Source organism: Pinus tabuliformis, chromosome 2_1 (genome assembly GCF_031772625.1).
Source record: "Pinus tabuliformis cultivar Carrire ecotype Pingquan chromosome 2_1, CPIR1, whole genome shotgun sequence".
NCBI classification, from domain to species: Eukaryota; Viridiplantae; Streptophyta; class Pinopsida; order Pinales; family Pinaceae; genus Pinus; species Pinus tabuliformis.
The window spans coordinates 541,703,757-541,847,935 of NC_142299.1; the positions used below are offsets into that span (position 1 = coordinate 541,703,757).

Consider the following 144,179-nt stretch of genomic DNA (forward strand, 5'->3'; position numbering starts at 1 on the left):
ATGTGCCAATGTTAGTAGTGTTACTTCATAAATTGGTGAGGTTGACATTCATTAATTTGTGATTGTTTTGAATGTGACAAAGGAGTTGACAGAGATATTGGCTCTTGACTTATTATGTACAAGCCCCAAATTTTTTAGACATTATAGGGGTTGGTGATCTTTAACTTTGTTTTTTGCACTTGTGCATTTTTTGTAGAAACATGTTAACGTAGAGTTCCATCTTGTCAACCCATGAGAAAAATTTATTAGTAGGAGACTAGTAATTTACAATTCTATTTACTTTATTTGAGGTAAGAAAGAAGATTCTATCTTGAAAGCTTGCAATTCTAATTGGAATTTCATAGAATACTGGTGTTTACTTGTGGCAAGAGTCAATCTCTAGGGAGTGGAGACAAGGAACAGATTAACATAGAAGTAAACTTGTGGAAAGAGTGGATCTCCGTGGAGTGGGGACAAGGGTAAGATGAACATACAAGAAGCCCTACCATGCTCAATGGAACTCTATAGAGAATTATTCTTTACATAGGGAAAGAGTCAATATCTAGGGGGTGTGGGAAAAGGAAAGAAAAATATAGAAAGGAGAAACCCATTATGTCTCTAATTTGGAAAGGAAAAAGAAAAAAGAGTTGTTTAAGGGATTTGGGCCCTTTCTAGAAGGGACACTTAATGTGGGATACCTAAGTCGAGAAGGGGTTAATTGAAAACTAAGCTCAAAGAAAATAAAGTTTTCTTGGGCCCAATTAAAAAGGCATGCCTTGATATATCTATATTGGAGGAGTCATAGCTGATATTTAGTTGAGAAACTAAGATATACCTTCTAGAAAGTTATCGATAGTCATTGAAAAACTTAAATATATGGAAGGCCTTAAAGTCTTTCTATTTCCAGTTTATCCACTATTTTTCTAGTGCTTTGACACTTGGTTTAAATGAAAAAAGTATCTAAACGAATTCCTTGACATTGTACAATATCACTATCTTAGCGTTATTGATCATGCATCCAATTCTTAAATCAATCTACGGTACCTCATTCGTAAAGTTAGCATTAAATACATTTAAAATTATCTTAATGCATTTTATGAACAATCTCAAAGCCAAGAACTAAAAAATTTAAGCTAGAGGGTATCCATTATTCAATAACTCTACAGCCAACCACCAAACAGATTGTTGGTCAAAAGATATGCGTCCTTGAAAGCATTAAACATTCAATTTCTAAAAAGGCTTAATGGATTCAAATGCCTACCAAATCATTCAAAAAAAGAAATTTCTTTCATTTTTAGTGGCACAAGAATGACAATAAAGCCCCACAAAATCAAGACCAACTAATAGATTTTGTTATAGGGTATTCTTTGTTCATAAATATTCTTAGCATTTAAGAGAATATATTGAACAGGGGCCTTGTGCTTTAAGTAATGATAATATTAGTAATTCCCAAATCATTTGATGTGAAACTAAGGTTTCAATTATTTCTATGAAATTATTTTGACTTTCAAAGTTTTCCCATAGAAAACATCATATAGATTTCTCCAACATTCTAAGAGCATTGAGGGATGGAGTCCAACTTGATGAGTAATAAAATGTCATCTTTGCCTTATATATTTTACATTTATCTTCACCCTATATTTTATACAATGTGAATAGTAACAATAATGCTAAGCTGCTAGGAATAGATGCAAATATGTTAGATTTTTGAAAAAATGGATTTCATATATGATATAGAAACACTATGTATAAAAAATATATTCAAAGAATAAAAAACATTCATGAACCAAAACATGAAAACTAAATTGATGAATTGATTATTTGTAAATATGAATATAAAATCATGGCCCATCATGTTTTGTATAAAAACCATTCCGGAATCATAACGTGAGAACCAAAGTGATTAGATAATTTATAAATATAAACACTAATATAATGATGCATTATGCCTCATACAAAAAAAAGGATAATTGTAAATACAATATTGAGTGTTTGATTAATGATCACTCTATAAGCCTAAATACATATTTTAAAATAGATTAGATAATTTATAAACATAAACACTAATATCATGATAGATTACGACTCATACTAAAAAATAAAAATTACAAAATTGAGTGTAATAATCATTCTATAACTGTCACACTTATTGATAGTATATTTAAATCTTTCAGTGACTGAGCATTGCACATGAATACCAAATCATTTCAACTAAACAAGCTAAAAAACACATTCACAAAAATCATCTATACAAAAAAAAAAACACTAACATGCCACACATCTTTAACCTATCATAACCGTCACTATTTTATGATTATGATTGACCTAGAATACTAACATTATAGCACATTAACAACCCAAATTCCTATCATTGTAAATATGTTTATCCCGACCCATATAACTACCAAACAGAGTTTTCACATTGAAAACTTGATCACTGCATTGCCAATGAAGGATATTTATACAAAGAGGTTAAGGTTATGAATTCTCAGTGACTGACTTCGTCAATAAGCTCGAAGAATTATCTAGAAGTCACGAGACACCCTACCTAATGCATTCAATGTGGTTGGTAAAGTTTGGTTGGAATCACTGTCTTCCAACACTCCCCCTTAATTCCAACCATATCATAAACACACAAAATAAACTATAGCACAATACACACTGACTCTTGCTTGCCATGCATGTTGGTCTAAGTCTTAGCTAGGTCTATAACATGATTTTGATTTTTCAAAACACATAACTTGTTTCTACAAATACCAATTTTAGCCTTTCCAAGAGACTTAGTGAATATGTCAGCCACATTTTCATCTATATTACAATATATTAAGTCAAATTCCTTCGATTGGACTTTTTCTCTGACTAAATGATGTTATGTATCTATATGATTTGATCTTGCATGATATATATGATTGTTTTCCAATTTGATGGTGCTTTTATTATCACATCTGATCACTGTAGGTTCTTTTTAAGCTTCTCCAACATCTTTAAGTATCCTTTTGAGCGATATAGCTTCACATGTGTCACTACATAATGATTTATACTTTGCTTCAGTTGATGACAAGGAAACAATTGGTTGTTTCTTACTGCTCCATGATATCACCCTTGATCCTATATTGATTACATATCTAGTGGTAGATAACCTACCATCTAGATTTTCAGCCGAGTCAGAATTAGAATGACCTATTAACTCAAAATTACAATCATTAGTATATTTAATACCAAAATTGATAGTTCCCTTTAAATATAAAAGGACCATTTTTTCAGCTATCCAATGGATTTCATGAGGCTTAGCCATGAATTGACTAAGTATGCTAACTACATAAGCAATTTCTGGTCTATTGGTAGTGAGATAATTCAAGCTTCCAACTAATTGTTGATACAATGTTCCATTTACCTCTTTTGTTCCATCATCATTTCTGAATTTTATATTTTGTTCCAAGGAAGTACTCACTTGTTTACATCCACTCATATGAAATATTTTTAGTACCTTGTTTGTATATTTACTTTGTGTGATTAAAGTCCATCCATTATCTCTCCATACTCGAAGACCTAGACAATAGTGCATTTGTCCAATATCCTTCATCTCAAATTCCTCAGATAATTGTCTTTTTGTATCTTCAATTTATTCAGTAGAACTTCCTATTATTATTAGATCATCATCATATATAGAAATTGATGTTATATTTCCATTTCTATCTGACTTGATATACAAAAGATGAATTTATTTATTTTCTCATACCAATATCTAGGTGCCTATTTTAGTTTTTATAAGGCTTCTTTAGCTTGCAGACAAGATGTTCTTTTCCCTTATCTATAAATCCTTCTGGTTGAAGAAGATAAACATCATCTTTTAATTACCCATTTAGAAAGTTTGATTTCACATCTAATTGATGGAAATTCAAATCATATTTAGTAGCTAATGTTATCATTATTCTAATTTTATTCATTTTTGTGGTTGGTGCAAAAGTTTCATCATAATCTATACCTTGTTTTCTATAATACCCTTTTGAAACAAATATTGATTTATATTTGTCCATGCTACCATCTGCACTAAATTGTCTTGTACAACAATTTTGATCCTATAGGGACTTTATTTTCAAGTAATTATGTTAACTCCCAAGTTTCATTTTTCATTATAGAGTCATATTTTTCTTCATATCGTCCATCCATTCTTTATGATTTTTAGCTTGTTCAAAATTTAAAGGCTAAAAAATAGTCATCATTTGAGACATTAAAGGATAATCTTTATACCTGATATGGGTTTCAATTTGTCATGTTAACCTTCTTAGAGGTTCATTGCACTGTGAAGTCCCTTCTCCTCTTCTTCTTTTCTGTGTAGTGCCTTCATCAATTCCGTGTGGACTTTGACTTCTTGAAATGTCTTCTAGTCTATGTCCATGCTTTCTTGATCTTGAGATGATTGCACAAATTCTTCTTCTTCTTTAAAGTTGTCATAAGAAGGATGTCATACACTACATTCATTCTCTTTTATTGTCTCATTTTCATGCTCATGAAATATAACATCTCTACTTGAAAAAGCTTTGTGAGTAAATAGATCATACATCTTGTATGTTTTTTGTTTTGTACGATATCCAATAAAAATGCATTTGATAGCTTTGACATCTAATTTCTCCTATCCTCTTTAGGAACATGAGCAAAGGCCTTACATCCGAATATCCTTAAATGAATAACTTTAAGTTAAAAACCATGAAATGCTTCAAATGGTGTTTTATGTTCAATATATTTTGTAGGAATTCTATTTTTGAGGTATACAACTATATTAATGGCTTTTGCCCAAAAACTATTAGAAAATAATTTAATTTTTATCATACTATGATCACATTCAACTAATGTTCTATTATTTCTATCAACTACTCCATTTTGTTGAGGTGTATGTGGTACTGTAAATTATTGCACAATTCCATTTTGCTTGTAGTATTTGATGAAAGCTTTTGCGGTGTACTCATCACCTTTATTTTATCAAAGCATTTTAATGGTCCTTTTTGTTTGTCTTTCAACCATATTCTAAAATTCTTTCAAGTATTCAAATACATCACTTTTATTTCTTATAAAGTTCACCCAGGTATATCTAGTACTATCTTAAACTAAACAAAAGGAAGTAATATGCTCCACCAAGTGACTTTGTATGCATGGGACCACATACATTAGTATGCACTAGTTCAAGGATTTCACATTTTCTTTTATTTTCATACATGGGAAATGGTTCCCTATGTTGTTTTCCTAGTGCACATCCTTCACATTCAAAGTTTTCATCCTTAATATTTGGAAGGCCTTCTACCAACAATTTATTTTGTAGTAACATTAGGTCATTATGATTTAAGCGTCCACACCGTTGATGCCAAAGTTCTATATTTGACATGCTTATCGATGACAATGCTTGATGTCGATTCTTCGTTACATCCAACTTGTATAATCCTCCAACTCTCATTCCTTTTGAAACAACCTTGTATTTGTCCTGAATACCAAACAATGTGATTTCAGAAATTCAACTTTTAAATGTTGATGTGTAATAGTAAACACTGAAATTAAGTTATTCTTTAATCTTGGAACATACACCACATTTTGAACTTGTTTTTATTGTCCATTAGGCATAGTAACACTTATATCACCATATCCTTTAATTTCATGTGATTTATTATCTCCTAAATAGATATGTGCACCATTATTGACTTCATGATAGGTATCAAACCAATTTGTTTTGTATGACATGCAACTTTATGCACTAGAATCTATGAACCAAGCATTATCATCATCAATTTCTGTTGATAAGGAAACAATGGACTCAAACAGTTTAAGATTGCTAAAATAATCACTGATTTCCTCATCTCTATCGACATAATTTCTTATATTCCTTGTTTAAATTGATCAGGCCTTCTTTTCATGCAATTTGTAGCAAAATGGCCAAGTTTTCTATAGTAATAACACATAATGTCTACTTGAATTTGATTTCAGTGATGAAGTACTTTGAAATGATTTTATGTATGGACTTTTGCCTTTATTTTTCTCCCATTTTTTTCCTTTCAAAGATTGCTTCCCTTTAGCCATCAATGTTAAATTTGAATTGGGGGATTTCTGATTAAGACTTCTTCTATGCTCTCCTTCCTGCATAAGTATACCTTCTAACTCATTAAACATAGGATCCTTCTCTCAAGCTGCAAGACTGGTGATAATCTAATATTCATCAAGCATTCCATTTAATGTGATAGTAACCAAATATGTACTAGATATTGTTTCACCAATGCCAGTCAATTTGTCTTTTGGATCCTTAATTCTAGAAATAAAAAGTTGATCTCCATCTTGATCGAAATAAGCTTACTCTTTAAATACAATATTTGATTTGTAATCTTCGTCTCATACTAACCTTTGAGAGTGTCACACATCTCCTTGGATGTTTTGCACTCTTTGATGTATGGAATAATGTTTTCCTTAATGGACATCCGCAAAATCACCTTTGCTTTATTTTTCCATCACTCCCAATCTTGAATTGTGGAAGTTGTGGTTTGAGGGGGCTTTGGTTTGGTTTCAGCTCCAAACACGATCATCCATATATTATAGCCTTCCATCAAAGTTTTAAGCTTAAACTTCCAATTTGCATCATTTTCTCCATCTAACTTATTAGAATAAGATAGATAAGACTCCACTAATACATTTCCAATAACTCTTAAACTTATAAAATAACACATGCATAAACCCTTATGCACAAATCATAAAAGTTTTATTAAGCTTCGCGACTTGAAAACCTAAACTGTGATTTCCCTATTCCACTAACATCATCGATTCATAATTCATCAATATTTAAATTCTTAAAAAAAACAAAAATGGAAATTTCAATAAACTTATAAACCCAATCTCACTGGCTTCACAATTCATCAATATTTAAATTCTTAAAAAAAAAATGGGAATTTCCTTAAACTTACAAACCCAATCTCAAAACAACTATCAGAAACTTATTTTCACTTAATTTGAACTTAGGATTTTGCATTAATAATAAAGATGCTTAAATTCATAAAATTATTTTCATAGTAACCCCAATATGTAAAATATCCCACTTTTAGAATATTGAATCTTCAACTTCATTCCGAATAAAATCAAATAAAAAGTTTTTTTTTGTCTTCTCCAATAAAAGATTTGTTAATTTGTTACCAAGTATGGTATAAGTTTTAGAGGATATGGATTAACTATTGTGCAATCGGTTTATAAAAGCATTCAAAGAGTATAGTTTTACCATTAAAGTATTACCCATAGCCTGTACCATGGAAGGATCCTTTGAGCTCAAAACCGAAATGGTTGGTGGTTTGGTCAAGATGCAACGACTCTGTCTCACAGTGACTACAACTGAGATCTACAATGACTCTCTCCTCCTCTCATGGCTAGAACACCTCAATATCACTCGGAAATCTCTACACATTAGAGAAACTCTTCATAATCAGCGGTCTCTACATAGCAGCGAAAATCTCATATACAACAATGTAACAGTCTCAACCTTCGGTCAGGGCCATTCATTAGAACCTTTATGCACTCTATACAGACTTCTCTGTGACACACCCTCAGTGATCTCTCACAAAAAAAACCTCACACTCTCAAAGATTAATTTGTCTTTGATACCAAAACAAAGTTTGCACACTGAAAACTTGTTCATTTCATTTCCAATGAAAGATGTTTATACAAAGAGGTGAAGGTTATGGATTGTCGGTGACTGGCTTCTTCAAGAAGCTCAGAGAATTATTGAGAAGCCACTGGACACCCTACATAATGCATTTAATGTAATTGGTAAGGTTTAGCAATAACTCTGTGTGTATTGGGAAAAGTAAGAATATATTTAAACAGTATGGTCATAGTCTAACCCGACTTTTTTTTGCCTTAAATTATGAAATTTTTTGCAATATTTTTATGATGTTCCCAGTAATTGTAAATATTTAATTACTACAGTAAACAAACTGGATATTACTGTTTAACTATATATATATATATTTATTACTTTGATTAAATTTTGTGTGAGGCAAATGCCTTGATGATGACAATCATATAATTCTCACATGTCAAGTAGTTAGGATAGGAAGAAGATCAAGAGGGTATTGGTATGTTAGATGAAGAAAGGAGAAAGAAAGGAGAGGATCTTGTGGTGATATGTCACGCTGATCCAAAAGCTAAGTTTGGTTAAGACTAGATAGTTGTGACATACACGACTGATAGTCTTACAAGAATCATCCTACATGTGAGTAATAGCTGGGGGGCAGACTTAGGCCTGAAAGCGAGTCTCATTGTTGGAAGGAAATTTGGCATCTTTGGTTGACTTTGATTTCAAACAGTGGACAGTAATTACTACTGTATCCAGATAAGTACTTATAACTTCCTGTAGGTTAATTATGTTGTTGAATTGAATATATGTATACTCTTTGGAGGAGGTTGATGTACTAGTTCAGTTAAGGCATGATAGCTTGTAAAAGAAATTTATAAGTTGTACTCTAGTCATCTATAGAAATTAGTAAACCTTAGGGGAAACTCTGCAAATATATTGAAATGAATAACAAAGTTCTTTTAGAAGGAAAAATCTTTTAGAGTTACAATGCAAATACTCTTAAGTGAAATATAAAGGTCTCAAACACGAATTTTTAGATTAATCTTAAAACTTATTAAAATAGAAGTTAGTTCTGTTAAGAAATGTATAATACTACAAATAGATAAATATTATGGAATAACCAGAGTAAACTCTTAACACTTTAAATCTTTGTTGCAAGGAAATACCAGTAAAGAACAAGAAACTGAGTTCTAAGGCCAAACCATAATTTTACACATATTATGAACAAAGAAAAATGATTTTTAGCCTAAGAGAAAGGAAAGGAAAACAAGAACTATCATTTGATGCAAATAAGTGATATGTCAAACAGAAATTAGGAAATTCGAACCCAGAACTGAAACCCCAATTAAGTAAGATTCATTCGGGTGAGAATCCTTCAAGTCTAGTTGCAAAACATATGTTAAAGATTCATATATAATAAGTATGGTTATGATGGGATGCATGTTGAAAACCTAAGTATTTTCAGAGATAAGAAAAAAAAACGAATAACAAGAATAGAACATATAAACTTCCTTGAAGCAAAAATAATGGAAAACGACTAATGCTTTCTCTCAAGAAAAGAATGATGGAGAAAGAGCCAAATTGGCTGGAATAATCATATCTATAAAGAAAATATGGAGTCCGAGCAAGGGTATAAACGACCCTCTTCATTTTCACGAATCAAGTAGCTATATATTTATAAATACACCATAAAGTACATAAATTCTTCATAATAAAACTCTCCATCCGGAAAGAAACTTTTAGACATCACATTTACAATTAATATCGAAACAAGTTCAGATTAAGGTTACTCTCAAAACCAAGTCTAGCCACATACCTAGAATACCAAGTTATTGGGAACAATGGCTCTATGTCTTGACATAAAAATATAGCCACAGAGGCCTTTTTATACGGAGTCCCGATAAGTATACAAACCCTTACAAGAAATAAACAAAGTAAGAACCAGGAGCAGCATAGCCAAATGGTTTATGAACCAATCTCTCAAAGCCTTGAAGCATTCAAAGAACCTAGAGCAAGTTTTCACATACCTGAAGGCCAGAAGAAGAATAGGTCTGCAACCCTCGGCAGGATTCCAAGAGGTAAGCCTCAAATAACCCTTCTCCAGTGGTAAGGAACCTTCGGAAAAACTTGAAAGCCAAGAGATCAATCTACTTATACACAGTAAGAGAATTAAAAATCAGTTAAAATGACATTCCAAACAAAAACACCCAAAAAAACCAGTACCTGGCCAGCGCTGTGGCTATAAAGAATCTCTTTTGAAACTGTGGTACGCCTAGTCAATTCGCTGCAAAAATAAGACCCAACCACATGATCAGGGCAAGAATGTAACAATGTGGGAAAAACAATTATAAACATTACAAAATGGTAAAAATGAACCATGTGAACAGTGAAGTTTTGGCTGGAACTAGGTTACTCTGCAAAATGGAAAAACATAACACAAAAATACCTTATAGTCTAGTTGACAGTAGTGAGAAGAGTTTTCTTGCTACCATCAGATGAATGCATATCGTGGAGGATAGTTGCTGAGGTGATACTTTTGAGGAGAAGCCTACAGCTGGAGAGCAAAAGGAAGACTCCATAGTCCTGCTCCCACCAATGCTCAGAAGGCCAAATACATTGAATTAGAGTTAAGCCTAATGCACATTGTAATTATCATAAAGATAATCCGTGTGTATAGCAGGGCATTGAATATTGTCATTAAATGAATATTCCTTTTGATATTACATATCCTTATGGTGTAAAAGACATTAAATCATATATGTTAAACGCACTACATTTCAGTATTAATACAATGTAGTTATATATATGTAAAAACATAAATTTAAATTTTACTGTTTTACTAATTATTTATTATGTTAATGTCTGGTGACATGAAAAGTGGCATCTTGGGCATGGAATCTGCCCAAAAAATGTTTTGGATCTCAAAGCCCAAGTTTTGAGTTGATATTATTGTAAAGACTCCATGAATTGCGGGCACAGAGCGCGAAATGTATGTTAGAGTCATAGGGTTGTCTGCCATAAGTTTTGAATGTAATGTTGACCTACCCATGGTCTGTAGACCATGGGATTGTATAAATAGAGTGAGGCACTGAGTTGTAAAGACATCATAGAATCTAATGGACAGAATGAGATAGCGAAGCATAGAAGAAGAGTCTAAGTGTGTCTTGAGTCATAGTAATAGGAAGAGGTTCTGCAGCTGAGTGAGCAGAGGTCTAGTAGAGTCCACAACTGAGTGCGCAGACCCCTGGAGCTGAGTGCGCAGGGTAGAGTTGAGTCTGTAACCGGAGAAGATATTAATAAAGAAAGGTTTTGTTACCAATTCTGTGTATCTGTTCTAAGTAATTACATGTTTGATATCATTTGAAATTATACTATTTATTTACTTTGTGCACTTGTATGAATGATTTATATTGCTAACTATACTTTACACAAACAAGTAAGCTAAGGTAATCAACTAATATCGGGTTACTAGTAAAGTCTTGGGAAATAACATTGTTCAGCCCCCGAGTAGGGCTACGCAAAGGGAGAATCACATGCTACGAGGTACGAGTAAGTGCGCGCAGCGACGTGTGCGTAGGGTTGAACTGCAGACCACTTGGAACTCATCAGACATCTCCAGGGTGCGGAAGCCTGGTTCTAGAACCCTCCCATACTACTTCGGGTGAGACCTCAGTCCGCGCTCCGTAGCTGTTGCTGAAAGGGCCAGTAGTACCAGGGTTTGTTTGGCTAAAATCACGTCTGAACCTGGGCCAGGCCCCAACAAGCCAACAAATGGTTTCATTTCCGGGACCAGGATCTGCATAAGGGATGTCTGATGTCATATCACTGGAATCTAACGAAGAAAGAAATTGAAGGGTGGTTGGACAGAAAGATTCACGAGTTCGCAGCACAGGAAAACAAGAATCCACGAGTATTAAAGGAACAGTGGTTAGAGCGCTAATTATATACGGAAATCCATGAAATTTTCTTTACATCCTTCCCCTCTGAGTTGTATGAGTGGATTGCGAAGTTAGCAGACAGTCAGGGAAGGTGTAGGCTCGACAAATCGATTATGTGGACTCCAGAATTGGTGCGCGGACTAGAAGCATTAGAAGATAAGATCGCGCACGTTGTGGACCATTGGATCGATAAAATTATAGGAGAGTTTATCAATGAATTTGCGGTAGATACTTCAGTTAGCTATAGCGAGGCAGAACAACACTTCCTCAAGGGACCGCGAGGTAAGTACGTCAAATCTTTGAACACTTGGATTACAATTATATTGTGTGAAAGTGGGTTATGCGAATAAATTGATGTTTGAGGCTACTCGAAGTGGGAGGATCTATAGAAATGTAGGTAGTGCGGAGATAGAAAATAGCCCCTTGATTTTGCCTGGGCAGGAAAGTGAGGAAGAGCTCACGAAAGTTTCTCTGAGAAGCGTGATCAGTTTGATAAGGCATCGAATTTTGCGCATACCACCCCCACCTACACCACCACCGATTGCACCATCACCACCTCCATCTTTGCCCACACCACCTTCGCCACCACCACAGATCAAAATGGCAAGTGCAATAAAATTGCCGGTGTTCAAAGGAGTAGGGAACGAAGACCCTGACCAATTTTGGTTCATGGTAAAAGTTGTATGGGAAGCACAAGGAGCCATGGATGACAATATAAAGAAGGAAATACTGGTAAGCGCGTTGTAGGATCATGTACTAACATGTATTATTAAGCATTCTAATGACCATCCAAATGCGGGGATCCCCGATATCTAGGCTGCGCTGAACAAGGAATTTAGCAGGCCAAAGTCGGAGACACAATCGATTATCGGGTTTAAGGAAATTGTGATGCTTCTAGGCGAGACCCCATGGGATTTAGATTAGAGACTGAAGAGTATGATTCACGAAGCCAACATGACCTTGACAGATGGACAACACCACGCATGGTTTGTAGCGTCACTAACGCCGCATTTAAGGATTGCGTTGTCGCAACAGAAGTTATCCACCTAGTCCGAAGCTTTGGAGATTGCAATGAGACTGCACGAGACCCCAATACAAGATTCTGGCCTAGGAGTCCAACAAATCCATGCGCAACTACAAAATTTGTGTCTGGAAATGCAGAGTTTGAAACAAGACAAGAGAACTCGCCCATGAGCATGACAAGGACCATTGTCCAATCTTCACGAACTACTTGGTGGGAGGAGGGCCGATGCCATTAAGACTAGAGGCACAAGTAGGGTCGAGCGTGGCGCCTACATTATGGTGCACAATTTTATCAGATAGGAAGAAAGCATGCTACGGATAATTGTCATCTATTACAAAAGTATACGTAGATGTCCTAGTAGTTGTTTTGTAATTTCTGCAGGTCGGTAGGCCATGATGAGCGCACCTACAAAAGTTATGAACTGATGATGGATTGGACTCCTACCTACAAAGTGCAGACCGAAACACGAGCCCTCAATCCAAATGTAGGGATGGCGCGTGCTAGATTTCAGGGGCGTGGATGAGGTCGAGGTGGAATGGGACCAGGAAGGGGTCACAGACAACTGATTTGTTACAATTGCGGAGGACTAGGGCATTATGCCCGCAATTGTACAAATACGACGAGAGCATCATGTTTATATTGTATTGAGTTTGATCATGAGATGGAGGAATTCCCTACACTTATAGCGAGGTTACGCGATAAAGGAATACTCTAGCCTCCCCCGACTCAGAACCTACAAATGATGAGGTCTGAGCTGCACGAAGAGGACCCAAATGTAAACATCGTGCTCTGAAGCGGTATCACAACAGGAGATGACAAAGTTAAGTAGCCTGAAGAAAGTGCGTGGGTTTGCAAGGCTCCTACAAAGGAACCAGAATTTGATTTGGAGCATGTGAAAGAGACATTCATGGAAGCTAAGAAGAGCTTCATGGAGGTCTTCACTTCAGGTAGTAAGGATCAAATAGAGCCAAAGATGGATCCTTCAATGATCACTACCTTTCTGGAGACATGTATGAAGCTGTTGCACGATAGCAAGGTGGTGAAAGGACTGCAGAAGCTTATCACTAGGTGCGTTGGGTAGGGAGAACCATGCATAGTTCGGAAGCTCAGAAAGCACACATCGCGAATAGGAGGGGAAATGAGATTGATTTTGCAAATCAGGGAGTATGAAATGGATCAAGTAATTCTGGATCTAGGGTCGGATGCGAATGTACTGCCAAAACAGACATGGAAGCACATGGGTAGGCCCATTTTGCAATGGTCCCCTATTCAATTACGCATGGTGAACCAACAGAAAATCCTACTAATGGGAAGATTGCAGGGAATAACGGTAGACATCGAAGGTGCGAGCGCGCTTGTAGATTTCGAAGTGATAGAGATTTTCGATGAAAACAGTCCCTATCCTATGCTACTGGGAATAAATTGGGCCATTGATATCAATGGAGTGATAAACCTGAAGAAGAACAAAATGATTTTTGAGAAAAAGTCACTGCGTAGTGGTACCTTTAGACCCTGCGAAAGGATCGCGCTACGCAGAGCCAATGCATTACGAGGGGAACAATGATGAGCTAGACTGTATCTACAAGATAACCACTCGGGAACAGGATTGGGTTAATCCCACAGTGCATGACGGGATTTCTTGGGAGCACGAAATCTCCTGCACATCAGATTCATATGAGGAAACAAAACGATGGTAGAACCAGTTACACGAGGTAACCACGCTCAATTGCAACATCATGGTAAGATCACTAAGCTGCGTGACAACAGAGGTAAGGGATATACCTATGTATGATGGGTTGACAGTGGATAAATTCTTGAAAAAATTTGAAATCGAAGTGCCAGAACAACAGCGGTTCCATGCTCTGAAATGGGCACTATGTGCTACGCCTGCAAGGTGGTGGGGTACACATTAGAGAAGTATTGAGAGTTGGCGTTATTACAGAAAGATGATGCGTTTACAATTTGGGAAGCCTCAGATGTGGATGGAAGCCGGGCATGATTAGACAAAACAGCCTGTGCACCTACCTTTCCAAATGGGTTCAAGCGTATGGTACGCAGCTCGCATGAACGCACATCGCTCTCATGATAGGAAACATGAACAACAAGTAGAAGAAGGCAATGCAAGTGAATGAAAGACAAAGTATATAAGACCTAGCACACCAAAAATCATACACGGGGAAGCCTTTGACAAGGTGTGCGAAGTGCTGAACATGGTCCACCATGTGAGATGCACCGACTCGGACCTGCACGTACCAGCAGTTGTATGGGCTTATAGGACCATGTGTAAAACTCTGACTGCACAAGCACTTCCAAAGTAGAAGTATGAAGCAACAACTGTAATCCCTGTGGAGCATGCAAAGCCAAGTCTCTGTGTAACAACACTCATAGATATGATGGTCTGTGCAAACAGGAACAAAGAAATCAAATAGCTGCAAGAAACATAACATATAGGACTTGAGGAAGAAATCAAATAAGGAAACCTTAGACTCCGTGAACTTGAAAAAGATCAGGTACGACTAAAAGAGAAAAGCGCTTTGATGGACACGGAGGTCAAGAAGCTAGAAAATGAAATAAAGGAAGCACTTCTCGTTGAAAAACTGGGAATGGTAAGGCAAGGTGTGTAAGATCGTACTAACAATTTGGAGGACTATCGCCGTGAATTGGTTAGTCTGCTACTATGGCTTGGACCGCATATCACTGAACGAAGTGACTAGGGTAGCACCTTGCAAGTAGTAAAGTGCGTAGTCCCAATCACCACAATGGAAGGTGGGGATTATCCGTGAACCATGGTGGAGGACGGGATGGAGCCCTACACGGGTGGTGCGACCACTTGACTAACCGTAGGAAGAACAATCTTAGCACTCCAGGCAGTTGAAAGGGAGCGCGGGACTATAAAATATTCTGCCTGGGAGATGCACGATATTGGAGATGCACACAGAATCAGAACGTCACAGGGTCTGCAACCGTACACAGAGCGTTGCGCTACCATGTGGGTTGGCTGGGAAGTGACCGTTGAGGTCACTATTGATGATGGCATGTGCGATTTAAGGCCAAGTGGAGTGGGCGGCGGGCATTTAAGATGCACATTATGGGCAAGATTTGGGAAAATTTACCACCAAGAAAGCATTAATGGCTTGAACTTGGGGGGAATGGTCGAATTCAAATTAAAAAGGCACTATAAAACTCAAAGGGCTAGCCAACGAACAACACTTGGTCACTTGATAAGTGAGTGCTTGAGCAGAGCACAGAGCATTAAGAACTGAGCGATAACTGAACCTTAAGTTCCTGAGAGACAAAATACGGCCTAGATATGATGACGGCCACTAAGGATGGTTTGGGAATTGAAGAGGTAACAGCCGGTGAGGCCGCGCAGACCCAAATGGTGGAGGATGTTCTAGAAGGCACTAGGATTGTGACAGAAATCCCCAAATCACTACGAACACTGAGGCCCAAGAAGGATAAACAGCCAATGGGTCTAGTATGCATGTCCCCGAGGAATCTACGGCACAACAAACTAACCATGGAAAAGAAGCGGAAAGAAGTTACAATAGAAATGGATGAGTCAGAAGAAGACTTGCAGGCCCTGATCATCGTTGAATAAGAAGACGAAGACATGGACGAGGATATCCAACCATTGCACTCTGCAACAAAACTGCCCGCATATGTCCCTCCGTGGAAAGGGAAAACCAAAGTGCTGAAGGACCTAGACGAAATGAAGAGTTCACTCCAGACCTCGCTCCTCCTAGATGGCATTGTATTTGAGGGCACGCACCTAGGCCGCGTGCCAACCATGAAGTTTGAAGACTGGGACCTCGCTGACCATGAGAAGTTCCCTCATCTAGAGACCGTGAATCTGATGAAGCAGAATACTGAGGGGGCGGTGATAACATTAGAGCTGCGGAAATGGTTGCGCAGTGTGGAAAAGGCCAGGTTGCTGCACTTATTATGGATACCACATTTCCACTACGCGCCCATCACCATTTTCATCATCAGGCAGCTGCTCTGCCTAGTGCATGATGGGTATCTATGGTTGGAGGAGCCTATTCCCATCATGGCAAACCTCATTCACCATATTTCTCAGCTTTCCTGTAAAGGAAAGGACCCCACAACTATAGCCAGAAAAGGTAATGATTTGGCTCTCACAGAAGCCATGAAGGCAAAATACAAGCTAGAGAAAAAGAAGAGGAGCTACGCCATCTCCAGCAACAAGGACAAGGGGGTGCGCATAGCAACCCAATTCCTGGCTGGCAAAGTTATGAGGAAGTACCGCGTCGACAAGGTACCGGTGCTGGTGCTCGCATTGGATGAGCAGTGCGCATAGGGGGTCCAATTCAACTAGTCTGAATTCCTCTATGAAGAAATTTTTACAAATTGTCGTGAAGCCTAGGGGCAAGGAAAAACCTTTAACTACCCGTGGTTGCTATTATCCATATTGCTAGCAGCGGAAAAACTGCCAGAGGACAGTCAATTCCCCAACATTCACAGAGAGTTACCAGAGGCCGTGAAGTATGCTTCGCTCTGGGCCACAAAAGACGTCAAATGGATTCGCAACACCAAAATTTTCTGGGTGCTCATGCAGGCGAGCATCTAGATGTGGATCAATCGGAGGTCGCGTCTGTCACCTACAGTGTATAATAGTCTGCAGAGTTTTGCAGACTGCAAGGCTAATATGCACAACATTTGTATTAGGGCATGAAAGGATCCGATGAAGCAGTGGATGAAGCTACTATTTGTAGCCATTGACGACGTGATTTTTACTGTCTTGGAGACATGGCCTCTTGAATGGTGCACCCTAGATCTGGCAGAAGTAGAGAAGGCGGAAGCACAGAAGAAAAAGGACGATGCTAAGCTACACGTCACCCAATTGGAAAAGGAAAGGCGAAAGGAAAAAGCAGCAGCTGAGGTAGGGGCAACGCGAGAAGCGGCACAGAAAGCCACAAAGCAGAAGGAGGTTGTAGAAGCAGTAGCAGTAGTGCAAGCAGTAGGAAACAATAGCACAGGTAGATGAGTGCCAAGCAACGTCCTCAGGATAGGAGGCAGAGGAAACAAAAATAGCAGAAGGGAGCACGGACCCAGGGGTCGCGTCCACATAGTTAAAGTGCCTGCGCATCGCAGAGAGATCAGGCCCAAGGAAGAAGGTCAAGGCCTCAAAGTTGGACATTGACATGATCACCTTAACCAAAGGTGATCTCCATGACATCAGGGAGATGGTCCGTGATGTCAAAAGTGAAGCACTTCAGGAGTTCATGCAAGAGCATCAGATTGTGTTGCGGGCCCTCAGGGCACAACTTCAGGAGTTACAGGTGCGACCCCCTCAGGAAGGTAACCTGTCAACACACGTCGTAGTAGGAACTTTAGCAGTAGATCATATGTTGCACGCAAGTATGGAAAACATAATAGTGTTCCCAGAAGGAGCTCCAGTTTCGTCCAATGCGATGGATTGGTTGTCGATTAGCATGATGAAAGGCCTTGGCCTTAATTTGGCTGCCCTTCCCGGGAAATGTTGTATCAGTTATAGGATGGGATAACGACAGAGCTATGGGCTAGGGAAAGCTGCGCGATCCAAGTTCTTAGCAAGCAAAAAATAAACATAGAACAACTCAGCTTGCAGCGCAATGAATTGGTGTCGCAGAATCAACAATTGGTGCAAACGGTAGATGATGCTTGCTAACACGTCCCAGAGCTGGCCATTGCAGCAGATCTATCGGTAGAAGTGTGGATCCACAGTTTGGCAACTAGAGTCCGCGAGGCCAGAGAAGAGACGACAAAGGTTTAGCTGGAGTTGAATCTTCAGATCACTGAGCTGCGGTTGAAGGCGCAGCCTTCCACTCCCCTGGAAGTCCGAGAATAGTGCGCTAGCGCTATCACAACAGGGTTGGAAGAAATTGGAGGTGCAGTGCACGACTGTACCAACATGTTGGAATAGGAACTTGAGGTCCTCACGACTTTGCAGGAGGACCCCAACATCCAGTGGCTAGAGACAGAGGCGCGCAAAATCTAGCAACAGTATGACAATATCAAAGGAACTTCGCAAACAATAGTCCTCACTCAGCAGCTTGCGAGGATGTAGCAAGCCAAGGCATTAAAGGAGCAGGTGGATGTGACGCGCCATAAGGAAGCAGTTCTCAAAGTGCGTTCAGCCATGGATTGACGAGGCCTTCACAATCACGGTGAATATTGAAGGGAAGCTCGTGCACATTCAAGGGATGCATGCACAGATGTAGGGTAGCACGCCGGACACAGAGGTCTCAGAAGAATGGATGCAGCAGGTTCAACAAGAAATAGCTCAGTGCGTTGCAGATATTAGGACCGTTAGAGACCAGTTGGAGGGACCCCGTGCTAAGATCTCCCCGCCGACAAAATGACTCGAGGGCGAGTCACGGTGTTTGTGGTGGGGGCCTGTTGGGCATGGAATCCCCCCACAACATGTTTTGGATTTGAGTTGATATTGTTGTAAAGACTCCATGAATTGCAGGCTCGGAGTACGTTTTGAATGTAATGTCGGCCTACCCATGGTATGCAGACTAAGGGATTGTATAAATAGAGCGAGGCACTGAGTTGTAAAGACATCATAGAATCTAATGGATAGAATGAGATAGCGAAGCATAGAAGAAGAGTCTAAGTGTGTATTGGGTCATAGTAGTAGGAAGAGGTTCTGCAGCTGAGTCTGCACGGGCCTAGTAGAGTCCGCAACTGAGTGCGCAGACCCCTGCAGCTAAGTGTGTAGGGTATAGTTGAGTCTGTAACCAGAGAAGAGATTAATAAATAAACGTTTTGTTACCAATTCTGTGTATCTGTTATGAGTAATTACATGTTTGATATCATTTCCAATTATAATGTTTATTTACTGCGCGCACTTGTATGAATGATTTATATTGCTACATGTACTTTACACAAATAAGTAAGCTAAGGTAATCAACTAATATTGGGTTACCAGTAGATTCTTGGGAAATAACATTCTTCAACCCTCGAGTAGGTCTGTGAGGTACAGGTAAGTGCGTGTAGCGACGTGCGTTTAGGGTTGAACTGCGGACCACTTGGAACTCATCAGACATCTCCAGAGTGCAGAAGCCTAGTTCTAGCACCTTCCCATACTGCTTCGGTTGAGACCTCAGTCTGCACTCCATAGACTGTTGCTGAAAGGGCCATTAGTACCAGAATTTGTTTGGCTAAAATCACCTTTGAACCTGGGTCAAGTCCCAACAAGCCAACATGGTACCAGAGCACTCAAGTTGAAAAACTGAGACCTCTCGAACAAATGAATAACGGTGTTTGTGATATGCACAGAGAGAGAGAGAGAGAGAGAGAGAGAAGAGGTGGAAAAAGTGAAAGGTAACCAGCATGAGGAGAGCTGGACTTACACCACATAGACTGATGACAAGAGCGGAACCAACATCCATTCCAAAAGCCAATCCTAAGGTATGGGCACAATTGGGAGAGGAGACACGCAATACCAACACTACCATTTTTGAAACAATACAAGAATGAAAGGACAAAATGGCTAGGTAGGGGCAGATAATGAAAGATTGATACAAGAACAGGAGAAAATTATGAAGAGCTTGTTTGATAGACAGAATTAGCGGCAACTGATTCCCAGTGTCGAACATGGAAACATGATTGGAGAGCAGTAGTTCAGAAATGAAAACTCAAAAAAGGAAGGGGGAGAAGAGAATCGAGAGGAGGAATATGATAATGTATTAGTTCAGAAAAAGAAAAAACAACAAAAAATTGAGTTGCAAGGTGAGTTTCGAAATATCAAACCTTCCCTCTTTGATGGTGAAAAGGAGGAAGTTGTTGAAGATTGGATTATCAGCATGAATAAGTATTTCCACCTGTATGAATATGATCATAATCTAAAGTTTTGCTTAGCCATTTATCCGTTGCAAGGAAATGCCACCTTGTGGTAGGAGGAGTTGAAGACAGTGCGTGGAGTTAATGACTAGAACATAACTTGGAAAAAATTTCAAAGGTATTTTAAGGAAAAATACTTAACTAAAAGATTTTATAATGAGAAGGTGAAATAGTTTCATTACCTTCGATTGGGTTAGCTTTCCATAGACGAATTCATAACAAAATTCACACCCTTGTTGCGATATGTTCCCTACAAATGGGAAGAGAAAGAAAAGGTGCATAGATTTATCAGTAGTTTGTCATTATTCATGAAGGAACATCTCAAATTGAAAATCATAAGACCATGGATGAGATTATACGAAAGGGTCATATATGATATTAGCAGAGCATACTGAAGGGTGATGAAGGAAAGAGGTGGTTTGATAAAAATGGAATAAAGTTTTTCTCTAGCAGTAAGGGAAATAATACTGTTGTCAACAAAGGACCCCATAAAGGTCAACTGAACAGAAATATGAACAGAAACTAGCCCAGATTCAAATTTCCAAGTGAGTTCAAAACAAATGAACAATAGGGAAAAATATAAGTGGAGATAGCAGCTAGACCTCCAGTACAGTGTTGGGGATGTGCAGGACCACATTATGTTAAACATTGTCCATACTGGAAGGGAATAGATCAAGTGGCACAACTTCAGGAAGCATCAACTATGGGAGAGTAGCGAGGATTATTCCTAAGGTCAATGTAACCCTCGAATATCATCAGGTGGAGTACCAACCAAAAATGGTAGAATTCGAAAGTAATATATTTGACCAAACTACATCTATTTTGATTGATCCGAGAGCTACTTTGAGTTATATAAGCCTGAGAATAGTTGAGAAATGTCATTTTCAATCTGTTAAATTAAAAAACCCTTTGCTAGTACAACTCGTCATAGGGGAAAAGAGAAGGGTGCTAGCTTAAGTCAACAATTGCCCTTTAAGACTAGCAAGTCAGCCTATTATGGCAGATATGAATGTCTTACCGTTAGGATCATATGATGTCCTAATAGGTATGGACTGGTTAGAGAAACATTGGTCCCTCATTAATTGTAAAGAAGAAACTACTAATTATAGGGATGAAGAGGGTATGAGACAGTAAATTCAAGGGATATGAAGACCACTGAAAATAGGACCTGTAACAACTTCTCAATTAGTGAAATGTATTCGAAAGGGATGTCAGATTTATGCCATACAGGTGGAGTATATCAATTCAACAAAAAAATTGGTACTCTAGAAGGTATACCTGTGGTACAAAATTTTCCAAATGTATTTCCTGAGGAGATTCTGGGACTGCCTCCTAAGAGGAATATAGATTTTACTATTGAGATGATTCATGGAGCTGCCTCAGTATCCTGAGCCCCTTATTGTATGAGTGTACCAGAACTGACAAAATTGAAAATGCAGTTACAAGAACTAGTTGATAAAAGTATATATGCCCAAGTGTCTCACCCTGGGGATCCCTTGTACTCTTCCTTAAGAATAAAGATGAAACCTTACAAATGTGCATGGATTATCAACAACTAAACAAGCTGACAGTTAAAAATAAATACCCTTTGCCTCGTATTGATGAATTGTTTGACCAAGTAAAGGGGGCGACAATATTTTCAAAGATTGATCTTCGCTCAGGATACCATCAAATTAGGATTAAGGAAGAGGATATAGCCAAAAAAACCTTTAGAACTCGCTATGGGCATTACAAGTTCATTTTGTTATCGTTCAGATTAACTAACACTCCCACAACTTTCATGTGTCTAATGAACAACATTTTTCATCAATATTTGGATAAGTTTGTACTGATCTTTATTGATGATATATTAATCTATTCTCAGAACATAGAGGAGCATAAGGAACACCTACATATTTTCCTACAAACCTTGAGGGAGCATCAACTCGACGCCAAGTGCAGCAAATGTGATTTATTTAAGGAACAAATTCAATATTTGGGACACATTGTTACCAAAGATGGGATTGTTGTGGACCCAGAGAAAGCAAATACCATAATGTAATGTCTGATACCAAAGAATGTAGCTGATACAAGATCGTTTATGGGTCTGGTTGGATATTATAGAATATTTGTTGAAGGATTTTCCACAGTGGCATACCCCATTACCTCTTTACAAAAGAAAGGGAAAACCTTCATTTGGACCCTAGAATGTCAAAGAAGTTTTGACCAGTTGAAGCATTTTCTTACTACCACAATTATTTAAGTATTGTAGACCCAAATAAAGAATACATCATTTTCACAGATGCCAACAAGGAAGGTGTTGGTGCCATTCTAATGCAGGAGGGTAGAGTGATTGCTTATGAGTCTCAGAAACTTAAAGAGCATGAACAAAATTATTCGGATTACGATATGGAGCTGACAACAATAATCCACGCATTAAAAATGTGGTGACTTTATTTTCTGGGTAAGAAGTTTTTATTAATGACAGATCATCATAGTTTAACTAAACATTTCAAACAACCTACTATGAATGTTAGACAAACCTGTTGGATCAATTTTCTGAGTGAATTTGACTTTGACATCAAACACATAAAAGGAAAAGAAAATCATGTGGCAGATGCCTTAAGCAGGAAGGTAAACTATATTTATGAAGTCTCTTTTAGTAAGGTGCATACCACTTTCAAAGAGTAGATCAAAGAAGCAGCAATACATGATCCTGAATATAAAGCTTTATGGCAGCAAGCTAAAAGTTCGGACAACAACTGGGATATGACGTAAATCAAGAAGGTATGTTGATTTATAGAGGGAGAATGTATGTTCCAAATCATAAAAATATTAAACAAATAATTTTAGATGACTACCACAAAATTCCTTGTGTAGGCCATCCCAGATATTAGAAATTAATCACTACACTCAGAAAGGAATATTTCTGGCCTGGTATGAAAAAAGAGGTGGCTAAATACTTGGCTCATTGTTTGGAGTGTCAACAAGTGAAAGTGGAACACTAACACTCAGCCGGATTACTCCACATATTGCCTATTCTGGAATGGAAATGGGAAACTATTTCAATTGATTTTATTACAGGGCTACCTAAGTCTAAAAGGCATAATGATTCAATAATGGTGGCAATAGACAAGCTGAGCAAGTCTGCTCATTTTGTACCTGTACAATCTTCTTTTAAGGCCGTTCAAATTGCTAACATATTTATGCAAAATATCTTTAGATTACATGGAATACCAAGGGTCATAATTTCCGACTGTGATGTAAAATTTACATCTTCTTTTTCGAAAGCCTTATTTGGAGGTTTAGGCACCCAATTACACTTTAGTATTACATATCACCCTCAAACGGATGGAAAGACTGAGAGAGTGAATCAAATAGTGGAAGACATGTTTTTGACTTATGTAATGCAGTAACCTTCCAAATGGGAAGATTATATACTCTTGGTGGAGTTTTCTTACAACAACAGTTACCATACATCCTTGAAAATAATTCCCTTTGAAGTATTATATGGACACTGGTACAAAACACCCTAGAGTTGGGGTGGTCCAGAGGATAAGTTAATGATGGGTCCTAACATGTTAAAATAAATGGAATATATGGTCAAAAGGGTGTGCTCCAATTTAAAGACCACCCAGGACCAACAAAAAAAAATTTTGCTGACTGGAAGAGAAGTTTCCAGGAGTTTCAAGTTGGAGATCATGTTTACGTTCGTGTACGAGCCAAGAAGAGTACTCTACATTGGGGTGGGTGTGCTAAATTAGCACCTCGATTTTGCAGTCCCTTCCAAATTCTGGCCCGAATTGGACCTGTGGCCTATCAGCTTGCTTTTCCCAGCCACATATGTGTGCATAATTTTTTTCATGTTTATATATAGATATATATATATATATATATATATGATCCCAACCATATAATCAATTGGTAGGATATATAGGTAATTAGATTCTTTATAAAAATATAGTGTATTAAGAATAATTACCAAGAGAGACTGCCAAAGGAAAAGCTTACTAATTTATTCTACTATGTGTAGGTCAAACCAGAAGGTGAGTTCTTGGTTGAACCCCAGGTTATACTCGATCGAAGAGAAATAATGTTGTAGAGATGAGTTATCACCCAAGTTAAAGTGAAATGGCAGCACTTTGGGCCAAAGGGGGCCACTTGGGAGGACAAATAGTTTATGAGGAAGACTTGTCCAGATCAATTTGCAACAAAGAAACATCGGGACGATGTTTAATCTTAGGGGCAGAAGATGTGATGTCCCTAGTGATTTTAAATATTTAATTACTACAGTAAACAAACTGGATATTACTATTTAAGTTTATATATATTTATTAATTTGATTAAATTTTGTGTGAGGAAAATGTCTTGATGATGAAAATCATATAATTCTCACATGTCAAGTAGTTAAGATAGGCAATTACCTATCCGTAACTACTTCCTTGAAGATTTATTATCCAGGAAGAAGATCAAGAGGGTATTGGTACCTGAGATGAAGAAAGGAGAAATAAAGGAGAGGTTTCCATGCTGATATGTCAGGCGGATCCAAAAACTAAGTCTAGTTAAGACCAGATAGTTGTGACATACAAGACTGATAGTCTTACAGGAAACATCCTACATGTGAGTAACAGCTCGGGGGGAGACTTTGGCCTGAAAGCGAGTCTCATGGTTGGGAGGAAATTTGGCATCTTTAGTTGATTTTGATTTCAAACAGTCGACAGTAATTACTACTGGATCCAGATAAGTACTTATAACTTCCTGTAGGTTAATTATGCTATTGAATTGAATATATGTATACTATTTGGAGAAGGTTAATGTACTAGTTCAGTTAAGGCATGATGGCTTCTAATAGAAATTTATAAGTTGTACTCTAGTCATCTACAGAAACTAGTAAACCTTAAGGGAAACTATGCAAATCTATTGAAATGAATAGTAGAGTTCTTTTAGAAGGAAAAATATTTTAGACTTACAATGCAAATACCCTTAAGTGAAATATAAAAATCTGAAACAAGAATTTTTAGATTAATCTTAAAAATTATTAAAACATAAGTATTAACAATTCTAGTAAGTAATGTATAATACTACAAACAAATAAATATTACGGAATAACCAGAGTAAACTTTTAACACTTTAAATATTTGTTGGAAGGAAACAACAGTAAAGAATAAGAAACTAAGTTCTAAGGCCGGGCCATACTTTTACACATATTCTGAACACAAAATTTTTATCCTAAGAGAAAGGAAAGGAAAACTAGAACTATCATTCGATGCAAATAACTGATTCGTGAAACAGAAATTAGGAATTCTGAAGAAAAATCCAAATCCAGAACTGAAACAACAGTTAAGTAAGGGTCATTCGTGCAAGAATCCTTCAATTCTAGTTGCAAAATGTATGTTAAAGATTCATATATAATAAGTATGGCTACGACAGGACGCGGGTCGAAACCCCAAATATTTTCAGAGATAAAAAAAAAATCAAATAACAAGAACAAAACATATAAACTGCCTTGAAGTAAAAATATTGGAAAATGACTAATTCTTTCTCTCAATAAAAGAATGATGGAGATGTTATCACTCCTCCACATCTCCAAGGCTAAGGAAGGGTCTAGCTGAGGTAACCACAGACTAATCTTTTGATTTGGTAGTCAACCCTACCAGGCCGGAGAGGGCTCTCTCCAAAGGATCACGACCAAGAGGGGTGGATAGATTAGGGTTTTAGGCTAGATGTGAAGTGCAGAGGGTTGTTTGATTTGATTTTGGTTGGGTAGTCACAAGGATGAGTGAATTAGGTCAAAGAATGAACTAGGTCAAGGCAAAGTGAATCTGAATTGCAGACATATGATGGGGAAATGTAGGAAAGGTACTTTAAACTCAATAGTATAGTGATGTGATGGTTTAGACTAGTGAGATGCTAAAAAGAGCATGAGGATCATGAATTCTTTTTAAACTGAAGAAAAGTAACAATCTATGATTATTTTCCCAAAACATAGCATACAAGATAAATTCTTCTTATCACACCTTGAAAATCAACATATCATAGAGTGAAATGGATCATGAGAGGTACAAAACATTCATACATATGAAACAGAAGAAGAAACAAGATCAAATTACCATGCCATAGGAATCCCACCAAAATAGTTGCAACTTCATCCAATATATTCCATGCCAAAGTCTGAAAGCTATTACAACATCTAAGAGAGTCCAACTTATAAAATGACTAAGAAAACATAATATATGCCTCAAACCAACTCATCCTAGCTTCAGGGGTCGAATCCATGAGAGGAGGAGTAGTTTCAAGAAAGACTAAACTGATAGCTAGAGTATAGGGCACTCAAAGTGACTCATACCTAACTTAAGAAAACTGATTCATTACAAGTCATGTAGTCATTTGACTAATGAATTTACCCTAAATAATAGTATAAAACATAGCAATTACATCATCTTCATCAATTACATCATTAAAACATCAATTTCCCATAGGTGAAAGTCAATTTGGATAGAAACAGTGAAAATTGGAGAAGACTATCAAATGTGCCCTCCCTTTGTCAAACACACCCTCTCAGTGTCCAACATGCCCTCCAACTTTAGGGCTGCTTTTGGGTGCCTTTCCGGTGTCAAAATTTTCTCCAAGATAGCTCGTTGAAAAGCCCTTCGAGTCTACTTTCCGGATGTGCCTTTCATTTTCAATTTGGAGATCATTTTCCCTGCCAAAATATCAATCTCACAAGACTGGTAAATACGCAGTTCCCAGGCCAAAAAAGAGGTAGAAATGTGGTGTTTTTATGGTTTTTGACCCTTTTGGCTAACTAGTTTTCCTCCAAATGCTTAGAAAATGCACAGGGTGCATGTCCTCATCACTCTAATTTCAAAAATGCTAGCCTTTTGTCCTTCAAATGCCTCAAAAAAGAGCACAACACTATCTAGCCTTATTTTCTCTTCTTGCTTAATTAAGGCTTCAATTTTTGCATGAGCTCTTTTGAGCTTGGCTCTTGCAATTTTGTTTCTCATGGCATAGTACTTAACCATCCTTCTCTGAATATCAATATCCCTTTTGGCCTTATCTAATAGGCCCTCAAGATGAGTGTTCACCCTCTCGAGCCAATGTTCCCAGATCTCATTTACCATTTTGGCAAATTTCACATTTAGGGTAATCTCATTGGCTAGTTCTGCCTCCCTTTTCCTTTCTAGCTCCAAAGCTCTCTTTAGGCCTCTAGTCCTTGGCCTTCTTCTTGGCACTTGTTCATCAAGTTTTTCACCATATTTTCCATATGCCTCATCAAGTACGGCCTTAGCCTTTTCAGCCTCTCTCTTTGCTTTGATGAGTTGAATCTCCATGAGCTCATTTTTAACCTTAGATTGTCTGTTCTCCTACTCATAGTATGAGATAATGTATTTGGCACTTTATAAGTTGACCTGGAGCTCTCCTATGAGTTAATTCTTCTCCTTTATGATAATGGTTGTGATTTCAATGTCATCATGTTCATTTGGGTCAACTAACTGAAAATCATGCTCTGTCTCATGGATGTCTTCCTCCTGTTGTTGGATCTTTGTCTCTATAACCTTCAGCTTACCCTTCTGTACCTGCTTTGCCGATGAAGAAGGCAAGGACCCTCCCACAATCTGTGGGGCAAACACTTGCCTATGCCCTCTCTGATAGGTATGTTTCAAGGTACCTAGACTAGCCCCTTTAGGCTTGCTACTCTCACCATGGTCAATGTGTTCTTGGTCACTACCTTCATCTCTACCAGGTGAATGAATAGGCTCATGAGATGGTGATGATGAAGGTGATGGTGTGGCTGACTCATCAGATGAAGATGGATGATGTATGGGTTGATGTGGAGGAATGGAGGTGGATGGATGAGAAGATGAAGGTGCTTCTTAGCCATGTTGAATGGGTGGGATTATGAAAATATCATTGGATATGAAAATGTCCCATGCGATGTTACGCTGATCAAGGTGGCGTAGGACTATCGTATTGATGAGGGAGTGGTGAAAGATGCTTTGCATTTGATGATCATAATCTTCCTTTGGGCAATGAACGACATCTTGTCAATATCCCGGTAAAGATAGTAGGGCAGATTGAGCATTTTGACTCTTGTAAAATGCACGAGTAGCCAAATATGATAGGAATAGAGCCTGGAAAACCTACCCTCACATGTGAAGTACTTCATGATAATTTTCATCATGGGAATATATCTGTCTAGGAGGTAAAAGAAAGGAAAAATCCTCTTTCTCTCATTCTTGTATCTTGGTTTAAGATATGGCTCATAATAAAAATGATGCAATTCTCCTTGTTTAAACCATTTTCCCTAATATTTGGGATCCCAGAGGCTTCTGATATGGTAGCAGGAGATATAGTGAAGGTGACACCAACAAGGGTTACCTAGCTATCATGGATGTTGGTGATGAATAATCTAGTCAACATAGGATGATGTTGGATCCTTTCCACTTTCTCACAAATCTCAAAACAACCCACATACTTATAACTTGTCATAGTGATGGGAGATGCCATGAGTTCTCTGGTATTGGTTGGCTCATGTCTAATGATTCTCCCTCCTTTCTTAGATAGCCTCCTCTCCAGTCTTTCTTCCTCATTCTCACTTATGTTCTCTTCTTCAGCAATGGGTTATTGGATTGAAACCTTAGGGAGATGATAAAATGGAATGTAGGTGTAGGGAGTATGGAATGATGTGAGGAAATTGAGGAGATGGAAATGGGGAGCTGACAGGGGTAGTTATGAAATGTAGGAATGGTAGTGGGATGCTAGGAAATGAGTTTTAGGAGTGGAATTAGGTCAATAGTGTTTTAAACTTAGTATAACTCCAAAACAAATGAAACACCATATAAAACAATTGTGAAGGAGAGGAACAATGTAATTTTAACCTACCTACTTGCTAGAGCACCTTGGTGGCAAATTTTGATGTTTGGAGCAATGTAGTGCGTTTTGGGAAATTTTTGGTTGTTCTCAGGCAAAGGCGCAACACAATAGTCAAACACACCCTCTCCTTACAGGCGTGCAATGCCCTTAGAAAATACACTAAATTTCCTAGCAAACGTGCATCACTAGTTCTGAATGCGCCCTCCAGTTTCTAAACGCACCCTCTAGTTTCAAAATGTGCCCTCTGCCCCTGTTTTGCCCAATTTCGCCTAAAATTTGAAAATTATCTTTTGTTGAGGAGGCTTTGAGAGTGTAGGAGTGCAAATGAATGTTGCATAGATGTCTTTGAGGGCTTTTATACTTGAATGGGTTTTGATTTATGATTTGAAAACCCCTTTTCTAATCTTTCATGTCACTTTTCAAACTTTCATACTAATGATCTTTGACTATTTGACCCTTTTTTCCTTTGACAGGTGGATGATGCTTTGGCAATCTTTATTTTGACTTTTGTTTGGATCCTTTTGAGAATGGAATTGAGTAGACAGCTAAAATGGTGACTTATTACATATAATAAACATAAAATTACATAAATGAAATAAAAATTATTACATCTATTTTAAGTAAAAATTTACAAACTAGAATAAATTCGTTTCTTGAAATAAAATTTGGAACTTTAGTAACCATGGTTACATGCTTGTAAACCCTTAGAAAACTGAAAAAGGGATATTATTGGCTTCACTCTCATACTTTTTTGACCATATGCAGTGAGATGGTGATTTATTGAACCTTGGGAAAATGAAACCTAGGTGATGTAATGGAACCTTGAATGACAGAACTTCAGGTGGACGTGATTGATATAAAACATGATGAAATGAGCCTTTATAGTCAATGGATGCTCAACAAGACAAATGAAGGTGGTCCAGCAAATACAAATTTTTGAGAGAGGAGTGTGATTTTTTATTTTTGGGCTACCATCAGTGAGTAGATTTTTGCATGATGACCTAGGTGGAATGATAAAAATCTCAAATGGAACATTAATATGATATAAAAGAGGAATCTTGATCACTAATGACAGTATGAAAATACTGACTCTAATAGAAGAAAGAGCCAGATTGGCTGGAATAATCATATCTTTGAAGAAAATATGGAGTCCATATCTTTGAAGAAAATATGGAGTCCGAGCAAGGGCATAAAAGACCCTCTTCATTTTCACGAATCAAGTAGCTATATATTTATAAATACACCATAAAGTACAAAAATTCTTCATAATAAAACTCTCCATCCGAAAAGGAACTTTCAGACATCACATTTACCTATAATATCAAAACAAGTTCAGATTAAGGTTACTCTCAAAACCAGGTCTAGCCACATACCCAAATACCAAGTTATTGGGAACAACGGCTCTATGTACTGACTTAAGAATATAGCCACAGAGGCCAGAGGCCTTTTTATACAGAGTCCCGAGAAATATACAAACCCTTACAAGAAACAAACTAAGTAAGAACCAAGAGCAACATAGTCGAATGGTTTGTTAACCAATTTCTCAAAGAGCTAAGCCTTCAAAGAACCCATAGCGAGTTTTCACATACCCGGAGGCCGGAAGAAGAATAGGTCTGAAACACTCAGCAGGTTTCTGGGAGGTAAGCCTTGAATAACCCTTCTCGAGTGGTAAGGAACCTCCGGCGAAAGCTGACAGCCAAGAGACGAGTTTACTTATACACAGTAATAGAATTAAAAAGCAGTTAAAATGACGTTCCAAATAACCAGTACTGGCGAGAGCTACCGCTATAAGGCATGTCTTTCGAAATAGTGGAATGCTTAGTGGATTCCCTGCAAAACTAAGAACCAACCACATGATCGGGGCAAGAATGTAACATTGTAGGAAAAACAATTATAAACATTACAGAATGGTAAAAACGGACCATGTGAACAGTGAAGTTTTGGCTGGAACCAGGTTACTCTGCAAGACGGAAAAACATAATACCAAAATACCTTACAGTCTAGCTGACAGTAGTGATAAGGGTTTTCTTACTGCGTCGGATGAACTCATATTGTGGAGGACCGTCGATAAGGTGATACTTTCGAGGAGAAGCCGACAGTTGGAGAGAAGACAGAAGACTCCATAGTCCTGCTCCCACCAATGCTGAGAAGTCCAAATACACCGAATTAGAGTTAAGCCTAATCCACATTGTAATTATCATAAAGATAATCCTTGTGTATAGCGGGGCATTGAATATGGTCATGAAATAAATATTTATTTTGATATTACATATCCTTTTGGCGTTAAAGACATAAATTATATATGCTAAACGCACTAAATTTCAGTATTAATATAAACTAGCAATTGTCCCAAAAGGTACAAAGAGAGGCCGATAGGATTATTAAATTGGAATTATTGAATTGTTTTAGAAGAGTTAAATGGTTTGTGGAAAACCTTGTTTTCTTGCACTGGATCATTGTGAAATTACTTTTCTTTAGATGTTTTGTTTATATCTATATTACAAGGAACACATTGAATGTCTTATTTCATTTTAGAGTAAGTTAATTACCCAAAATCAAGAAACCTCTATAGATGGGAATACATCTCATTCATATGCAATACCAAATACATTTTTTCTTTTCTCTGAGTAAAATTTCAAAAGCATGAACACATGCCATTTCATATGCACAATAAACCCAACTTCTGAAATTTCAATGCTTGGATGCATCCCATTCATATGCTATAGTAAACCCATATTTTCCTTAAATTTCAATCCATAAACACATTCATTCATGAGCCATAACAGAACCACAAATAACTCTGAGGCCAAGAGTGACATAAAAGAATGGGAAAAAGCAGTAAAAATATCTTCAAGATTGACGTAAAAGAATGGGAAAAAGCAATAAAAATATCTTTCCATCCCACAGAGCACGTACAATAGAACTTGGAGGTGAAAAGAAAGCAACTCAACTGATATTTAGAAAAACTAGTCACACTTCAAATCAACGGTTGAAAGTGTCTCACCTGATCCAACGCAGTAGGGTAAAAGTGTTGACGATTAACTCTGAGGCCAAGTGTGGTTCATCGTCAGGACGAGTTGCAGCCATGGTCTGATTCTTCAACTCGTCCTCATGATGAACCACACTTGCTGGTTCAAAAAGCATCCACAAATATATCATAATGTGATTTGGGCCAAAAAATTTTCTCATAACTAAATATAAACAATCTATATATTATATACCAATTAATTATAAAATATTACAAATTAATTAATGAAATATTAATTATCATTTAAATTCATTGATGGAAGAAGTGTGATTCAAGTTCAACGCAATACCAATTCATCAATATAAACATACTGAAATGTAAAGGGAGTTTCCCATAAATACATATTTCAATTCATCAATATAAACATACTGAAATGTAAAGGGAGTTTCCCATAAATACATATTTCAGAAATAAAATAATATAAATAAATATTAATTAATTGAAAACATTAATAACCAAAACTCAACTTAATATCATTTTTCATTCCTAATCTTTAATTAAGATAAGACTTTTCGTTCCTAATCTTAAAGACTAAGTCTAAGTTAGCTACTAACCCATCCCACCACCACTTCAAACGGATCTTAACTAGTCTTAGACGATTTCCCATCTCTGCAACATGACTAGTCTTAGACGATTTCCCAATCAGAAATTCAATAGTAACAGCTTAAATCAATCAATCTAAATCTTCTAATAAGTACTAAAAGAGCCTTAGAATTAGTTCTAATCAATCAATCCATGGAATTAGTTATATCCATGGCTTATACTCGGCACATTCATGAATCCTCCAAAATAAAGAAGCACAAAATCAAAGATCTCTGTCAAATCCGAGCTGTTTTACAATGAGAAATCCCGTTTATAATCACAGCAGACAGAGATATTCAATCCTGAGACAAATTCTACAAAAGCAAGAAGAAATTAAAGGCAAAAAGGGCCAAAAAGCCATTGACAGAGTTATGAAGGACACCATTGCGAGCTTCTTGTAAGCAGCCCTAAGTTCTGAAGAAGTACAGTCGGATTTAACCCCCATTACTGAGTAAAAATCTTTAATTTCTCCATCAACCCCGGACATTATGTCTGGTTCAATTCGCAGAGAAATACAAAACTGCTATCCTCCACAAATATCCACCGCAATCACATTTGTTATGTCGACAAATTAATGGAATTAGGTCAAAAGAACATAACCAGTAACAAACTAACATTTCTGTGTTTTAGAATGCTTAATACTAATCAGTGCTTGCCAAAAGCCAGGGAAGAAGAAGAACAACAACAACTGGCAGACCAAAAAAACGATTAACGCTGAGGCCAAGAGTGACATAAAAGAATGGGAAAAAGCAGTAAAAATATCTTCAAGAGTGACATAAAAGAATGGGAAAAAGCAGCCAAAATATCTTGCCATGCTATGGGGCCCAAAGCAAAACTCGGATGTGAAAAGAAAGCAACTCAACTGATATTTGGAAAAAGCAGTCACACTTCAAATCAACGGTTGAAAGTGTCTCCCCTAATCGAACGGAGCAGGGTAAAAGTGTTGACAATTGTTGATGCATAGGAAGGCCTATCGGCCTAAATATATATGTGTGTAAAAACAGAAATTTAAATTTTACTGATTATTTATTATGTTCATGACAATTTTGATAAATTTTGGCTAGGATTTTTGTAAATCCAAGTTAAAGTTGTTAAACTTCAAGAATTTGGGTGCCTCGAAAGTTTTTGATGGCGCTGAATTCATTGATGCCTTAAAAAATATGATTTAAATACTAGTTCTGCAAGATTTGTTAATTTTTTAACCCAAATTCCAATAAAAAATAATAGTCCGAACAATTCCTCGACCTTGGTAGACTTGTCCAATATTATGCTTTATTCATTACTCAACATCTAAGTCACCGGATTCGTCCTAAACCCCCTATGAATCCCGAATCTAGCGAATCCGACACGATTCAGTCCGGATTCGTGTCCAAATCATATGACACGTCGTGTCCGTTTCCGACACGTTGTGTCCGAGGTTGTGTCATGATTTTCAAAAGTGTGTCATAATTTTGGGACACGTGTCCTGTTTCCAGGACTCGCTAAGCTTAGTGCAGGAAAGAAAAGGGTGTGTTTGCTCATTAATATTTTCATTTGGCAAGTGATTTGCGCTGTTGGCAAGTGATTTGTGCTGTTGCAGCAAGGATTAGAGCATTTTGGCAGCTTCATGATCAAGTCTAGGCCCTAGTATTGATATGCTATTCATGGTAATGTTAAATTCTTAAAGTAAAAGTGACATTCTCCTTAATCTTCATTTTCATCCTTTTACTTAAATTTTTAACATTACCATGAAATGACTCAGGATGTTTGAGAGTGGTTCCAGCCTCATTGGATTTCATATGAAGAAAGTAGAATTTTAGATTTCATTCAAAATCCAGCAGACTTATCAGTTTTTCAGGATTTTAGGATTGGGAGATTGCAATGTTTCCATTGAATTTTGTCATGTATTAGGGTATGGAACTCGTATTTAATCAAGAGCACCAAACCAAGAGCTTCTGAATATGTTGCTCCCGCTCCCGTTTTCGCTCCCGCTCCCCGCTTTCGCTCCCGCTCCCAAGTAACACTGTTCCTGATGATATGAGTCTGGACACCACTGTTGAGTTGGCATTGGCCAACATGGATCTCAATGATCCAGTGCTAGAGCCTGTTAGATTTGATGACTTAAAGGGGTCAACCTCCATACCAGCAGATGCAGAGGCGACTATGGATACAGGGGAGGAGGAGGATGCAGAGGAGAGCAGGGGGGACCATGATGATGGGGACAGTGATGTTGATTCTGATGCTGATTGATGCCTTGAGGCTTGTATACCTGTAGTTGTTTTATATTTTCTATTTCTATTTGCCATTGGCATTGCACCAACTCTACTTATGTAATACATTTTGATTTGATGACTTAATGAGAAAACTACAATTGTCAGTGTGTTTATCTTACTATCTTGTAGTTGTAAGTTGTCTTTCAGTTATGAATCCAACACCACGAATCGCGAATCCTACGTGTCCGAATCCCCATGTCAGGTGACTTAGCTCAGCATTGTTCTACTGTCTACATGTAACATTACCTCATCCACAACTTATCATGATTGCAGACGCTCTTCTTGATTTTTATTATTCCATTTAATTCGAGTTTTATAAGGGGTTGTGCCCTGAATTTTTCGTTGTGAATACAGTATCCTCTAGTGTCCAGAAGCGGATTCATGGAAAAAAAGTTGTTGGAATCACTAGAAGTCTGTCTTCCATATTCATTTCCTGGGGAGTGGAGATCTTGAAATTATTGTGAAGTTTTTTTTTTATGGCACGTCTATTCATATAGACCGATCAAACGGTTCGGTCTTAGGTTGTGCAACAGAAGGAATCAAAGTGAAAGAAGTGATATGTATCTTACTCAGGTTGTGTTGTAGAGCTAGGAAGACACACTAATTGTGCTTCAAAAATGCCAGTGTTTGCTACCTTTGGCAGAAGATCTGATAATTGTGAGTAGATGTATTGAATATCCGGCTTTCGTGGTTTGCATGGAAGTGTTTGATCCAGGGCTCGGAAAAACCTGGAACACTATTAGTGAGTAATTTATGTTGAAGTTTGAGGAACGCTACAACCAAGGATTGGTGGGTTAGAGACTTATTGGTTCTTCTTTTCAATCTCTTTGAGTGGATTATAGCTTCGATCGGAAAGAAAGGAATGAAGGAAAAGTTTGTCAGTCCGATCCTCAGCTGGATCTGGCCACAATTGAAGACTTTGTCTTACTTTTGCCAGTCAAAAACAGGAATGACATTGATGCAGTGAGCCCTGAAGTGGAAACCAGGGAGAGCATTGTTTCATTGTTCATATCACAGGGATCTGTCAATACTAGAAGCGATGATTCTGAACTCAATATCGGGTTCGAGGAACCTAAAGAGCAAAGCACAGCTAGTACTAGTTGTGTCTTAAACAAAAACAAAGTGTCAGTTGTTACCATCTCTGGGATGAATATCTTTCTCAGATATCATTGGATGTGAAGTTAAGTCCCAGCAAATTTTCAGATGTTATAGAGATATTCCACATTCTGCTTGGTGTATCTATAACGTTTTTGATAAAGTAGTTGATACATATTTGATGGTGTTAATTCTAACCATTTAACAAGTCTAAAGTAGTTGATACATATTTGATGGTGTTAATTCTAACGATTTAACAAGTCAAAACCGTTCATGTTAGTGTCTCAGTTAGTCCAGTTTAATTCAGTGTCACTGCAGTTCTTTAATATTGATATTTCCAATATAATATTATTTTACTGATTAAGAAGAAGAGTAATACTCTGGTCCACATAGTTTTGGATATTTGTTGTTGTATCAGAACTAGTTTGTGTAAGACTTCTTGAAATAGAAACAACATGAGTGAGGTGAGAGCAGCAGAGAAAATAAGACAGTCGTGCGAAGTCTCCACTGTTGGAAGAAAGTTGTCGTTGTAAAGAAGGCGATGCAGAGAAGTTTTAAGTTTAAAATAAAAATAAATTGAATCGTCGTGAACGACGCTGCCCGGGTTAGAAAAAGTCATGGAAAACTCACGGCAGAGGGCTCCACGAAGTCGTCCTCAACATTATTTAAAGGTGGAAGGTTTACTACATGACAAAACTCAATCCCTTTTAATTTTTGACTTTGAAAGGTGGAAAGTAAACTACACGACAAAACTCAATTCCTTTTATTTCATGAAATTCGATTTTTATTGTGTGCCTTTGCTGAAAGGTTTTGTTTATGAATTTTTTTTGGGTATTAAAAAGGGTTTTATATTATATTTGGAAGTGTGGTGGTGTTATTAAAAGGAGCAGTCTAACTATGCGGAGGAATTGCCCGGTTTCGGGGGCCATCTGGAAAAACTTCCGGCTTTGGTAATCGGTAATTTCTTCCGCCACCCTCCACCACCTTTCGCCAACCCTCTTCCGCCACCCTCCACCACCTTTCGCCAACCCTCTGTCACCCTTCCACCCTTCCACATTAACTAATCCTAGTATCTATTTGACGGATCCTCCCATCCGGACGATTCAAGGTCACGTTGCGCCGCGGGCGATGGAGTGTCTGCAGTTGGTGGTCGGATTTCAAACGGAGGCCAAAACTGCACGCGGCTCCCCCCATCGCTCGCCTTCAGAACATCGATCGCCTTCAGAACTCTCAAACAAGTAGAGCGCAACTCTCACACCAGGCTAAACCACTCCCCATTTCCCATAGCTCGGACACAGTCTCGCGATCAGAACTGCAAAACCAGGCAAGTAAACCTAACTTCACTTGGACTGTGGGTCGCCTTGATTTTTTAAAGCCTGGGTTTTGCATTTGAAGCGGTCGAGTTGTTTATTTAAAAAAATTCGTGCAGAGATATAATCTCTGATGTTTGTAAAGCCGATAGAGAGAGCCCCTCCTGCTAGTTCAGGCCTCCCAATCTGCCCAGACAGAGAACAGATACCATTGCTCTCCCGTAAACAACACAATATCAGCAAGAATTAGCACATCAACAAAATAATAACACCAAGAATTAGCATATCAGCAAATATTTGAGATGAGCCCATGTGACCACAAGAATTCATCGTTGCTTACGCTGATATCTATGTCTAACAAAGGATTGCCCATATGCAAGCAATTTAAGGCTATTACCCTTGGTGATTTTACCCTTGGTACAAACCTTACAAGACTAACATGGAATGGAGTTACATTTCAAGCTGGACCTTGAGCCTATCAAGCTTAAAATAGAAAGAGCGCCTCTGATCGCGAGACTGTGTTCTAATCGCGATAGGCTAAACTTGCCATAAAAGTCTTCCTTTTTCTGTCCATATATGTCGGCTTATGTTTGGAATGGGATCAACGAGTTTTTGGAATCTCCCAATTGACTCAAAACAGATTGCCCAATAGCATGATTAGAAATGAAAGCCCTTAACCTTTTCATTAGCTACATTCATTATGAAGGTTGTCCTGGTTGACCCTCCCTTTGTAATTAATGAATGCCATAATCACATGAGCTTTATGTAAACAAAATCTACATCATTGGAAGAATCCTAAAATGATTCTGCAAGAAGATAAACATACAACAATTCCTTTGAGGTTAATGGGCTTGATGCTGGGCTTATTGTTGTGCTCCATCAGAAGAGTTGCTAATTGAGGCACATAGTGTCCTGCAAGATTACATCAACCAACATAGTTAATGTTAAACAAGATACACAACAACTAACATGAACAATTTTAAAGAGCTTAAAAGAACAAGTGAGCATAATGTACATATATGTTAAAAGATAACGCTAGGTCATACCTCCATAACTCTCCCCTGTTATGTAAAAATCTACACCTCTGTATTCTGGAAATTTCTCAAACCAATTCGAAAGGAAAGACAAGTTGTCCTCAGCTGCATTATTTGACACTTGTTGTTCAATTATAATCTTATTCAATATTGCCCAAAAACTATAGTCGCCATGATCATCAATCTAAGAACATATTTCATTGCAGCAATCAAAAGGAAAGAAATATGGATAACAAATAGCATACCAGTCATTGCATCGTTATAATACTGGTAGTTTGAACTAGTGTTGGAATAAGAAAACCCCACACCAATTGCGCTCTCTAGATATAGCATGTTTGTTTCTGTCATCAATAAAATTGCACATGGTAAATTTCATGGTATATAGTTAGCTTCTATTTATGTTTGAGCCTTCAAGTCATCCAAACTATTGATAATCAATCCAAGGAAAAACATAGTTGTTACTTGTATTCCAAGAGTACTTATTGCTCCACAAACGTTCGCCATTGTGTCCCTCAGGTTTAAAAGGACCATGCTCCATGAATGTTCCATACCCAAGTGATGAGCATCCAGGCCCTACATTGTACTCCATGTCCATAGTCAATTCAAATTTTTTCAATTTCTTAAACTTTTTTCAATAAGGAAAAACTTACATAATAAAAAATAGTAGTTACATTTGCATGATTTTATCTCATCCCCTTGCATCATGATCCCCATATTCTACCCCTCCAAATAAAAAATGTTGTCATCTGTCACTCTAATTCCTTGTAAATACAGGTCCTGAATTCGATAGTAAATAGGTTAGTTATGATATCGCTTTGTCACCAACCATCTCCCTATATTCTTCATTTCTTGTACATAACATCATCTTGTCACTGACCTTATCTTTGTCACATGGGCAGTTTACCCTTGTGAGTTGCTCCACAAGGACTAATACACTTTGAAGGGTGTCTTCCATATACTTTGGCAATGTGTGCCTCCTTATGGATCTTTTGTTGTTGACAGTAGGTAATTGCATTAGTATACTTAGATTCCCAAGCTAGGGTTTGCTCTTGGAATAGGCTTTGAACTTTTAGGCTTGTAATCATGAAATAACCATACATAGAATTTGTTGCAGGTTTATGTTTACTATAGTAACTTCTCGGCTACTAGTAATTGAATTCAATAGAATAACTCATTTCTGTACTAGTGGACTGTGGACGTAGCCCTGGATATAGATATTTTTAGTTAGCTTTGGAAGAATAATACATAATGCTTCATGAAAAGTGCATTTTTCTGATGATTACCAGCTGAAAATATCGTTCACTAGATGGTTATATTATTGTTGTCTACTCGACCAATTCACAATTCATGATTGTGAAAGTGCCTATCCAAGCTGGGGTGGAAATCTGACAATGGGGTGATGGGTCAAAGTATTTGGACCATCTCTCAAATCTCTACTTTGGAGGTCATATTTTCTCATTTAAGAGTTTGGGCAGTGTGGGTCACAACAATGTTTAGATGGTTAATTTCTACTTAAATAAAATCACCGCTAGACCTAGTGGCTTTTAATGGCTTTTTTATTGAGTGATTGATATTTCAGACCTCAAAAAAAGCATAAAAGAGGTTTTATATTTATATATATGTTGGATAACTTGCTAAGATTGAAAGTTCAGTTCTGATGTCCTTGCATATTGTTTGACCATATCAATTCAAAATGGGCAAGTGAAGCAAATGGCAATATGTCATGGATCTTGAGGTGTAAGACCTCAAAGACAAAATGACGTTCTCTATTAAATACTTGGTTTGGATAGAAAAAATAGAAAAAGTAATAGTATTGATCGAGTTGTCGTAATCCCATTACGACGAATTGTTCACTTTATCAAAGAAGAGGAAGAAAATCCTATTGCTCCATGTAAATTCATACGAAAAACAAAAAAAGAACCAAGACAAAGAGTCACCGTTGCATTGCAATATGAGATGTGAGCATTTACAAAATATATTTTTTAGATCTTTTGAAAGCATGTTTACCTTTCTTTGTATGTACTAACATTTTAAATTTTTGGTGTAGTTACCATTGTTCGTTTGGCCCAGAGGACAAAAGAGGAAATCCTCCAGCTAAACGAAGGACCTCATTTGTGCAGAAGAGGGGTTACCAATGCCACTTTATTGTGAAAGTTATGCATGAAATTCATGACAGAGAAATGCTGACTTTCAATATGAACATGAAGATGGGGAAGGTTGGGCTTCGCATTGTCAACGTGACACTTCAGGTGAGACCAGGACCTTGCATAGGCCAAAGTTTTCAAAGGACATTGTTGCATATGTAGAGAGTTGTTTCTTTTTGGTGTGCTTGTTGATGTAATGTATAGAACCCACATTAAGAGACATATTGGCATCGATGTGGCAAATCGAGATAGAAATTTCTTCTTATGCAGGAAATATATTATAAACAGCTATAATATGTTAGAGAAGGGAAATTATGAACTTCACAAAAAGGATGAAATGAGTGTAAACCTTTGGTATCAAAAGCATTGGAAATATTTTTTCTTTTACCAAAATCCCAATGGTGTGGAGGTCTCTTTTATAATAGGGATTCAAACAAAGTGGATGTTGGAGACAATGGTCAAGCTACCACACAATAGCTTAATAGCCATGGATTCAACATTTAACACAAATAACTAAGGGGTAAGTCAGATGCCAATGATTGATTGAATATATTTATTTAAGTTGTATACATTACGAATGATTAATAACTTGTATTTGACTTTATGTAATGTTAAATATGACAATATCAGATTTATACACTCGTGGTATTTGATGAACAACAAAGCCACGTGCTAGTTGCATGGGTCGTGGCATCACGAAACACATCAGATGATATTGCAATATGGCTAGAGAAGCTCATGCGCAAGTGTTTCCAAACCCGTCTTGATTGCAAAGTCAATGCTTTCATGGTTGATGATGCACTGGCTGAAATTAGTGTCTTGAGGTAACTTTAACATTGTCATGATATAACCAAACTTTCATTTTTTCTAAAAATAACACACTAAAATGCATTGAATACGGCAGGAGGATCACAGGTTGTGATGTGATCTTGTGCGTTTGGCATGTACGGAGGGCTTGGTTAAAAAATGTTAATCGGTTGGACACTAGTTCCATAAAAGCCAATGAGATGTTCAGTGAGTTAGGTTTCATCATGAAACACACTCTCAATTATGAAGTGGAATATGCAATCAATCAATTTTTTATCAAAATTGCAGATGAAGAGAAGTTCTTAGACTATTTCAACAAGAATTAGGTGACTAGAGATAAGATTCGTAAGTAAACATTTTTTTCGTATTATATGAAATTTTTTCTTCTATAAAGGTGATATAGTGAGACTGACATGGTTCTATTTGCAATTAATTATGTGGGTGAAAAGTTGTCGAGAGTTTCTTCATGTAAATCAGGAGACCAATAATGTTGTTGAATCATACCATTGTTATCTAAAAACAACATTTCTATCTGATAGAAGGAAAAAATGTTCCCAGAGGATGGATTGGTTATTGCATATGCTACTAACAACAGTTGAACCTTGTCATCGGTTCAAGGAAATGTTAAAAGAAGAAGGATTTCTAAACAACTACAAGAGAGAAAAACAACTAGAATCATTAGCGCAACGAGCAAGAAAAATTTTAGATATTGATTGTTGTCCTCATGAGAGCACAACCCGTGCTTATTGGGTGAGAAGTCAGCCAGATCGAGGTAAAAAATACCTTGTCACCTGGTATCATACGGATTTTATAACGTGTGAATGTACATGGTCTATCCATGGAAACATTTGCAAGCTACTATAAAGGTTAATTGGTTGTATTTCCACTTGGATAATTCAAATCCATTGCTTCATCACCATGTAGAGGATAACATATGCAATGACCCACCTGAGATCAATATAGAGTCTCAAAACCATGATGTAGATGTCGATGCTACTCTTATGGCCACAAATATTGTTGATGCAGATGCCATGGCACTTCATTTGGCAAGGGAGGAGTTGTTTAGCTATACACATCTCATTTTAAATAACTCTCCTGCTACTTTGACGAAGACAAACCAGTTGATTGGTATGCTTAAAAAAATGTTGGATGAAGCTAATAATTTTCACATTACTGATTTTGATTTCACACATGGGTTGGGTTCTCTTGATCCATATTTGAAGAGGAAGAAGAGTTTCCTTAGCCCCACAAAGAAAAGAAGAAGTAGCAAAAAAAACAATGGTTTGGAAATTGAAATGTTGATCCATCAGAATATGAACCATTTGAGTTTCAATACCTCAATAAGCGAGGACGTCATTGATCAAATAATGCCATGTCTATGGTTCTAGGTTAGTTTCATGCTTTTTCTTTTGGAAAATTATGTTTGAGTGGTGAAGTATTTGAATGGTTTATTTATGTGATAAAAGTGAATTTATTTGGGATTCTTGAATTTTTTTTCAAGTAAAAGATAATCTATTTGGGATTTTTGAGCCCCTATCATGTTCTCACTGTGAGCAATAACAACAACCATTATTGTTAGATCTAGAAGCTAAGCATCAAAGAAGTCATCACAATTTTTATTTTTATTTTTTATTACAGACAATCCCTATGTTTAACGTTTGATTTGCTTGTTGCGCTGCATTGTGTCAGCGCCCAACAAATAGGAAAAGCCAAGAGGGTAAGAAAGTCGAAGCGACAACTAGTCATGTATGAAGCTTTTCTTGAAAGAATTAGAAGTGAAGAGTAAAAATGACGCCTTCGCATCAAAATTCATAAAAAAAATCTGTAAATGACAACATTCTTCCCCTCATTTCAGATGTAAAGACAACCAATGAAGCCTAGGATACCCTTAAGAGGATTTTTCATGTAAGGGGTTATCCTTAAGAGGAGTTTTCATGTAAGGGGAAGTAGTTCAGTTGAAGATGAAGAATTTGGTGAATCTCGCAATGCTAAACCACAAGTGGATGATGAGTGAATAATTTGCAAAGGAATCAGAGAAAAGCACATGGATGTTCATGAACCCCACTATGCACAGCAACAAGTGGACGAAATTTGGTGATCCCAGCAACAAAGCTTGTTTATGACAATTTGACGAATCCAACAAAAGAGCTTGCTAATGAAGATTTGGTGAATCCAGCTATAGAGCTTGTTGATGAAAGTGAAGCTGTCATTGGAGCTGTCAATGTTATGGTGAATCCAACAATTAATATTGTTGATTTTAAAATTTGATAAAAAATTGTTGGTGGTTGCAGGTGATGCAACAAAAGCATCATATTGACATGATGTTGTTTGGTGAGATAATCCCACTTAATGAAAACCAAGTGGAAAAAAATATGTTTGCAGCAACACAAGTTTGTACATAAGTGGAAGAGACAAAGATAAAGACAGAGATAGAGGAAAAGGCAAAGAAGGAAGCTCACAAAAAAAAAAAACAGAGGTAGAGGTAGAGAAGGAAGTGCAATAGGAGAGAGGTCCCATTGCAGTGCACAAGGAACGAAACCAATGTGGTTATGCATATATTTTTAAACTTACCATTGATTTCTAATGTGTAGGTAAACAAGACAATTATGAAAAGAGTTAAATTTCCTTGAGGCATGACTTACAACACCATGTCTAGATGAGGTCCACATATAAGCTACATAAATGAATGTTGAAGATGACATGTATGATGAACACATCAACAAATTTTTCAGGTATTGGAGTTTTGAAGAGATAAAATTTTATTCTCATCTTATGTTGTAGCATATTGATGATGAAAAATGCACTACAAAAGATAATATGTGGCAAAAACCCACGTACAAGCTGTTTTTTGAAGAAGTCTAGGACATGCTTGGACAACCTGGAACAATGGAAGACCTACACCAGCAAATGAAAAATTTAAATTTGACGCCTACAACAAAAAAAAAAACTGAAACAATTTAGAGGCTACTGGAAGAAGAGTAGAAGAAAAGTAAATGTAGTTGAAGTTAATTTTTTAAAACTATAAATCTAGCTGAGACATACACCAACATGCATCTTAACTGAATTTTTAAGTGGTTGGAATTAAGGGGGAGTGAACTTGTAGAATCTAATTCCAACCACGTGTTAGGTGTCAAAACCGTCCATCCAAATGTCTTAGTTCAGTTTCAGTTAGTATAATTTAGTTCAGTCTTAGTGCAATCATTTAATGTTGATGTGTCCATTGTAATCTTATTTAATTGATTCGTAATATTGAGAAGAATAATCCTTTGCTCCACATAGTGTTCAATATTTGTCGGACAATAAAATTTTTACATAATTTTTTTTTTTTTTAGAAAAACTCAAAGCTAGAATGTGCAAGTCCTTATTTGGATTTCATTTCTTTTCTTATTTACATATTTCACAAATTTCCTAATGAATGACCAATTTTAGAATATTTTAGCATTATTCTCGTTCAAAGGAGAAGGGAAAGTATTTTTGGAGAAATATCATTATGGTGAATGTCTACATTCACCAATTATGGTTTTATTTCCTTTATGGTTTGAAAATCACTAAAGTATGCTTATGCATGCACCAATCAGGATTTTATTGCCTTTCTTGTTTGTAATTCACAAAAATATGTTTATGAATGAGCAATTTTAGACTTGTTCAAAGGAAAAATACATAGTGATATTTGAAACAATTTCTCCATGGATTTGAGATGACAAAGTTTGAAGACATAAGTTTATTAATAGTTGTTAGCTATACTTGTAACCTAATAAGTGAGATTCTTAATTAATCTCAGACTCACTAGATCTGGTATGGATCAATGCTATGCTATGTAACTATATATTCATGCCATGAAAATGCATGCTTCAATTCTCCATAAGATAATGCATTTTAAACTATATTTGCTTGGTTGGTTGAGGTTGGCATTTGATAATGAGCATTTGTGACATAGGGCAACCTGAAACAGGGCTACCCACGTGTATCTAGTCTTCACACCTCAAAGGTTAAGGCCCTTTTCTTAATCTCTTTATCGTAATCACAATCTTCTGTGGTCCATCAACATTCCTTTATCGCAACTGATATGCGATAACTTTCTAGACTTCAAACGCTAAACAACTGTGCTCCTATAACCCTATCGGGTCCGCTCCAATATCGCAAATTTCCATTTCAAATCGCACTTGTTAAAGGGCTATACATATCCGATATGCGATTAACACTCCAGACTTCAAATGACATGAACTTGCGTTCATTATCTTGTCGAGTCCGCTCCCATATCGCATGTTACAATTCCAAAGGCCCAAAGGTTAATTCATTAATGGGACACTGCGAAGCAATATTTGTTTAAATTCCTCCACCGTTGATCTAAGCCTTGATCCAATGGTCAGCGATGTCATCATGCATCGCTATCACAAAAGGCTTGAATCTTTCCTCTGATGCAATACCACTGGTTCCCCTTGCTGCAACTTAATCCCGACCGTTGATCACAAAGATCCAATGGCTACTTAGCGTCGATATTTCACTTCTCCGTTATCCTCTTCAATTGGGTTTTACATTGTTCCTATGTTTTCTCTGCAGTTTTTGGTATTTCAATGGTTCTGGTCTTCATCCTCCACTATTCCGCTGCGACTCCCTTCTGAGCTTAACCTTTGTGATTTCTTTATCACAATCATTCAAGAGTATTATTTGGGTTCTTTGTGTTGGTTCTAGAGACCTTTACAATCCTCTATCCTGATTTCCTCTCTGTGTATTCGTCGAATGCCTGCATACATATAGATTATGCAAATCTCTGATACATTAAATTTATCAGTCAATACATCGAAACAAACACTAACATAGTCTTGAATTAAATCTCTGTATATTTATAAATATGAACCGCTGGTACAAAATGAGATCTCTGTCTCTCTCTGCCCTGATTTTTTCTAATTAGTGGCCGTTGTTCTGCATTCTGCCATAGGATTATAATTGCACTCTAATCTAACTAACCTCCCCTACCTTACTCATTTTTTTCTTTTCGATACATTATTCGCAGTTTCTTTTATAGTTGAGGAACCGTTCCTTATTTATTTTTCAGTTTCTCAATAGTTTCTTCAAACAAGTTCTTAACTAATCCTAATTTGATCTGTTTACCTAATTTAAGAACTAACAATGGCTAAGTCAACCTTAATTTTAAATGAAACAAATTAAAATAGAACAAAAATATTTCCTAGTTGTCACCTCTTCATTTGGATGCTCCTGCATCAGGCTCTCGGGGTAAATTAAATTCATGGCTCCTGTCCATGAGCTCTTGAATAGAGTACTCGACACTCTCAATTTGGCCAGCATCTAACCAAGAAATATCTTCAATAGGATGACCCTTCCACTTGACTAGGTACTGCAAATATTCCTTCCTTCGAGTCCGTTTGGCCACCTGGGTATCTAGGATCTGTTCGATCTCTAGAGGCTTTGCTGGGGGCATTTGTTTAATCCATGAATCATTCTCTTTCTAGGTGTCCCATGTTCGTCTTTCCAAACTGTCTTCATCATCCATCGCATTGTAGGGGTACATATCTGCTACATTGAAAATGGGTGAAATTCCAATACCTGGGGGTAACTGCAGTTCATAAGCATTCGCAGAAAACTTCCGAAGAATCCTGCAAGGTCCAATTTTTTTCATTTCAACTTGTTGTATTTTCCCATAGGAAACCTCTCCTTGCGTAAGTGTGCTAATACCACCTCTCCTATGTTGAATTTTACCTCCCGCCTTTTCAAATTTGCCTTCTACTTGTATCTTTGGCTTTTGTTCTGTAATTTTAATTTCACATGTTCATGAAGATCACTGATTGCCTTTGCGAAATCTTCACCATTAGCACTCTTGTGTTCCAACTGTCCCAAATCTCGTAACTCATGTACTCCTTATGGGTGCATTCTGTATAGGATCTCGAAAGGACTACTACCTGTACTTCGGTTGGGCGAATCGTTATAAGAAAATTCCGCTTGTGCAAGCACATGATCCCACTGTTGAGAATTTTCTCCAACCAAACTCCTCAATAAATTTCCCAAACTTCGGTTCACCACTTCGGTTTGACCATCGGTCTGCGGATGATAAGCTGAGCTAAAGTTTAGTTTGGTGTCTAATTTTTTCCATAAGGTTCACCAAAAATGTCCTGTAAACTTAATGTCTTGATCTGAAACAATAGAAATTGGCAAGACATGTAATCTGACTATCTCGGTAAAGAACAAATGTGCTATATGTGTGGCATCACTGGTTTTCCTACATGGAATGAAATGTACCATTTTAGTGAAATGATCCACCACCACCATGATGGAGTCGAATCCCCATTTTGTCTTTGGCAGACCTAAGACAAAGTCTAAACTGCCTAAGTCCCATGGTCTATTCAAAATGGGTAAGGTTGTATACAACCCTGTGTTTTGGTTGTGTCCCTTTGCAAGCTGACACACTTTGCATCTAGTCACAAACCTTTGTACATCTCTGCGCATCTTCGGCCAGTAATAAAAGTGGCTCAACTAATCTAAGGTCTTGTCTATTCCAAAATTCCTGGCTAAACCTCCATTATGCCTTTCCTATATTAAGTTCTCTCTCATAGAACATTCCGGAATACATAACTGCCCTCGTTTGAACAACAATCCTTCCTGCATATTATAGTCCAACCATGAACTATTATCTTTCAACAATGGATTTTGGCAAGCTTCATAGGCTTCCTTAAAATTTGCATCTGCCTCTTATAAGTCCTTAAGATGTTCAAATCCTAGTACTTGTATTGTACTCTCCTGTAGGATCAAATTCCTCTTGCTTAACGCATCTGCCACTTTGTTGGCTTGATCGCTGATGTGTTTCAACACAAACATAAAACTCTGCAAGTACTCCACCCACTTGGCATGTTTATGGTTTAGCTTATGCTGCTACATAATATACTGCAATGCAGAATTGTCTGAAAATAAGGCAAATTCATTGGCCGACAGATGATGTCTCCAATTCTTTATTACTTGAACCACCGCATAAAATTCCTTGTCATAGGACATGTATTTTTGCCTACTTTCATTTAGTTTCTCACTGAAATAGGCTACTGGCTTGTCCTCTTGACTGAGTACTGCACCAATGGTTGTCCCACTGGCATCACAACAAACTTGGAAAAGTTTGTTAAAGTCTGGTAACCTCAAAATCAGTTTTTCGGTAATTTTCCTTTTGAGCAGCTGAAAACTCTTCTCTGCCATTTCTGTCCAATGGAAAGGCTGATTTGTTTTCTTAATGGTGTCTAGCATGGGTGCACAAATCCCACTGAAATTTTTAATAAATTTCCAATAAAAACTCGCTAATCCATGGAAACTCTGTACCTCAAACAAACTTTTGGGGGATGGCCAGCTAACTATGGTTGCAACCTTTTCCATCTCCATTTTTAGTTCATTCTTAGAAATCACAAATCCCAAATAAATTAATTCTTTCTTGAAAAAATAACATCTCTCCAAATTTATCAGTAATTTATTCTACTATAATTTTTTCAATACATACCTCACATGTCGAAAATGTTCTTCCTTCGTCTTGCTAAATATAAGTATATCATCTAGATACATAATTACAAATTTCCCAACGAATTCTTTCAGCATCTTGTTCATCAACTGCATGAACATGCTAGGGGCATTGCTCAATCTAAACAACATAACTAGCCATTCGTACAAGCCTTCATTAGTCTTGAAAGCTGTCTTCCACTCATCACCTTCTCGAATTCTAATTTGGTGGTAGTCACTTTTCAGGTCTATCTTTGAAAAGTACATTGCTCCACTCAAACAATCCATCATATCATCCATCCGAGGTAAAGGGAATTTGTACCTGATGGTGATCTTGTTAATGGCCTAGGAATCCATGCACATTCTCCACTCACCTCCTTTCTTGGGAGCTAAAACAGTCGAAACTGCACAAGGGCCTAAACTCTCCTGAATTAGTCCTTTGTCCAACAATTCCTGCACCTCCTTCCAAATTTATTCATTATCCTTTAGACTCATCCGGTAGGTATCCTTGTTTGGCAAACTCGCTCCTGGAATAAAATCAATATGGTGACTAATGCTCCGCTTCGGTGGTAATTTGTCCGGTAGATCGTCTACCACAATATCACTAAATTCTTGCAGCATGTTCTATATCTCTTTTGGTAAGTCAGTGACTTTAGTATCGATCAATACTGGTTTTGGCCTTCGCACAACTGCATACTTCACTTCATCATCCTCCATTTGTCGCAGAAACTCTTTTTTGCCTAGCAGTAGTGCCTTTGTTCCATTGGTTTCTACAACATCCTCTTCTTTCATGGGCACTAGGGTATGCTTAATCCCATCTTTAACAAACTTCTAACAATTTATTTCCCCATCATGGACGACCTTCTTGTCATACTGCCATGATTTGCCAAGCAGAATATGGCACACGTCCATCGGCATTATGTCGCAAGTCACCTTATCCTTGTACTTGCCTATCTGAAAATCTACCTCACATTCTTCATCAACTAATGATTGGTGTCCCTTTTGTAACCACGACACCTTGTATGGAGTTGGGTGTTTTTCTCTCTTCAAACCCAGTTTCTCCACCATCTCCGTAGCTACCAAATTATCAGTGCTCCCGCTGTCAATAATCAATTTACAACATTTTCCATGTGACTTACATACAGTCTAGAACAATTCTTTCCTCTGTGTCTGGTCAGCTACTTCCTTAGGTGGTTTTAACAATACCTTGTTCAACACCAAGGCTTCCCTAGTTTCTAGCATATTTTCCACCTCCTGTGGCAGTGCCTCCGCTTCATCAGGTTGAGCGACATACGCTCCCCTCTGCCCAGTTTGTTCGTTTTTAGGGCATTCAAAGGACCTGTGTCCCCACTTGTGACACTTGTAACACTGATAGGCATTTCCTCTACCTCTGCCATTACCTCTTCCTCACTGGTATGACCTTCCTCCTTTGGTGTTACCTTCCCTTTCACTATGTCCCAAAGTCTTCAAACTACTACCCTCTTCTTTGTTGTTGATAGTCCTACCTCTGCCAAAGGTTTGTCCTCGCCCTCTATTAGAACCACGTCCTCTTCTGACATTTTGTTTCCTAGCAATCTTTTCCTCCACCTTCAAAGCACTCTGATAAGCTTCCTCCATGGTCTTAGGGGAAAGAATGCTAATCTCGTCTAGGATCTCCATCTGTAGACCATTTACAAACCTCGCTATTTTCTTAGGAGTATCTTCTATATAACAAGCTCTCAGGTTAATTTTATTAAATTCTTCAGTATCTTCCTTCACAGTCATCATTATCTGCTTCAGGTTTTGTACTTGTCTATAAAGGGCAATTTGATAATCCTTAGGTAGAAACTTGCTCTTCATTCTAGCAACCATCTTGTCCCATTTTTTAAACAATGGTTTGTTTAATCTCCTCATTTCTGCCTGTACACTGTCCCTCCATAATGCTGCATGTAACTTTAATTTGGTGACAGCAAATCTGACCCTCTTGTGTTCACTAATTTCTTCATACTCAAAATATTTATCTAATTCACTTATCCAGTCTAACAATGTCCCTGTGGACAAACTACCATCATAATTAGAGAGCTACAGTTTTGGCTTGCTTCTAGCTAACAAAAATGACCTCAATAGCTTAATTTCTAGTCCTTCGTCATCTGACCCATCTGTCGTGGCTACGTTTTCCTCCTCACTGTCACCCCCACCTTCCGGATCTCCACGCCTCCCTTCTTCCATCGTTGCCAAATGTGTAGTTAAATTTATAATCACTTCTCGTAACCCTTCATTTGTTGCTCTTCTGACGGCTCTTCCTCGACCCCTTCTTCCTACCTCCATATTTACTGAGAGAAAGGAAAAACTCCCTCTGATACCAAAACGACGCAGGGCAACCTGAAACAAGGCTACCCACATGTATCCAGTCTTCACACCTTAAAGGTTAAGGCCCTTTTCTTAATCTCTTTATTGCAATTACAATCTTCCGCGGTCCATCAACATTCCTTTATCGCAACCAATATGCAATAACTTTCTGGACTTCAAATGCTGAACAATTGCGCTCCTATAACCCTATCAGGTCCACTCCAATATCGCAAATCGCCATTTCAAATCGCACTTGTTAAAGGGCCGATACATATTCGATATGCGATTAACACTCCGGACTTCAAATGACATGAACTCGTGTTCATTCTCTTGTCGGGTCCGCTCCCATATCACATATCACAATTCTAAAGGCTCAAAGGTCAATTCATCAATGGGACACTGCGATGCGATATTTATTTAAATTCCTCCACTGTTGATCTGAGCCTTGATCCAACTATCAGCAATGTTAATGCACATCACTATCGCAAAAGGCTTGAAGTTTTCCTCCAATGCGATACCACTAGTTCCCCTCGCTGAGACTTAATCCTGGCCATTGATCGTAAAGATCCAATGGCTACTAAGCGTCAATCTTTCACTTCTCCACTATCCTTTTCAATTGGGTTTTACGTTGTTCCTATGTTTTCTTTGCGGTTTTTGGTATTTCAATGTTTCCGGTCTTCATCCTCCACTATTTCGCTGCGACTCCACTCTGAACTTAACCTCTGTGATTTCTTTATCACAATCGTTCAAGGGTATTATTTGGGTTCTTTGTGTTGGTTCTACGGACCTTTACAATCCTCTGTTCTCCTTTCCTCTCTGTGTATTCGTCGAACGCTGCATACATATAGATTATACAAATCTCTGATACATTCAATTTATCAGTCAATACATTGAAACACACACTAACACAGTCTTTAATTAAATCTCTGTATATTTATAAATATGAACCGTTAGTACAAAATGAGATCTTTGTCTCTCTCTGGCATGATTTTTTCTAATTAGTGGTTGTTGTTCCACATTCTGCCATAAGCTTACAATTGCACTCTAATCTGGCTAACCCTCCCTACCTTACTCTTTTTTTTCTTTTCTATACATTATTAGCAATTTCTTTTACAGTTGAGGAACTGTTCTTAGTTATTTTTCAGTCCCTCAACAGATTCTTCAAACAAGTTTTTAGCTAATCCTAATTTGATATGTTTACCTAATTTAAGAATTAACAATGGCTGAGTCAACCTTAATTTTAAATGAAACAAATTAAAACAGAACAAAAATATCTCCAGGTTTGTGTTGTAGAGGCACATCCTCAAATATCTCAGCAAGAGCCCCTATCCCTGTGCAATAGTCCAACCCATGTTCGTTCAACAGCTGCATACACGTCAGTTCTTTCGATCCAGTAACAACACTAGTAGCAGATTCGATTGCACATTCGGCAACCCTTCAATTCGCCATGATTTTCTGTCTGAGGTGCTGAAGCCGAGAGCAGAATATTACGACGAGAAGTTGCCTCTGGGACATCTCCTAAAGAGAGACGCAACATTCTGTCAAGCCGCAGCCAACAGAGTTTGAAGGCACGAGCTTCATATTGAAGAATCTAGAGCAAGAACTCAGTTATGTAGTGAAATTTGAAGTTGTAAATTCGAAACCGTTTGTAATCTACAAGATTCAAGATTCTAAATTTTAAGAGATTAAATATGAAACATGCTTTCTTAGATTGTCTGCTTTATACTAATGTTGGAATTAATTTTTAAAATATTTTATAACAGTGTCCATCTGTGTGACTTTATTAACTTGGCAAGACTATGATGACTAGCTTGTTTTGAAAACGTTTTGATTAAATTTATATTTTTTTTTTGAAGGTTTAGGAAACCATATCTTAGTTTTTTTGAAATGTTAAAAGTTTTCAAATTTTTATCATACTTTTAAAAATGATATTTTTAGACCACATAAATTTATTTATTTTAAATTTATATAAAATAGATGAAATTTAATGTCTAATAACTTTAAAATTAATTAATTAATTTAAAAATTAAAATATTTATTAATTTATCATTTTGATAAATTTGAATTTAAGTACGTGAGATGTAAAACAATTATGATAAAAATGTATGGTCAAGATATTCCATTGTGTAAAAATAAAAATATTTCAAAATTATGAAAATTAGAATATTTATCAATTTATCATTTTGATAAATTTAAATTTAAGTACGTACTTGAGATGTAAAACAATTATGATAAAAATGTATTGTCAAGATATTCCCGGTGTAAAAATAAAAATATTTCAAAATTAAAATGAAATAAAATATTTAATACTATTACCTTATTATATATTAAGATTTAAGATTTTATAATTAATTTTTAAATGATAACTTAAAAGATTTAAAATATATATATTTTTAAATAATTTTCTTTTAAAGTTAGAAATACATTTTAGATAAATTAATTCATTTTTATTTTTACAATATTTTTTTCATTATTTAAAAAAATAATAAATAGGGTTCCCTAGAGGGGAGCTAGAGGGATAATATCTAGAAGGAAAATTAATCACCAAGTACTTGTAAAGGGATTATATTCTATCTCGAATGAAAATTAATCACGAGTACTTTTAGAGCTCGGTAAGAAAACCAACAACCAAGAGAAAATGTATGGCCTATTACTAAGCACAATACTTGTTCAAGATTTAGGAATCTCCCACATAGTAATCTTGGGAGACTGTCTCATTACTATACAGCATTTGTGCAAAGTAACATTTCTCAAGCTCTTTCTACAAATGATTGAACATGCTATGGGACACCTCTTCTTGAAGTCTTTTTTCCACATTCTCAGAAGTCAAAACTTAGAAGCACATCACCAAGTCAATCTAGTCTGCTTCTTTAATGTGAGCTAGACATAAATAAATGGCTCCAAGCATGGGAGAAACATACCTTAGGTTTTAGTTTGATGCATATTAACCTCATGCCAATGTCAGCTAGACATAAATAAATGGCTCCAAGCATGGGAGAACCATACCTTAGGTTTTAATTTGATGCATATTAACTTCATGCCAACCACGTCACATCTGAATCACAAAGGTAATATAAAGGGAAATATAATGTTTAAGGATCACATGCAATGATTTTTGAATGATGTCATGGCTGCAAATGAGAAAGAGGACCATGTAGAGATGCATAACCCATTTAATCCACATGCTTATTATTTCGTGTTAGGACAAAGTCACTTGCTTTGGATTGAATAGGAACCTTGATTTGTGATGAACTCTAAGACATCGGGCATCATGAAAATTAATGGTGATTTGACGGCCTCTTCATCTGAGGATAATGACCCTTACTTTAAATTCACACCTTGTGTATGGATTCCTTCACTATTACACCAAGGTGCAATTTCTATGGGGGCATCCTCTCTACTGCCCTCGAGCATCATTTTTATTAATTTTCTCTGTAAATACTATTTGGTCTGCCATCCTTGGTGATAGTAGGTTCTGCAATCAGCTCTGTGTGAATGCATGCTTTATTAACATCATCGTGAAATGTAATTGACTCTCTCATTCCGAGTGGGGAAACCTCTTCACAAGTGTTTGAGAAACTTCCCAATCCATGTATATAAGTGGTAGTTGTTGAGCTTGTGGTTGCCTTAGACATCTGAACTTCAATGTTAGAGGGCGCAATTCACAAGTTGGTCTATTTCTAAATTATGTTACTTCTTGGTTTCCTTTGTTCCCGAAGGAGAAACCATTTGTTCCTCTAGCACTTTTCAACCCTTGGTTGATAGTTTCCCTTTTCTCAAATCTCCCTCTATTTTAGGTTCACTCAGTTTGTTCAATCCTTGTGAATCCTTGTGAAATGTTGGTATTCTTTGTCAATGCCCCTCCTATGCATGTAACTTCCACTGGCTCTATGTCAGCTGGAATTTTCTACACGACATTTGATTGTTATAACACCTCATATGCCCCGTGCCCCCCCTCCCCCCCTATTTCAACATCAGTCATGCTTACTGGGAAAGGAATCTCTGCTTCTGTTTGAGGCACCAGTGCCTATGATGTCTATAACCATCAAATTGAGGCCCTTTAGACGGAGAACATGGAAATTAAATGGAAGCTAAATCAACAAACTATCTCTCTCATTTTCCTCACTAAGGAAATTCACACACTAAAAGACAAGCTCTCTCATCATGAAGATGAACTTGATGCTTTGTTGATGTAGAGAGAAGACTCGAAGCAAATGCCTCATGCTCCTGAAAGCCAGGATATTGCCAATGCCAATACTGCTTCAAGCCATCCCACAAAAAAATGGCATTTAGATCTTAAGAGGCCTCCAAAAAAGACTTTCTTTGTCCTTTTTGAATGTACACACTCTATTATAGCTTGCTTCCTTCATAACTTTTTTGGTACATCACACAGTGCCCCCTCAAAAGATTTTATGATCAAAGAAGATATAATACTTTATATCTCCTATACATTTATTATAACATAAAATAAGTTTTAATCTAATCTCTACCCATTTGTATTATATATATATATATATATATATATATATATATATCTTAAAATATTTATCATAATAAATATTTTATTAATTTAAAATTTTCTTTATAGTAAAACTTTTATCTACATGAATTTTGGAGAGAGCACGCTGCTCTGGGGGAGATTTACATCAGAGGAGAGGAAAATGCGCAGGGTTTCTGAGAGCTACAAAGTTTGGCCCTAACGGAGGATCGCAGAGGAGGGAGCAACACTCCCTCCTACAAAGATGCTATGGCCAGCAGAGGCAAGTCACATTTGGGTAATGTCAAAGGCTCAGAGGAGGAAGAAAGCAGAAATAATGAAAAGGAGACAAAGGGAGCAAAGTCCAAGGAGAATGGCAGCACAAAGGACAAAGAGGAAGAAGACAAAAACGAGGAAACAAGGGATAAAAAACAAAGGGGACCATGTAGACCCAAAATGAAAATCACACCAAGAGTAGTATTAAATAATCCTGCTCTGCAGGAGCACAGTGAACATATGGAGACTTACGCCATAATATGCAAATTTATGGGATTATGACCCACTGAAAAGGTTCTGCAGACATGGATCAAGTATCACTGGAAACCCAAAGGCAGTATCGATCTACATCTTGGGTCAAAAGGATTCTTCACTGTGGTGTTTACAAACATTGAAGACAAGGATAGAATATTCGAAGGAGGACCCTATTTTTTTGCAGCAGCTGGTCTCTACATGCGGCCTTGGATGATGAACTTTGTTCCTGAGTGGGAGACTTTTACTTCAGTTCCTATCTGGGTAAGGCTCTATTCCCTACCTCTAGGTTATTGGCAAAATGAATCATTTGTGGCCATAGGCAACAAACTAGGTCGTTTTGTCAAAGGCTCGGAAGCCACCAGAAGGGGTAAATATACTTCCTATGCAAGGATTTGTGTGGAGATGGATATTTCAGGGGCTCTTTCAGATGAAGTCATCTTGGAAGTTTTAGATGAGGACTGGGTGCAAACGGTGGACTATGAACATATTCCGTTTAGATGTCGTAAATGCCACGAACATGGACACTTGATCAGAGACTGCCCTCTTAGTAAAGTAGAAGACAAAAGCAAACTAAACACAAAGAAGGATACTGAAAGCTTTCAGAAAGTGGCAAGCAGAGGAAAAGGAGGTAAAAAAGAACCCAAGCAGCAACATAATGAGGGGCAAAAGGCGAGTCAGAATAAGTTCCAAACTCTGGTTGAGAATGAAGAGATGCGCAATAAAGACCAAGACATGGAGGAAGGCTCTAATGAAAAGGAGAAAGAGGAAAACTCCAATCCAACACAGAACACTAAGAATAAGGAAGAAACCATGAGGAATGAAACAGAGCTAGAGATGGATTAGGATATGACCCAGAGCGAAACAGATCTGGAAGGATTCCTGAAGCAGGGAACCACAGTGGGGATAGAATCATTACCCCAAGATGAATGAAATAGAATATAGCGGTTGTTTTTGTGGAAAACTCAAGAAAGGGGGTCAGAAAAAGGAAAAATCATCGACACACGGGAGGGCAAAGGTGTGAAAACAATGAAATCAACTCTGGGATTAGCTACTAGAAATGCAGGAAAAAGCAGAAGGAGCTGTTGATGGAGTGTGGAAAATTGATGATAGACTTAGGTAAGATGAAAGACCTAACCAGTTACTCCTTTACAAATATTTAATTATGAAGTTTACATATTGAAACATAAGAGGGCTAGGTAGTAAAAGAAAGCAATGAATGCTCAGTTTTAGAATGAAAAAAGATATGCCAGATATGATCTTCATCCAGGAAACGAAGTGTTCCATCTAGAAAATTAAATCAATACATAGCAAATGGCTCAATAAATTTGAGTTTTTAGAAGTTAAAGCAGAGAAAGCAGTTGGGGGCATTCTCACCCTTTGGAACCCCCAAAAAATTAGCATAATAGATGCAGAGGTATTCAGAAATTACTTATCAGTATTCATTCAACCAGTAGGGGTTTCTGAAACCTTCCTAGTTACTAATATTTTTGGACCTCAAAGAATAGATGATAAACTCATATTGCTAGAACCCCTCATTGACCTCAGGAACGGACAGGATAGTATTCCTTGGATCATGAGAGGGGATTTTAATATGATCAAATCTCTTTTGGCAAAGAAAGGGGGAACGAGAGCACTAAACAAAGACTCATTAGCTTTCCAATCATTCACTGATAATATGAAATTGGTTGACTCAGACTTGGGCAATGGCCTTTTCACTTGGAACAACAAGAGAGGAGGGGAAGCACAGGTAGCCTCTAGGTTAGATAGGTTCATGATATCAGAGGAGCTTATGGTTATAGACAATGAAATTACAGCTAGAATTCTTCCCTTTGGAGGTTTAGATAACTAGCGTATCCAATTGGAAATCAAGGGTTTGGTTTCTCCCAGTAACAAACCCTTCATATTCGAGAATATTTGGCTCTCCCACTCGGATTTCTTGAACAATATCAGAGAATGGTGGGATGAGGACTTGTTGTTCCAGGGATCTAAAATGTTCCTCCTCCATAAAAGACTAAAGCACATTAAGGCTAGACTCAAAGAATAGAATAAGAAGGATTTCGAGAACATTTTTGTGGACAAAAAATCAGTGGAAACCAAAATTCAGGAACTCAACCAGGCACTGATCAAAGATGGCTTTTACAAAGACAAAAAATGAACAGGCTGATAAACTTCACCATGAATGGGAAAACTTATGTAAACAAGAGGAAATATTTTGGAGGCAAAAGTCCAGAGTACAATTGATCAAAGAAGGAGAGTGTAATACAAGGTTTTTCCATAGGTCCACTATGGCCAATAGAGCTTTGGGTTCGATCATAATTGGGTCAGATGGGTTATGGCTCTGGTGACTACTTCTAGCCTTTCAATTTTGGTCAATGGTTCTCCCTCAGAGCTCTTCATTCCTTCTAGAGGCCTTAGGTAGGGAGACCCACTCTCTCCCTTTCTCTTCATCCTCATGATGGAAGGACTTGGGAGGTCTATCAAGCAGGCCAAGGCCATGGGCAAAATTAAGGGTCTTCAAGTATCTAAGAATTGGCAGACACTAATGCACCAACAATTTGTAGATGACACCATGCTGCAAGGAATCCCCACAGTCAAAGAAGCGTCCGCCTACAAACAGATTCTAAAAGAATTTGCAATGGCAACAGGTATGGAAGTCAATCTATCAAAATCAATTTTTTTCTTAAACACTAACATTGCTATTTAGAGAAATATCTCAAGAATCCTTGGCTTTTAAAGGGACTCCCTCCCCTCAAAGTATTTGGGAGTTCCTCTCATGGTCAGACCAATGCTCAAAGGTATCTGGGAACCTGTGCTAAACAAGTTGCAGGATAAAGTTAAGAAATGGACCTTCAGAGCCTTGAACCTGGCTGGTAGGCTGGTGTTGACAAAGGCTATTCTGCAATCCATTCTGGTTTTCATGTTATCATCCCTTCTAGCTCCCAAAGGTGTGTTGGAGCAATTTAGGAATATTCAAAGAGACTTCCGAAGGGGAAAGTAGGAAACAAAGAAGAAATGGGCCCTAGTTTCCTGGGACAAAATCCGCAAACCCAAGAGCAATGGGGGTCTTGGCTTAGATGATCAGGAGATACTTAGTAAAGTATTAGGAGCCAAGCTTTGGTGGCGATGGGTGCAAGAGACAAAAGCCCATTGGGCAAGGATTTGGAAAGATAAATATGCCAGCTCTTGGCATACTAAAGATATCACAAGAATGTCAGGAAACATAAACGGCTCTCATATCTGGAATAGGGGCTGGGATAATAGAAGCATAGTACAACAAAACAGTTTCTGGGAAATCAGAGCAGGAGATCTAGCAGTCTTTTGGGAAGACAAATGGCAACAAGAACCAGTGCTATTAAAAGAGGACTTTTTAAATCTCAAACAGGAAACAAATTCCCAAGGGTTAAGCAAAGTAAAGGATTTCTGTGGGATTTCTCATGTTCATGGAAAGTGGAGAAGCTGGAGAAGATTTGACTGCAGAGATGACAACACCACAGAAAGAGAAGTTGAGGCACTGAGAAGTGAACTAAAACAAAGGATGATCTTGGTTACAAAGGGGCAAGATCAATTGAGATGGGGTAACAACAAAAAAGCTACCCTCAATCTAAAGGAGGCAAAAGGTATACTCCTTGGGCTGGATTCTAGTGTTCCAAGAAAAACCTGGTAGGACCTCTGGAATTACCAAGGGTGGATGAAGATCAAGCTTTTCGTGTGGCTGGTTCATCATAAGAAAATCTTGACTTGGGACAATATTAAAAAAGGGGTGTTTTGGGTCCTTCCAGATGCCAACTTTGTGAAAAGCAGGAGGAGATGATGGAACACATTCTCAACTGCTGCCCATTCACCACCTGGCTATGGGATTCTTTTGCCAACATTTTCGAAAATACTGACAGGAATAGGTATCACTAATACCTTAAATAAGTGAAGAAGGATCTTTTCGGAGAATGAATCACTTAATTTGGCCTGGGCCTTCACACCAGGATTCATTATCTGGAATGTGTGGAAAGAAAGGAATAAAAGAATTTTCAAGAATGAAAAGTCCAACCCGTAGAGGGCACATGATTTGATTTTGAAACATATGAGGGAGTGAGTCAGTACCATAGTTCGTAACTTACCAAAGAATCCTCCCTCAAAGATGGAGTTGAGAACTCTAAGACTTTTGGGCTTGCAAGAGATTATTCCCCAAGGACTAGAAAAAAAGGACATAGCTAGGAATACAAAGAAGGATTTTTGGCAACCACCTCCGAAAAGATTTCTGAAATTCAATATTTATGGTGCCTCAAAAGGCAATCCAAGGACAACTGGTTTTGGAGGAGTTTTAAGAGATGACGAAGGCAATATCATCTTAATCTTCCACAACCATTTAGGTAAAGCCACCAATAATGTGGTAGAATTAATGGATCTGGAGCAATGTCTGGAGATTTTGATTCAAAATCATAGCTCTATTATCATCATAGAAGCAGACTCAGAAATAACCATCAAGTCTTTAAAAAGAATTAGTTGTGGCACTAAACCAGAAAAAGTTTCTAATCACTGGAGAGTAATTCAGGTCTATCAAAGAATTCAAGTACACCTTCAGGGTCTTCGAACTGTCAGTTTCAATCATGTGTGTCGAAATGCCAATAAACTAGTGAACATTCTGGCTAACCAGGGGTGAATAATGTTGATTGTGGAGTGGAGAAGAAGTGGCAGGATATGCCCCAGAACCATTTAAAGGTTCTCTGTGAGGAACAAGCTACAGAGGACAGAGAAGTGGGATGACACTGAGGGAGGGGGTCGAGCTAGAATGGATTTTTCCTAGACAATGCATCCTCGACCACTTAGGTAGGCAACTATTCCCTCGAAGAATCTCATCAGGACTCAAAATGGAGCAGTTTCTTTATCAGGGCAGTCTTGGATTCAGGGCTCATAGCAAGTTCAAGATGGGCGGGAAGTTTGTTTCCCCTGCCAACAGAATAGTTACCCTTATCGTTTTTGGGTGGAAAACCACACCACGGCTGGTTTTCTGGTGATCACGAGCAGTTGGCATGGTAAATGGTTTTACCTTTTTGGTAGAGATTCCACTAAGGCGTTAACACGTGGCAAAGGGCCATTTTGAATACCACCCTTCATCATGTACTAACGAGCGGTCATGTCACGCCCCCAGGCCAGCAGTAGTCTTTCAATCGCTCTTGGCGAGGCGTGGCACCACCGAACACTTTCTTTTCACCAATACTTATGTTCATGGACTATGCCTAACCATTAGTCTACTTAGTTTGTTTTTCACAACCAAGTAATTATTATGTTTCCTTTATACCAATGAACACCCATACACATTCATTATCATCAGCAATTATACAAGAGAACACAATTGCACAGTATAAAGGGAAGGGCAACTCCCTGAACAATGAGTCTGCCCGAATACAATATATTACATAATATTTCAATGTTACAAAGCTTTACAAGTATACTTGGAAACACCAAGTTTCATACTTAGCCAATTTTACATCAAGGCCACACCTTTGTGTGCCAACCAAGTTCCTTGCCCGAGTTGGGTGGGCGCGTCCTCACACGGGCCACCAAAAACACTCCTCAACTGAACGCGTTGACCTTGCACGACGGGCAGGCGACCTCACCTGAGTCACCCTTCATCTCAGTCAGCGGTGACCTCACCCAAGTCTCCATCGCATACGTTTGCATGACGGGTGGACGACTTACCTAAGTCACCCACGATATCCTTTGTTTCTTCTTGCACGATGGGCGACAACCTCACCCGAGTCACCACCGATGCTCCTTCACCGAACGTCGGGCACCTGCCTTACCTGCACTTTCACCCTAACGGTGGGTGCCTTCACCCGCGCCCTCACCCGATACAACCTCCATTCGAGTTCACCGTGCAGCCTCGCCCAAGAACGGGCGCATAAGAGCTGCGCCTCTTGTGACTTGTTGCAGCTCGCGCTTCTCCTTGTATCCACGAATGAGTGATGTTCGAATGAATGCCTTCAAGCCTCATCGTTTGCCTTTACTTATATTGTGCGTTGGGTAAGTCGCACTGCGCAAGCTGACTTGCCAACGCCCCCACACATGTTTGTTTGCCCTTGGTTATTGCTAGTCGGCCAACAACCTTTGCTCAAGTCGCTCCACATGTTGGTCGGCCTGTGGGTGTGTGCATACGCTCCCCACGCTATTTATAAACCATCGCTTAACATCCTCGTGCACATTATTTACTTGTCCTCCGCACATTTCTATCCAAGCTTGTACTTTGTTCATGACTCCAGCTCGCTCGTTCACCCAAACGAGTCGCATGTCCGAGCAGTGATGCCTTTGGACCACAGGTCCTTACATCCTCCCCCACTTGAAATCATTGTCGTCCTCGACAATACCTCATCCCAGCAACCATATGTCACCAAGATCACCATACCAAGGTATACACTTCATCGATATGTCATACATCAGAAGATCATCTCAATCCATGACCATCAACTAGCTTGTTGCAATCTCCACACGCTGCTCTCCATCGTGGAAGGTTAGCCCCTCCATCTCAAGCTACATGCTTCTTGCAACATATCGTGTCGACCTTATCATGTGTCATCCTCGTGTGAATTGTTGCCATGATACTCCAACATAATCTAACACATCTCTGTACATGCCGACCCCCATGTTTGAACTAGTCAGGTGATCAGTCCAACTGTCATGCTCAAACCATGAGAATGCACATCCTCATGCCATCATTAGTCGTTTCTCAGAACATCCTGTCACATCATCAACTCGATCAAGAATCCATCTCCATATAAGTGTAAGCCATGCTCAGGTCCATGAAGTAGTCCTCATCTCATCTGCAACATGTTGTCCATGATGTTTGGTGTCAATGTGCTACATGAAATCAGTTGCATTTATCCCAACATCATCATCCATCTGCAAAACATCCATCTCCTCAAAGTGAAGAGATCATCTCATCAAACTCCGACTCTTGATGTGCCACACCCACGTCCATGAAGCAACCTCCATCATTTCTGTATGTGCCATCCCTCAAGTTTGCCATAGAAACAAGTATACACCTGTCTCACCTATCCATGTGCTACCTGTGATCATAGATAAATCAGCTCCCATGTGTCAAAGTGGTTAAGTCTCGGCTCAACCCATACCCAAGTGTTGCCAACAAGGCATCATCATCATCGTAACTCCATCACTCCAAAGTGTCTCATATCGATCCTCCACATCAAGTCACTCTTCCAAGCCACTCCCATACGTACTCGAAAGTATGCATCCCATTTTGCATCAAAGTCTCGAACCTCAGCTCCTCAATGCATCAGATCCTCCAAGTACACTATATATGAAGTCTCCCTGGAAGTCACAACCTCATGTCATCATGATCTCCATGATTCATCTCCAACCAACATCTAGCAAGCATACAAGTCTCGGCCTAAAGGTCTTTGCAAGATGCCTCAACTCTCCCTGTAGTAGGAACGCTCCATGGTCTGCTCGCAGCTCCATCCAAATCCATGGCCTTGTTGTACAAGAGTGCACAACCTCTCCATCGACTCATAAGTAAAACATCTCCATGTCACACCAACAAATATACTTGCACAACATCGCTACCTTGGCACTCCGCATTGGATGCCCATAAGTGACACCTCTATAAGTGCTCCTGCATAATGTCCCTGCATAAGACTGCCACACTCCATGTCTCCAACCTGATGTCCATGACTAAGTTTCCCACGCAGTCCAACTAAGTAGACCAATCACAACAATCGGTCATCCTCATCCAAGTCTACAATCTTTGGTCTAGTGAGCTTGGTCACCCATCCATATCATCATCACATGAGTCTCTCCATCATAGCTCCCCCACTAAAGGTTCCACCAAGACTTGCTCTTGGTCTCAGCCATGAGAAGTCCATCCAAGTATCATCAACTCAAGTGTGTGCCCTCCAATACTTATGTTCATGGACTACGCTTAACCATTAGTCTACTTAGTTTGTTTTTCGCAACCAAGTAATTATTATGTTTCCTTTATACCAATGAACACCCATACCAATTCATTATAATCAACAATTATACAAGAGAACACAATTGCACAGTATAAAGGGAGGGGCAACTCCCTGAACAATGAGTCTACCCGAATACAATATATTATATAATCTTTCATTGTTACAAAGCTTTATAGGTATACTTGGAAACACCAAGTTTCATACTTAGCCAATTTTACATCAAGGCCACACCTTCGTGTGCCAACCAAGTTCCTTGCCCGAGTTGGGCGAGTGCGTCCTCACATGGACCGCCAACTGCACTCCTCAACTGAACTCGTTCACCTTGCACGACGGACGGGTGACCTCACCTGAGTCACCCTTCGTTTCACTCGGTGGCGACCTCACCCAAGTCTCCACCACATTCGTTTGCACGACGGGCGGACGACTTACCCAAGTCACCCGAGATACCCTTCATTTCTTCTTGCACGATGGGCAGGCGACCTCACCTGAGTCGCCACCCACACTTCTTCACCGAACGCCGGGCACCTGCCTTACGTGCACCTTCACCCGAACGACGGGTACCTTCACCTGATACAACCTCCGTGCGAGTTCACCATGCAGCCTCGCCCAAGAACGGGCGCATAAGCACTGTGCCTCTTGCGACTTGCTGTAGCTCACTCTTCTCCTTGTATCCACGAGTGAGTGATGTTCGAATGAATGCCTTCAAGCCTCATCGTTTGCCTTTACTTATATTGTGCATTGGGCAAGTCGCGCTGCCCAAGCCGACTTGCCAACGCCCCCACACATGTCTGTTCGCCCTTGGTTATTGTTGGTCGGCCAACAACCTTTGTTCAAGTTGCGCCACATGTTGGTCGGCCCGTGGGTGTGTCCATACGCTCCCCATGCCGTATATAAACCATCGCTTAACTTCCTCATGCGCATTATTAACTTGTCCTTCGCACATTTCTGTCCAAGCTCGTACTTTGTTCATGACTCCACCTCTCTCGTTCACCCAAATGGGTCGCATGTCCCGGTGGTGATGCCTTTGGACCGCAGGTCCTTGTAGGTCGGGTTGGAGGGAGCGATATGGATCCTGGCCGTTGGATCTAGGTGCCGGGATCGACGGATGGGATGGAGCGGGTTGTTTGGTGGGGCTAGGAGGGTTTAATCACCCTTTGGCACAGTTTTTAAGGCTGGGGATAACACTTGTAAACATATGAGTTCGTTTCCTGTGGGTTGGGTTTTGCCTAGGGGATGGGTGTGGGGTTGTTGATTTCGTTAAGGAACTGTTAGTTCGAAGTCTTTGTAAACTGATTGTAAACTGAAGGCTGGATGTACATAATGTAACATTATTTTGAATTAATGAAATGGAAGGTTAGGCTCTTGCTACAGCAAAAAAAAAAAAAAAAACTTTTATCTACATTATTCTATGAATTTTAAAACATATTCCAAAATTATATATATATATATATATATATAAATAAAAATAAAAAGGAGAATAAAAAATTATTTATTTCAAATTTGATTTACATCTTACATTATTAAAATATTAAATATGTTAATATATTAAAAAAATTAAATTAAGTGATATTTTTATTTTATTTTATTATTTGATTCCAAAGTCATTTTAAAATTTAGAAACATTATCAAAAATATAAATATTAATTATTAAAATTATATAATTTGAATACTTAATAAGTTAGAAATCAGATATTTAATTTATTTATGTATTATAAATCATTTATTTATATATTAAAAATACAATTTAACGAATGGAAAAATACATTTTATCAATGATTATAATATAATTTCAATCATAATTTAAAAAAAAATCTAAAAATTCGTGTATATATATATATATATATATATATATATATATATATCACCCATGGTAAATATTATAATATTTTTGTGTTTTAAAGTGATGGAAGAGAATATAAAATTTAGTTGCGAGCGAATAAACCAATTTTGAAACAGTGATATAAATGAATTGACATCTCGAATTAGAAATTTTATTTTACTAATTTATATAAATTATTAATTTTATATTTTTAATTAATTTATGTAAATTATTAAATTTATATAATTTTTTATAATTATTGGTGGTGTAAAATGAATTTTTGGAAAAGAAAATTATGTTTGTTAATTTAGTTTGTTCCATATTTCAAGTAGATACTTTATCGAATAATGAAAACATAAAAGGTTGATCAAATATTCACTTAAAATATTGGACAAATTAATTTTTCTATACATTTATATTACATGAATTATTGTCAAAACAAAATTCACTGGACCAATAAATAAAACATGAAACGTTTAAACTATGCTTGTAAATCCATTTGTTGTGGGTTTTTTTAAATTTAAATAGACGCGTTTGCGCAAATTTTCATGTTTCTTCCGTACTAGATAGAAATTTCTGAGTGTGGTGCCAGGAAACAGTTTCATTGAAAATGATTCGATGATATTTATTTAGTTGCTCAAGTCTTTCTCGTTTTATAAGTTTTTCCTTCACATTTCACGATACCGCTAGCAATGAATCTGGATATTTATTTAATTGCTCAAGTCTTTCTGGTTTTATAAGTTTTTCCTCCACATTTCAAGATACCGCTAACAATGAATCTGCAAGTACTGTCGAGAATCGATGTGAGATCCGGGTGGCAGGAACGGAGCCCGCAAAATTTTAGTCCTTCCAGAGATATCGTATATTATAATCGACTTTAACCATTCAAAACTAGTCAAACCGTGATATCAGCTATCGTATCTTGTAATCGACTTTAACTATCCAAAACTAGTCAAACTGTGATGGGAATTCCGGGTGACAGGAACGAAGCCCGCAAAACTTTATTCCTCCCACAACTATTTTAAATTATAGTCGATTATTCCTCCCAGAACTATTGTAAATTATAGTCGAGTTTAAGCATCCAAAGGTAGTAGAACTGCGATGGGAGATCCCGGTGGCAGGAACGAAGCTCGCAAATTTTTATTCCTCCCAAAGCTATCTTATATTATGTTGAAGTTGAATAGAACATGCGTTCTCTATTTCCAATACCATTTACAACATACCATGATCTATCTCTGTGGCAGTGCACAGTTATCTATTTCTGATGGCTTTCCTTATCAGGGATGCCCTTTCTTGTCATTGGCTAAAGTTCAAAGGCTAAAGTTCAAAGGGCATATTTCAGGTTATATTTTAATTTAGAGATTGTTGTTGTTGTGTTTGGAAAATTACAAATTTTAGCCAAAAAAATATATCGGATTACCCTCACATATTGGATGGATAGAGAATCGTAGGATGGGCCCATGTGCAAAATAAAAAAACAAAATCTCCCTTCCTATCTTCCATAGCAAAATTTTTCCCAGCCAGGGCATTTCGGAAGGAGTGCTCTCGGCTTTCAAACTCATACTTGAGTCGGATAACTGTGTGAAGATGCATGTTAGAGGAAAGAGATTTCCGTAATCTATTCATGAATATGTTAGAGATCCAATGTCGATCAATGTCGATCTTCACAGAGTGCAACTTTCAATAACTAGCAATTGTATCATATGTTGCAAAGGAAACGTGATAATACCTTAGCCTAGAAAAGAATGACATTAAGGATATGATTGACCTGTAAACACAATCCATAAGCTAAATTAAAAATAAAAATGAATAGAATTTGTACAATATAGGATCATACACAAATTGCACAAATTGTGTATGGGTGAACAATTCCCAAAAATAACGTTAATTCGGGCTTACTCGATAGATCAAGGAACATCAATCATACCTATGAATTTTTGGGTATAAATAATATGACTTTTTTGGGTATAAATAATATATGCACTTGCATATGTAAGATTAACATGAACACCATTATGCAAATGCAACTGTCTCTGCCCCAACTTTTCAAATCAAGAATGGAAGTATATTTTCCATCCTAATAAAAGATCTTTGAAGCCTCTTTTGTTTTTTAAAGACCATGCAAACTATCAGGCTACGCAGAATTATGGACCAATGTAACCATTAGTTGCAGAAGAGTAGGCCTCTTAATTGTGGTCTAGTTATACCCAAAGCCATGTAATTACTACCCATTAAATTGCACATAGTGATGAACGGAAGACTTGAACATGCCAAAGCCTATGTTGTGGCATTTAATAATTCACATTAGATTGAACCTAATCTGTATTACATTTATATTGAGAAAGGAGGCCGAACAAGCATCTTAATAATAATAAAAAATAGGAAGTTACAAGAGCTCCCTACAATGCACAAATGTGATAATTTAAATTAAAAATAACAAGGTAGATAGTGCATAACATAAAGCCAGAAAATGTACATTTGCTTTATTCATACTTTATAGAAATAAATGTTCACAATGTGAAATGCAGGTCACTCGTCTATGGGCTGAGTTAATCCGATTTCCACCAGAATTGCAACCAACTTTTCCTCATTATTAGACTTCAATCCCCAAAATAAAACACTACATCTATAAATTAAAATGTTCATAACGACCCAAGATATATGATTGAAAGGGGAATCCAGTATCATCAATCCGGATGATAAAAACCACTAGTTCAACAAAGATATACTACTACTCCAGGTTCCACAACCCTACTGACGATCACCTTTCTCGATGGCAGGAACTTCTGCTTCATCTGACTTAATGTCCCGTACTGCCATATATTCAAACTACCTTGCTTGGATTTTTGTTTGTGCTCTTCTAAATTATCAAGGGTAGATTGTCTTTCCTTGGTGTCAATTTTTTTTCTTCCTTTCCAATCGTGCAAGACCTTCATGTAAGAAGAAAAACAAGGTAATCAATAACTGTTCAAGAAATACTTGGGAAGGAGACAAATATAATGTCATAATATCATCATGCCAAAGTTTGGAAACTCAATTCTGAATGACTCGGTGAAACTCAAAAAAAAATACTCAACAACATATTACATTTCTCAAATTGAATATCATTTTTATAAAGCACAGAGTTTTTTTCCCAGTTACAACACATGGGTAACAACATTGAATACTTTCTTTCAATAAAATATCTAAATTTTTTTATGAGAGTTCAAACAAGAGAAATTTCCTTTGAAAATCTAGATTTCAAGATTGCCTCTAGGACATAGAAGTAATTCTAATGTAAAAGATGAAAGGGACCAGAAATCATAGTATTATAAGCCTTGTGTAATGGAAAAGGATCCTAACTATGACTTAAAATAAAAATCAACAACATGTGGGAGCAACACTTCTGCCAAAATGGAAATCAACCACGAATTTTGTCAAAAAATTGACAAAGTGGCAAGCTATTTTTATAATAGAAGTTGTAAGGCACAGTAAATTTAATAACCATGAGAAAGTGTTCAAACATTTCTATCCCTTCACCGTGAGAGAGAAATTAGATAATTGGTAGAAAAATGAAAATTCCATAACAGAGGCAGAAGGTGCAAATCATAGTGATAGGCCCTCATGGATATTTCCTAAGGAATCGTGAGACACAATGACACTCTAAAATATCTTTACAACTACCATTGATCTGCAATTCATCATAGGCGATTTGTTTAAGAAAAATGAATCACTCAAAGGAATTGGACTTTGCAAGAGGGAACTAAGGATTTTTCTGCTTCAAAGAGTTTATCTAGTGGAAACTGATATCCATGGAAGAATATGCAACCCAAATGTCCATAAAAATGGAGAACCTCTTCTGGAAGGCGAGGATAAAGTGCCTGAATGTTTTCAGTAGCGATGACCCAGTCAAGAAGGGAGTCCCCCAATTATCTCCAAATAAACGCCATAAATGAGAATGTTTTGTAAATTATGTTCCAATGCAATTTTGAAAATATTTATATTTATCATAAGATTGCATATTCATATTACAAATTAAAATGAAAATGGAAAAATTACACATAGATATATGAATCATATGTTTATGCGTTTCTGTTCATAATGGCTATTTCAACAGTTAATAGTTTTTTGTAATCTGAAAATTCTGGAAATGAACTGACATGTGAAACAAAGCTTCTATATTAAGAAAAGCTATCGAAAATGTACCCGATTCATTGAATTTAAGGTAGTGGGTGAATACTTAAAGATTTTCTTTGTGCACCAGCTTTGAATTTGTATAAACTTAATGATAAAATAATTGTTTGTGTAGAAATTGCAACAACACTGTGAGACACATGAAGTGGATATTATCACTGCACAACATAGCCTTGAAAATTCCTCTACACAAGAACCTCAAAGTATGTATTACTAATATGTTTGATCATCTTGTTCATGGTGTAGGGAAAACTCAAATGATGTATTTATCTTATTCAAAATTCTCCCCCTTGGTTTTTGATTATTGTTGTCAGATTAAAGATTTTGTGGTAGGTAGAAGAGGTTATGGATTAGTGAATTCTTTTTGGGAAACAAATTTGGCATTCTGACTACTATATGGAACCAACGATATAAGAGTTAGTAGTGAAAGAGAGTGAAAACCTTTATAACAATCCTCTACCATCAAAATCTGTTCATAAGTTTACCTCAGAATCTTTTACAGGGCATAATGTTTCTATGGAAGAAATTTACCCTAAAGGGTCTGGATATGTGTTAATATCCAAAAATAGAAATGGTGAAGCTGCCATAACTTATATGCATGCTACAAAAATTGAAGCTCTTATGCCAAATATTTGGCATTCTGACTACTGTATGGAAACAACAATACAAGAATTAACTGTGTTGACGGTCCTGGACCAGCCAACATGTCAGTGGATCTCCTCGGTAAGAAGTCCCAACTAGACCTCAAAACATTTGGTGTAGAAGTCCCAGCAGAAGACCTCAAAATGTTTGGTGTAGAAGACCTAAAAACGTTTGGTGTGACCCTTGGCATTCCCCTTTGTGATTTTTCACCTACCCTCATGACTCTTCAACTACTCTATGACTATTATGTTCAGCTATTGACACTTGAACTTCCACTTTACAAGATGTTACATACAATCTGCACATGTACCCATGTGAAACAAAATAGGCTTGAGAAAACCATGCAAGACATCACTATGACTCGGACAACCGTGGGAAGAGAAACTCTTCGACATCCTCACGATGGTTGAAGGTGGCAAACTGATGCAAACTGGTGACATATTTTTGGAAACGAACTCTTGCCTTTGTTGCATCTAGGTACACTTCTTTGGCTCCTATGTCCAACTCGTCTGATAACATGTGCATAATTTTATTGAGTGTGGCCAGACCAACGACACACTAATGCATAGTGTCTGCACTGATTTCCAGGTTTGCATTGGTGGCTATGCGCATCAAGTCATCAAAGTATGAGTCCAAATCCTGTTGGATTTGATCCATTTTCTTTGCTTTGGTGAGTGTACCAATAGATGGGATTTCATGTGTGCACACAACAACATCCATGCTTCTGAACACCCGTGCATGGGAAGCCTACAAACTAGTGATGAGCTCCCGAAGTTCCTCATAGTTCTGGATCTAACTCTGGATGCGTGCCTTCAACTCAACTGCCATGGGCTTCATCATCTTAGTTTAGTGTAATGGGGATCCCTTGTATCTCATTGTCCATGTTTGTAAGCAATCGACAATAGTATGCAAGTTTGAAAAGATACGTGCTCTCCTAGCACAATGTTGCTACCAACCGTTGAGATGGACAACTTCCTTATGCACGGTACCAAATCTGGAATACAATGCCCGCATGAATATCTCAAGGGATGATACTTCATCTAGTATCACCTTCTTCAACTCTGCTCGGGCAGATGTTGTAACCAATTCTCCTCCCTACTTGGTCGTTTATAACTCCTTAGCCATTCGCTCATTCTCTGCTATCAAGAAGTGAACACTCGAGCTAGTGGCTTCGGCATATGCTCTAGTAGCATCAGCCAATGCTGCTAGATGCTTGCGCACATCAGATACAATCACTCGTTCCTCAAACTGTGCAGGAGATGTGTGGACATCCGGAGTAGACACTCTGCGCGATTGCACAACTCTATGCTATGACTCGTCGAATGATATGTTGTTCATCTCCTCTTCTGTATTGTCTCCAAGGATATTAGTAGCTCCTTCGTTGCTCAGGACTTTCTCTGCTTCTGGATCTGGTGAAGCCAGTGGGTCGACCTCTTGGTGGTAAGGCATGAGGTCGATGTCTTGCTCTAACTCTGGCTGCTCCATCTCCATATCCATCTGCTCAAGTACTCATTCAATCTCTTGACCGAGTTGCTTCTCCTACGACTGCTCACCCTGTCTGCTTTGTGCCAGTTGCTCAGATGAGTCTACCACCTGTATGGGCACAATTTCATCAATATGTGCATGTTTCTCCCCTTCCTGTGTCTATCCTTGCTACGCATCCTTCTCTTGTTTACGCAGCTCCTGTTCTTTCCAGAGTTTCTCCTTCAACCCTTGCAACTCCTTTACTGTTTCCTCCATCCTTTGTTTATCTCTCTGCCTTTGTGCGTTCCACTTGTCATGTTCTCGCCTCTTTGCCTCTTTTTCTAAAACTAATTTCTACACAAGTGGGTCTGCTCTGAACTTGCAGCTTTGTTCTTCCTCTGTGTTGTCAACAATCTTTCTCTTGCCTTTGTCGCATGCAAGTATGTTACACTTTGCTGTTGCTGGTATTGGTGCTCTCCTAGATGCTACTTCCACTAATTCTCTAACCATTCCACAACGATGCAGACCAGTTCATTGGGCCTAAAGAAGATGTGACAATATCTCCATGGGTCTTCCTCATCCCAATGACATGCCCAGTGGATCCAAAGAAAATTCACTCTCACACAGTGATCCTTTACAAAGCAATGCGAGTCGTACGTATTGAAGCTTATGGTGTTGAAAGTAAATATTTTGAACTCTTTTTTCTCGGCATAAACATGCTTGAGATTTTGTATCTCTTACAGCTGGATCCAAAATAGAAGAATGGGCCAAGGTGCCTTCTTCTTCCAATGCAGTCTAGCTGACAGTCCTACCGAGATGTGGTACGACACTTCTTGCATGATGAGCTTGTCCATGGAAAACTTCGTCCAAACATGTGGAGGCTTCTCCGCACTGTAAATCCATATGAAGGTGCCAAAAGGTGAGGGATACCAATCTTCTATGTTAATCAGTGCCTCCATTGTTGCATTCGAAATGCAAGATGGATCCTGCTCAAATATCATCTTGTACAGCAGGGTGACAAAATGGTATGACAACTATGTCATGACTCCGCAGAAGCTGTATTTGGAAAACAGTTTGCAATAAGTGTTTATAGAGGTTTCCACAGATGTCCATGCCCACTTCAAGCCTGGGAATTCCTAACGAGCATAGATTACATCCAAGATGTATGTGGACATGTAGATTTCTGCTTACTAACCTTTGGGCAGCTATCAAGCTCTTGTTATCTGTTGCTTCAGCCCATGAGCCAACATGTCGGACCATTTTCATGCTTTGCCTTCACTGGCTAGTTGGTCCAACGCCATCACCCAACTCTACGGGAATGTCCCCGTGCTCTCTTCGCCGTAGAAGTAGCATGCAAAGATGACCAAGTACTGATATGCCTTCTGCAGTATCTTTGTCTTGGAAATCTAGTTGGGTGTCATCCTGAACTTGGCTGACTCCTTCACCCAGTTCTTCAAGATATCCCCAGAGTTTGCATTGTTGTTGGGTATGCTGAAGGTTATCTCCATGGTGATCACTAGCTTCGGTTAGTGGTACATTTGTTGATAGTCATATTCCCTTAAGGTAGAAATCTATGTCCCACTAACACTTCTTAACGCAATCGTCTTGAGATCAGTGTGCGAGATGATCCAATGTATCATGTCCATGCATGGAAATGCGCTATACCTACATGCAATCTGGTACAAGTCAAACTTGTGAATGTTCACATAGACTTTGCGGTCTTCAAGATCTTCCCCAAATGTGCCTGAGAATGCATCATTGATCTCCTTCCATTTCAACTTGATTTCTTTGTCTATGATCAGCTTGGTGTATTCGTAAATCGACAAACTCTTAGGTACTCACTCAATTGCATCTCTAGTTGCACTTCCGTCGGTGTCCTTTGACCCTGCTCTCTTGGAGGCCATGGATCCTGAACTGTTGAGGGACGAACGAACACCTACTATACCTGGGGACATGGCAACATGCATGTAAATCAATCTATCAGTTAAAAACAAAGAAAACTTGAGGACTAACATGCAACATAACCGGGAGACTGATGGCAAGGATTGCGCAATTTTCACTGGAAGGCCAGGAGACTAACTATCAGAATTGTGCAAAATAGAGTCCAGACTATCGAGAGGATGGTTGATTGCTAGAATTGCATAGTGTTCAATCCATACTGACCTATTGGGTGTGGAGATTGTGCAATGTGCAATTTTAGTTGGCAAGTCATGCAAGCCTAGGGACTTCATTGCATAATTTTATGGGCCAGTAGACACTTCCTCTCAGAATTGTGCAAAGCAAGTCTTGAGGACACTTCCTGGATAGATTTGTGCATTTTCTGGGAGGAAGGCAGAGCCTTCCCTCACAGAAATGCGCAATGTTATCCGGGCAATGTAGAGTTCGAGCCAACGTTGCCCAGACCTGCCGATGGGCGACTCAAAACATATGGAGATCTGAATGCATGGAAAAATTATGTGTAGGCAAGAGTAAATGATCATGCATGCAAACAACGAATTCAAGATTCAATAAATGGAAAAACATGCATGTGTGTGAAATGAGTTGCCGAATTGGGGACTGTTCATGCAAAACAATGTCATTCATGCGACAACAGTGAGATGCAAATGAAAACTGAAAAGGTTCTTGTACAGGCTAACATGCATGCAAATGAAAAAAAGCATTCAAATAAATCAAGCAAACAACACTCGGACAAGCCAAAACACAAAAATCAACAAAAATGTTGCAAAAGACAAGTAAAGCGGACTTACCCAGAAATAACTAAGCTGGATGTGACGAATACTCCTAGATGTGTTGTGGGATGTCAGAGCTCCAAGATCGATGTGGAGAATGAGCTTTAACGTGTTGAATAAATAAGTTTGAGTCTTATGACGTGCATGCCACAAATCTAGGAAAAAGCGACACTTGGAGGAAAGTTTCTAACATGATCTTTGCATGTAACCTCCAACTGCTAAAAATAGATCCCTAAAATTTAGGGATGCTTTTTGCATGTTTCCTTTTTCTATTTAGGGAAAATCATCCCATGCATGCAAATCAAGTTTGCTGGGTCTCGGGTGGAACCGATTAACCTGAAGGCACATGCAACAGCCTACAAGACTGAGAGAGGGTTTTGTGTAATTTCTGGGAGGAGATGGGTTGGCTGTCCTAAAGGAATTTCACAATTTATGGGTGGAGCAGGTGACTGCTACTCATAACTGCACAATTTTTGGGCTAAGCTATAGTGCTAGGCCAGATTGCACAATTTTCTCAAGGAAGCCTTTCTGACTACATTACGTAATTTCTGATCCCAACAGGCTACCCAGTAGACTTGCATAATTTCTGGAGGGTAGGTTGGTTCCCCTCCATAATTGTGCAATTTTCCGAGGGAGCTCCTCGGCCAGCAACTAGCTTAAGTCTGGAATGGCAGCCTGTGAAAGAATTGAAGCAAAAAGACATGCACAGGCTGGAAAGCCACTAAAAAACCGATGAAGCCTATGTACTTGACAGTGCAAGACAAGCTGGTAGGATGGTTAGTAAGGAGGCTCCAAAACGAAGCTAAGGTAAACTTTTGGAGGGTGGTTGTAGCTGCTACAACACTTGGCGACACACTGGTAGAACTCCATCTCTCTCAATGGACCTTATTCATGAAAAACACCTCTAAAAGTATTGTTCAGTTCTCTGTTCATCTTGGTTTCCACGCTTGCTTGTTTATGAGATGTAGCATCTGCCAAGATCTTGGTCGGTTGGCACACATTCCAAGCCAAGCTAGCACATTTGTTTTGATTGGGATGATGGGTATTTTGGTGCAAAAGTCATATGGTCGTCAGAGTTTTAGTTTCATCTCTGGTGTTGCTCCGCTATCAATAGACCTGGAAAGTACCCCAGTGGAGTCAAGTAGGAACACAAGCATCGCTCTGCTGCCATTGAGCTTGGTTAGTACCCCGACAAATTTACTTACATCACCTCTCTGTGCAAGAATCTTTTCTCTTCTTTCGCCTTATTCATTTTTTCATTTTTCAATTTCGTAAGTGTGCATAACACTTATTCATTTCAGAGGTGGAAGAGGGATCCCAACTTATTGAGAGCAGAAGAGGTTGTTCCTTCAGAGAAGTAGTTTATATATACCTCTGTCATGATTGTTAAGGTTTTCCCCCTCACCTTACTTTACTTGACTGATCTGACAAGGATTAACCCAAAAACAACTGACTAGAGTAGGTGACACTAGTTAGCGCGTAAGCATTGTGTTTTCACCAAGGTTCACATTGAACAATACGTATTTTTCATTGATGTATGATGGACTGAAAACAACAAGTTCTTCATGCAAAGGTAGGATGAGAGATAACCAAGTATTGATAACTGTACAAGTCCTCTTGTAGTTTACCCAGCTTTCTTCAAAAGTCACGCACGGTTTCATGCAAAACTAACCTATAGACGTAAACATGCAAACAAACACAAAACAAAGAAAATGTGTAAGTAAATGCGTAAACAAATTGAGTAAGAAAAAAAGAAGGAAAGAAAGAGAATGAAAAAAGTAAGAAGCAAACAAGCATGCAAGCAAAAAAACCAAAAGGAAACGTTATTCCTACTCCTAACCTAACGATGCATGGATCTGCTCACGTGAAGTGATACTTCCAATGTAGCCACTGATGCGTTGGTCGACCCATGTTGGTGAAGGTATGGTTTGTGAATAGCACAATTGTGCGAACCAACAAACAAGAAAGATATAGCAATGAATATAGACACACTCTGAGTTTATATGCGTCCACAAAACATAAGTGAGTGCAAGCCCATGATATGCGATCAGTGGACTTACCATGGTGTTGTGCGACACTGAATGTAGCTGTTAGGCATATACATACTCTTGACTGTGACATGCAAGCAAATGAAAAAAACAAAGATAACTTGTGTCATGCACGTGTGCTTACTATGTGAGATTCCTCCAATTCATGAGTGATGGGATCATGTCATTCAAGTGGAGGAAGCATAATCTGTGTGTGAGACTGATATTCAATGCATATAGTTGAGTGATGATAAGCCTAGGGTGTTTCAAAAATTTCCTGATTTGAAGTGAAACCAACATCAGGACTGTGAGGGCCTGACATAACCATCAGCGCAGCTAAAGTGCTTTGATAGTCTGCAGAGTTTTGACTTCGTCGACAGGTAGATCATCATAAACAAATGGCTTCAAAAAATCATCTGCAATAGAATCATCATCGTGATCGAATATAGGGGTAAATAGACAATGACAACTACGACAAAATGATTTCATCGACATCCTCATGATATTGTGAATCAAACAGAGGGGTAGATGAGAAGCGGAAAAATTAACCCTCTTTGTTTCCAGAAAAGGTAGATGAAAAATCAAGTGAATTTTCAAAGAATGATTTGTCCTCTCCATTGTCGGATGACGGATTGACATCCGGTGTGTTCTGTGGATGATCAACAATGGGAGCATCCGTAGATGGAGATGCACATGCAAAATCATGAATGGAAGAATCACCAAATATTTCAGTAAAAAATAGAGGAGGCACAGACGGAAGGGAATCATCCTTTGCCATGGGATGATGCTCAGGCTTGCAATCATACTCTCCATGAATAACAACACAGGTTGGTTGTGCAACAACAACTCCATCGATGTCTTGATCCTTGTTCAAAACAAGTGTAGAGTCTGGAATGGAAGAACACAAGACAGTGAAATCCAGAGGATGAACAGAAAACGAATACAGGGGTTGAGGTAAAGCATGCAAGTGACAACCCATGGGCTTCACAAGCAACTCTGCACAAAAATTGAGAGAAGTGATGTTGGGAGGATGTGATAGTTGAAAAAAAGCGTGTGCATGTTATCTCGCATCACTCTGTGGTGGTGGATCTGTTTGATGAGGGGACGGTGGATAGTCACTTGTGACAACGGCTGTGTCATTAAGTGATCATGCAGCTCCATCACCAAAGTATGCTGAGTGAGGCTTGAGATTGAAATTCTTTTTAGGATTGACAGATTTGGTAAGGAAATATTCAAATCTGTCCATGAGATACTGGAATTTCATCTGACTTTTTGGAGCTTGAAACTACAACACACGAAAGCTATCCCAAAATTCCATAGGTGATTCTTGCGGGCTCTTCTGTTGTTCTAACAGTTTTTGGTCAAAATGTTTTGGATCAAAATGATGGAAAGTAGATTCAATGAGATCACATAACTGCTCAAGTGAGTGCATGTTGTTGGGAAGCAGACTCCAGCACCACTGTTGTGGGGATTCATGAAGTTTGTATGCAAGAAACAAGTTGGCCTTTTCATCAGAGCATTCATCTGTATTATCAAGAATTGCAAAGAACTCTTGTAAGTACGCAGGCCAGACCACTTCACCTTCACCATCATACGTGAATTCAGACAAGAGATCATAAAACTCCTTCGTCATGTCGAGAGGTTCAGAATGCGAAAAACATTGTGGAGGGATGAGTGTGACAATATCGATGATATATGTACGAAGATTCAAAACAGGATGAGAGGACACCACTTGTCATTTTTCCCTCCTTCTAGCACCAGAAATGTTGACGGTGTTGGACCCACAAACATGTCAGGGAATCTCCCCAGTAAGAAGTCCCAACTAGACCTCAGACCATTTGGTGTAGGAGTCCCAACAGTGGGTCGTACGGTATTGCCTTAACCACGGCTGCACGTAGCAGTAAGTAAGATATCCTTCTTGGTAGTAAGGTTGTGACATGCACAACGAGCCAAGGAAGATCCATGGATGGTTCTAACACATAGAAGGTGGAATGAGTGCGCCCCTTAGAAACCTGTGTAAACACGCAACTTGGAAGGGAACACACGAGCAAAGATGCATCACAAACTGGAAGGAAGGTGAACCAACAATCCAAAGTGATGGTTAAACCAACAACACATCTCAGTAAGATTCATACATACATATATAGAAAGAGTCTATACATACATGCGTAAGAAAACAGATACATATATCATTAGAGTAACCAAGTTAACTGAAATACAATAACAACATATGCATGAAACGTGTTGGCTCTGTTATATTGATAAGTGAAAGTTCCTATCATACAAAACAACCATGACCAACCACTAGTCCCGATAACAGAACATTACAGTCACTGCCACTTGCTCCTCCAAAGAGATGTACTAGCTCAACACTGTGGAGAAGCCAAGGCTCATTATAATACTCTACAAGCTTTGTCTAAGATACTCCTATCAGAAGCTTGGATGACCAAAAGACTGTACAATGAGTTATGAGGTACTATAAATAGCAAAGGGTGGGGTGAACCTTGACATTGCCCTTTATGATTGTTCACCTACCCTCACGACTCTTCAACTACTATATGACTATTACATTCAACTATCGACACTTGAACTTCCACTTTACAAGATGTTACACACAATCTGCACATGTACCCATGTGAGATAAAAAATGCTTGAGCAAGCCATGCAAAACATCACTATGATTCGGACAACTGTGGGAATACCAACTCTTCGACATCCTCACGATGGTTGAGGGTGGCGAACTGATGCCAACTTGGTAGTCTATGATGGTGTCCATGTACTTTGTGGTGACATCTTTCTAGAAATGAACTCTTGCCTCTGTTGCATCCTAGTACACTACTTTGGCTCCTCTGTCCAACTCATCTAATAACGTGCGCATCATTGTCTTCAGTGTGGCGGACTAGCGACATACTGATGCATAGTGTCTGCACTGATCGCCAAGTCTGCGCTGGTGGGTATGCGCATTAACTTGTCAATGTATGAGTCCAGCTCTTGTCGGAATTGACCCTTTATCTTTGCCTTGGTGAGTGTCCCAATAGATGGGATTGCATGTTTTTACACAACAACATCCATGCTTCTGAACACCCGTGCATGGGAAGCCTGCAAACTAGTGATGAGCTACGGGAGTTCCTCATAGTTCCGAATCCGACTCCAAATGCATGCCTTCAACTTAACCACCATGGGCTTTGTCATCTTGGGCAGGTGTAATGGGGCTCCCTTGTATCTCATTGTCCATGTTTGTATGCGATCAACAATAGTATGAGAGTTTGAAAAGATACATGCTCTCCTAGCACAACGCTACTGCCAACTGTTGAGATGGAGAACTGCCTTATGCATGGTACCAAATCTAGAATACAATACCTGCATGACTGTCTCAAGGGATGATACTTCATCCAGTATCGCCTTCTTTAACTCCACTCGGGCAGATGCTGTAACCAGCTCTCTTCCCTGCTTGGTTACTATAGCTCCTTATCCATTCGCTCATTCTCTGCTATTAAGAAGCGAACACTCGAGCTAGTGGCTTCGACATATTCTCTAGTAGCATCAACCAATGTTGTTGGATGCTTGCACACATCAAACATGATCACTCGTTCCTCAAACTGCGTAGGAGATGTGTGGACATCCGGAGTAGACACTCTGCGCGATTGCACAACTCTATGTTGTGACTCGTCGAATGATATGTTGTGTATCTCCTCTTCCGGATTGTCTCCAAGGATCCTAGTAGCTCCTTGGTCACTCAAGACTTGCTTTTCTTCCGGATTCAGTGAAGCTGGTGAGCCAAACACTTGGTGGTAAGGCATGAGGTCGATGTCTTGTTCTAACTCTGGCTACTCCATCTTCGTATTCATTTTCTCATGTACTCGTTCAATCTCTTGAAGGAAGTCCCAATCCTGCAACTTCTCATGATGTCTGCTTTGTGCCAGCTGCTTAGATGATTCTACCACTTGTGGGGGCACAGTTTCGTCAATCTCTGCATGTTGCGCCCCCTTTTGTGTACGTCCCTGTTGTGCTTCCTTCTCCTATTTGCGCAACTCCTATTCTTTCCAGAGTTGCTCCTTCAACTCTTGCAACTCCTTCACTGTTTCCTCCATCCTCTGTTTATCTCTCTACTTTTGTGCATTCCTCTTATCGCGATGTTGCATCTTCACCTCTATTTCCAAAACTTCTTTCTCCAAAAGTGGGTCTGCTCTAAACTTGCATCCTTATTCTACTTATGTGCTGTTGATAATATTTCTCTTGCCTTTGTCGCACGCAAGTATGTTACCCTCTCCTGCTGGTGCTCTCCTAGATGTTGCTTCGTTAACCATTCCACAACGATGCTGACCGGTTCATTGAGCCTAGATAAGTTGTGACAATATCTCCATGGGTCTTCTTCAGCCCAATAACACAACTCGTGGATCCAAGGAAATTTCACTCTCACACAATGATCATTTACAAAGTAATGCGGGTCGTACGGATTGAAGATTTTGGCGCCGAAAGTAAATCTTTTGAACTCTTCTGTCTTAGCATCAGCATGCTTGAGGTTCTATATCTTGTAGAATCCTATCCACAACGGAAGAGTGGGCCAGGGTGCCTTCTTCTTCCGATGCAGTCGAGCTGACAGTCCTACCGAGATTTGGTACGACACTTCTTGCATGATGAGCTTGTCCATGGAAAACTTTGACAAAAGATGCAGAGGCTTCTCCACGTTGTTGATGACAACGGAGCTTTCATTAGAGTTGTCAATGCTATGGTGAATCCAACAATTAATATTGTTGATTTTAAAATTTGATAAATAATTGTTGGTTATGATGAATGGTTGCAGGCGATGCAACAAAAACATCATATTGACATGATGTTGTTTGGTTAGATAATCCCACTTAAATTTGAAAACCAAGTGGAAAAAAATATGTCTGCAACAACACAAGTTAGTACATAAGTGGAAGAGACACAGACAAAGACAAAGATAAAGGCAAAGGCAAAGAAGGAAGCCCACAAAAAGAAAATAGAGACAGTGGTAGAGGTAGAGAAGGAAACGCAACAAGAGAAAGCTCCCATTGCAGAGCACAAGGAACAGAACCAATGTGGTTATGCAGATATTTTTAAATTTACCATTGATTTCCAATGTGTAGGTAAACAAGACAATTATGAAAAGATAAATTTCCTTGAGGCATGACATAGAACACCATGTCTAGGTGAGGTCCACATAGAAGCTGCATAAATGAATGTTGAAGGCAACATGCATGATGAACACATCAATGAGATTATCAGCTATAGGAGTTTTGAAGAGATAAATTTTTATTCTCATCTTATGTTGTAGCATATTGATGATGAAAACCACACTATAGAAGATAATATGTGGCAGCAACCCACATACAAGCGATTTTTTGAAGAAGTATAGGACATGCTTGGACAACCTGGAACAATGGAAGACCTGCACCTGCAAATCAAAAAATTGAAATTTGAAGCCTTAAACAAAAAGAAAAAGCTGAAAAAATTTAGAGGCTACAGGCTTTGGAAGAAAAGAAGAACAAAAGTAAATGTAGTTGAAGTCAATTTTTTAAAATTGTACGCCTAGCTAAGACATACACTAACATGCATCTTAACTGAAATTTTAACTGGTTGTAATTAAGGGGGAGTGTTGAAGAAACTAATTTCAACCACATGTTAGGTGTCAAAACCACCCATCCAAGTGTCCTAGTTCAGTTTCAGTTAATCCAATTTAGTTCAGTCCCACTACAATCATTTAGTGTTGATGCGTCCAATGTAATCTGATTTAACTAATTCATAATATTGATAAGAGTAATCCTCTGCTCTACACAATATACAATATTTGCAAGACACTGAAATTTGTCCATAATTAAAAACTCTATGATATTAATAGAAAACTCAACCGCTAGAATATGCATGTCCTTATTTGGATTTTATTTCTTTTCTGATTTATATATGACAGAAATGTCCTAATGAATGACCAATTTTACAATATTTTAGCATTACTCTCGTTCAAAGGAGAAGGAAAAGTATTTTTGGAGCAATATCATTATGGTGAACGTCTACATTCACCCATTAGGGTTTTATTTCCTTTCTGTTTTGTAAATCACTAAAGTATGCTTATGCATGCACCAATTAGGGTTTTATTGCCTTTCTGGTTTGTAATTCACAAAATTGTGCTTATGAATGACCAATTTTAGATTTGTTCAAAGGAAAAAGGCATAGTGATATTTGAAGCAATTTCTCCATGGATTTGAGATGACAAAGTTTGAAGACATAAGTTGCTTAATAGTTGTTAGCTATGCTTGTAACCTAATAAGTGAGATGCTTAATTAATCTCAGACTCACTAGATCTGGTATGGATCAATGCTATGCTAATATTCATGCCATGAAAATGCATGCTTCAATTCTCCATAAGATAATGCATTTTTAACTGTATTTGCTTGGTTGGTTGAGGTTGGCATTTGATAATGAGCATTTGGTTTGTATTGTATAGGCGCATCCTCAAATATCTCAGCAAGAGCCCCTATCCCTGTGCAAACCTCTGAGCTGCCAAAAACTCTCAGGGAACTTGCATTCATGCTGTTCAGAACGAACTAATGCCATTACGATTGATAGTCCAAGCCATGTTCGTTCAACAGCTGCATACACGTCAGGTCTTTCGATCCAACAACAGCACTAGTAGCAGATTCGATTGCACATTCGGCGACCCTTCAATTCGCCATGATTTTCTGTCTGAGGTGCTGAAGCCGAGAGCACAATATTACGACGACGGGTTGCCTCTGGGACATCCTAAAGAGAGACGCAGCATCCTGTCAAGCGGCAGCCAACAGAGTTTGAAGCCACAAGCTTCATATTGAAGAATCCGAGCTTCATATTGAACAATCCAGAGCAAGAGCTTTGAAGCCACAAGCTTCATATTGAAGAATCCGAGCTTCATATTGAACAATCCAGAGCAAGAGCTCAGTTATGTAGTGAAATTTGAAGTTGTAAATTCGAAACCGTTTGTAACCTACAAGATTCAAGATTCTAAATTTTAAGAGATTAAATATGAAACATGCTTTCTTAGATTGTCTGTTTTATATTCATGTTGGAATTAATTATAAAAATATTTTATAACAGTGTCAATCTGTGTGACTTTATTAACTTGGCAAGACTAGGATGACTTGCTTGTTTTTGAAAATGTTTTGATTAAATTTATATTTTTTAAGGTTTAGTAAACCATAGCTTAGCTTTTTTAGAAATGTTAAAAGTTTTCAAATTTTTATCATACTTTAAAAAAATGGTATTTTTAGACCACATAAATATATTTATTTTAAAATTATATAAAATAGATGAAATTTAATGTGTAATTTTAAAATAAATAAATTAATTAATTTAAAAATTATAATATTTATTAATTTATCATTTTGATAAATTTAAATTTAAGTAAGTATGTGAGATGTAAAACAATTATGATAAAAATGTATTGTCAAGATATTCTATGGTGTAAAAATAAAAGTATTTGAAAATTAAAATGAAATAAAATATTTCTGAGTTTAGACTTCTCTGATCCATAATGTTTAGAGTAGATTCTTTTGGAATGATCACATCTAATAATTTCTTGGAGTCAACATTTCGAACCCTCTAAGATTTAAGATTTTTATGATTTTAAAATTAATTTTTAAATGATAACTTAAAAGATTTTAAGAAATCTAATTTTTTAAATAATTTACTTTTAAAGATAGAAATACATTTTAGATAAATTAATTCACTTTTAGTTTTACAATATTTTTTTCATTATCTAAAAAAATAATAAATAGGGTTGTAGGAGGGGGAGTAGGAGGAATAATATTTGGAAGGAAAATTAATCACCAAGTACTTCTAGAGAGATAATATTTTATCTCGAATGAAAATGAATTACAAGTGCTTTTAGAGCTCGGTAAGAAGACCAACAACCAAGAGAAAATGTATCGCCTATTACTAAGTACAATACTTGTTCAAGATTTAGGAATCTCCCACATAGTAATCTTGGAAGGCTATCTCATTACTATACACCATTTGTGCAAGGTAACATTTCTCAAGCTCTTTCTACAAATGATTGAACATACTATGGAACAACTCTTCTTGAAGTCTTTCTTCCACATTCTCAGAAGTCAAAACTTAGAAGCACATCACCAAGTCAATCTAGTCTGCTTCCTCAATGTGAGCTAGACATAAAGAAATGGCTCCAAGCATGGGAGAACCATACCTGAGGTTTTAGTTTGATGCATATTAACCTCATGCCAACTGCATCACATCTGAATCACAAAGGTAATATAAAGGGAAATGTAATGTTTAAGGATCACATGTAATGGTTTTTGAATGATGTCATGGCTGCAAATGAGAAAGAGGACCATGTAGAGATGCATAACCCATTTAATCCACATGCTTATTCCTTCGTGTTTGGAAAAAGTCGCTTGCTTTGAATTGAATAGGAACCTTGATTTCTGATGAACTCTAAGATGTTGGGCATCATGAAAATTAATGGTGATTTGATGGCCTCTTCATGCAAGGATAATGTTCCTTAATTTAAATCCACAACCTATGTATGGATTCCTTCACTATTACACCAAGGTGCAATTTATATGGGGTCATCCTCTCTACTGCTATTAAGCGTCCTTTTTATTAATTTTCTTTGTAAATACTGTTTGGTCTGCCATCCTTGGTGACAATAGGTTTTGCAATCAGCTCTGCATGAATGCATGCTTTATTAACATCAACATGAAATGTAATTAGCTCTCACATTCCAAGTGGGGAAACCTCTTCAAAAGTGTTTGAGAAACTTCCCAATGCATGTATATAAGTGGCATTTGTCGAGCTCGTGGTTTCCTTAGATGTCTGGACTTCGATGATAGAGGGTGAAATTCACAAGTTGGTCTATTCCTAAATTATGTTACTTCTTGGTTTCCTCTATTCCTGAAGGAGAAACCATTTGTTCGTCTAGCACTTTTCAACCCTTGGTTGATAGTTTCCCTTTTCTCGAATCTCCCTCTATTCTAGGTTCACTAAATTTGTTCAATCCTTGTGAAATGTTGGTATTCTTTGTTGATGCCCCTCCTATGCATGTAACTTCCATTGGCTCTATGTCCACTGGAATTTTCTAAATGACATTTGATTGTTATAACACTTCATATTCTAATATCTTGAGTCCTTCCTTCTCTGTCACCTGCCCGTGCCCACCCCTTCCCCCCTATTTGAACATCAGTCATGCTTACTATGAAGGTAATCTCTACTTCTGTTGGAGGCACCAGTGCCTATAATGTCTACAACCATCAAATTGAGGACCTTTAGACGGAGAACATGGAAATTAAATGGACGCTAAATCAACAAACTATCTCTCTCATTTTCCTCACTAAGTAAATTCACACACTAAAGGACAAGCTCTCTCGTCATGATGATGAACTTGATGCTTTATTGATGTAGAGAGAAGACTGAAGCAAACGCCTCATGCTCAAGTCATGATATTGCCAATACTGCTTCAAGCCATCTCACAAAAAATTGGCATTTAGATCTTAAGAGGCCTCCAAAAAAGGCTTTCTTTTTCTTTTTTGAATGTACACAATCTATTTTATATTCCATGGCCATCTTGGAAAAGACACCAAAAATATGGCAGAAATTATGGCTATGGAACATTGTTTATAATATTTTCTTCTAGATAATCGACACAATGTGATTGTGGAAGTGGATTCTGAGTTAATCATTAACTCAGTCAAGAAGATCAGCTGGGGTACTGCTCCGGAAAAGGTCTCTAAGAACTGGAGGCTCAATCAGATCTTTCAAAGGATCCACAACCACCTTCAAGACCTCTGTACCAGCAATTTCAAACATGTTCAAAGGACGGCCAACAAGCTGGCGGACCTCCTGTCCAATCAAGGAGTGAATTGCGCAGAGGAAATGTTTGCAACAAATTGGCAAGAGCTAACTGGACTGGATCTTAAGGCGAAATGCCATGATCAAGCAGAAGAAGATAGGTTGTTGTTCAGAAACAGGAACCTGGAAGGTAATACTGACAACCCAGAAGCGGCATGAGCAGAGGAGTGGACTCTTTAAGTTTTACAGGGTTTAGTAAGCTTTGGCAGTCTATTGGTCGCAGAAGCAGGCTCACTCAAAGCCTCTGTGACTGCAAAGAGGGTGGCTCTCCTCTTAGGGTTTCAGACAGACCTGTCAAGGCCTCGTCGCACATTATCTCCGGCAATCTGGTTTGTCGTGTGGATGGGAACAGGGCACTCTTGACGGCCCCGACTTTCCAGTTTCTAGTTTCCCGGGCGGTTTTCGCAAGCCCTGCGAGTGGGAAGCGGTATCTTCTTTTTCGCAGCGATCACAATCATTGATGGACGTGTGGCAGTAGGACAGTTTGAAAAACCGTCGTGATCGCACGTTAAATGGCGGCATTTAGGGTGCAACGATATTCCTATCCATCGTTGGATCTGCCGTTTAAGATTGATGGTCGCTTTTCATCGGGCTTGTTTGTGGGGCCAGGGTGTTTAGGTCGGACCGTCGGGTTTTTATAAAGTTTTGCTTTATAGTATTCTGTTATGAGCACCGGTTCGGTTAACTTTTAACTGTGCACTTTAGGTGGCTCTTTTCCCGAGATTGTAATCCTTTGATTTTGGTTGTTTTTTCCATACCTTGGTTGACTTCACCATGGTTTGGTGCCCACTTTGTTTGTGGGGGTGTGTAAAATATGTAAATCAATTTTGAATTAATGAAAGGATCGTCTCTTGCACTAGCAAAAAAAAGAATGCACACAATCTATTATAGATTGCTTCCTTCATAAGTGTTTTGGTACATCACACAGTACACCCTCAAAAGATTTTGTGATAAAAAACATACAATACTTTGTATCTCCTATACATTTATTATAACATAAAATAAATTTTAATCTAATCTCTACCTTTGTATTAAAAAAATTATATATATAGATATATTATTTATTAATTAAGAATTTTCTTTATAGTAAAACCTTTATTTACATTATTCTATTAATTTTAAAACATATTCCAAAATTAATTATATATATATATGAGAGTAAAAAAAATATTTATTTCAAATTTGATTTACATCCTATCTATATATATATATATAAAAGAGAGTAAAAAAAATATTTATTTCAAATTTGATTTACATCCTACATTATTAAAATATTAAATTTGTTAATATATTAAAAAATTCAATTAAATGACCTTTTCTTTTAATTTTATTATTTGATTCCAAAGTCATTTTAAATTTAGAAAAATTATCCAAAATATAAATATTAAAATCAATTCAAAACTTAGAAATCAGAAATTTAATCCATTTATGTATTATAAATTATTTATTTACATATAAAAAATACAATTTAACTAATGAAAAAATACATTTTAACTAATGAAAAAATACATTTTGTCAATGATTATAATTTTTTCAATCATACTTTATAAAAAAAAATTAAAAATTCATATATATATATATATATATAACCCATTGTAAATATTATAATATTTTTATATTTTAATGCTCTGGAAGAGAATATAAAATTTAGTTGCGTGTGAATAAACCAATTTTGAAACAGTGATATAATTAGTTATAATTTAAAATATATTTTTAAAAGTATAAATGAATTAACATCTCGAATTAGAACTTTTATTTAATTAATTTAATTAATTTATATAAATTATTAATTTTATATATTTAATTAATTTATGTAAATAATTAATTTTATATAAATTTTTATAATTATTGGTAGTGTAAAATGAATTTTTGGAAAAGAAAATTATGTTTGTTAATAAAGTTTGTTCCATATTTCAAGTAGATACTTTATCGAATATTGAAAAATAAAAGTTGGATCGAATATTCACCTAAAATATTGGACAAATTAAATTTTCTATACATTTATATTACATGAATTATGTTCAAAACGAAAATTCACCTGGACCAATAAATAAAACACGAAACGTTTAAACTATGCTTGTAAATCCATTTGTTGTGGGTTTATTTGAATTTAAATAGACGCGTTTGCGCAAATTTTCATGTTTCTTCCGTACTAGATGGAAATTTCTGAGTGTGGTGCAAGGAAACAGTTTCATTGAAAGTGATTCGACAATATTTATTTAATTGCAAAAGGCTTTCTGGTTTTATAAGTTTTTCCTTCACATTTCACGATACCGCTAACAATGAATCCAGATATTTATTTAATTGCTCAAGTCTTTCTGGTCTTGTAAGTTTTTCCTTCACATTTCACGATACTGCTAACAATGAATCTGCAAGTACTGTCGAGAATCGATGTGAGATAAGGGTGGCAGGAACGGAGCCCGCAAAATTTTAGTCCTCCCAGAGCTATCGTATATTACAATCGACTTTAACCATTCCAAAACTAGTGAAACCGTGAAACTAGTCAAACTGTGATGGGAATTCCGGGTGACAGAAACGAAGCCCGCAAAACTTTATTCCTCCCACAACTATTTTAAATTATAGTCGATTATTTCTCCCAGAACTATTGTAAATTACAGTGGAGTTTAAGCATCCAAAGGTAGTCGAACTGTGATGGGAGATCCCGGTGGCGGGAACGAAGCTCGCAAATTTTTATTCCTCCCAAAGCTATCTTATATTATGTTGAAGTTGATTAGAACGTGCGTTCTCTATTTCCAATACCAATATACATCATACCATGATGTATATTTGTGGCAGTGCACACTTGTTTATTTCCGATGGCTTTCCTTATCAGGGATGCCCTTGTTTACAACCTCTTTCTTGTCATTGGCTAAAGTTCAAAGGGTATATTTCAGGTTATATTTTAATTTAGAGATTGTTGCTGTTGTGTTTGGAAAATTACAAATTTTAGCCACAAAAAAAAAATAAAATTAAAAATTAATTGGATTACCCTCACATATTGGATGGATAGATAATCGTAGGATGGGCCCGGATGCATAGAGAATCGTAGGATGGGTCCATGTGCAAAATAAAAAAACAAAGTCTCCCTTCCTATCAAGATTTTTCCCAGCCAGGGCATTTCGGAAGGAGGAGTTCTCTCGGCTTTCAAACTCATACCTGAGTCGGATAACTGTGTGAAGATGCATGTTAGAGGAAGGAGATTTTCCGTAACCTTAATCTATTCACGAATATGTTAAAGATCCAATGTCGATCTTCGTAGAGAGCAAGGTTCAATCCATATAATGATAACTATCAATTGCACCATATGTTACAAAAGAAATGCAGTAAAGCATTAGTTTAGGAAAGAATGCCATTAAAAATATAATTGACATGTAAACACAATCCATAAGCTCAGTGTATTGAAAATAAAAATGAATAAAATTTGTACACTATAGGATCATACACAAATGGGCGAACAGTTCCCAGAAATAAAGTTAACAATAATGGCTTCCTCGTCGACTTATTCGGGCTTACTCCATAGATCAAGGAACATCAATCATACCTTTGAATTTTTGGGTATAAATAATACATGCATTTGCATATGCAAAGTTAATATGAACACCTTTATGCAAAGGCAACTGGTTCTGCCATAACTTTGCAAATCCAGAATGGAAGTATATTTTCCATCCTAGTAAAAGAGCTTTGAAGCCTTTTTTGTTTTTTTTAAAGGCCATGCAGACTATCAGGCTACACAGAATTATGGATAAATGTAACCATTAGTTTCAGAAGAGTAGGGCCTCTTAATTGTGATCTAGTTATACCCAAAGCCATGTAATTACTACCCATTAAAATGCACATAGTGATGAAGGGAAGACTTGAACCTGCCAAAGCCTATGTTGTGCCATTTAATAATTCACAATTAGATTGAACCTAATCTGTATTACATTTCTATTGAGAAAGGAGGCCAAACAAGCATCTCAATAATAATAAAAAATAGGAAGTTACAAGAGCTCCCTACAATGCACAAATGTGATAATTTAAATTAAAAATGACAAGGTAGACCGTGCATAATTTAAAGCCAAATGTGATAATTTAAATTAAAAATGACAAGGTAGACCGTGCATAATTTAAAGCCATAAAATGTACATTTAATTTATTCACACTTTATAAAAATACATGTTCACAATGTGAAATGTAGGTGACTCGTCTAAGGGATGAGTTAGTTCGATTTCCACCAGAATCGCAACCAGCTTTTCCCCATAATTAGAGAAGATTATTAGACTACAATCCCAAAAATAACACACTACATCTATAAATTAAAATGTTCAAAACTGCCCAAGCTATATGATTGAAAGGGGAAGCCAGTACCATCAATCCGGATGATAAAAACCACTAGTTCTACAAAGCTATACTACTACTCCAGGTTCCACAACCCTACCGACGATCACCTTTCTGGGTGGCAGGAACTTCCTCTTCATATGACTCAATATCCCCGTACTGCCATATATTCAAACTACCTTGCCTGGCTTTTTGTTGGTGCTCTTCTAAATTATCAAGGGTAGATTGTCTTTCCTTGGTGTCAAATTTTTTCTTCCTTTCCGATCGTGCCAAACCTTCATGTAAGAAGAAAAACAATGTAATCAATAATTGTTCAAGAAATACTCAGGGAAGGAGACAAATATAATGTCATAAAATCATCATGCCAAAGTTTGGAAACTCAACTCTGAATGACTCGCTGAAACTCAGAAAAATACTCAAAACATATTATATTTCTCAAATTGAATATAATTTCTGTAAAGCACATAAAACAATTTTCCAATTACAACACATGGGTAACAACATTGAATACTTTCTTTCAATAAAATATCTAAAAAGTTTTATGAGAGTTCAAACAAAGGAAATTTCCTTTGAAAATATGGATTTCAAGATTGCCTCTAGGACGTAGAAGCAATTGTATTGTAAAAGATGAAAGGGGTCAGAAATCACAGTATGATAAGCCTTGTGTAATGGAAAAGGATCCTAACTCTGACTTAGAATAAAAATCAACAACATGTGGGAGCAACACTTATGAATGCCAAAATGGAAATCAACCATGAATTTTGTGAAAATTTGACAAAGTGGCTAGGGATTTTGATAATAAAAGTTGTAAGGCACAATAAATCCAATAGCCATGAGAATGTGTTCAAACATTTCCATCCCTTCCCTGTGAGAGAGAAATTAGATAATTGGTAGAAAAATTAAAAAGCCATAACAGAGGAAGAAGGTGTAGATCATAGTGAGAGGCCCTCATGGATATTTCCTAAGGAACCCTCAGACACAACGACACTCTGAAATATCTTTAGAGCTACAATTGACCCACAATTCCTAGTGATGGAACTTCTTGCAGGAATCATAGGAGATATGTTTGAGAAAAATGAATCACTCAAATGAATTGGGCTTTGTAGGAGGGAACTAAGGATTTTTCTTCTTCAAAGAGTCTATCAAGTGGAAAATGATATCCATGGAAGAAGATGCAACCCAAAGGTCCATAACAATGGAGAACCTCTTTCAGAAGGCGAGGATAAAGTGCTTGAAGGTTTTCAGTAGCAATGATCGAGTCAAGAAGGGAGTTCCCCAATTATGTCCAAATAAACACCATAAATGAGAAGGTTTTGTAAATTATGTTCCAAGGCAATTTTGAAAATATTTATATTCGTCATAAGGTTGCATATTCATATGACAAATTAAAATGAAAATGGAAAAATTACAGGTCGATATGTGAATCATATGTTTATGCATTTCAGTTCACAAGGGCTACTTCAACCGTTAATATCTTTTTGTAATCTACAAATTCTGGAAAATGAATTGACATGCGAAACAAATCTTCTATATTATGAAAAGCTATCCAAAATTGACTCGTTTTTGTAATCTACAAATTCTGGAAAATGAATTGACATGCGAAACAAATCTTCTATATTATGAAAAGCTATCCAAAATTTACCCGAGTCATTGAATTTAATGTAGTGGGTGAATCTTTTAATATTTTCTTTCTGTGCTAGCATTGAATTTCTATAAACTTAATGATAAAGTAATTGTTTGTGTAGAAATTGAAACAACATTGTCGGACACAGAAGGTGGATATTATAACTGGACAACATAGCCTTGAAACTTCCTTTGCACAAGAACCTCAAATTATGTATTACTAATCTGCTTCATCATCTTGTTCATGATGTAGGGAAAAATAAAATGATGTATTTATCTTATTCAGAATTCTCCCCCTTGATTTATGATTATTGTTCTCAGATTAAAGATTTTGTGGTAGGTAGAAGAGGTTATGGATAAGTGAATTTTTTTTGGGAAACAATTTTGGCATTCTAACTACTATATGGAACCAACAATATAAGAGTTAGAAGTGAAAGAGAGTGAAAACCTTTATAACAGTCCTCTACCATCAAAATCTGTTGATAAGTTTACCTCAGAATCTTTTACAAGACATAATGTTTCTCTGGAAGAACTTTACCCTAAAGGGTCTGGATATGTGTCAATATCCAAAAATAGAAATGGTGAAGCTGCCATAACTTATATGCATGCTACAAAAATTGAAGCTCTTATGCCAAAGCTTTGGCATTCTGACTACTATATGGAACCATCGATACAAGAATTAACTGTGAAAGAGAGTGTGGAACCTGATTATTGTTTTCAGGTTAAAGATTTTGCCGTAGGTAGAAGAGGTTACATATTAGTGAAGTTTTCAAATTCTCCTTGGGAACTCCTGCACAGTTGCTGATCATGGACACATCCAATGAGTACCTGCAATATGTTCATGGGTTATAATAAAGATAAACACATTGAATGGTTGCACAAATCAAGATTTAGTTGACAGTTAAAGGAGTGGTATTTAACAGTGGAAGAAATTTTAATCATCTAACATTGGGTCGAGTGCAAAGTTGCAGCTGAGAGAGTTCTTCGGGAATGCCTTACAACGTAATTAAAAATATCATAAGAGTTAACTAAACTATAACATTATTTAAAATAATAATAATAATTGATAAAAATATTAATATATAAGTTAAACATATATACATTTAAAAAAAACATGTAACAAGATTGTTAACTATGGAGGTTCACTTGGAATAATTCTTACAATAGTATACAGGTAAGATTAGTTTGTTGGTTGTTGAGTTTTGTTGAGACATTTTCTTAACAAGCAATTTCTTGGTTTAGAAATTGTTGGATCTCATAATGCACTATTTATGTGGCATGTTTCTGGGTTTTGAAATTGAATATACAAATAGTTTTGTGAGTAATTTGTGTTTGCGATTGAATATACAAATAGTTTTGTGAGTAATTTGTGCACCGTGTCTTGTCCTCTAATTTCTTATTTGGTATTAGAGCAGGTTCGGCCCTGACTCTCTCATGAGAGGAGCTGTGATCATGGAATTTTGAAAAATAATACTCCTTTTTACATAGATTAGATTATTGTTTGTGTGTGTCACGGTGTGAGTCTTTTGTGTGAACCGTGATTCATTTGATTGTTGGTGTGTTAAGAAATGTCAGGGATCTGGTGCATGGATTGGAAAAAGGAGGTACAAATCAAAGTTGTGCTTGCGGTATTGTGTGGGTTGAGAACCTACATCTGCTATAGACATCAACACACCCAACGTTGCAGATTGAAACTTCATTCTTAGGCGTAGTGAACACGGGTCACTACTATACTTATTGATAGATTAGTAGTGCTTGTTTCTCTGCAAAGACATCATTCATAAAATGTATCAATGTTTGGGAGTGACGGCGGAGAACTTTGCTTCCCATACGGTTCCAAAGGAAAGTAAGAAGGCGAGAGTAGCGCCACATGTAATGGAGAATGAAAATCTTGCGAATGCTAGCATACTAATTTCATTTCCCACTGGTTCAATTTCCAGATTTGAGAAAGCTACTGTAAGGGAGTCCACCAAGAAGTTCAAGTTTGCTGGTCGCAGAGCAGTGATGATGGAGTCAATGCTTGCAAAGGAGCAAACAACTATCTTAGATAACTATCAGATACAACAAGCTATGTCATATGATAGATGAGAGCTTGTCCATAAAATGGTTGAGCTCTGTCATTTGATAAATGGGAGTTTGTCCATGTTTTTTTGATTAGATATATATTTTTGACAATTACAATGAGCAATATAATTTGGTAAAATAAAATATGTCATAAAAGATATCAACATTATTGATCATGTAAATTCATCATTTTTCATCATAATACAATTTACACTAAAATAAAATTAATAAAAAAACATATTTTCCATAATAATAAGATTTACAATAAAAATAAAAACTAATTTGTGATATAATCATAATTATAATGGAAATACTAACCTAAATCAACCTTTGAAAAAATCTGCGTTAAAACTCTCAAATTTGTTCTCGGTTAAAACTTTGAAATTTGTTTTTTAAACTATTTAGTGTTGGAAAAAAAAGATAACAAAAAGTTGGCCCTCTGTAAAAATCAGTGTTAAAACATTGAAATTTGTTTTTTTTAAACTGTTCAATGTTGGGAAGGATCTTTGAAAAATTAAAGATTATTAGATTTTTTCTACATGAAAATAAAAATTTGTTAATGTGGAAACGGAAGGTTCGTCACTTTGCTTAAGCAAGTTGATGGACAATATTCCTTAAGATTAAGATTGTCCATTTTATTGACCTTAGTATCCGGAGAAGAGAAATGAAGAGAAACTATATATATTTGTGAATACATTTATGATACTATATTTTTTTAATGGATTTGTTTTTTCCACACAGCCCTCTATAAAAATCAGTGTTAAAATATTGGTTTTTTAAATATATAAACTGTTCAACGTTGGGAAGGATCTTTGAAAAATTAAAGATAAATGGATTTTTTCCGGATGAGAACAATATTGCTTAAGGCTATTCATTTTATTGGGAAAGAGCTAACCAGCCATATATTGGGTATTTAATGCCTTCAGAGCAGCACGCGACTTAACGCGATAACACGGGAGCGGGCAAATTCGGCATTAAATAATATTTGCCCGCTCCCGTGTTATGGAGCTAAGTGGCGTGCTGCTCTGAGGACATTAAATACCCAATATATGGCTGGTTAGCTCCAGCCATTTTATTGAGCTTGGTACTATTTTATTATACACCTAAGGAGAAATAAAGAAGTTATATAGATTTTTATGATGCGCCTTCCGAGAAGATAAATAAAGAGAAAGTATACATATTTGTGAATGGATTTATGATATTATATTGTTTAAGATAAATGAAGAGAAAGTATACATATTTGTGAATGGATTTATGATATTATATTGTTTAATTGATTTAGGATGTTTTTTTTCATATATATATTTTTTTAAAGTTATTTTGATTAGGTATAAATTTGATTTAGTTTATTTTTTAATGTCAAATTAGCCAAGGGTTTAGTGCAATTATGTGTAGTCATTTTTTTTTTGCTAATGCAAGAGTCGTGCCTTCTATTCCAAATAATCAAAAGGAGAAATTTACATATAATACAAAGAACCAAAGGCTAAACCATTTAGCCTAGGGTTTTTCTTCCTAACCCAAAGGTCGAAGTACCTAGGGACCCATACAATCAGAGTAGAAGTATCTCGGATCCGAAAAGGAAATGCCCCCCTGCTAAACAGAATTTTAGTTCCATGGAGAGAAAAAATCAAAGCGTGAGTGGCCCGCCCAGTCACCCTTCAAGACTCAGACCCACCAACCTGCACGTCGTATCATGGTCGTTGATTAACCTCACCAGATCCAATGGTGGAGGATCATATTGCATGAATAAGAAGCTCCGAGAATAACTACTCGATGAGGGCGATATTCTTACACTTCCCTTGGCCACGTGTAGAGTGGTGAATGGAATCGCACTCATATCATAGAAACCGCTCCCGGCTTTCAGGGCGCGCGATAAACCATAAACCACCCCACGGCTAGTATTGACACTACAAGTAGTAATACAAAGGGTTTCCTATTGGCTGAGAAAGCCGAGGCACTGGTCCTTCACATCAGCCCCAATTCCAAGGAAGGAGGAAATCTTCATACCACCCTCGATAGTTACCGTTTGAGCATCCAAGAATCGTTGTCTGCCAAACAACTTCCAATTGAGACCCCTGTGATTGCACTTTCCTGGGCTAAGAAAGTTGAAAGAGACCTGTATCCCCATTGAAAAATCATCTTTGAAACACCTCTTCATATTGGACCCAGTTTCTGCAGTTGATGACCAACTCTTCTTTGGTATAGCGCTCTGTCCTCATTTGCCCGATTGAGATAGTTCTCCCTTAAACTACCATGTGGCATCTCTTGCCATCTAAACTTGACACTACTTTTGGTGCAAAGAGCCCCTTTATTAGCAAGAATATCCACCAATTTATTGGCTGTTCTTCGCACATGAGTGAAACTTACGGTCAGGGAAAATTTTAAGAACCCCCCCTAAATTTATAAATATAATAAATGGGCGAATCTCCATGGTATATAGGAAAAATGGAAGCCGATTTTATCAATAATATAATATGTATATATAATTTTTTGGCGAATCTCTCACCAGGCATGGCGAATATTTTACTCAATTATAAAATCTTGTAAGATCTTGGCGAGTCTTTCACTAAATAATAAAACTTTGTAAAGTCCTAGTGAATCTTAGCATAGGCTACATGCTGGTTTAATTCCCCCATTTAAATAGGCTATATTCCAGGTGAATACCATGGGTCAATACCATGTGTCATTTTGGTGAATACCAGGGCCAATACCATGTGCCATTTTTATTTTTATTAATTCTAATATTAGGGTTAATAATGGTTTTTTGCATGGTATCAATAACAATCTAGTCCATGGTATTTGTCCCATAGTATTTTGGCCATAGGTTTCACCTAAATATAACCCATTTTTTGAGTGTTCGTAAATATAAGGTGACTTATGGAGTAAATATAAAAAAATGTTTTATTTGTTTACCATACCTCTAGTTTATTTATATTTTTATTAATTTACCATATCTCTTTTACAAATATGGTATTTGGCCCATAGGATTCACTTAAATAAAACCTCTTTCTTGAGCAACCTCTTTCTTGAGCCTTCATAAATTGAACGAGGGTTATGGACTAAATATAAAAAGAGGTTTTATTTATTTACGATATGTCTAGTTTATTTATATTTTTATTTATTTACCATACTTTTTGAGTAAGTATAAAAAGACGTTTTATTTATTTACCATACCTCCACTTTACTTATATTTTTATTTGTTTACACCCTTACATTTATATAAGGTGACTTATGGAGTAAATATAAAAAATGTTTTATTTATTTACCATACCTCTCATTTATTTATATTTTTTTTAATTTACCATACCTCTTTTATAAATATGGTATTTGGCCCATAGGATTCACTTAAATAAAACCTATTCTTGAAAATGGGCGAATGGAAGGTTGTAAGTCCTAATTTCAAGGGCTAAATTTACCTTTTTTACGCTCTCCCTTAAAATAAGGTGGGCTATTTGAGGTGATTTGTAAAAATGTACTATGATACAAAATCTCGCCCACTAATAATTTAAAACCCCTTAATTTCGCCAAAGGGCGAACATTCGCCCCTAAAATTATCCTTGCTTACGGTTCTCAAGTGCAAAAGGTGGAATTGTATCCTTTGAAATACCTGAAGAAGCCTCCACTGTCTTGAGACCTTTTCCGACGCCGAACCACAATAGATTCTCTTGACTGAATTGATGATTAGCTCAAAGTCAGCTTCAATTATGATGTTCTGAAGATTGTCCTACTTTAGGATTTCTAAACATTGTTCTAGTGCTATAAGCTCCGCCATATTGTTTGTGGCTCTTCCTAGATGGCAATGAAAAATAAAATGGATGCTGCCATTTTCATCCCTTAACACCCCTCGATAGTCAGCAATAACTGGATTTCCTTTTGAGGCTCCATCTATGTTGAATTTCATAAAACCCTGAGGTGGAGGATGCCAGAAGTCTTTCTTAGTGATCATTTTCTTTACCTTTGTGTCCATGCACTGAGGAATAAGCCCTTGCATTCCCAACTGAAGAAGTATCTACATATCAGGTTCTGAAGGGAGATTTTTTGGGTAAGCTTGCATTAAAGTTCCCACCGTCTCCTTCACCTGTCATAAGATCTGAGCCATGATGCTCTAGTAGGAACTTTTTTTGTTTTTGAAGATTCTGTTGTTCCTTTCTTTCCAGACATTCCATATTATGAAGCTTGGAGTTAAAGCCCAAGCTTTGCTGACTATTTCATAATCAAATAAGTTTCCTCTCCAGTTATTAAGGGTATTGGTGATGCTCCCTCTGTCCCTATTTGTGTTTCTGAAAATGAAGGCAAAAGCATCCCACAAGTTGGAGATGAATATGCAGGTATTGAGTAGGTGCTCCATCGTTTCCTCTTTAGACTCACAAAGCTGGCATCTAGATGGTCCCAGCACACCCCTCTTCCTAATGTTCTCCCAAGTGAGAATTTTCTTATGATGCACCAACCACATGAAAAGTTTGGTTTTCATCCATCCTTGGTGCCTCCATAGGTTCGGCCAAACACTATCCAGTTCATTAGAATCAAGCTCCAGGATTAAGCACTTTTCCTCCTTAATATTAAAGGCGCCATCATTATTATTTCCCCATCTAAGTTGGTCATGACCGTCTGAAACCAGTATTTTCCTTTGGTCCAACATTGCTAGAAGTGCATCAGGTTTTGCTTTCAAGGGGCCGTCATCCTTGTAATCCATATTCATCTAGGTACACCATTTTCCTTCATTACCTGTCTGATCCCAAAAATCCTTTACCCTAAGTAGCCCTTTGGTGTCAGTGTCATTCTTGAGATCCACAAAGTCCTCTCTTAGCAGTAGAGGTTCTTGTTGCCATTTATCCTCCCAAAACAATGCTAGATCTCCCGCTCTGATTTCCCAGAAACTATTTTTTTGAACTATGCTTCTATTCTCCCACGCTTTATTCTAGATGTAGGAGCCTTTTATGATGCCAAACATCCTTATGAGGTCATTGTTTTGCCAATTGCTTGCGTATTTTTCTTTCCAAATACGAGCCCACTGCGCCTCTAGATCTTTAACCCATCTCCACCATAATTTTTCCCCTAAAACTTTGTTTAGCATTTCCGAGTCATCGAGACCAAGACCTCCTTGGCTTTTAGGTCTACAAATAGTGTCCCAAGCAACCAAGGCCCATTTTTTTCTCCTCCCCCTTACCCCAAAGAAAGTATCTTTGAATGATTCTAAATTGATGCAAGACTCCTTTTTGAGTTGGAAGGGCCGAAAGCATGAAGATGGGGATAGATTGAAGGACAGCCTTTGTAAGCACCAGTCGGCTTGCCAAGTTTAAAGATCCAATTGTCCATTTCCAGGTCTTGTCCTGCATCTTGTTAATCACTGGCTCCCAAATACTCTTATGCAGAGGTTTTTCAGTTAGTGGAATTCCCAAGTATTTGGAAGGTAACACATCTCTTTGAAAGCCCAGAATTTTGGAGATAATCCGCTGAATAGCAATATTAGTATTAAAGAAGAAAATTTTAGACTTGGAGAGGCTTACCTCTGTACCCACTGCCATGGCAAATTCACTCAGGATTCATTTATAAGCTAGCGCCTCTTTTACCATGGGGATTCCTTGAAGCATGGTGTCATCTACGAATTGTTGATGGGTCAAAGCATGTCCAGTCTCGGAGTGTCTGAGACCCTGGATAGTACCCACTTGTTTAGCATTCTTAATAGATCGCCCAAGTCCTTCCATCATAAAGAGAAAGGGGGAGAGAGGATCTCCCTGCCTGAGGCCTCTCGAAGGTTTAAAAATCTTAGATGGAGAACCATTAACCAGAATTGAAAAACTAGATGAAGTCACCAGGGCCATAACCCATCTTACCCAGTTGTGGTCAAATCCAAAGGCTAGAAGGACCTTCCTGATGTAGGTCCAATTCAACTTGTCATAAGCTTTGGCAAGGTCCAATTGCATAATCATTCCAGCCTTCCTATTACTTAACAATGAATGAACCACCTCATGTGCTTGGATGATGTTATTGAGGATTTGTCTTCCCTCCACATAACCTATTTTCTCCACAGAAACCAGAGTGGGAAGAAGGGGTTTGAGTCTATTGGAAATTACTTTGGATATTATCTTGTACACCACATTGCATAAAGCTATGGGTCTGAATCTGTCTGGAGTCAGAGCATTGTCCTGTTTGGGGATCAGAGAGATGAAGGAAGTATTGAGCACCTTCAGAATGTTTCTACTTATGCTGGAGTCCTCCATGACATTCATAATATCTTGCTTGACAATGCTCTAGCAAGCTTTAAAGAAATCAACATTGAAACCATCAGGGCCAGGCGCTTTTCCATTCTGCATTTCTTTGATAACATCACTAACCTCCTCTTCATTCACTGGCCTATTGAGATTGTAATTATCTTCTCTTGTTACTAGCTTAGGAATGTGCTTAGTGAAGTCCCTGATAAAATGATCTCTATCTATGATGGTCTCCTCTGCGATACTTCGAAAGTGCTGAACCAACACAGCTTCTATGTCTTCATGGGTATTGAGTACTTGACCTTCTGAGTCCTTAATAATTGAGATCCTAGTATCCGACATGTTCTCCATTATAGATCCGTGGAAAAACATTGTGTTTCTTTCCCCTTCTTTTAGCCATTGAACTCTTGATTTTTGTCTCCAAAATATCTCCTCTTGCTTGCATAAGTTCTCCCAGTCTTGATGAAGCTTGGTGGCTTGATCGTTCCTTGCCTTATCAAAGCCATTCGTTATGAGGGCTTGATTGAGTTCCTGCATTTTACCTTCGACAACTTTTTTCACTTCAAAAATATTGCCAAACTCATTCTTGTTCCAATCTTTGAGTCTGAGCTTGATATGTTTCAATTGTTTGTGTAGTAGAAACATTCTTGTACCCTGAATCTGTAGATCCTCTGTCCACCATTTTGCAATGTTGCTGAGAAAATCTGGGTGGGTGAGCCAGATATTCTCAAATATAAAAGGTTTGTTCTTGGGGGTGCCAATGCCCTGAACCTCAAGTTGGATAGGCCAATGGTCCGAGCCACCAAAGGGGAGAATTCTCACTATCATATCCATGCCTGTGAGCATGAGGTCCTCTGAGATAAGGAATCTGTCTAACTTTGAGGCTACTTGAGACTCTCCTCCTCTCTTATTGTTCCATGTAAAGAGGCCATTACTCGTATCTGTGTCAACTAGCTTCATGTTATCTAGAAAATTCTGAAATTCTATAGAGTCTTTGCTTAAAGTTCTGGTCCCTCCTTTTTTCTCTGTAAGGGATTTGATCATGTTAAAGTCCCCGCCCATTATCCATGGTATTCCTGTGTGTCTATCTCTTAGCTCCACAAGAGAATCTAGAAGCTTGAGTTTATCATCAGGTCTTTGAGGGCCATAAACATTTGTAATTAAATACATCTCCTTGTCTCCCACAGGCTGAATAACCACTGATAAGTAATTCCTTGATGCCTCAGCATCTATTATGCCAATCTTTTGGGGGTTCCAAAGAGTAAGGATACCTCCTGCTGTTTTGTCTGCTTTGACTTCTAGAAACTCATATTTATTGAGCCATTTACTACGTATTTCCTTTAGTTTTTGAATGGAACATTTAGTTTCCTCGATAAAGGTCATGTTCAGATCTTCTTGTTTCATTCTATTGTTGAGTATCCTTTGTTTCCTTTTACTTCCTAGACCTCTGATATTCCAAGATGTTAACTTCATTATGAAAGATTTGTAAAGGAGTAGCTGGTTAGATCTTTCATCTTACCTGAATCTATCATTAGTTTTCCACATTCCATCAATAACTCATTTAGTTTTTTTCTGCCCTTTTCTTTCCTAGATTCCTGGGAGCTAGTCCTGGTGTGGTTTTCATAATTTTCACCCCTTCGTTTCCCTGCTTTACCATGTGTCTTTGTCCTTCCAGCTTGTTAGTCTGAGTTCTCCATAGGAACAACTGCTGCACTCTGTTAAACTCTTCTTGAGGTAATGAGTCCACCCCTTTCATGGTCCCCTGTTTCAAGAATCCTTCCAGATCTAGGTGTTCTCTGTCAAGAATATCTTGCAGTTCATGATCCTCCATTTCCATCTCACTCGGGGTCATTTCGTGGTCCATTTCCAGTTCCTCGTTGTTCAGCGTAGTCCCTTTCTATTTATAAGTATCCTGTGTTTTCACACTATTTTCTTCCTTATCTTTATCCCCTGGGCTTCCCTCCATTTCCTGATCTACCTTTGTTGTCTCTTCCTCTTCTTCTAATACTTAGAACCTATTTGGACTGGCTGGTTGCCCCTTAGTTTGATTTTTCGTTCGCCCCCTCTTACCCCCTTTCCTCTATATCCCTTTTTGTGAAAGCTTTCAGTGTCTTTCACTGTGGTAGCTTTACTTTTGGTCTCTATTTTACTAAGAGGGCAATCTCTAAATAGGTGCCCATGTTCATGGCACCTTCGACATCTGAAAGGAATATGTTCATAATCCACTGTTTGCACCCATTCTTCATCAAAATCTTCTAGGATGACCTCATCTGGTAGAGCTCCAGAGAGATCCATCTCCACACATATTCGGGCGAAGGAAGTGTATTTTCCCCTTCTGGTTGCCTCAGATGCTTTGACAAAAGCCCTAATTTATTTCCTATTGCAGATAAAGATTCAATTTGCCAGTAATCTAGAGGTAGGGAATAGAGTCTTACCTAGACTGGGACTGAAGTGAAAGTCTCGCGTTCCGGTACAAAATTCATCATCCAAGGCCGCATATAAAGGCCTGCAGCTACATAGAAATAGGGCCCTCCTTCAAACACCCTGTCTTTGTCCTCTATATTTGTGAAGACTACCATGAAGAAACCTTTTGATCCAAGATGTAGGTCTATGCCTCCTTTAGGTTTCCAGTGGTATTTAATCCATGCCTGCAGCACCTTCTCAGTGGGCCATAATCCCATGAATTTACAAATGATAGCATAGGTTCGCATGTGATCCCTGTGCGCCTACAGTGTAGGATCATTTAAAACTACTCTGGGTGTGACCTCAGCCTTAGGCTTACATGGACCCTTTTGTGTTTTGTTTTCTGCTTCCTTTTTCTTGTCCTCTTCCTCATTTTCTTTTGATCTGTTGTCCTCCCTTGAATTGGTCAAATCCTGTGCCTCGTCAATGTTCCTCTTCCCTTCTCCTGAAAGACCTCTAGCCGTCTCCAACAGTTTCTTCCCTCGACTGGCTACTGCTTGGCTGTAGGAGGGAGTGGAGCTCCCTCCTTTGTGCCCCTCCATGGCGTTCAACACCTGAAAATTCTTGAAACCCTAGCTCTTACCAGTCTTGTGCCGCCAATGCATCGCCATTGCAAGTGTCCAAAGAGGTATTTCACCAATTATGTGTAGTCATTATTTACAATAATAAAATTAGTAAAAAACATATTTTCTATGACAATAAAATTTACAATAAAAATAAAAAGTAATTTTTGATATAATCATAATTATAATGGAAATATAACACGAATTAACCTAAACTTTTTAAATTTATTTTCTTTTAGTTGAATATGAAAACTAAAATGAATTTATTCTATTAAGAGGAATATATATATATAGTTGAAAAGTATAAATTTTCACTATTTTGGAACTTAATGTTTTTGTAAAGATTTATTTACCTATATTTTCCCTATTTATTTTTTTAAAATTTACACTTCAAGATTATTATCTCATTTTCAAACCATGAATTTGATAGGTGAGTAAATATGTTTCCTATATACACATATATAAAAAGAAAATTTCCAATAAATTTAGTGAACTTAGTGTAATGGAAACATTTTAATTTGGTCAAATAAAGTAATAAAAATAAAAATAATCCGATAAAAATAAAATAAAAATAAAAATAAAAACTATACATCGTATTCATGTGGAATATAGCCTATCTAAAAGAGGTAATTAAATAAGCCTAGATGCATATTCAATCTAGATCTACCAAGCTCTAATAAGTTGAATCGAAAGTGATTACTTTTCAAAATACATTATAAATTATGATAAACCAAGCTACTTGAAAACTTTTCCAGAAATTAATCAAACTTTTGAAATTAAGTAAATAGTGACTATACATAATTACACCAAACTATTAGTTAATTTAACATTAAAAATAAACATGATTAATTATTTTAATAACATATATAACATATACATCTATAACATTATATTTAATTAATAGATAAAAATAAAAATAAAAATCAAAACGATTTAAAAAAAATATTAATAAAATAAACTTATTTGAGGAATCAAATTTATAATTTAATCAAAATAACATTAAAAAAATTATGGAAAAACCATCCTAAATCCATTAAACAATATAGTATCGTAAATCCGTTTACAAATATGTATATTTTCTCTTCATTTATCTTCTCCAAAGGCATATTATAAAACTCTATATAACTTCTCTTTATTTATCCTTAGGTGTGTAATAAAATAGTACCGAGCTCAATAAAATGAATAGTCTTAACCAATATTGTCTATCAACTTGCTTAATCAGAGTGATTTTTGTTCAAAGTTTTTTCTCATACTAAATTTTATGTTCATCTAAAATATCCGTTTATCTTTAATTTTTCAAATATCATTCCCTTCGCCTCCGCGTCCACCTCCGCCCGCCTTACTTAGCCCTGTAAATTCACTGGACGCCACGCTGCTTGATCTCATAGCTTCGATCGTCGCTGTCTTACATTTCCTGCAAAACACAACGAACAAACAATATATAACTGACGTTTTCAAATTGTCCTTGTGTGCTCCTGCTCATGACTCTATTGTTGTTGCTGGTCATGGACACGGCCAATGTGTTTATAATAAAGATCAATAACTTAAGTGGTTGTAAAAATCAAGATTTAGTTAAAAGTTAAATTAATGAGATTTAACGGTTGTAAAAATCAAGATTTAGTTAAAAGTTAAATTAATGAGATTTAACGTTGTAAAAATCAAGATTTAGTTTACAGTTAAAGTAATGAGATTTAATGATGGAAAAACTTTCAGTTGTTTAAAATCATATCTGACCATTAAAAAAATACAAAGTAGCAAGAGAGGGAGTTTTTCTTAACTTAATTATTTTATTAAAAATATGTGACTTTATATAATTTATTAAAATTTTATAAACACATAATTTATAATCTCATTGGATAGGTTGCAAATGGCTCTAAAAGAAAGGATGTATATCTGTGAAAATTAAAAAATTAATGATATTTTTAAGAATATTAATTAATTAAAAATTTTAAATTTCATCTCAAATATCTCGACAATTATATATATATGATTTCATTATTTTGTGTACTTTGTATACTTGAAAAAAATTAATGGAACACCCCAATTTATTAGTTTTTATAAATTGCAACAACTACCAATCTCTGACTTAAGAATAATGATTTATTGAGATATTTTTTTTTAATTATTAAATATTATTTTCATTTTACTTTTATAAATTTCAATTTTTTTTGGTTTTTTTGTTTTTAAATTTTGATTTTGCAATTTTTAGTTTATTTAAAAGATTTCAAAAATAACTCTAAAAATAACCTTTAAATTATATATAAAAATAAGACTTTTACTTGTATCTGAGTTAAACCCTGATTTTCCCTTATTTTCTCTATTACCAAAAATCATATTTTGAATCATTTGAATGTGAAAATTGTACTTTATTTTACGTTTAGGTTTTTGATGGAGGTGGAAAGTAAAATTTTAGTTTTAATGAAAGCCAATTATGCACTTTGACCAAAATCAAAAGTTGAAAAGTTATTTAAAAAAGTGTATAAAGTTTATCTATGAAAAGTTGATTTGTTTACCATGATTATTGATTTGTTTACCATGATTATTGAAGTGCATTGCGGTTATATTTGGACCTTTCATGGAGCTTGTATTCCTTTTTTTCTTCTATGTTTCTTAAGTTTTTCCAGCCAATGAACTTGTTTTTCATTTGAATTTTAGAAAATTCATTTTATGTTTAGGTTACACTAGGATAATAGTGAAATTATCACCCTATAAATGTTGAATTGTGTTATGCAACGAATATAACATGATTGAATTTTGATTATTTTGAACAATACTCTTTTTTTTTACCTTAAGAAATCATGAAAATATAAATTCAATACTACTTAAAACAACGTAATATGCAATTTATGTTTTCATAGAAAATATTATTTTATAGATGTTGTAATAATAATTTTATAAATGTTGTAATAATAGAGTAAATTACAAAGTGAATGTTGTTTTTTTAATTGTAGAGTGATTTCAACACTTTTAGTAACATTATAATAGTTGTTAAACAAAACAGGTGAGATTTGCTTCAATCATCCATATAAATGTTCTTTGTTTGTGATGAAGAATCATTTTAATTTGTATTTTCCAAAGTTTGTAATAGCTCTAGAGGTTTTAGTGTGTTTTTGAAAATGGAACTTGGTTTCTCTCATGTAACCAAATATATAGTTGATAGAATTGAGTACGCATAGTTAAAGGGATAGATAGGATTTTTTTTTTTTTTCTTTTCTTTTCTTGATATGAATCTTGAGCTAATTCCTCGTATTTATATAAATAAACCCTTTTTTGACTCAAAACATTTGTAAGGATAACTTTAGGGATATTGAGAGAAAGAAAGAGTGTGTATGTAGAGGATATGTTTTCAGAGTATTAATGAATACAATATATGATTGTTATGCATAAAATTTATCTTTTTTGTTTGAGTTTGTATATCTTTCTTGTACAAACAACATGGACTGTCTATGTATTTAGATGATTTCGTTCAGTGAAATTGTAAGTAGATGAGTTAGTTTTGTGGCAAAAGAAGGGTAATTTATTGAGGTGATTGAAGGAAACATTCTATATTGTGTAAGCATTAAGCTCTAGATATCTGAAGATCCAACAATAGGATTATCAAAATAAAATAATTATGTGAAACTTTAGATCTTAGATTGTAAATATCTACTCCCTTTATCATTTTATTTATTTATCCTTTCTCATAAATTGATCCACACAATAAATGAAGAGTTAAGCAAGATTTTTAATTGTCTCAAGTTCAATGGATTCTAACCTTCCATATAAAGTTGAATCAAGCATATAGAATGAAAAGTGATAAGTTAAGTATTCATCTGGTATCTTACTAGTCCAAACATCTAGACTCCCAAAGAAATGTGGCATCTAAATTCCTATATTATTTGGATATCCATATATTAGAATTTTGTGATTAACATTCTATATGTATTAAGAGTTCAAAAGGATAATATTTGGATCCATCTTTTATTTAACCACCTATGAAAAAGAAACCTCATATTTTCAACCTCCATATCATTGTTAAGCGATGGGAATGAGCTTTGGGTTTATATATATATATATATATATATATATATTGATTGTTAGGAAATTGCATAGGTTTTGACACTGTAAATTTCAGCTTAAGTACATTCCCACATCAATTATGGTACTAGAGGAAATAAGTTGTCCTAGCAATAAAATATAGAAATAAAGTGGTAAAAAGAAGCTAAGAAATGACAGTAAGAATCAAAGTCATAGAAAGAATAGGTTGAGGAAATCCAATTTCCTATGTAGTCTTACTTGAAAAAATGAGGAACATTCATGCAAGGTTAGAGACCATGGAAAAATCAAGAGGCATTGACAATGGAGATGTTAGTGATAGAGAGGAGGATCCAATAGAAGAGGAGGAAGAAGAAGAAGAGCATGGACAAGAAGGGGTTGAAGAAAGATTGATTAGAGAATATTTGGAGATGGAGATGTTAATGATAGAGAGGAGAAGCCAATAGAAGAGGAAGAAGGAGAAGAGCATGGACAAGAAGAGGTTGAAGAAAGATTGATTAGAGAAAACTTTGGAGTGAGTGCTAGATAAGAAATGGAAGTTTGTATGTATGAAGGTAGTTTAAATGTTGAGGGAGTAGTTGATTGGATTAGTTCTATGGACAAGTATTTTGATTATCACAATGTAAATGAAGAGAATAAAGTTAAGTATTCTATGACCATATGGAAGGGCCATTCATTCCTTTGGTGAGATGGAGTACAAGCTAGGAAAAGGAACAAAAGGCAAAGATCAAAAGTTGGGAAAGAATGGTAAGAAAGTTGAAAGGGAATTGTATGGCTAAAGACTACCAAGTTAATATTTTTAAACAATTGCAAGATATTAAGTAAAAAGGAATGTGAGTACAAAGGAATGTGAGTTAAAAAATAGATAGAAGAATTTTATAGCATAAATATTAGAGTTGATCATGTAGAAGAAAAGCCATAAAAATAGTCAAATATATTAATGGATTAAAAATTTATATCTAAAATTAAATCAATATTTTATCTCGGAGGACAATTGAAGAAGCATACACAATAATATTTAGGTAAAAAAAAGTTAGCAAAAAATAAAATCCATACGGAAAGATTCAAAATTTAACTAGAAGTAAAGTGCAATAGAATAAAAGAGATAGATTTGAAATTTAAAAAAAGGGAGAAAATTCATATCAGTCAGTCTCGCAGTCATCCATAGTTAATGATTTCTCTAGAAGTACAAGACCTTATCATAAAAGGGGAGTTAGAAGTAGATTGCAAATAATAGGTTAAAAATGTAATAAACATGATCATAGATCATGAGAAATTTCAAAAAAATAATTTTAACAGGCCAGAGGTGTGCACATTTAGTTTAACCGGATAAGGTGTGGTTTACTGTCGTTTTTCACTCCTTCAATCCTACAACAGCACTATTACCGGACTCAGTTGCAGATGATGAAGAATATACAAGAACACAAGGAACAACATTATCTCCTCATACAAGTCTCAGATTTAGAATGCTCCGTATTGACAAGCACTTTGAGATCATGAGATGCCGACAGACATTGAGATTAGCACCCGCACTAGTCCAAGGAAGTTTTACTCATCAAATATTGGAAGCACTCCATAATTATGGTCCTTGGACTCGTTTTGGAAACCAGAAGAACAAATAAAAAGGAAAGAGAGTGATTCTGCACGTTCGAGTTCTGGTGTTCTTCCATGTTCAAAGAACAATTGTGCGGCTTCTTGATGTACGTCTAAAGGCAAATTACACAGCAGTGTAGTAAATTTATTCGTAGTTTTGGGAGAATCAATTAAGATAGAAAATTCAGTTCCTTATGCGTATTGCTAGAGAGGAGAAAGATATTAATAAATACATATTACTACATTTTTTTTTATTTTTTTCCGAGTGTGGCAAAATTTATCAAACTCAGGTGTCAAACCAACAGTGAGGACAGCCATCTCTGGCTGCTATCCGCGAATGTCGATTTGACTCATCACTGTTATCAAGGAAAACCACGCCAACTGTAATAACCCGTCTGCGGGTGGTCCGTAAGGGAGCAGACTTTCACTCTTGCCAGATGCCTCTGGGTCTTGAGTGGTTAACCTGTTTCCTTACATCCAAAGAAGACGAGCTCTTAGCCAAACAAAAACAGTTTTACGACATACTCCAAGCCGAATATTATCACATTTTTATAATATAATTCTATCAAAATTAAAAAAATATATTAATATTTTAAAACAAATATTCTTAAAATAAATAATTTATTTACTTTAACCCAATATTTTTAGAATAAATAATTTATTCACTTCAAGAAGATGTTTTAAAACAATATGATATTTATAAATAATTTATTCACTTCAAGAAGATGTTTTAAAACAATATGATATTTAATTGTGTAATAATTTGTTTATGAACTTCTTTTAATAAATTAAAAAATATTTATTATTTTAAAATTTTAATATATATTATTATATTAATAGGTGTTTTACATTTTAGTATATGGGAAAATATGATACAATCCAGAAAGTCATAATTCAAACATGAGTATTGACTTGCGAGAGAATAGAATGGGGAACAAGACTGGATATATGTTGGAAAAAGAACCAAGCTATAAGATTTTACATCACCATGCTCGGAAATCCATCATTACAAAGAGTTAAAAGGGCCCATCATATACTAATTAATGTATCTACAAAGTATTTAGAAAGGAACCTGTAAGGGAATAGAATGAGAATAAGGTTGGACATATGTTGGGAAAGGAACCAAGGTGCAACTTTTTACATCACTCAATTTAACCCATCTTATCTCATGCTCGGAAATCTATTCATTACAAAAAGTTAAAAAAATTAAAATGGGACCCATGATATATTAATTAGTGTTAGTGTATCTACTATGGTATATCCACGATAAATTGTGTGCATGATTTTCTTGGTAGGATGCATTTAATAAAAAAATATTAATGAGCAAAATAATATTAGGAAAACTTTTAAGGTGTAAATATGATAGATATTAGAAAAATTTTAAGGTATAAATATGATAGCTTTGATCTTTTTGGTAAATAAATCTATGAGGTGTAAGATGATGAACAGTGAAATGTATGGTGAAAATATTTCATTTATATATATTATAATATAATTTAATATTGTAAAATTAAAATTAATAAAATATTTAATGATATTTATTCTATTCATAATAAAATTTAAAAATTTCATAAATTTTTTAAATAAGAATTTTGAATAGTTATTATATTAAAATATATTGAGTTAGAGTTCAGTTTATGTAGATGATTTATATAAGCAAGTTGAAACCAGTAGATATAGTGGGAATGGAGTATATATCAATGACTATTTATAGAATTCTCATCTTAAAGTTTTTTAACAAAATGGTATAATTTCTACAAAATTACAGTTGTACATTCTCCAATTTTTATCTAAAAAATAAAAATTTACAAAGCATCAAAATGTTACATTAAACCAAGAGGAATTATTCCTCCACTTTGATCTCCTATTTGATTTCTTAGTCTCCTCATTAATCATTAAGGAAATGGAACATTATCCCTTCTTTCTCTGCCACCAAAGTTCACCTTAATTTAGCCTTGACCCAAGTTATCCATCCTTGGAGTTGTTTGATATGAAAACATCTATACATTTTTCCTTGGGTATAGATTGATACAATTGATATATAAGTTTGAAAATATGACTTAACTTTGTATGTGACGAGAGAGATACTGAATATAAATGGTGAATTATATTCAAGGAATCACCAAAAACAATCACCTCCCAAATTTAAAATTCACAATTTGCCTCAAACTATGATATAAAGCATAAAGTTCAAGAACGTTGTTGCAAATCACAATTTAAATTTGTTTTTATTAAGAATTTCAATATTTTTAATAAATAGTATATTTTATTTACAAACCAAAATAAAATACAAAATAAATTAAACGACCTCCATTCCACTGTTTTTTTGTTAGTAAAAAACAAACAGTTGTTATATTATCAAGAAAATGCAAATTACATCATTAAGATGCACAACTCTCTCAGCTTCACTCCGACTAGATTTGTTAGATAGGAGTGCAAATTACATCATTAAGATGCACAACTCTCTCGGATTCACTCTGACTAGATTTGTTGGATAGGAGAGCTGGATTATACTGCATAATATTTTTCCATTCAAAACTTATTTATGTAAGGCCTAAGGGCCATATATACCAAAATAGAGACAAAATTAACAAGCACCCAAGATGGCAGATGGATAAGATGGATTAGTAGACTTGCTATTTTGCCATGCCCTTCATACATGTAAAAATTAATAGGTTCTAGTTGAATCTCAATTTCATTCAGAAGATCATTGGTCGACGTTGACTTCTGCACACATTGGCTAGTTGTTCCAAAATCTCATTGTGACTATACTGAACATCATTAACATAGGCCACCAATTCATTTATGTCCTCACCATTTATGTCTTCACAACGGTGTTCTCGAATGATATCTAGGTTGGCATGGATTCCCCTCAACTTCTCAACAATTATGTCCAAAAAGGGGGGTTGAATGACATGACCCGGGGAGTGGGCTAGGTCCTGGGTTATATCACACTCCTTGTCCAAACTCCCCCAATCACCATCACTCTGTGGCTCCCCTCTTTCCCTCCTAGCTCCTAGAGGTCCCTGCTGACCCCTCCTATGGGTGATCAACCATGTTGCCACAACATTCCTATACAATATAATTCTCCCAGGGCTTTAACCACCACATTGCCACCTTCTCCTAGTGAACTCCAAAATTCCCACACCCATAATGCCCACTACTGAAGACCTGAGACTAGCCTAGAAATACAAAGAGACATGTCAAAATGCTGATGAGGACGTACTACCTAGAAGCATACATACACCACAACTAGGCTTCACCCAACCTTGAGCTCCCAACAATGGAGGGGAACCCACACGACGGATATGCCCATGAGGGACTCCAAATCCCACTAGACTCGTAAACCCCCACTAAACACACCAAGAATAAACAGGATTCCCTCCAAAAGATTTAAAGAAATGCTTAGGGCTTCTGGTCGACCTAGATATTTGAAATCCTCCTTCGAGGGTCAGAATGAGAGTATGTTGGGCATTCTGCCACCTCGCATAAGCAACTTTAAAAGGCACAAAAAGCCATAAGCAAATAAGAACTAAAGTACTCAGAACATGCCCTGAACCTTTCTCACACAAAAAAAACAATTGTTCCACTCAGGAAACACACCCAGATTGAACCGTAATGCAACAAAACCCGAATGATAAACCAAAGCTCAAAGCCACTTGGGCTAAACACACTCCCATCCCAAGAAGACCCCAGGAATAAAGTCTGATGTCTGAAGACTAAAAACAGTTATACCCGAGTACTTCCACACAACCAATGGAGAAAAACTACCTTAGCACTAGTGAATTCAGACATGGCTAGAGTCCAACAATGAATTGAGATGCTTGTGGATGCAATTTACCATTCTTTATTACTCACAGGTCTTTGGCGGTGTTGAACATTCTCTTCTTACTTATTACATAGATACATTGGCATTCGACAACTACATGGTGTCGACTCACTATATGAGACATCCTAGCATACCGAGCAGATAGTCTCCCCCAAATTCCTCTTAAAACTTAGGTAATAAGTTTTCAACTTTAGTTCAATGACAGTTTAATGCTAGTTCAGATTTAACATTGGTCGAATAACATTTAAGGTTTAGATTTAACATTAATGGAATAACATTTAAAGTTTTTCACTCTCCACTACAATACGGTAAGCTGCATGTAGCTTGTTGGATGCTTCTACCCTAGCTTTGTGGCAAGTTGCATGGGGCTGGTTGGCTTCTTCATTGGAAAGAAGTGAAATTACTTCCCATCTTTCTCAAACTTATCAGTTTGAGATAGTCCAGGGACAGTGAACACTGGGCATTTATAAAACAAACCTAAAGAACGAAGCTTTCTTCATTTGAAGGAAGTGAAATTACTTCCCATTTTTCTCAAACTGGTAGCTTTGAGATAGCCCAGGGCAACAGTGAGCACTGGGCATTTGTGCAACAAACCTAAAGAACCAAGCCGGTTCTTTGTCCATTGAATTACGTTGTGAAATTATGCCTATGGATTATTATGCCTATGGATCTTACGAATGTGCAATGATTCTGCACGAGCTATTGCATCTTCTTGGGTATCCATTTGCTAACTGCATCAAAAAAGAAAACACTAGCCGGTAAGCTTGTGCTTTATTATTCAATATTAATTATATATTTTCTTTCAATATTGAATGTTTCTCTGCACATATAATTATGTGTATTCATTTTTTGCAAATATAGTTTTATGTATTCATTTTTTTCCTTTCATTTTTTTCCTTTTAATTCTGTTATTATTCAGTTTATTCATTTCATTTTTTTCTTTTAATTAACTTTTCTTTTAATTTCGTTTATTCGCTTTTTTTTCTTTTAATTTTGTGTATTTATTTTTTTCTTTTAATTCTGTGTTATAATTCCATTTATTCATTTTTTTTCCTTTTAATTCATTTTTCTTTTAATTTTATGTATTTATTTTTTCCTTTTAATTTTGTGTATTCGTTTTTCCCATTTCTTCTGATTCTAAGTTTTGAATGTTTCTCCGCAAATATAATTATGAGTATTATTTTTTATTTTCTTGAGTGCATTTTTCTCCGTCAAGTTGCCAATGTTCTTGATTTTATTTTTAATTCATTTTATAGTCGTGGCAAATATAGACCTCGGTTTCCACTCGGATAGCAAGAAAACACCTCTAAATAATTTTCCTTGAGGTTGTGTGTCAGATGACTTGTTACATCTGGCATAGTTGTAATTACCAATTATCTTGGACCTTCAAATTTCATAGCTCTCATCATTGCTCTGTTTAGAAGCCTTTTCTATTATTTTATGTTATGTTCTTTATGTAATGTTCTCTTTGTCTGGGGCTAACTGAGTTACTTCAGCTTGATTCTAGAGATTTGAAAGGTAAACAGATACCATAAAAAACCCATGAAAAATAGAGCATAAACCCAATGTGTCCATGTTGCACAGAATAATATCATCATGAATCAGCCCAACTCAGATATCATTCTAATAGTTTGAATACCTTTGTCAAGTCCAAGTTCAAGCAAGCAGCAATTTAGATGATAAAAAACAAAAGCACTATTTATTCAACTTTTAACATGATAAAAAACAAAAACATTATTTATTTAACTTTTAATAGAAGTATTTAGATGATAAAAAACAAAAACACTATTTATACAATTTTTAATTTACATCTTTAGATGATAAAAAACAAAAACACTATTTATTCAATTTTTAATATACATACTTAGATGACAAAAAACAGAAACACTATTTATTCAACTTTTAATTTACATGTTTGTCTCCAATTTTTAATTTACATCTTTAGATGATAAAAAACAAAAACACTATTTATTCAACTTTTAATAACATACTTAGATGATAAAAAACAAAAACATTATTTATTCAACTTTTAATTTACATGTTTCTCTCCTAAGTGAACTTGTCTCTTTAAAACCTTAACCCTTTTACAAGCAAAATCCCCCAAGATTCTTTGCATAGGTAGTCAAATTACATTAAAGAAGGAATATTATTTTTGTTTTTTTTTTTTCATAGTAATTAAGATGATAAAAAAACACTATTTATATATCTATTTATTAATTTATATGTTTATAAAATATTTTAAGTTGTGCAGAGATTACTTATTAAATTTGTGATTTCAATAAATTCTTATAAAAAAATTAAACTAAAAAAACCAAAAAAAAACTTTCAAAAAATCTCACTAAAAAAATCTGATATTTTAATGTCAATTAAAATGTTAAGTGAGCTCTAATCGCCCTCTAATAGATGAAATAAGAACCATCACTGGATAACAGTAATCACTGAAAGTCAAAATATAGTCGTTAGCCTCTGACCGGTATATAGTTTGTTTCGCCTGTTGGTAACTTCTGACTTGTGTATAGTCAATTATATTACTACGGGACTACCGCTGCCACTCTTGTTTTATCTGCAATTCTCACAAATTCCTATAAATTTAATCTGCGATTCTCACAAATTCCTATAAAAAAAATACAGCACTCGTTTAATCTGAAATTCTCACAAATTCCTAAAAAAAAAATATGTCCAAGAAAAAATATAAAAAAAAAAAACATGGAACGTTTAAAGTAAACTAATAAAGTGCTCACGGATTTATTTAACTTAGAACAAACTTTTTTTCGCAACTTATTCCTATAAAAGAAAAACTATTCCCATGGAAAAATAAAACACAAAGGACCTTTAAAATAAGGTTGTAATGTGTTTGTGGAACTATTTAAATGTAAATAAATTCGTTTTTGCAAACTTTCATGTTTGTTGGCTGCTCAATAGAACTTTCTGCCTGTGATGCGTAGAAACAGTTTCATTGGAGGTGGTTCGAAGATATTTGTTTAATTGCTCAAGTACTCCTGATTTTATAAATTTTTGCTCCACATTTCACGTTACTGGTAACAATGAATCTGCTACTGTAAAAAGTCGACTTTAACTATCAAAGGTAATCAAACAGTGTTGTGAGATGTGGATAGCAGGAACAAAAGCCCACAAAAATTTATTCTTCCCAAACCTATCGTAAATTATAGTGGATTTCAAGTATTCCAAGGTAGTCAAAACGTGGTGGGAAGAACGAAACCCACAAAATTTTATTCCTTCGAAAACTATTGTAACATGTCTGTCAAAATTTTATAATGTAACATGTCTCTCAAAAGTTTACAGTTTCAAGTTAAAGCAACACCCAAAATTCACCCTCATTGACAATATTTTTTTTTTTAAAGATATATCATGTTCTTTTACTATCATTTTTTAACCATTTCTCTATTAATAGATCTTTGGATTTACAAATTTAGGTTTATTCTTCATATTCCGAGACAATATTTACTATCCTTCTTAAAAGATTACCATGTTTCCAATTTTTTGGGTTAGCCATAGCATATGGCTCATTTTTATTCTATTCTAAATGTTCTCAGTATTACATAAATGTTTTTATCATTTTGTAATGGTCAGGGTTCATTAATTATATATATATATATATAATGATAAAAGTAGTATTATATTAATTTCTCCATTATACCTTTAGACTTCGTATACCTTTATGTGTTTCTATGGTGGGGATTTTTGTATGGTACTAATTGTCCCTTTATTGTGTGGGTTTGAGTTGTGCTCCCCTTCACATGATGGTGGCGGCATGGCTTGGAAGTCTCAAGGTACTCCATTCCTTGTCATATGGAGCAATAACGTGGACAATGATGATTTGTTTACTACTTGCGACGATGGAGATTTTTTTATCATACTGTTAGGGTAATGAACCACCAATCCTCCTTTACCGAATTTGCGATTTGTGTGCTTGGTTTTTGAGAGCAAAGCTCTGCAACTCTAAATAAAATTATGTTGCTAGGGTTTTTTCCTCCATTCGAACGAGTTGTCGTGGTGTGTTTCTGTGCAAAATAAAGGTTTTTCTTGGATTATTGTCTGTTGATGCCAACAAAGACAAGACTTCATGTTTTAGTTTATATTTATGACTTTTAGTCTTTTACTAAGGTATACTCTTAGCATGTCCTTCTCAAGATTAAGTTCCCTTTGGGTTTATGAATTCCATACTAGATTAATTTATTTCAATTCCCTTTATTTTCACATGAACCTTCATCCTCCCTTCCTCAGTCTCGATATTCTATCACAGGGTTTTGTAGCATCAAAGTTTCTCCCTCTTATATTTCTCAAGTATAAACAATATTTATCCTTATTCATCAAACACTTAACCTTGATATTTCCCTTCATTTTCGGTGAAATTTCCTTCCTTTCGTGACAAGGGTACAAGGTTACTGAGCAACCCTTCTCGTGCCATGAAAGGAGTAAGGAATTTTCCACCATCATTTCTCGGTAATTGTGAGTTCAACCCTACAATTTTTTGCCTTAAATTTGTAATTGTGTTTACCCTCCTTCTTGAGTGACATTGTAGGTTAGTTTCATTCTAGCATTTGAGAACTCAAAGAAAAAGATCGTCCTTCTTGAGTGACATTGTAGGTTAGTTTCATTCTAGCATTTGAGAACTCACAACGTCTCTTTTATTTTTCAGTACGACCATATGACAATTTAGCTCGAGCTCTCTATATAAATTTGAAAATTCCAATTATTGACTTTATGTTATATTTGGCTTTCTCTGATACACGCGAATATAGTGAAGAGTGTTTCTTTTCTTCATAATAGCTTAAAAATTATGCTCCTTTTTTGTTACATTTATACACAAATGTATTTTTTTATATGCTTATTGTAAATATAAGGGCCCACACTAAAATTTTGCTTCTCAGTATCATTTAGCTTTTAGTTTCTTAATTATGTATTATATATATATATATATATATATATATATATATATATATATATATATAATATATATATATATATATATATGTCAGGGTAGCTTTGTAAACTCCTGTTACTAGGTTTATGTATCTAGTTCCCATAAATATGCTATTAAAGATGTGTAAGGACTACATGCACTCACAAGTGAACATGAAAACTCTATTTTTCTTGTTGCGAGACTATATACATTCTAATATTTTTTCAAACACTGATACATACTCTTTTTACAGGTTATTTACCGTAACTTTTATAAATCTTAACATACCCTGTTGTGACTATAAAATATGTTTTTCCATAGAGACTATAAATCTTAAAACAATTGAACCACAACTCATTCATATACAACAAATTTAATAATACCCATTATGAGATTTATATACATAGTATTTCTCTAACCATTCTCATTATTTTTCCTACTTTAATCATAAAGTGACCTTATAACTCATAAACTTAGCACATAATCATAATTAAATTGCATAAAAAACCATAGGAATTGCCACGCTCCTCCCAACCATTGAACTATTGTCTCTGTAGTCCCCCCCAAGCTCTAGAATTATTTTATATCAAGAAAAAAGTCAACAATCTTTCATAGTTCACCTCCTCAAGCCTAGCAACATCCTTCTAACTCTCGCTAAAATATTTTTTCTACATAGATCCAATATTTATCTCCCATTGGTACCTTATTTTTTAATTCATATTTCCTTTATCTCCTTTAATCTTATTTTTAAGTCATCTTCCACCCATGATATCTATCTCTAGCCATGACAACTTTGGTGGTATGAACAATAAAAGGATCATCCCTTTCTAAAATGGAGGATTTTTAATTTCTTTCATTCTATCATTTCTTATACCATAACTAATTCTAACCATTTCCTAATATTTTGGAGTCTAACTACTCATGTGGTGGGTTATGAAACCAGCTCAAGAAAAGATAGAAAAGATAGATCAACGCCTTAGAATTCAGCCTCTTTGAGGGGGCAACCTCCCTTACATTACATAAATGAACAATTCTTGGATGATACAAATGAAAAGACCTCCTTTCTATATATAGGAGCCAAAGAGGTCATAACATAATCAGAGCCGACATAACAATAATAATGTAAGGACACAATAATAACAATAGTGGGCTTCTATGGGGCACAATAGTAACAATATGGGCACTACATGGGTAGATCAATATAATAAGTGGGTTGTACTAATAACAATAAGGGGTTACACTAGTAGTATAGGGGCCTAACATGCCCCTCTCCTTCAAAAAGCGTTGTCCTCAACGCTTGAGTAGTTCTTGATGCCTCTGTATAAAATTCTTGTCCTCCCCATGTGGAATCTTCAGCGGGTAAATTATTCCACTTGATGAGATACTCTGAAAGTGATTGATTTCGTAGCTATCGGGTTCTTGTTTCTGTGACTGCTCCAGGTTCCAATATGATTTTTCCTTCCTCTTCAATTTCTCGCAATATTGTCTGAATTGGGATCTTTTGCAACTTTTGAATAAGTGGCCATAATTCTTCGTCCTTCTTCCATTCATCCCTTGCTTTGTTTATCCAATCCGGTTGGATAATAGAAATAACACAAAACAATGCTTCCACATCCTCATCCTTGAAGATTCTTCCCATTCGGTAAGGTCACCATTTTTTAAGTGCATGTAGTATTGCCAACATTTCCTTCTCATAAATAGATTGCTTGAGATGTAGCAGTAAAAATACCTAATCAAAACATTTTTCGCTACAATGTTGATCTACCCGTTGCTTCGTTTGATTTTGCACCGAAGTGGTGTTATCCTTTAAAAGTTGGAGAACTTGTTGTTGATGCTCGATGTGATCTTTCATTGCTTGAACCTTTTTCTTCTTGATATGTCCTTCTATCTCTAGAGTTTGACGAGTGGTAACTTCTTCCAATCCTTTACAAGATATGGTTGGATTCATTTCTTGATGCTCGATGTGATCTTTCACTTCTTGAACATTTTTCTTCTTGATATGTCCTTCTATCTTGATAGTTTGAGGAGTGGTAATTCCAACCAATGAATTACAAGATATGGTTGGATTCATTTCTTCTTTCTCGATGTAATATTTCACTTCTTGCACCTTTTTCTTCTTGATATGTCCTTCTATCTTGAGAGTTTGAGGAGTGGTAATTCTTGCCAATGCTTTACAAGATATCGTCTGATTCATTTCTTCTTTCTCTGGGGTGGGGTCTTGGCGTATATCTTCTTCCTTTGATGTTTCATGATCCTTTTCTTCCTCTTGTTCATATTCTATGTAAAATAATTTCTTCTCAACACACTTATGACCTTTAGTGCATTTGCTATCACAATTGTAACGAAGCCCTTTTTCTCTTTTTTCTTCCAATTGTTGTGGTGTAACCCTTGTAGGTTGTGGAAGGCTAGGAGAAACAACACTTTCATCTTTATAATTGTGAGGGCTATGCTTCCTGGTTTCCATAATTTTGCTTTCCAATATGTCACAAAGTGCTTTTACTCTTTCCAATTGTTGTGGTGTTGCTCTAAAGAAGGTGTTGCTCTTTGTATCCTCATAATGTGCTATCATTTCCTCCGTGAAAATTGACCACGTAACAAGTTGTTTACGAGAACAAAGCCCTTCATACCATAAAAATTGATCTGGTTCTAAATATGAAGATGCAATACATACCTTTTGTAATAGTGGTACACCATGTAGATCAAAATATTGCTCCATTTGAAGTATCCAATTTAATGGATCCTTGCCATCAAACTTCCTCATCTTGCTTTTTCTTGATTTTAGGAGCTTGATCTTGAAACAACTGTAACTCTGTACATTCAGATCTTTAAGTTCTGAATTTGTGAGCTGTAGTAGCCCTCTGTGTCCTCTTTCCAATGCCACAAGTCTTACCCAAATTGGATTCTCCAAGGAAGAGTTATGTGAAATCTCCCACAGTGACTTGCTTATAGACTAGTTCAGTAGAGCGAACTTGTATGACATGCCCGGGGTCACTGTTTCGACCTTTGGATCTAAAACATGCATACAAGAAACTACAGTTCGTCCTATTTCTGCACCTTGTTACGAAATTTCAATCCGATCCCCATAGAGAAAGTTATGACGATTTTCCCCAGGTCACTTGTTTTGAATGTAAATCAGGAGTCTGCAAAAAGACCAACTTCCTCAGATCATATCTCCACAAATATCGCGCGAAAAGCTCTAAAATTTGGACCCAAAGTTCAGCACGATTTCTTCTCAAATGGGTTTTTTTGCGACTTCTGAAACGTCACAGAAAAAAGTTATAGTGAAAATGCCACGATGACCTGTTTGGAGCAGCGAAACCCTAGAATCCAAAGCTCTGATACCAAATGTTATGAAACCAGCTCAAGAAAAGATAGAAAAGATAGATCAACGCCTTAGAATTCAACCTCTTCAAGGGGGCAACCTTCTTTACATTAAATAAATGAACAATTCTTGGATGATACAAATGAAAAGACCTCATTTCGATATATAGGAGTCTAAGGGGTCATAACATAATCAGAGTCGACATAACAATAATAATGTAAGGGCACAATAATAACAATAGTGGGCTTCTATGGGGCATAATAGTAACAATATGGGAACTACATGGGTACATCAATATAATAAGTGGGTTGTACTAATAACAATAAGAGGTTACACTAGTAGCATAGGGGCCTAACATCCTCTTATGTTTCTAGAAATAACAATAAGAAAAATAACAACATTATTTTATTAATGGTAAATAAATATTTACAATCTTATAAAAATATTCACTTTATTTTTCATCCTCTCAGGCATTTTCAAACTTTTAAAATCATGAAAGTCTAAATAAAAACCTCTCACCAAGGATACTGCATTTCCCCTCCCCTTAAAAAGGGACATTGTCCTCAGTGTTTTTTATACATTCATTTCCTTTGAAACAACATAAGAAAAGCCTTTTTAATTTCTTCCTCCATCTCTCAGGTGGTTTCCTCAAGCCCAAATTACTTCCATTACACTTTAACCTAGGTAATGGATCAATTTTGAGTTATAATTTCCATCTAGTCCAAGATTTGTAGCGACTCAATTTATATTTCGCCTTCTGGTTCGACCTATACAACATTCCGGTTGATAACATTAGGAAGATCATTAATATAATTTGTAAAATGAGACACATAAAATACATTATGAACCTTAATGTGGGATGATAATAGTAGTTGGTAAACCATTGGCCCTACCCTAGCTAGTATTTCAATTGGCCCACACAACCGAGGGGCTAACTTAGCATAGTTTCCCAATTTTAGTGTATTTTTTTTTTAGTCAGAATTTAAAATATACATGTTGCCCTACTTGGAATTATGTGCATGTCCTCTTCAAATTTGGGTAACTTTTTTTCTTGTGCTAAGCTACTTTTAGGTTTTGCTTTATTCTCTTTCTAATTTGCTCCATTTCTTACAAAATATATGGTCCTAACATAAGCCTATCTTCATGCTGACTCTAACTCAAAGGAGTATGGAACTTTTTCCCATACAAAACTTCAAAAAGACTCATTTTAAGGGATGACCTATAGCTATTATTATAGGAAAACTCAACTAAATGCAAATAAATTTTCCATTTAGTGGGTTGATTTATTACATACATGCGTAGCATGTATTTAAGGATCTGGTTGGTCCTTTTGATTTTTCTTGGGCGAATTCCTCCTTTTTCTCCTCAGCCTATGCAGTATTAGCAGTCATTTCCAGCTATTGTTCCCCTCCCAAGGGAAGGTTCTTACGCGTTACTCACTCATCTTCCACTGGAAACACCACTTCCCATTCGAATTGCATGTGTTAAGCATGACACCAACGTTAATCCTCAGTTAGGATCAAAATCCCCATGAGAATAATTAAATTACTTATAGCTCCCTTTTGGACAAGGTTGATTCAACATCATCTTTATACATCACTTGTCTCCATTTTCTTTATATAATATCATCCTAGAGTTCACTTCTAGTATAGCCATCCCTACCCTCTCATGTAAATTCGACAGGCCCAGTATGCCGAGAGATCCATAAAAGAGATGAAAGGACTAACAGACATATTTAACAAAATGTTCTCAGGGATAACTTGTCTCCATTTTCTTTGTATCAGCTCAACTTGGAGTTTCTAGTATAGCCATCCTTACCCTCCTATCATGTAAACCTATGAGCTACTAATATATGTTCTCAACTTGATATCTATAAATATATATGGATTATCCACATCCAATTTTTTGTCCATCTACCATAGTAGATGTTGTCTTAAGGGGGTTTGTACCCAGGTTCGGAGTTAGTTGCGCCAACCAACAAAACTCTAAACTGTGGGACCTTTTGGCAACAACCTGTGTAACACAGGCTGTAGTCTCACTTGACGCAGTATTGGGGGATGACAGAACCAGGTTTCTACATCCATAGGTCTATGTGATGGGTTTCTATTATTTCTGGGCCTTATTCCAACCCTCGTAAACCCTATCCCTTGAAATGAAGAAATTAAGATAACTTAAAGATAACAACTCCTAACTCTCTACTGATTTCTTTAAATATTCATAACATCAAGTAATCTAACAAATCTACTACTTTTTCTAATCAATTAAGTGTTTCTTAAGATAATTGTAGAAAAAAGAGTGAAAACACAAAAAATGTAGAAGTAAACATAAAAACACAAATTGACATATATTTCTCCAAAATAGCCTTTATTAGTTTCAAATCTTGTGTTGCATATTATTTCTTCCCTATGAACATAGTTGTACGGGCCCGCACACTCAGTTGCAGACTTACCAAGGTCTTTGCGCACACAGCTACAGGAGCCTTCCCCTTCGCCTAAGTACAAAAAATAGACTCTTCTGCCTTAGATTAATTACCCATACATAGATCTTCAATTATTGACTTCTTCCTATGTCTCGTTATGACTCTTTTACATAGATTCTTTCATTACAATACCATGGTTCGCGAACCAAGGGCGGGTCACAAAATATCTTAACTTCTAACATACTAAGGGGATTTGACCTTCCTAAATCCCCTTGACTTCTACGACCTTCACACTCTATTGTAGCATCTATTGTTGTTTAAAATTCATTCTTTAATTTTATAAAAAAATGAACAAAAATAAAAAATCATATATTATATTCTAAAAATTAAAAGAGAATAAAAAGTCCAAAGCAATTATTTATTGATGACGACATTTAAAGATGATGTAAGGTGGGCCCCAACCCATACTAAAGTGTGAGCGGTATCCTAAAATCTGAGTGAGCATGGGATTGGGAGGTTGATAAAGTGCTCTACGGGGGAGCAACAAGGATGAGTTTTAACTCAAGCTCAACCACCACAGTTGACCATGGCATCAAGCTGGTTGACCAAGATCTACAGCCCAAGATTACTGTAGGGGTTCAAACCCGATGAATATCCTGTATACTCCCTACCCCCGTAGCGAGCCACCCTCATCACTTCACTCCATATCATCTCCTCCACGTCATCCACCACCCTCATTTATTATCAACCGCTTCATCCACTATTCCCCGTCACTTCACCTGTCATTTCATTAATTAAGTTCATTAATTATAGTTTTTGTTTGCCCCCATTCAATTATTTTATATATCAGAGATTAGGAAAACCCCATTGTTTTAGCCTTGTTTTAATATTAAGTAGTCTTGTAGCCAGTTCAGCAAATCCAAGTCAGCAACCGTGCCAGTAACATCCAAGTTAGCAACCATGACAGTAACTGTCATCTTTATATGCCATCTACAGTCACCATGGCCCAACAAGTAAGTTCCTCATCAGCTATTCATACCCCCTTAATGGATGTTGAAAGAGATATTTTCGATACCCTCTATACAATTAAACATCTCTCATTATATCAAGAGGTCATTTTAAATCATAACAAGTCTCCTATATTGATGGAAATAGTTAGGTCAGGTGTTCTAGCCACTTTTAGTCTCATAACTCATTTATTTCCTAAATTTATTCAATGGCTAACCTCAGTAATGTACCCCAAGAAGCATTTTGTAATGAATCAGTCTGGGGAAAATGTTTTTCAATTGACCTCACAGTTAATACACCAAGCTTTGAATTACCCTATGTTAGGAACTTACACCACCTTTACTGAGGAATGTTGGGTCCCTATAATACTAGTGATTACCCCATTAATATTGTAGTTGTATCCCTTATTAATATTGTTGTGCCCCTATTGCCCCAATATTGTTATTACTGTGCCACATAGAATCTCTCTATTGTTATTTTTGTGGCTTTATATTATTATTGTTAGGTCGGTTGGGTTATATTGTGACTCCTTAGACTCCTATATATAGAAAGGAGGTTTTGTCATTTGAATCATCCAAGAATTGCTCATTTATGTAATGTAAAGGAGGTTGCCCCCTCGAAGAGGCTGAATTCTAAGGCGTGGATCTCTCTTTTCTATCTTTTTGTGAGCTGGTTTCATAACATTACTAAACAAATGTTTGGAAGGATATCTTCGTCGCTTTGTATCTGATAAACAAACACAATGGGTCAAATGGTTGCCTCTGGCTAAATGGTGGTATAAGACTTCCTTCCATACAGCAACAAAAATGACCCCATTTATGGCACCTTATGGATATCAGCCACCATCCATCACATCATATTTAAGAGAAAATTCTAAGGTTCAAGCAGTGGAACATAACATCGAACATCAACATGTCCTCCAACTCTTAAAGGATAACCTTGTGTTGGCACAAAATATAATGAAACAACAGGCAGATCAACGTCGCAGCGAAAGAAGTTTTGATGTAGGTGATTGGGTATTCCTACGGCTACAACCATATAAGCAAATGTCCCTCAAGCAAGCTAAGAAGGATAATAAATTATCACCAAAGTATTATGGTTCGTACAAGGTGTTGCAAAAGATTGGTACTATGACATACAAATTGGAGCTTCCTGCAGCTTCTCGATTACACCTAGTTTTCCATGTTTCATGTTTAAAGAAGGTCATAGGCGACAAGCTCCCAGTTCAAACAATATTGCCAGAACTTGACGAGGAAGGAAAAATTATATTGGAACCAGAAGCAGTCACAAAAACAAGAACTCGACAGTTACGAAATCGATCAATTTCAAAGTATCTTATCAAGTGGAAGAACTTATCCGTTGAAGATTCCACATGGGAGGATGAGAATTTTATACAGAAGCATCCAGAACTATTGAAGCGTTGAGGACAACACTTTTTTGAAGGAGAGGGGCATGTTGGGTCCCTATAATACTAGTGATTACCCCATTAATATTGTAGTTGTATCCCTTATTAATATTGTTGTGCCCCTATTTCCCCCATATTGTTATATTGTGCCCCATAGAATCTATCTATTGTTATTTTTGTGGCTTTATATTATGATTGTTAGGTCGGCTGGGTTATATTGTGACTCCTTAGACTCCTATATATAGAAAGGAGGTTTTGTCATTTGAATCATCCAAGAATTTCTCATTTATGTAATGTAAAGGAGGTTGCCCCCTCGAAGAGGCTGAATTCTAAGGCGTGGATCTCTCTTTTTTTTTTTTTTTGAGCCGGTTTCATAACAAGGAATCCTTGATTTCTTATTATGATAGCATGTATCCTCAAGAGCTTTCTCATGTCACTTCTTTCTTAGCTCCTAAATCTAGCCAATTCTCCTTAGATGGAAATCTTTTCTCTTTAGAAATGTTTGCAGTGGATATAAGACCTTTGTTGCAAGTAATTGTTAAAATTCTAGGGAAAGAAGACTCCAAGTAGGTAGATAAAGCTGTTCTACGATTTTTCTCCTTAATGATGAAGCCTGAAGTTGTACTAGACATCCCAACATTCTGGGTAGATGCCATCAATACTCAATTTATGACTTTTCCTCTCACTGGTTCATTCAAGTTCCCTTCAGTCATTACTTATTTATTTTTGTACCAAAATGCTGAACATTTCTTTGGTTTGGGGTTAAACATTATTGATATCGATAAAAAGAAGTAGTCAGTGGTTTTCTGGACAGACCTAATAAGGAATGATCTAGGAGATAGTGGTTTATTTGAGTTTACTTCCTTATTTCTTCCAGTGGCTTATAAGATTCTAAATGGAAGCCTACCCCCAACTTTCTTTCCTAAAGCTCAAGAGTGTCTTCAATTGAGTAAGGATGTGAGATGTGGGGATTGGTTCATCTTTGAAGAGCATGTAGAGATTAGGCTTTATGGAGCCTCTGTCAAACCTTATAGATTACCTAAGTTTGTGCCAATGAGGCTTTTTGCCCTAGAATTTATAAGGCAAAGCTTAAATGTTGATCAAGTTTATTTTGTCCCTATGAAAAGAGGCTTCTTCTTCAAGCTACCTAAAGCAGTGGGGCCATTCATTGTAAATACTAGATAGGATGCCCAGGAAGTTGAGAGATTATTGAATGATATGTGTCTTTTACAAGAGGTTGAGTGTGCTTATGACCCTCACCAAATTATTTCAAAGCTCGAAGAGTGGAGAATGGCTATTTAGCCTTTGTGCATGAAATTAGACTTGAAGCAGAAAAATTGGCAAATGGAGGCTTGCAAAGCACTCAAGAAACAAAGATTGAAACCCCTAGAATTACTGAAAAAGGGGTTAAGCGGGTTAGAGAGGAAATTATTGATCTAGATGAGGACGAATCTGAAGTAGCAAAAAGAATCAAGCTCCAGGATGCAACGTCTTTTACCCAACCTGGTTTGATTATTAAGTTAGGAGAGACAAAGGGTGCCCCTGCTTCACCATCCTCTAGAGAACCTATTCATGATTAGGTTCCTTTAATTCAAAGTATGTTTGCTCAAATAGTTGAGAAAAATAAGAAGATGAAGTTAAATATGGAAGCTTAGGCTGAGTCTCAGGTAACACCTGAACAAACAAGATTACTATTTGCCATGGATTTGGAGAAGAGTCAAGCCAAAATTTCTTTTTCTCATCCTACAGAAATATTAGTGGGATCTTCTAGCAATTTCAAGACTGTAAATTTGACTTTTGACACTCACAAGCTTCCAATGCTTGACAAGGTCAATCTACACATGAAAAATGGGCAGTTGATTGTAAATGATCTATATAAGACAAATGTAGTAGCTGCTGAAGCTGAGAAAATGATAATGATTCAGCGACTGAAGTTGGAGAAAGCTAACTCCACAACTTTGAATGCTTAAGTTGATGAGCTAAGGAAGATTATCATTAAAATAGGGGTCAATCCTGATGACCAACCTGCTGTTCAAAACTTGTTGCAATCTGCTAAATTAGAGATTGGAGCTTTGAAAAAGAAGTTCAATCTACCTACAGGTGAGCATCCCTTAGCTGCAGGGATAGCTAAAGTAGAAAATGAAAAAGAAAAGCTCCTAAAAGATGTGTTGGAGAAGATTGAAGAAGTTTCTTTACTTAAAGAAACTCTGGACAAGCTACAAAGACATATAGACACTCATGTTTGTACAATGGTAATGCTAGCCAACACAGATGATCCAACAGCATGGGTTCTACAATTGAGAATAAAGCTTAAAATGGTTGAGCATGATGTGAAGAAATATGAAAGAGAATTAGAAATAACTTGCAAATTATTGAATTTAAGTGAAGAAGAAACAATAAGAGAAAGAGATAATGCCAAGAAATACAGGGAAGATGTCCTGAGGGCTGAAGATGAAATCAAAAGGCTAAAGGAGAAAATGAAGGGCAACATGTCCTTAATTCAAGCCAGAGAAATCCTAAGGGATGAAATAATTGAGGTTGTCAGAGGTATTTGGGATTTTTTGGTGATTATATCTGAAGAAAAAACACTAATTAGGGATATGGAGTAGGTGGTTCTTAAAAATAAGCAAAAATATCTAAAAAGGTCAAAGTTTGCAAAGAGGATGATAGACTTCAGTAACTCTAACTCTACTACAGAGTTGAAGGAGCATGACATGCCAGACAGAAGAACATGTGCAATTGGTTTCAATAAAATGATTGGTAGAAACATCTACATGATTATTGTTGAAAAGAAGATAAAGGAGATAAAGGAGATAAAGGAAGCAATTTCAAAGTTTAACATCTTGTTTGACAAAAGGGTTAGGGTTGGGCTTCCTTCTTGTTGGGATCTTCAGGGAAACTTGCTGCCATGGAAAGCATATGAGACTTTACTGGTTGAGGTAGAAAGAAAGGTTGATAATACTCATGAAATAACAACAATATTAAAAGGAGCCACCTTTGTGAATTTCGTGAATAAATATTTTAAACTTCTCTGGATGGTGAAGACTCTATTTTTTGAAAAACCTACTTATGGTAGGATAACAACTTGTAGAATAGCACTTAACAAGATAGAGGAAGCACCAAAGTCAAATGTACTACTATGGAGAAAGTGTAAGGAATGGATGATAGAGTAGAACAAAAGTACATCAACAGAACCACATACTCAAGCTACAGATCCGAACAACGAGCAACAATCACCAATCATACTCTGATTTCTGTCACTTCTTATTTTCTTGTTTTCTTAAGAAGAATGACATGTATTTTACACTCAATGTAATATTTTGTAATGACTCTTTACTTTAGACAGTTAGGAAGATAGTTAAAATGCTTGGCAGTTTTGGTGGTTACCAATTTTTCCATGATGTATAAGAAAAGGAAAAATTATAGAAAGGTGGTTCGAATTCTAAAGGACGTGGCATACACTATTGTATTTTTTATATGAATTGATGATTAATGAAATAATCAAGAGTTTTCCACACATTGTTGGGTATGATGTTGTAATTTCTCTGTTATGTGTCATCATGTGTCTTCCTTTTTTTAAATATGGTAATGAATTTGCAGGTCTTTGTTTACTTATGTGAATGAAGTCAAAATTCCTTAAAAGAGCACTCCTATATTTCAATTTCCTACTTCTACATTTCCTCTAAGTTACAGATAATAGTTTATGTGAAAGCAACATATTATCTCTAACTTCTCAAAGCATTCTTCACTCAGCCGTTATATTCAACAATCAAATGGCATTCTGAGACTTTCATGTCACTTAAGTATTGAAGATTTAAAATCAGGTGTTTCCAGTTCTTCATTTGAAAGTATAACATATAATTAAGTGACCACTAAGTGACATAAACAATGAACATTAATGTCTTAAGCACAATTTATACACAGCCAGGAAATTGGTTTCTTAAGGGACAACATTAGTTGGCATCATTGTCAGGGAGAGAAGACAAGAACACTTTTCCCTAGGTTTTCAATATTTTTGTCTGGTTTTTCAGTGAGGAGGAAATTTTGGTTGCAGTGAAAACAAAATTAATAATTCTGGCTCCAAAAAGGCCTCATACAAGGTTAGACACCTCATAGCAGAAAATCCAAGCCCTTTTAGACCCTGAGAGGCTAGCTTCCAAGAGGGTTGGAAGGCCAAAAGATCTACTTACACCAAGTCCTACATTGTCTACACCTGGCAACAGTTCGACTCATTTTTCATTCAAACATTCATCTTCTGTTGACCAAGAGTCATATTTTACAGTCAACTCATTTCAAGAACCCAACTGTTAAGAATAGTCTCTAGAGTCAGTTTCTTTTTTAGTACTTGCTATAATTATTCAACCTAAACCTATAACTACATTGCCACCTTCTCATACTCCATTTACCCGTCAGTCAGTTTCAACATCCGTTGGAAATCAGGGTCCAGTAAGTTCACGGGAAAATATGGCAGCACCTGCATTCTTGATGAATAAGTATGCACCTATTCAATTTCCACCATAGTTGAATGAAATTCCACAAGAATATTTGAGGATTCTTCCTCGTCTCACAGGAGAGGATGAACAAACATCAGTGAATCATATAGCAATATTTTATAATTTTGCAGAAAACCTAAATGGTGAACATTTAAATGTTGTTCTAAGACTTTTTGTGTAATCCTTGGATGGTGAAGCAAGAAAATGGTTTAAATGACTTCCTAATAACTCTATTCCTACATGGTAAGATATGGAGTGCTTGTTCATTCAAATATGCGGGAGAAAAGAGACCTTGGGTATTCACTCACAGAGTTCAATGCAATTAAGAAGAAGCCTGATGAAAGTGTTGTAGAATTCATCAGAAGGTTTATTAAATTGTACAATAGTCTTCCAGTGGAGATTAAGTCCCCTCCTACTAGTGCAAAAATAACTTTTGCAGGGGATTTTGAGTCAACTTTTGGATTTACATTGAGGGAGAGAATATCCCCAACCCTTGATCAGATCCAAACTGATGCCTTAGAGATAGAAGCAAATCTGGTGGCTGCAGGTAAAACACCTTAGACAACCCCTATCGTAGATAAGGGAAAGTCTAAAGTAGAGTCCTCTCAAAGTCAAACATTAGAGGGTATGAATAATGTGATTAAAAATTTGTCAAATAAATTGATTAAATTAGAATTGGAAAGTAAGAATTCTTAGAGGCAAGCACAAAAAAATAGGAATTTTAATCCTAAGTATAGAATACAACCTCTGCAAATTCTGCAGAAGGAGAGAAAAGATCAAGATTAGATTCAAGCACCACTGTATATAGAGGTAGATCTTGATGAAGTACCAGGGCATTCCAAGGATCATGATGATCGGATTTTCACGTTGTATGCAGTAGATGAAGATGAACTAGGTGTTGTGGGAGAAGAATATGAATATGTTGAAACAGATGTAATTTATGATGAAAATGAGATTGATGAGTATTGGAAATAGTTTATTGATTTTATGTAGGCAGAATTACATAAGAAATATGACTTTAGATCAAGGAGAATATCTAGAAGTCAAGAAGAGGAAGGTGAGTAGCAGGTTCCAACTCCCTTACCAAAGGTGACTCCATAAGAACCCCAGCCTGCAAAACAAGTAAATAAAGGAAAGCAACAAAAAAATACAAATAGCAAGACTCAAATACTCCAAGGTGAGTCTTCTCAAGACAAAAGTGAAAAAATCCCTTTAGAAAAGCTTATTTCCATTCCACAAGAGATTTCAGTCATAAAGAGAGGTGAAGATGAAAATGAAAAGAATACTAAACAAGGTTGTGTGTTTAGTCTTACCAAATAATTGGAAAAAATCAGAATTCAAGTTCCCCTCACAAAGTTGGTCAAAACACTAGTCTATCAAATAGAGATTGTTGAGTTTGTTAATCTAAAAGAGAATGTGAATGTAAATGACACTGTGAATCTGCAGGATGATAAACCAGTAGTGGTTTTTGGTCCACACATGGAGGAGGTAGATCCTTCATCACCTCCTTTCTATATTTCCTTGTTGATCCATGATTTCCTGTTGCATAATTGTATGTTTGATTCAGGAGCTTCACATAACCTCATGCCATTATCAGTAATGAAACAACTAAAACTACAAGTTACTAAACCCTATAGAGACCTGTACTCTTTTGATTCAAATAAAGTCAAGTGTCTAAGGGTCATTAAAGATATGGTGGTGTCACTAGCCCAGATCCCAGCTAGAAGCTTGGTAATGGATGTAGTGGTAGCAGATATCCTTGCTAGGTTTGGAATGTTACTATCTAGGTCATGGGGGCTAAATCGGGTGGTGTTTTGAAGCTATATTTTACATATGCTATCATACCAACTTTTGGTGGGGAAGAAAGGAGGTTGTACAAAGAAACCAGATTTGTAAAAACAATTACAAAAAACGGAGCAAGAAATTCACATGTATATAGCCAGTAGAAAAATGACCTTTCTTGCTTCATGTTGCATGATAATGCAGAGTTGGCTGAAGATAACTATAAGAAACTTACTTTAGCCAGTGTGAATACAGAGTTGCAGAAGGAAGGGATGTGGAAATGCTTATTTGTTGGAGCCTATTCTAAGGAAGGAATAGGTGTCAGTTTCCTTCTAATTTCCCTTGGAGGTAATATATTCCCTTTTTCTTTTAAATTGGAGTTCGAAGCAACAAACAATGTGGCGGAATATGAATCCTTGATCATTTCTCTGCAAACAGCTAAACAATTGGGAGTCAAATCAATTTCTGTTTTTGGAGATTCAAAGCTGATTGTAAAACAAATAAAAAACCATTGCTGGAAAAAACACCCTAGGCTTAGGGAATACACGAATGAAGTGTGGGATTTGGTTGAGAACTTTTTTGAAGCATTCAACATTTAGTTCCTTCCAAGGGATGGAAACAGATTAGCAGACTCATTGTCTGTGGTTGCTAGTACTTTTAGGTCACCTATTAATCCAAAGCTAAGATATGAGGTTGAAATGAGGCATAGGCCTTCTGTCCCTAATAATATAAAGCATTGGCAGATATTTGAAGATGATCAGCAGATTAAAGAATTTTTAGCTATGATTGAAGATTTTCAGGATACTAAGATTGATCAAGATGAAGATGAAGCAACAGAAGGTGCAGAAGTAAGTGGTTTGAAAAATTCTATTATTAATAAAAAAAAAAATTCAATTCAAAAATAATATTATGCCAAGGGGACTTGTCCCTCTTGAAAGAAATTTTAGCTCTAATGATGTAGGTGTAAGTTCAAAAAAAATTTCACATGATGAGCACATTCAAGATTATAATATTGGAACTCAGGAAGAGCCCAAGTTAATCAAATTATTTGACAGAGTTCCACTTAATTATAAGAAAAGATCTCTTAAGCCTTTTAAGGACTATATTGATTTTTTTGCTTGGTCCTGTGAGGATCTCAAAACATATGATACAAGTATTATTCAACACAAGATTCCCTTGAAAGAGGGGATAAAATGATTTAAGCAGAAACTTAGACAAATAAATCCACTGCTTATACCATCAATGGAGAAAGAGGTCAAAAGGTTTCTTGATTCCAGAATAATAATTCCACTTAGGTACTCTGATTGGGTGGCCAATTTAGTGCCTGTAAGGAAGAAAAATGGAGAGATAAGGCTATGTGTGGACTTTAGAAATCTCAATAGGGCTTCCTTAAAAGATAACTACCTGTTACCTAAAATGGATCATGTATTACAGAAGGTAACAGGATCATTCAGGATGTCAATGCTGGATGGGTTCTCTGGGTATAATCAGGTTGCTGTGGATAAAGAAGATCAGAAAAAGACTGCATTCAAAACTCCTTGTGGAACTTTTATGTACGCTCGAATGCCTTTTAAGCTGATGAATGGAGCTGCTACATTTCAGAGGGATATGGACATTTCTTTTGTGGGTGACAAGTTTGTAGTGATATATTTGGATGACATTACTGTTTTCTCCAAGTCTGATGAGGAGCACCTAAACCATCTTAAGAAGACTTTTGAGAAATGTAGAAAGTTTGGGCTTTCCTTGAATCCTAAGAAGTCTATTTTTTCTCTTGAAGATGACAAGTTGTTGGGGCACATTGTTTCTAGGGATGGAGTGAATATAGATCCAAAAGGAGTACAAGCTGTGTAGAAAATACCCCTACCCAGGAGTAAGAAAGACATTCAAAGATTTATGGGAAAAATAAACTTTTAAAGGAGATTCATGTCTAACTATGCAGAAATTGTAAAGGAAATTACAAATATGCTGAAGAAGGAGAATGAAGTACATTGGACCAAGGGATCCAGAGAATCATTCTCTAGAATTAAAGAAGCATTGAAAGTAGCTCCAGTCCTAATCAGCATTGATTATTGAAAGCCTTTCCGATTTTTTTCATTCGCATCACCTAATTCAATAGCTGATGTCTTGTTGCAGAAAAATGATGAAGAGAAGGATCAACCAGTTGCTTTCTTTAGCAAGATTCTCAGGGATGAGGAGCTAAAGTATAATATTCTTGAAAAATGGGTATATGATTTGGTAAAAGCCTTAAAGGCCTTCAGAACTTATGTCTACAGTCACAGATCATTTCTTATGTGCCAAATGTTGCAGTAAAGGATGTATTAGTACAGAGTGATGTAGAAGGCAAAAGAGGAAAATGGATAGCCAAGATCCAAGAGTATGACTTGGACATAAAGACCACAAAGCTGGTAAAAGGGAAAGGATTGGAAAACATGTTAACAAATTCAAACTTTTAGGCATTGGGAATCAACTTGCTGACACATATGAATGAAGGAACAATTGAAGAAGGTGAAGAAAAACCAGATCTAGGTATGAAGATCAGGTATAAATTTTTATGTTTAGAATGGTACAAGCACATAGTTCATTATTTGTGTTTTCTTTGTTGTCCTCAATCATTGGATAGAATAGAGTATAGAGCATTAAATATCAAAGCACAACCATATGTGATTGTTGAGGGCATATTGCATTGGAAGGATCCCATAGGAATTTTGTTGTTATGTTTAACAGAGGATGAATTCACAGAAACGATCAAAGATTATGATGAGAAGTTATGTGGAGGACATTATAGTTGGAAGGTTGCCGCACATAAATTCCTCTAGGCATGGTTTTATTGGCCCACTTTGTTTGATGATACATATAAGTTTGTTAGAAGTGTCAGCTTTTTGTTGAGAAAAATAGGCTAGCTCCCTTGCCTTTGATCCCAGTCTTCATAGAAGAACCATTTAGACAATGGGGATTAGATTTTGTTGGAGAGATTAACCCACCTTCAAGTGGGCAGCACAAGTGGGTTCTTATAGCTACTGATTATTTCACCAAGTGGGTGGAGGCTATACCTACTACAAGGGCAAAAGACCAGGTGGTGATGAAGTTCTTAGAGGAGAATATTTTCAACAGATTTAGATGCCCTGTCAAAATTATAATAGAAAATGCTCAAGTCTTCAATTCAAGTAAGTTGAGTGCTTTTTGTGAAAAGTATAATGTTATTATATACCATTCAACAACTTATCATCCACAGGGAAATGGATTGGTAGAATCCACGAACAAAACATTGATGAAGATACTTAAGAAAACTATTGCAGAGAATCAGAATGACTAGGATTCCAAGTTAAAGTTTGCTCTATGGGCATTTAGAGTAACTACAAGAAGGTTTATAGGAAAATCACCTTTTGAGTTAGTGTATGGAACCTACGCTCTATTCCCAAGTCAGCTTGTGCAGCCTGTGATTGCAATGATTCAAGTGGCAAAAGAAGAGCCCAATGCCCTAATAAGAAGAATGAATAAGATAGTAGAGTTAAGTGAAAAAATGGATAAGGTAAGAGACAATTTGATTATGTATCAATCAAAGATGAAGAGTATTTTTGACAGAAAAGCTAGGGAGATTGATTTTAAAGTTGGAGACCTGGTATTAAGGTGGGATACTAGAAGAGAAGATAAGGGTAAACATGGTAAGTTTGATCCTCTCTGGTATGGCCCATTCAGAATTATAGAAGCCAGGGCAAATAATACATTCTTCCTGGAGAATCTTGATGGTGAATCCTTACAACTACCTGTCAATGGGCAGTACCTCAAACATTATTTCTAGTTTTGAAGCACAAGCATCTTATCATTGTAGATACTGGAGTGAATTCATTGTACAAATTCCATAGAATTTTAATTGGATAAGCAATATGTGACTCCATGCCCGAGGTGAAGGCACTGATCTGTGGTTCTTAGTGCTTGTGTGGCAAAAGCACTATCCCCAGGTGGAGCTAGATGTTGTAGCATCTATTGTTATTTAAAATTCATTCTTTAATTTTATAAAAAAAATGAACAAAAAAAAAAAAAATCATATATTATATTCTAAAAAAATTAAAAGAGAATAAAAAGTCCAAATCAATTATTTATTGACGACGGCATTCAAAGCTAATGTGAGGTGGGCCTTGACCCATATTTAATTGTGAGTGGTATCCTAAAATTTGAGTGAGCATGGGATTGAGAGGTTGATAAAGTGCTATGTGGGGGAGCAACAAGCATGAGTTTTACCTCAGGATCAACCCCCGTAGTTGACCGTGGCATCAAGCTGGTTGACCAAGATCTACGGCCCAAGATTACTACGTGGTTTAAAACCCAATGAATATCCCGTACAATCCCTACCCCCACAACGGGCCACCCTCATCACTTCACTCCATCTCATCTCCTCCACATCATTGCCACCCTCATTTATTATCAACCACTTCATCCACTATTCCCCATCACTTCACCTACCATTTCATTAATTAAGTTCATTAATTACAGTTTTTGTTTCCCCCCGTTCAATTATTTGATATATAAGAGATCAACAAAACCCCTTTGTTTTAGCCTTGTTTTAATATTAAGCAGTCTTACAACCAGTTCAACGAATCCAAGTCAACAACCATGCTAGTAACATCCAAGTTAGAAATCATGCTATTAATTTTCATCTGTATTTGTCACCTACAGTCACCATGGCCCAACACATAAGTTCCTCATCAGTTATTCACACCCCCTTAATGGATGTTGAAAGAGATATTTCTGATACCCTCTGTACAATTAAACATCTCTCATTATATCAAGAGGTCATTTTAAATCATAAGAAGTCTCCTATATTCATGGCAATGGTCAGGTTAGGTGTTCTAGCCACTTTTGTTCCCATAACTCATTTATTTCCTGAATTTATTCAATGGCTAGCCTGAGCAATGTAACCCAAGAAGTGTTTTGTAATGAATCAGTCTGGGGAAAATGTTTTTCAAGTGACCTCATGGTTAATACACCAAGCTTTGAATTACCCTGTGTCAGGAACTTACACCACCTTTACTGAGGAATCCCTGATTTCTTATTATGATAGCATCTCTCCTCAGGAGATTTCTCATGTCACTTTTTTCTTAGCTCCTAAATCTAGCCAATTCTCCTTAGATGGCAATCTTTTCCCTTTAGAAATGTTTGTAGTGGATATAAGACATGTGTTGCAAGTAATTGCTAAAATTCTTGGGAAATAAGACTCCAAGCAAGTAGACAAAGTTGTTCTGGGATTTTTCTCTTTAATGATGAAGCCTGAAGTTGTACTAGACATCCCAACATTCTGGGTAGATGCCATCAATACTCAATTTATGACTTTGCCTCTCACTGGTTCATTCAAGTTCCCTTCAATCATGACTTGTTTATTTTTGTACTAGAATGCTGAACATTTCTTTGGTTTGGGGTTAAACGTTGTTGATATCAATAAAAAGAAGCAATTAGTGGTTTTCTAGACATACCTAATAAGGAATGATCCAGGAGACAATGGTTTATTTGAGTTTACTTCCTTATTTCTTCCAGTGTCTTATAAGATTCTAAATGGAAGCCTACCACCAACTTTCCTTCCTAAATCTCAGGAGTGCCTTCAATTGAGTAAGGATGTGAGATGTGGGGATTGGCTCATCTTTGAAGAGCATGCAAATATTAGGCTTTATGGATCCTCTGTCAAACCTTATAGATTAATTAAAGTTTGCGACAATGAAGATTTTTTCCCTGGAATTTATAAGAAAAAGCTTAAATGTTGATCAGGTTCATTTTGACCCTATGACTAAAGTCTTCTTCTTCAGGCTGCCTAAAGCAGTGGGACCATTCATTGTAAATACCAGACAGGTTGCCCAGGAAGTTGAGAGATTATTGAATGATATGTGTCTTTTAAAGGAGGTTGAGTGGCCTTATGACCCTCACCAAATTATTTCAAGGGGAAGAGTTGAGAATGGCTATTCAGCCTTTGTGACTGAAAGTAGACCTGAAGTAGAAAAATTTGAAAATGGAGGCTTGTAAAGCACTCAAGAAACAGAGATTGAAACCCCTAACATTACTGAAAAAGGGTTCAAGAGGGTTAAAGAGGAAATTATTGATCTATATGAGGAAGAATCTGAAGCAGCACCCCTGCTTCACCATCCTCTAGAGAACCTGTTCATGATCAGGTTCCTTTAAGTCAAAGTATGTTTGCTCAAATAGTTAAGAAAAATCAGAAGATGAAGTTAAATATGGAAGCTCAGGCTGAGTCTCAGGTAACCCCTGAACAAATAGGATTACTATCTGCCATGGATTTGGAGAAGAGTCAACTCAAAATTTCTTTTCTCATCATACAGAGATATCAATGGGATCGTCTAACAATTTCAAGATTGTAAATTGTACTGTTGACACTCACAAGCTTCCAATTATTGATAATGTCAATCTACACATGCAAATTGGGCAGTTGATTGGAAATGATCTATATAAGATGAATGCAACAACTACCAAAGCTGAGACAATGCTAAACAAAGTGATTTAGTAGCTGAAGTTGGAGAAAGCTAACTCCAAAGCTTTGAATGCTCAATTTGATGAGTTAAAGAAGATTATCATTAAAATAGGGGTCAATCCTGATGACAAACCTACTGTTCAAAAATTGTTTCAATCTGCTAAATCAAAGATTGGAGCTTTGAAAAAGAAGTTGAATCTACCTACAGGTGAGCATCCCTTAGCTGTAGGGATAGCTGAAGTAGAAAATGAAAAAGAAAAGCTCCTACAAGATGTGTTGCAGAAGACTGAAGAAGTTTCTTTACTTAAAGAAACTCTGGACAAGCTACAAAGACAGGTAGACACTCATGTTTGTACAATGGTAATGCTAGCCAACACAGATTATCCAGTAGCATAGGTTCTACAATTGGGAACAGATCTTAAAATGGTTGAGAATGATGTGAAGAAAGCTCAAAGAGAGTTAGAAATAGCTTGCAAATTATTGAATTTAAGTGAAGAAGAAACAATAAGAGAAAGAGATAATGCCAAGAAATACAGGGAAGATCTCCTGAGGGCTGAAGATGAAATCAAAAGGCTAAAGGAGAAAATGAAGGGCAACCTATCCTTAATTCAAGCTATAGAAATCCTATGAGATGAAATTATTGGGGTTGTCAGAGGTATTTGGTAGTTTTTGGTGATTATATCTGAAGAAAAAACACTAATTAGGGATATGTAGGAGGTGGTATTAAAAATAAGCAAAAACAAAGTTTACAAACAGGATGATAAACTTCATTAACTCTAAGTCTACTGTGGAGTTGAAGGAGCATGACATGCCAGATAGAATAACATGTGCAATTGATTTCAATAAAATGATTGTCAGAAACATCTACAGGATTATTGCTAAAAAGAAGATAAAGGAGATAAAGGAAGCAATTTCAAATATTAACATCTTGTTTGATAGAAGGGTTAGAGCTGGACTTCCTTCTTGCTGGGATCTTCAGGGAAACTCGCTTCCATGGAAAACATATGAGACTTTGTTGATTGAGGCAAAAAGCAAATTTGATAATACTCATGAAAGAACAACAATATTAAAAGGAGCCACCATTGTGAATTTCCTAAACAAAGATTTTAAACTTCTCTGGATGGTGAAGACTTTATTTTCTAACAAACCTACTTATGGTAGGATAACAGCTTGTAGAATATCACTTGACAAGCTAGAGGAAGCACCAAAGTCAAATATGCCACTATGGAGAAAGTGTAAGGAATGGATGATAAGCAGAACAAAGGTACAACATCAAAACTGCATACTCAAGCTACAGATCCGAATAGCGAGCAACAACCACCAATCATACTCTTATTTCTGTCACTTCTTATTTTCTTGTTTTCTTAATAAGAATGAGGTGTCTTTTACCCTCCATGTAATATTTTTTAATGACTCTTTACCTTAGACACTTAGGAAGATAGTTAAACAGTTTGGTAGTTTTGGTGGTTACCAATTGTACCATGATGTATAAGAAAAGGAAAAATTATAGAAAGGTGGTTCGAATTTTGAAGGACCTAGCATACACTATTGTATTTTTTATATGAATTGATGATTAATGAAAGAATCAGGAGTTTTCCACACATTGTTGGGTATGATTTTGTAATTTCTCTGTTATGTGTCATCATGTGTCTTCCTTTCTTTAAATATGGTAATGAAGTTGCAGGTCTTTGTTCACTTATGTGAATGAGGTTAAAATCCCTTAAAAGAGCACTCCTATATTTAGAGTTCCTACTTCTACATTTCCTCTAAGTTACAGATAATAGTTTATGTGAAAAGCATCATATTGTTTCTAACTTCTCAAGGAATTCTTCACTCAACATTTCTATTTAGCAATCAAATGGAATTTTGAGATTTTCATGTCACTTAAGTATTGAAGATTTTAAATGAGGTGTTTTTTGTTCTTCATTTCAAAGTATAACATATAATTAAGTGACCACTAAGCGAAATAAACAATAAAAATTAATGCCTTAAGCACAATTTATACACAGCCAGGAAATTGGTTTCTTAAAGGACAACATACTCCTCAAAATACGGAGACTTTACATAAATAATGAAAAATATTACAAAATTGACCCCAGGGGACCCTGTCTCAACAGGCCCCTAACATAAAGTGATGAATCGTCCTCGGGTCACTCTACTAGTGGTGCCTCGATCTTTGCTTGTAGCTCACTAAATTTAATCTTTAACACCTGCATGTCTATTGTCCCTTACGCAATGGCCTGATAGACTTCTTCAACCTATGTTTTGGTGGTGGGGCCTTCAAATGTAAGGTCCATGGTTCTCTATGTCTGTTGTATTACCTTTAGCTTACTATGCACTGAGAGAGTCAACTAACCTGCCTCGTCTACCAAGGCTGCATCCTTGAAGAGATGATTGCTTCCTTGCCAAAAATTTCATTAATTTCACTCTGGATGATCTTGCCTTCCTGTAATCTTGTTAACCTTTGTATTGGTGCTAAGGTTCGCACTGTCGACCTAATTCCATCGAATTGTCTCTACTTCTCTCTGAGATCTGCCTAAATTTTTTGCAAAGTTTGATCCTCCTATAGCGAGGTCCATAATTCCATGGCCTATTCAAACAACTGAGTGTAGCCCTTGACTGTATCTTCCAAGGTCATAGCCATCTCTTCTTCAATAACATCTTCGCGATGCTCTCAGGATTTTGGAGGGGTAGTGGGTTGTAGTTTAAGTTGTAGCTCCAAGATTTGCAGCTGTAGCTCAAACCTAACTTTGCCAATTTCTGCCTATGACTCCTATACTGCAGCATCTATTTTCTTAGTCTTCTCCATAGGGTTTGCTTCTGCCTTAATCTGGAGCTTGGGGAGCTCACATCTTGAGTCCACACAATAGGTTTATTCAACTTCCATGTACCTTGACTGTCCGCTAATTTAGACAAACACTGGTGTAATTCACGCTAAAAAGAGCAGAAGAAAATTTTGTGTTTTTCTGTATATAGATATCTATTCAAACACTCTTCCTTTGATAGGTGCAAATTACTATTTTCCTGGGCTGTAAATTCGTGCAGCTTCTGATATATCCACTTCTCGATTTCCTTCTTAGTTGGGAACCATTTATTCAACATCACACACTCCTCAAACAGATCTGGGTCCTAGTAACAGAGCCATTTGTTTGCTTGAGGGGGTCTAGACCTAGGTTTAGAGTTAGTTGCACCAACCAACAAAACCATAAACAATAATCCCTTTTGGTAACAACCTTCATAGTGCATGCTACAGTCTCACTTGAGGTAGTATTGGGGGATGCCAGAACCAGGTTTCTGCATCGAGAGGTCTATGTGATGGTTTCTGTTACTTCTAGGGCCTTATTCCAACCTTCACAAACCCTATCCCTTGAAATGAGGAAAGTAAGATAACTTACAGATAACAGCTCCTAACTTTGTTCTGATTGCTTTAAATATTCATAAAATCAAGTAATATAATAGATATACTACTTTCGTGCATCAATTAAGTGTTTATTTAGATAATTGCGGAAAATAGGGTGAATAGACAAAAAATGAAGAAGTAAACATAAACACATAGATAGACAAATATTGCTCCAAAATAGTCCTTATTAGCTTCAAATCTTCTATTACAGACTCTTTCTTCCTTGCACACGTAGCTGCAGGGGCCCGTTCACTTAGGTACAAACTTACCAAGGTCTTCGCGCACACAGCTATGAGAGCCTTCTCCTTTACCTAAGTACGAAAAATAGACACTTCTACCATAGATTAATATTAGACGTTCACAACAGAGGACTGTACTCAATACCTGAATCTAGATCTCTTCTGAACATTAATTCAATGTAATAACCTTTTTCTCACACAAAAACATTTTAATCAAAGGTTTCAAGGACTTCAGATACTTACCTATTGGTCCTTTGAAAAATTGGCATTTAACTTCGCTATAATTGATATATGTATTGATCGCAAACTCAGTAATGAATCCACCCAAATTCTGTTGATCTAGTAATTGACATCCCTCATGATCTTGTTTTTTGAAGCTTCTAGGTTCCTTACCAATTATGAAGTCCACACAATAAGGTTATCCAACATCCACGTACCTTGTTGTCTACCAATTTAGACAACCACTGGTGTAATTCGCATGGAAAAGAGTAGAATAAAATTCCGTGTTCATCTGTACATAGATATCTATTCAACCACTCTTCTTCGACATGTGCAAATTCCCATTTTCCTAGGCTACAAATTCATGCAGCTCTCAATCTATCCACTTCTCGATTTCCTTCTTAGTTGGGAACCATTTATTTGATATCACAAATTCCTCAGACAGATCCTGGTCTTGACAACAAAATTTGTTGGCTTGAGGGGGTTTGGACCCAGGTTTAGAGTTAGATGCACCAACCAACAAAACCCTACACTGCTAGCCCTTTCAGCAAAAACCTGCATAGCTCAGGTTGTAGTCTCACCCAAGGCGGTATTAGGGGATGAAAAAACCAGGTTTCTTCATTTAGAGGTCTATGTGATGGGCTTTTGTGATTCCTATGGCTTTATTCTGACCTTCACAAACCCTAATCCTTAAAATGTGAAAGTTACAATAACTTATAGAAACAAGATTCTAACGTTGCGTCGATCGCTTTAAACATTCATAACATTGTGTAAACTATTAGATCTACCACATT

The 144,179-nt window shown here is 36.6% G+C and overlaps 2 pseudogenes; both read left to right on the forward strand.

Moving 5' to 3' along the window:
• The first annotated feature begins 31,155 nt into the window (after positions 1-31,155).
• Positions 31,156-35,996, forward strand: LOC149201419 (BTB/POZ domain-containing protein At5g48130-like; annotated as a pseudogene).
• Positions 35,997-35,998: 2 nt separating this feature from the next.
• LOC149201420 (BTB/POZ domain-containing protein At3g26490-like) lies at positions 35,999-87,162 on the forward strand (annotated as a pseudogene).
• The last annotated feature ends 57,017 nt before the right edge of the window (positions 87,163-144,179 follow it).